At 41.8% G+C, this 144,179-nt stretch overlaps 1 protein-coding gene and 2 non-coding genes across 3 annotated transcripts; 1 reads left to right on the top strand and 2 right to left on the bottom strand.

The window, feature by feature from the left end:
- The first annotated feature begins 30,608 nt into the window (after positions 1-30,608).
- LOC126267260 (clavesin-2-like) lies at positions 30,609-103,483 on the top strand. The gene is made up of 7 exons (XM_049972325.1): positions 30,609-30,739; positions 49,614-49,783; positions 68,604-68,763; positions 76,243-76,489; positions 80,820-80,930; positions 81,068-81,173; positions 100,117-103,483. Exons 2-7 carry the CDS (start codon positions 49,636-49,638, stop codon positions 100,245-100,247), a joined length of 903 nt encoding a protein of 300 aa, XP_049828282.1. The 5' UTR covers positions 30,609-30,739; positions 49,614-49,635; the 3' UTR covers positions 100,248-103,483.
- Trnas-cga (transfer RNA serine (anticodon CGA)) lies at positions 32,517-32,591 on the bottom strand. The gene has a single exon. It is a non-coding gene; the product is annotated as a tRNA-Ser (tRNA).
- Positions 32,817-32,891, bottom strand: Trnas-cga (transfer RNA serine (anticodon CGA)). Its single transcript has one exon. It is a non-coding gene; the product is annotated as a tRNA-Ser (tRNA).
- Positions 103,484-144,179: the final 40,696 nt, after the last annotated feature.

Raw genomic sequence — 144,179 nt, forward strand, 5'->3', positions numbered from 1 at the left:
TCATTTTCTATTGATCACATGAGCCAGACTGTTGACCAACCCACGACATCACATCGCAATCCAAGATGGTGTACGCCACAACCTCAACCCTCTTAAATGACTTCATCAACATCGCATGACGCACTACATCCCCTGTAATCATCAAATCCAAGGAGTAGGAACTAGTCCATCTGTGCTATTTGATTTTTTTTTTAAATCGAGGGTGGTGGATCAAGGAACACAAAGATAAGGTACGAGAAATTAGGGCTCGTATGAAGGCATATAGACTGTTGTTTTCTGTCGCTCTGCACAAGGAACAGAAAAGGAAATAACTGGTGTTGGTACAGGATACCCTCCGCCAAGCTTCTTATAATTGTTTGAGGAGTATCTACGTAGGTGTAGGTGTAGAACATGACCTGAGCTGTTAGCACACATGTGACATCTCCTTCAGAGTAAAATTATTTATTATTTATCGAGTACTAAAAACATAAATAGGTTACACCCAGTAAGCAGAGCATGTGGCTTTACACTGACGTGGAAAAAGTCGTGGTATTCCTCGTAATACCGTATCGGTTTTCCTTCTGCCAGGTGTACTGCTCCAGGTAGACGTGGCATGGACTTAATAAATCGTGGGAAGTCCTCTACAGAAATAGTGAGCCATGCAGCCTCTACAACCGCCCACAACTGCGAAGGTGTTGGGAGTGGAGGATTTTGTGCACGATTGGACCTCTCGTTTATGTCCTATAAATGTTCGATAGCATTCTCGTCTTGTGGCCTTGGTGGCCAAATCATTCACTCGAACTGGCAAAACCAATTGCGAACAACTGTAGTCAGGTAACGTGACGCATTGTCATCAACAAAAATTCCATCATTGTTTGGAAACATGAAGTCCTTCAATGGCTGCAAATGGTCGCCAAGTAGCCGAACATAAGAATTTCCAGTTAGTGATCGGTACATTTGGACAAGAGGACCCAGTCCGTTCTATGCAAACACTGCTCACACCATTATGGAGGCACCACCAGCTGGTACAGTGTCTTGTTGATAATTCGGCTCCTTGGCTTCGTCGGCTCTGCGCCACACTCAAACCGTACCACTAGCTCTTACAAAATGAAACCGGGACTCATCTGATCACATGACGGTTTTCCATTCGTCTAGTGTCCAACTGATAAGTCACGAGCCCAGGAGTGACTCTGCTGTCGGTCGTCTGGTGCCATAGACCATTAACGCCAAATTTCGCTGACCTGTTGAGGTGCAGCGCCGTGTACCGATCATGCTTTGGAGGCGGTTAAGTGGGAGATGTGTCTCAGAGCTGGATAGTGACAGATGGTGACGCGAGACTGGACGCGCACGTAGTTTACGTATCAGGCGATAGAGGACAGTATTAGGTAGTGGACTGATTTAGTTTTGATTGTGGCCACTAGAGTGCACTAAAGTAATAGAATGTTTTTCATAAACTGTTGTAGTATTTTCAAAAAGTGTTATTATGTCTTTTTGTGTATGTAAAATGTTATAAATGTGTTTTAGCAGTATGAATGGTGCATGAGTGTAGTTTAAGGTTAATACGAAGATTTTTGTTTAACTAATCATGTAGTGGGATTTAGTGTGGGAACATTTCGAAGAATTATGGATGTGAACAAAGGGGATTTTTGTAAAAAAGATTTGTAAAGTAAGTTTATGGTAAAGGGAAAGTTAATTCAGGTATAAATAACAACAGTAAATAACTTTATGCATAAACAAAACTTCAGCATATTAGATAATTTCGTCGGTAAGAAGTGCAGTCGTTAGGTTTACTATTTGGCGATTCGGTAATAATGAAAAGCGCTGACTGACGCCGGAGAATGTTGTTTTCCTATCGGCTGTTGAGTAAACTGACCAGAGGTAAAGCATCATTCATCGCGCGCCTATCTCTGTTGGTAGAGAAGACTTAGAGTATGCTAGAGAGGAGTCGGAGCCTTGCCGTGAAACAGTTCGGACGTCTGTAGTAGTAGTTCCGATGGTAATGATAAGTTGCCGGATCTAGCGGTGTTTCATACATCAAAAGTTTTGTAAAGTGACGGCATAATTATTCGGATGGGTTTGTAGAACATTCGGAATTTTTAAGTGAAGTTTGTGAAGAGAAAAGGCATAAATTCCGCTTGGCGTATTGAGCAGGTCGGTGGCTAAAAACTGTGACTGCATTAGGTACCGACAGACTTAATATTTGTCGAGTATTCTCAATCAAAAACAATCCGTATTTTTGTAGCTATTACGATTTCGGAAAATGCAATACCATAAACTTGCTAACGTGAGTGAAAAGGGATTGTGAGTGACTGTGTTAAGACTAGCAAGGGCTTGGCAGTGATACTTGTTCACCTATGTGAATGTAATATATTTAAGGACAAAATTTCCAACCTTTCATTTCGTGTTAAAAGTTTCTCCCGAAACGTAGATTAGCGACTTTGATTGCAGTCTGGTTCACGTCGAAGTACAGTAGATTTCGCTCGGCTTCCCTACTGATGATCTGCTGAGACAATGTTCACAGGTAGGTTCAGGTTCGTCGTAAAGGGACGGAAGGAACCGTGCCGCCGCACTGTCTTAACTGACAAGTTCATTGTGCGTCCCACATTGTTTTCTTCGGTTATTTCAGGCAGTGTCGCTTGTCTGTTGTCACTGACAACTCTACGCAAACGTCACAACTCTCCGTCGTCAAGTGCACGCCGTCGGCCACTGCGTTGTGCTTGGTGAGAGGTAATGCCTAATGTTTGGCTTTCCAGGCGCGCTCTTGATAATGTGGACCTCGTGGTAGTGAATTCCCGAACGATTTCCGAAATTGTATGTCGCGTGCTTCTAGATTCTACAACCGTTTCACGTTCAAAGCTCGTAAATTCCAGTCACGTTGACAGAATCGTCAGAAATCTTTTCACATGAATCACCTGAGTACAAAAGACAACTCCACCGTCCAGGCGGAGGATCGAGTCCTCCTTCGAGCATGGGAGTGTTTGTTTGTCCTTAGGATAATTTAGGTTAAGTAGTGTGTTAGCTTAGGGACTGATGATCTTAGCTGTTAAGTCCCATACGATTTCACACACATTTGAACATTTGAACAACTCCGCCAATGGACTGCCCCTTTCTACTTTGTCTACGTGGTACAACAGCCGTCTGTAGATGTCTATATCGCTATCTCAAGACTTTTCTCCTCAGTGTAAGTGGCGGTAGTCATGCAGAGATGAAGAAGCTCGCACGGGATAGGCTAGAGTTGAGAGTTGCATCAAATCGGTCTTATGACTGACGACCACGACAACAACATTTAAGGAGATACCCATGAGACATAGTAAAATTTGTTTTCCCTTTCCTTTGCTGCAGCTGACCCAGGCAGAATAAGACCACTTGCAACTTTCTGAAAGACCTGTCGACTCGGAATATTTCGCAATCGCCGGTGCTCTCTGGGGGCTGCTTGGTCTAGTATGCGGTGTATTTTTCCAGCTCCAGAAACCACTCTCGCAGCTCAACCAGTTTGTCGATCTCCGCAGCTGCAGCAGAAACTTACAGACGGGAGTAAAATGAAACAAGATTTAGTGCAGTAGGATTCTTACCGCTAAACAGGCTGCTTGAGTTTGCCGCGTTACTGTTTGTCATTATCACTTGTTTACAAGAATATACTGGCCCGTGTTGCAGCACCAGCTGCGTGCGCTCCATAATTCTTACTAATAGATGGACGCTGTCACGCACAGCATGTCTACACGCCAATGCCTTACATAACATAATAATAAAAATACTAACTTACATTGTGTCTAACAATATTATTCAAATTGTATGATAATACTCACAAGTGTATTATCTAAGGGTCAAACTATTTTCTTCTTCTTTATGAAAAATCATGGGTGGTCCGTTTGGTGAATAAGTATAATATACATATGACTAATCACGTAAGTATCATTTCATAACTTTGTAACAATATTTAACTATCTCTTCCGACTAAATAACACAGCATGATAATACGAGGAAACAGACACAGAATTGTGAAGTTCTTAAAAACCTATCAGTCTTAATCGTCAGTTCTTTTTTTTAGGATCGGTTAATGGTTGTTGTTGTTGTCTTCAGTCCTGAGACTGGTTTGATGCAGCTCTCCATGCTACTCTATCCTGTGCAAGCTGCTTCATCTCCCAGTACCTACTGCAACCTACATCCTTCTGAATCTGCTTAGTGTACTCATCTCTCGGTCTCCCTCTACGATTTTTACCCTCCACGCTGCCCTCCAATGCTAAATTTGTGATCCCTTGATGCCTCAAAACATGTCCTACCAACCGATCCCTTCTTCTAGTCAAGTTGTGCCACAAACTTCTCTTCTCCCCAATCCTATTCAATACCTCCTCATTAGTTACGTGATCTATCCACCTTATCTTCAGTATTCTTCTGTAGCACCACATTTCGAAAGCTTCTATTCTCTTCTTGTCCAAACTAGTTATCGTCCATGTTTCACTTCCATACATGGCTACACTCCAAACAAATACTTTCACAAACGACTTCCTGATACATAAATCTATATTCGATGTTAACAAATTTCTCTTCTTCAGAAACGCTTTCCTTGCCATTGCCAGTCTACATTTTATATCCTCTCTACTTCGACCATCATCAGTTATTTTACTTCCTAAATAGCAAAACTCCTTTACTACTTTAAGTGTCTCATTTCCTAATCTAATTCCCTCAGCATCACCCGATTTAATTTGACTACATTTTGCTTTTGTTAATGTTCATCTTATATCCTCCTTTCAAGACACTGTCCATTCCGTTCAACTGCTCTTCCAAGTCCTTTGCCGTCTCTGACAGAATTACAATGTCATCGGCGAACCTCAAAGTTTTTACTTCGTCTCCATGAATTTTAATACCTACTCCAAATTTTTCTTTTGTTTCCTTTACTGCTTGCTCAATATACAGATTGAATAACATCGGGGAGAGGCTACAACCCTGTCTCACTCCTTTCCCAACCACTGCCTCCCTTTCATGCCCCTCGACTCTTATTACTGCCATCTGGTTTCTGTACAAATTATAAATAGCCTTTCGCTCCCTGTATTTTACCCCTGCCATCTTTAGAATTTGAAAAAGAGTATTCCAGTCAACATTGTCAAAAGCTTTCTCTAAGTCTACAAATGCTAGAAACGTAGGTTTGCCTTTTCTTAATCTTTCTTCTAAGATAAGTCGTAAGGTCAGTATTGCCTCACGTGTTCCAACATTTCGACGGAATCCAAACTGATCCTCCCAGAGGTCTGCATCTACCAGTTTTTCCATTCGTCTGTAAAGAATTCGCGTTAGTATTTTGCAGCCGTGGCTTATTAAACTGATAGTTCGGTAATTTTCACATCTGTCAGCACCTGCTTTCTTTGGGATTGGAATTATTATATTCTTCTTGAAGTCTGAGGGTACTTCGCCTGTCTCATACATCTTGCTCACCAGCTGGTAGAGTTTTGTCATGACTGGCTCTCCCAAGGCCGTCAGTAGTTGTAATGGAATGTTGTCTACTCCGGGGGCCTTGTTTCGACTCAGGTCTTTCAGTGCTCTGTCAAACTCTTCACGCAGTATCGTATCTCCCATTTCGTCTTCATCTACATCCTCTTCCATTTCCATAATATTGTCCTCAAGTACATCGCCCTTGTATAAACCTTCTATATACTCCTTCCACCTTTCTGCCTTCCCTTCTTTGCTTAGAACTGGGCTGCCATCTGAGCTCTTGATATTCATACACGTGGTTCTCTTCTCTCCAAAGGTCTCTTTAATTTTCCTGTAGGTAGTATCTATCTTACCCCTAGTGAGATAAACTTCTACATCCTTACATTTGTCCTCTAGCCATCCCTGTTTAGCCATTTTGCACTTCCTGTCAATCTCATTTTTGAGACGTTTGTATTCCTTTTTGCCTGCTTCATTTACTGCATTTTTATATTTTCTCCTTTCATCAATTAAATTCCATATTTCTTCTGTTACCCAAGGATTTCTAGCAGCCCTCGTCTTTGTACCTACTTTATCCTCTGCTGCCTTCACTACTACATCCCTCAGAGCTACCCATTCTTCTTCTACTGTATTTCTTTCCCCTATTCCTGTCAATTGTTCCCTTATGCTCTCTCTGAAACTCTGTACAACCTCTGGGTCTTTCAGTTTATCCAGGTCCCATCTCCTTAATTTCCCACATTTTTGCAGTTTCTTCAGTCTTAATCTACAGGTCATAACCAATAGATTGTGGTCAGAGTCCACATCTGCCCCTGGAAATGTCTTACAACTTAAAACCTGGTTCCTAAATCTCTGTCTTACCATTATATAATCTATCTGATACCTTTTAGTATCTCCAGGGTTCTTCCACGTATACAACCTTCTTTCATGATTCTTAAACCAAGTGTTAGCTATGATTAAGTTGTGCTCTGTGCAAAATTCTACTAGGCGGCTTCCTCTTTCATTTCTTAGCCCCAATCCATATTCACCTACTATGTTTCCTTCTCTCCCTTTTCCTACACTCGAATTCCAGTCACCCATTACTATTAAATTTTCGTCTCCCTTCACTATCTGAATAATTTCTTTTATTTCATCGTACATTTCTTCAATTTCTTCATCATCTGCAGAGCTAGTTGGCATATAAACTTGTACTACTATAGTAGGTGTGGGCTTCGTATCTATCTTGGCCACAATAATGCGTTCACTATGCTGTTTGTAGTAGCTTACCCGCATTCCTATTTTCCTATTCATTATTAAACCTACTCCTGCATTACCCCTATTTGATTTTGTGTTTATAACCCTGTAGTCACCTGACCAGAAGTCTTGTTCCTCCTGCCACCGAACTTCACTGATTCCCACTATATCTAACTTTAACCTATCCATTTCCCTTTTTAAATTTTCTAACGTACCTGCCCGATTAAGGGATCTGACATTCCACGCTCCGATCCGTAGAACGCCAGTTTTCTTTCTCCTGATAACGACATCCTCCTGAGTAGTCCCCGCCCGGAGATCCGAATGGGGGACTATTTTACCTCCGGAATATTTTACCCAAGAGGATGCCATCATCATTTAATCATACAGTAAAGCTGCATGTCCTCGGGAAAAATTACGGCTGTAGTTTCCCCTTGCTTTCAGCCGTTCGCAGTACCAGCACAGCAAGGCCGTTTTGGTTAATGTTGCAAGGCCAGATCAGTCAATCATCCAGACTGTTGCCCCTGCAACTACTGAAAAGGCTGCTGCCCCTCTTCAGGAACCACACGTTTGTCTGGCCTCTCAACAGATACCCCTCCGTTGTGGTTGCACCTACGGTACGGCCATCTGTATCTCTGAGGCACGCAAGCCTCCCCACCAACGGCAAGGTCCATGGTTCATGGGGTGAGGGGGTTAATGGTAGCACCACGTTTTCAGCTACGTACAGTTAGGTACCTCGTTGACACTGAAGAAATGAAATGGGAGATCTCATACTGCGGAATGTCCTGTCACTGGCTTCTAAGTAGAATGTACAGTTCATCCAGACCTGAGAAGTTGTCTTCATCTTCCGAAACATTTCTTTGAAAGCTATCCCGATGGTTCTCCTTGGGGTTTGGATCAGGAGGCCCAACAGGCCGCAGTAGCACTACGGCAAGAAAGGAAGAATGAATTGATTGCTGGTGTTAATAACGATCATCCCCCTTTACATTACTGCAGATGACGCGTCACAGCACATTTGTTCTGTGCATGCAGTACACGTGTGGCGGCTAGTTGTTTCCACTGCAGTGTGCGGAATACGAAGGTGCTGTTATAGTTCATTAACCTGCTGTCTTCAAGCTGATGTCCCCAGCGCAGAAAACAGCACACAGGTCGAAGATTCTGTATCTATAGGCTGAAACGGACTTTTAGCGAGCTTCTGTCCTGAAATAATGTTATCAGTTTTTGGTATGCCACTCGCGTATTTTAATATAGAAACACGAGAAGACTACATGAACTTAATACAACACCTTCTGATACAGCAAAGTACATGATCAACCACAATGTTTACGAAAATGTATCTTTACACTATTTGTGGCACGTGTCTGTGTCTCATGAATACCGGAGTGAATCTTTTAATACTGAATACTGGCAAACACATCCTGCCACAGACAACATGACTGTTCAAATGGTTAAAATGGCTCTGAGCACTATAGGACTCAACATCTGAGATCATCAGTCTCCTTTAACTTAGAACTATTTAAACCTAACTAACCTAAGGACATCACAAACATTCGTGCCCGAGGCAGGATTCAAACCAGCGACCGTAGCATGACTGCACATCTCGACTGCCTAATTCACAGTGACGAACAGGAACTTAAATAAAAATTGGAATCAAATCCTACCACAGACAACATGTCTGTTCTTCTCGACTGCCTAATCCAGAGTGACGAACAGCCCGAAACACCTCGCGCGCCATACCAGAAAAGGCGTGACTCGAAAGCTTCCGAAGTGCTTCGTCTGCAATTTCGTCAGTCTTTTGTTTTTGATTTAAATTGTTTTTAATAATTCTAAAATGACTGATTGATAGTCAGCTGTTGAGAGATATTTACATTAAAAAGTTAAGTCATTCCAATGAGTAGTTTAACTAATAATGATAACAATACTTAAAGGTTTGGCCGCCCTTGCTCCGAACACAGCAGCCAATCACAGAGAGTAGCATTATGCAGGTGGTCTTTCTCACGGGAATGGTACCGAATGTAACGTCTGTTTCAGGTACCGCACACCACATTTCGTCATCTATATACATCTCGCATCTCCACTGCTCTGGGAACAGCTTCTTGGAGCCTAATTTGATGACTGGCTAAGCCAGAGATATTACAGCACCGGAACACTAGGCCTTCCAAAGCAGACACCTCTCTGACATGTTGTCTGTCGTTATTATGTATGTAAAGGAAATCAGGCCCATAGTTCTCAACGGTCGAAGCCACCAGAGGTTGCAAAATGTTATCAATATAAAGATTTGCACACATGTTCCTCTTACAGAAACGAGTTCGGTTCCTCTATTGGTCATTATTCCTTCCTGGACCATGATAGAAGCTCCCTGATACGTATATGTTACCAATACGTTCCTAAGCCCTCGGCATCGTCTGGTCGCCTCCATATGAGCACTTTTATAGAACCTTGGCTGTGAACCCAAGCTTGATTCATCGGGAAAGAGGAGTTGTCCCTATTCATCCACTGTCCAGTTCTGATGCTGTTGGTAGCACGAGAAACGACGTACACGATGTCCATGATGAATAGCTGGAAATCTTAAAGATCACTGGGGCCTGAAGGTCTCTTTCATGCAGTCTCTTTCTGATAGCCTGGGTTGAAACAATTACGCTTCTTACAGTTTGCAAGGTACTTCTTAACATTCTGGCAGTTGAAGTTCTTTTTGTATCTAAGGCACACAAATCTGTCCTGTCCTAGAGTGATAACCATTGGTTTCCTTTCGCACCTTTCTTCTGGGCTGCCAACTGGTTGATAACGACCTCACATTCTTCAAATTTCACCGCTTTCTGTATTTGGAGCCCTTATAGCACCAGTTTGCATTCCGTCATTTCCAATTATGCCAGACGCCTTAAACCACGACATCCTTCGATAGTGGAATTTACACTTAACAGTTAAACAGTTAATTACGATTTTCTGTAGTCAGTGGTGACTTACGTCCCCTGTTAAAACCACCCTTACTCAATTCTTTTGAGTGTAACAATACGAACTAACAACATTGGTTACAATGATAACCTGGTAGAATGGCTAGTAATTCTGCGTTCACTTCCATTCAGATTTGTAACTTGTTAGATTTTTTAATATTTCCAATTTGTCAGTTGTTTCTTAGTCAATTTCGATTTGTGTATTTATTCACGTTTCACATGAACACCCCCCAACACTGGTTGCTTTAATTTTGGTGCCTCCTTTATTGGCAGGAATTTGATTCAGTGTGCGTCTTTCGAAACAACGTCTTCTCGACCGCACACATGAGACGTGTTTACTATGGTAACAAAACAAAAATTGTTCAATGGCTCTGAGCACTATGGGACTTAATATCTGAGCTCACAGTCCCCTAGAACTTAGAACTACTAAAACCTAACTAACATAAGGACATCACACACATCCATGCCCGAGGCAGGATTCGAACCTGCGAGCGTAGCGGTCGCGCGATTCCAGACTGTAGCGCCTAGAACAGCTCGGCCACCCCGGCCGGCTAGTATGGTATCATTTAAAACCAAATACTATAGATAAAATAATACTCAACAAATATTTCTCGCTAGTATTCGAGATTGTAGAATAAAAACTATGTAAAGTCTTGCATGGGCGTTACCCGCAAAGAACCAATAAGTCCCTTCATCGCTTTGAGGATGAACCCATCGATTGCATACTCGCACCACCGTGCCATAAACCACCGTCTCGATGGGCCGCGACCCTGCATCCAGAGAATTCCTACATGTGCTGGCGGACCACATACAAGAGCAACACGATGTCACAAATAACCGTCATTCAAATGCAATTTCTGAGTGAAAAACCGGCTTCATAATATTTAGTTACGTGGGGAGTGTAGTCGGTACCCCTCCTTGCTAGTTTGTGATGTTCGCTCAGAACTGCGTATCCAAGACCGTTGTATATTTTATACCACTGAGGTTTGTTCTATTGTCGTCCTATTGGTACTGCAATTTTAATAGACAGCAGCTTAGTAAACATCCTTAAAAAAAAAGGAAATCAGTGCTCGATTTTCCAATTAATTAGAGTACACAAGGAAGTTTGATATTGAGGCATTTATTACAATTATTCTCAAAACGTCTGTCCAGTACGAAAAACTAGCAGCTTCTTCCGCCATAATCCAATAACGTAGACCGTAAAATGTTAATCCGATGTTTATTGGGTGGTCATGTATAATTCCGCATATGAAACTGTAGACATAGTGTAATGCAGCATCTTGAACAAATACTGCAGCAGCTGAAAATGAAGGCTTTCATGAAACTGTGTCTAATTCGATTTGTTAATGAAAATATCGCCTTATTTTCATTCAGATCGTCCAGTTACACAAGCAAGATCGTCTTAGGCTGCCCAAACGATGCCTGCGGACCTTGTCTGACAAACAAAATACATTGCGGGGTGTCCAAGAGTAACGGTCACTATTGAATGATATACAGGAACCACCGTGGTCAGTATTCAGGGATATATCGATAGCCGGCCGCGGTGGTCTAGCGGTTCTAGGCGCTCAGCCCGGAACCGCGCGACTGCTACTGTAGCAGGTTCGAATCCTGCCTCGGGCGTGGATGTGTGTGATGTCCTTAGGTTAGTTAGGTTTAAGTAGTTCTAAGTCGAGGGGACTTACGACCTCCACAGTTGAGTCCCATAGTGCTCAGAGCCATTTGAACCATTTTTTGATATATCGGGAACAATCATTCGAAGCAAAAAGTCTAGAAAACATGGGCTCTAAGATGCACATTTAAAGAGATATAAGAACTTTTTAATCTACGATACTGTGAAACAAATCTTTTCTACTAAATGAGTGTTCATAGATCTTAAGGTATGCATTTTAGAGCCAATATTTACTAGAGTTTTTGCTTAGCATGGTCGTTCGTGTCATCTCTCTGAATTTTCAGTATTATTTCTTGGGCGCTGTGTATAGTGGCAAGCATGTAACGAGTAGTTCGTCCTCTAGTCCACCTGGGTCCATCATTTCGTAGTGTGTTATATCCCTTGCTACAGAATCGAATGGCATCCCTCACAATAAACTCAGTGCTTTTTCATTGTTTTTACGCAGTTGACGACTTCCAATAAAGACAAGTTAAGGGCACTGAGCCAAGCTACAACGAACAATAAAAACTGACCATGCCCCTCAAATAGTCTCATAAATCACTGATGCTGTTGCATTAACTGTTCACCTATCTTTTTTTCTGTTAATAGCCTATGCTTACTACATTGTGATACCCCAAAGAAAGCCAGTTATCTGAGATTTAAGTGGTACATAAAGTCATCATATTTTGCTACTTATTGATTCGCAAGCCGAAACGAGCACAACAACCACATCCGTTAATGTACATGGTGTTCGGATATTTCCGTTACAGAGTTCTATGATTTGTAGAGGTGAGTGAATAGACAATATTTTGAAGTGGACCCATGTCCGGAAACGTACCGTTTCCGTGCTACAACGAGTCGTAAACAAGTCGATAACGCGAGCTCTTTTACAAGTATTTGGTTAGGGGTGACCTAGTACATAACTTGTTTAACAATTTAAATTATTAACTCCCATCGAAATTGCTCGTGTACGTTGACGGATTCTCTTCAACGTGATGCAGTAAGCCTCTTCCAGTTCTGATGTACGGCGTCTCCTGAGAGCACCGGAGTCACGCCTGCTGACTGTGAAGGTTCCTTTTCTAGAAGCCGTTGCGTAATTGTGGCAAAAAAAGTATGCGATGGAGTCGGGCGTTGTGCAGAACGATCTTGCTAAAGGCGACGAGCAGGTCTTCCATTACAGTGAGTTTCGTCATTCAGAAGGATCTTATCGGTGTATTCTCCAAACATGTACTCAACCATGTTTCGCTAACACTCACAGACACGTGAATGAGGCTCGAACCAAGTTAGAGAGGTAGGAGTCCGCAGTGGCTAGCGTTGCTGCCTCTGGATCACAGCGTCCCGAGTTCCATTTTCGGCTGGGTTGGGGATTTTCTCTGCCTGAGGGCTGGGTTTTTGTGTTATCTTCATCATCATTCGTGAAAATGGCTTCATTGGACTGTGTAAAGTTTGAGAATTTGCAAGGCCGCTGATGACCGCGGAGTTGAGCGCCCTACAAATCAAACATCATCATCATCATCATCATCAGAGAGGTAGGATAGACGTCCAGTGATATCGGCCCATCAAACACAACCACCCCGAACATTACTACCCTCTTGCAAACCTACCTAGCAAGCACGTTTTCAAACGGTTGTAGCATAGAAACGATACGTTTTCAGACATGGGTTCCTATTCAGAATATTGCGTAATCATTCCCCTCACAAGTCTTAGAAGTTTCGAAGTTTGTAACGGGAATCTCTGAATACCCTGTATTTACGAGCTAGACTGTTTCCCAAAATGCCTACCTGATAATACGATACACAAATACCTGAAAAAAAAACGACACACACACACAAGTATCTTAACATGATACAATTTACTGTCGACTTTGGCGACAGACATTGCTTACGATCACAAATGTGAAATAAAATAGATGTGGTCAAACAGTGTAAACAGTGGAACCCATATGGAGCGACAAATGCAAGGGAACATGGAGCAGCAGTTGAACGAAACACCGAGCTCGACAGCCAGATCTCTGTACAATCTTACACATGTTAAAGTGGATTGCTCCATATCGATCCCGGTCGTAATGTCGATGTGATGTAAAACTGTGGTGACGCAATGCCCTACCAAATTTTTCTTGTAAACGGGGTGTGGATCACTAAACATCAGTCAGTACCGGGAATTTGACTAGTGTATTGGTTATGAGTCCATTTGTACGACGGTACAGTACAACTGTTAATAACCCAGTGCACACAGAGAACACATGCTGACCGTCCTTTACTCCTACAGTTAACGAAACGTCAACTGTATGGTACGTCGTATCATTCCAACTGCTGATTAGTTGTGAATTTGTGAGCTATCCTGTAATCAGTTACAGCTACCAGGTGGCAGCTACCAAGAGGTGACTGATGAAGCGCAGCACTTTTCATACTATAAACAGTGGTATTTCTTTTGACAGATTGCGCGTCGTACTGTTTTTCTTTTTTTACGTGCAAAAATATGTTATGTCATTTTCAAAACATAGGGCCTACCAATATGTAATCTGCTCTTCCAAATTACGTTATGTATTCATTATGCTAAATTGTTTCAGACCGATCGATGTTACACTTTAATTCAACACTTGCTATTCGTGACCAGCGGAAAATACAACTCAATGTCCAACCACTAAGGCTTCAAGTATTTTGATAAAGCCTATTCAGGCTCATGCCGAGTTGGTCCTTTTAAATATACTAGAGACTATTCGTTCTCCAATCCTTCTTCTTGATGAACTCGTGATCGACGACATATCACTATGGGTTGTTCTCTTCCGAAATCTCTCAAAGCAATACGACATAAATTTCACAGAGTGGGTGCTTGCCAGGGTAATTTATTCAACGAGTTATGAGCCATCTGCTTTCCCTCTGCCTAACTGAGCTACCGACTCCCTAATGATCTCAATGTGAAAGAGACGCTAATGCCGTAGAAACGGAACTTCCCATATCGGGATTCCCACGCGAGACACGCATTCTGAATAATGTATTACACGCGTATGTATTCCACAATCTATTGCTCTGTTAATGAGAATCTGAACAGCTTCCTTGAGATTAGTTACGTATGTCTACTGATGCCAAGTAAAAACTGGAAAGCCTTCAATATCGGTGAACGGACAGCAATGGGATAAGAACATGAGGTGCATGTAGCAGAAATTGAGAGTTCCGACAGTGAAAATACATAGGTAGAACAGTCATGCAATTAATTTAGATTAACAACATAATGTCAATAACTTCGCTTTGCATTCCCGAATCCTGTAGACTAGAGCTGGTCTCAGAGCAATGGTTCCGGAGGAGGAGCTTTCGTGCTCTTTCAATCGTTTCTTCATCGTATAAGGTGACCCATCTCCTTCACATTTGGTACTCTTTGATATTATAAAGGTATTGAGACTATTTAAACTTTAACCAATAGACACTAAAACATCATAAAATAGAAGGAACGCGTTACCGTAACACTATTAGAGGCCGAGATGTTAGAGGCCGAGATGTTTTTTTTTTTTGTTTTGTTTTGTTTTTCCTTTGTCTGAAATCATGTAGGTTTCTGTTCGAGTGTTATAAATTAATGCTGCTCATTATGCATTGTCCTTACATTAGTACATTGCGCCGGCCGGTGTGGCCGTGTGGTTCTAGGCGCTTCAGTCTGGAACCGCGTGACCGCTACAGTCGCAGGTTCGAATCCTGCCTCGGGCATTGATGTGTGTGATGTCCTTAGGTTAGTTAGGTTTAAGTAGTTCTAAGTTCTAGGGAACTGACGACCACAGATGTTAAGTCCCATAGTGCTTAGAGTCATTTCAATTTAGTATATTGCCTACTACTTCTTCGTTCTTAAAAAATATTGTTGCCCTACTACTTTTACAGATTAATATCGCTACAAAACTAAATGTTTTCCAGGCAGTATATAGCAAATTAACTTCAACTTGCCTAACAAAACACATGATGTGCAAGGGCACTACTACTTTTACAGATTAATATCACTACAAAACTAAATGTTTTCCAGGCAGTATATAGCAAATTAACTTCAACTTGCCTAACAATACAGATAATGTGCAAGGGCACTAATTCCACTGAACGCCATTTAGATCTTCAGAAGGGCAATGCTTAATGAATCGAGTATCTCCTATCTCAGTGCAGCATTTTATTGGTGTCAGAAGCTAAAGATTCACGGTGGCACTTACTCAACCCAATACAAGGACGTTAAGACTATCTCATGTAAACCGGATTCTTACGACATCAATTCATCCCGAAGGAATGGAATTCTTACATCCTCGATTTACGTACACACATACAAACGTGTATTAGACAGTTCTCCACTTGTCGTACAGGGCAGACCCGGAAAATTATAATAATTTCTTGTTATTGGTGCCCTGCTTTTTCTCGAAACAGTAAGACATCTAGTCTCCGTACCATTTGGTTCTGATTACAGGTATAACATTATTTTTAGTTGAAGAAAATTTGCAAGAATAATTGGTCACAATATACAGGGTGGTCCGTTGATCGTGATCTGGCCAAAGATCTCACGAAATAAGCATCAAACGAAAAAACTACGAAGAACGAAACTCGACTAGCTTGAAGGGGGAAACCAGTTGGCGCTATGGTTGGCCCCCTAGATGGCGCTGCCATAGGTCAAACGGATATCAACTCGATTTTTTTTTTTTAAATAGGGACAACCATTTTTATTACGTATTAGTGTAGTACGCAAAGAAAGAGGAATGTTTTAGTTGGACCACTTTTTTCGCTTTGTGATATATGGCGCTGTAATAGACACAAACGTAGAAGTACGTGGTATCACGTAACATTCCGCCAGTGGGGACGGTATTTTCTTCGTGATACATTACCCGTGTTAAAATGGACCGTTCAACAATAGCGAAAAAGGTCGATATCGTGTTGATGTATGGCTATTGTGATCAAAATGTCCAACGGGCGTGTGCTATGTGTACTGCTCGGTATCCTGGACGACATCATCCAAGTGTCCGGACCGTTCGCCGGATAGTTATGTTATTTAAGGAAACAGGAAGTGTTCAGCCACATGTGAAATGTCACCCATGACGTGCAACAAATAATGATGCCCAAGTAGGTGTTTTAGCTGCTGTCACGGCTAATCCGCACATCAGTAGCAGACAAACTGCGCGACAATCGGGAATCCCAAAAACGTTGGTGTTGAGTATGCTGCGTCAACATCGATTGCACCCGTATCGTATTTCTATGCCACTCGGCTCAAGAGAAATTACGGGACGATGACATATTTTTTGCACGCGTTCTATTTAGCGACGAAGCGTCTTTCACCAACACAGGTAACGTAAACTGCCATAATGTGCACTACTGGACAACGGAAAATCCACGATGGCTGCGACAAGTGGAACATCAGCGACCTTGGCGGGTTAATGTATGGTGCGGCATTACCGGAGGAAGGATAATTGGCCCCCATTGTATCGATGGCAATCCAAATGTTGCAATGTATGCTGATTTCCTACATAATGTTTTACCGATGTTACCACAAGATGTTTGACTGCGTGACAGAATGGCGATGTACTTCCAACATGATGGATGTCCGGCACATAGCTCGCGTGCGGTTGAAGCGGTATTGAATAGCATATTTCATGACAGGCATCTGACGTCCCCGGATTTCCTTCTGTGGGAAAATTTGAAGGATATTTGCTATCGTGATCCACCGAAAAAGCCTGACAACATGCGTCAGCGCATTGTCAATGCAAGTGCGAACATTACGAAAGGCGAACTACTCGCTGTTGTTACACGTATTGCCAAATGCATTGATGTTGACGGATATCATTTTGAGCATTTCATGCATTAATGTGGTGTTTACAGGTACCACATTGGAGCAACCGAAATGAAATGTTCGAACGTACCTACGTTCTGTATTTTAATTCAAAAAACCCACCTGTTACCAACTGTTCGTTTAAATTGTATAAAACTTCAGCCGCTAATTTAAATCGTAATTGCAAACTTCTTCCTTGTCGGCATATGTAATAGTAACAATTTTTGCGCCGGCCACGGTGGTCTCGCGGTTCTAGGCACGCAGTCCGGAGCTGTGCGACTGCTACGGTCGCAGGTTCGAATCCTGCCTCGGGCATGGATGTGTGTGATGTCCTTAGGTTAGTTAGGTTTAATTAGTTCTAAGTTCTAGGGGACTAATGACCACAGCAGTTGAGTCCCATAGTGCTCAGAGCCATTTGAACCATTTTGAACAATTTTTGCGACGTCAGACGGTGCTTTGGTACTTGAGGTTGTGTGCGGATTGTCTGGTCATTATCATCTTGAGCTATTTGTAGTTCATAAAGTAATCAAGTAAAATTTGAAGTCATTGGTGATTGTTTAATGAACTTTTGCTTTAGTAGTAACTGCGGTTGTCAGAATATAACGTTGAAAATCTCTTCCTGCATTTGACACTGCCCAGAGCTTGGCTGTTGGTTTTAGTATTAAAACTGGGCTTGTGTGTTCTAGAAGGCGTTACTGGTATGCGCAGGCCCTCCTGCCTGTTGTCGTCACTTGAACGCTCGAGCACGGAATGAAGGCGCGCGGCCGATGTGAACTCTAAACGTCGACAGTGTGCTGATTGCTATGTAGTTATTTCAGGGTATCATAACATCATATTGCCGAATTTTTTCCATAATATTTAATTCACGTATTTGTGAGATCTTGCTATTTGAGTATTTTTGAAACCTAATAGCTTTTACAAATTGTTATTTTTCATGTTCACAAGGCCTCATAGTTGACTTAATTTCACAACCAGTAAGCTCTGATCTGCAGTTGTGTTTAAGTTATATTTGTGAAAAGTAATGTTTTAATAAATTAAGGTTGAGGCCATAAGACTATTTTTCTTAGAATTTTTTTAATTATTCCCACTGCTTTTATACAATTGAATAATCGATGTAGATCACCGCGGTTCGAAAATGCTAATTAATAACTGTGTGGTTACCAGTGCACTGTTTGAATTAACGTGGTGAAAATAAATTTATGTATCCTAAAATGGGGTCACTATTCCATTCCAGCAACCCATATTCCCTCCTTACCAATCCTATACCTTACCAGTTCAATATTTAGTTCAAAGTTATTTATAATTTTACGTATTCGTGTACGTTGTTTTGACTTCTTACTCGAAGTGAATAACATCTGTATTGGTATCAACTTATTTTCTGCCAGAAAGTCTGTCACTGACGGAAAAAGTTTCATTCTGCAATAGTATTAGAAATGTTTTAGATCACTTGCCTCAGGTACAGACGAAAGAGGGGAACGCTTAATTGAAGTGAGTAATTATTTTATTGAGATGAAAATAAAGTCGCTCGTGATTATTGGCCGAGGGACCATCTTATGTCTGTAGGCTATATCTAACGTTTCGTTATTCAGTTGCATTGACATCTTTCGTTTCTTAAGTCTGAATGTCGTTTATAAAGTGCGACATACATGTTACGGTATATTAATTCTGATGGCTAGTGATAAAGACTTTATGTTGATAAAAGTAACGATAAGTTAGCATGGAACCCTACCTAGGCAAACAGGCTACACAGAACGCATAGTTCAAATGTTACCAAGGTCAGCCACACCATAGGAATGCTATGGTGTCTGGAGTGGTCGAGCAATAACTCTTCTCCGTGTTTCGAGAAAATTACAGTGGTCAGAATTCAAATATATGCCAAGTTTTATTTTGTATTTCTCCGACTCAGCTATTACGCTCTAGCACGAGAGTTTTACGATATAATGATTTTTAAAAAAGCGTGTTTACAATAGTTTGTATATTATTTATGCTTATGCAAAATTATTCTTCTAATAGATATTCGATTTCAAGTGCAAGGAAGTAAAACACTCTCTGTTAAAACCGGTCGTATCTGAAGGAAATTTGTAGGCCTCACTTACTTCGCAATAAACGACTCAGTCCCACTCTTAAAGATTTACATCTCACAAAGATATCTTTCGCAGTCTGACCACCTGGTTTCCTTTCTGATGGCTAGGAATGAACAGTGTCATGTAAGTAACTTTTAATTAATATGAGCAACAAATAATTCTCCGTTGTATATACTGAGTGCCTGTATTCTAAAGCTCCATTGCTATTGTTCTACGAAATGCTGTCTCACAACATTGTATCGTTGCACACGGGTTCCTTCTTCAAGGACTCAGAGAGATCTCTAACTTTTTAAGAACGGCGGGAACTTATTTTTCGGCCAAACAGGACCTCAAGGCTCGTAGTGGTCCCATGCGTGAGAGTACACTTGAGTGCCGAAATACAAGATTTTCCTGTGCCAAAAAAAACTGGTTCGCGTCACGGAAAGAACGATACACGCAACGCCTGGGATGGAGATAACGCAGTTAATGCGACAGGAATTCCATCTACTGAACTAAATGCTCAAATTAACTAGCACTAATGAGGAATTAAACTGAATTATATGTAATTAATTACTAGAAGTGCAGAGGCAGGCCTGTAGCGGTCAATGGGTGCAGAGAGTAACTGGTAAACCAGATTATTAAGCACAACAAAGCCTTACAGAATCATCGTAATAATATAAGAGATGTCCAAGAAAATTTAGTGCAAGTGTGCCGAATCTTGCAGGGAATACTAGACTAACCAACAAAATGGTTCAAATGGTTCAAATGGCTCTCAGCACTATGCGACTTAACTGCTGAGGTCATCAGTCGCCAAGAGCGTAGAACTACTTAAACCTAACTAACCTAAGGACATCACACACATCCATGCCCGAGGCAGGATTCGAACCTGCGACCGTAGCGGTCGCCCGGTTCCAGACTGTAGCGCCCAGAACCGCACGGCCACTCCGGCCGGCTAACTAACAAAAATAAAATAAAATATAATGTGACACTAGCACCGAACAAATACAGACACTATTTATTTCACGAATCAGATTGTACTATCATCTAGTGGCTTCAGACGGTTCGTGATTATATGTAATACTTTTACATTTATAGAATAAAAAGAGCAATTCAAAATTTGGCTGATCCACAAATTAATTCATTGTTCGCAGTAAATATATTCACCTGAGTAAAATTTCTTTCTCACATCCGTAGATCAAAACAAGAAAAGAAATGCGTTATTTTAAGTTGCGATCATATTTCTGTTCCTTTTGTGTCTTTAGCGGATTTACTGTAAGTACATTTCTCCGCTCTGTACTCGTCCTAAAATACTGAATTTCTGTGGAACACTGTGATAAGTGAAGTTTTTATTCATTACACTCCTCATTCGATTTCGTTCCTTCTCCTACAAAAGAACAAACCTTTTTACCGATTGCAGCGTTACAATTGAATCAACAGTTCTTTTGCAGCTTTTTTCTTTGTTTTAGTAATAATTCGACAACATAATTTGAACCGTGTATCGGCAAACAAGTAGTTACGATAGCTTTCAGTGTGTTGAAATTTCATGGCAGATGTTGGTCAATCGACAATAAGATACATTGCTACTTAATTCATCTTGAGCCCATAAGGGGGAACCGGAAAGGAAAAGCTGTTTCTCTCACTTCCCTGTTCTCACCGCATTATAACTGAATTTCCATTTTGATACAACTCAGGTATACTCACAGGAGCCGAGGTAAAATAAAAGAAACTAAATCTTACCTACTATTTGTACAGAAACCACTGTCATGTTAGTCGGAGTTATAATAGTCGCATGGCATGGCAGAGAAGCGGTACTTGAGAAGGAAATTAGACAGTGTTGACGGCTACTCATACAGTAACCTGAGTGAACCGTAAAGGGAACAAGGCACAATTTAGGAGAGGGAATTCAATTTCAGGGAGAAAAAAGGAAAATGTTGAATTTAGTCGAAACGTTGTTATTCTGTCAGACACGGTGAAGGGCTTCAATGAGTAGTTGATCAGAATAAATATTGGCTCCAAAAAGGGAATGGATATAAGGTCTATATCAACAAAAGGAAAGCAACGGATACTGAGCGTATTCAAATAAAATTAGGTCATGCTGTCAGTATTTAGATTAGGAAGTGAGACAGTTAAAATTGGTCGGACATGAAGAGAAAAGAAGCATTTAAATTGTAGTACTATTGCAGATTACGAAATGAGACAGTAAAAGTAGTAGATGAGTTTAGTTATTTGGGCAGATACCTAAATCTCTACATGTAAATCCATATACCACAAGGCACCTGACGGTGGGTGGCGGAGGGTACTTTGAGTACCTCTATCGGTTCTCATTTCTATTCCAGTCTCGTATTGTTCGCGGAACGAAAGATTGTCGGTACGCCTCCGTGTGGGCTCTAATCTCTCTGATTTTATCCTCATCGTCTCTTCGCGAGATATACGTAGGAGGGAGCAATAAACTTCTTGCCTCATCGGTGAAGGTATGTTCTCGAAAATTCAACAAAAGCCCGTACCGAGCTACTGAGCGTCTCTCTTGCAGAGTCTTCCACTGGAGTTCATCTGTCATCTCCGTAACGCTTTCGCGATTACTCAATGTTCCTGTAACGAAGCGCGCTGCTCTCCGTTGGATCTTCTCTATCTCTTCTATCAACCCTATCTGGTACGGATCCCACACCGGTGAGCAGTATTCAAGCAATGGGCGAAAAAGTGGACTGTAACCTCTTTCCTTTGTTTTCGGACTGCATTTCCTTAGGATTCTTCCAATGAATCTCAGTCTGGCATCTGCTTTACCGACGATTAATTTTATATGGACATTCCCTTTTAAATCCCTCCTAATGCCTACTCCCAGACAGTTTATGGAATTAACTGCTTGCAGATACTGACCTGCTGTATTGTAGCTAAATGTTAAAGGTTTTTTCTTTCTATGTATTCGCAGCACATTACACTTGGCTACATTGAGATTCAGTTTCCATTGCCTGCACCATGCGTCAATTCGTTGTAGATCCTCCTGTATTTCAGTACATTTTCCATTGTTACAACCTCTCGATATACTACAGCATCATCCGCAAAAAGCATCAGTGAACTTCCGATGTTATCCACAAGGTTATTTATATATATATTGTGAATAGCAACGGTCCTACGACACTCCCCTGCGGCACACCTGAAATCACTCTTACTTCGGAAGACTTCTCTCCATTCAGAACGACATACTGCGTTATGTTATCTAGGAACTCCTCAATTCTGTCACACTATTGGTCTCATAGTCCATATACTCTTACTTTCTTCATTAAACGGCTGTGGGGAACTGTATTAAACGCCTTGCGGTAATCAAGACACACGGCATCTACCTGGGCACCCCTGTCTATGGCCCTCTGAGTCTCATAGACGAATAACACGAGCTTGGTTTCACACGATCGTATTTTTCGAAACCCAAGCTGATTCCTACAGAGTAGATTTCTAGTCTCCAGAAAAGTCATTATACTCGAACATAGTACGTGTTCCAAAATTCAAATAACGGACGATGGGTGAAGGGACAAAAGTCATGGGATACTGCACAATATCGTGTCGGAGACCTTCTGCTCAATGTAGTGCAGAGCCTCGTCGTGACATAGATTCAGTAAGTCATTGGTAGTCCCCTGCAGAAATATTGAAATGTATTGTCGGTACATGATTTTGTGTTCCAATTGGCCTCTCGATTGTGTCTCATAAATGTTCAAAGGGATTCATGTCGGGCGATCTGTGTGGCCAAATGATTCACTCGAACTGTGTAGAATGCTCTTCGATCCAGTCGTGAACAACTGCGGCCAACTGACATATCATACTGTCATCCACACAAAATCCATCGCTGTTTGGGAATATGAAATCCGTAAGTGGCTGCAGATCTTCTCCAAGTAGCGGAACACAACCAGAACACAGTGTATTCCCTGTAAACACGGCCCACACCATTATGGGTCCACCACGAGCTTGCATCGGGCCTTGTTGACACGTTGTGTCCACAGCGTCGTGGAGTCTGCGCCACACTCGATCCCTACCATCTGCTCTAATGAACTGACATCGGGCCTCATCTGATGCCACGGTTTTCCAGTCGTCTAGGGTCCAATCCAGCGGAGGCGCTGCAGGCGATATCGCACTGTTACCAAAGACAGTCACGCCTGTCTTCTACTATCGTAACTAAGTAAGGCAAGATTTCGCCAGACTGTGCTAACAGATACATTTGTCGTATGTCCCGTATTGACTTCTGCTGTTATTTCGTGCAGTGTTGCTTTTGTGTTTGCTGACAACTCTACGCAAACGTCGCTGCTCTCAGTCGTTAAGGGAAGGCCATCGGCTACTATGTTGACCGCGGTTAGTAGTAATGCCTGAAATCTGGTATCCTCGGCACACTTTTGACACTGTGTATCTCGAAATATTGAATTTCCTAACCGTTTCTGAAATGGAATGTCCCATGCGTCTAGCTCTAATTACAATTCAGCGTTCAAAGTCTGTTAATTCCTGTCGTGCGGCCATGATCACGTCGAAAAAATGCAGTCCAAATACAAAAGAAGTAGGTTACAGTACACTTGTTCGCCCACTGCTTGAATACTGCTCACTGGTGTGGGGTCTGTACCAAATAGGGTTGATAGAAGAGACAGAGAAGATCCAACGGAGAGCAGCGCCCTTCGTTACAGGATCATTAGTAATCGCGAAAGCGTTACGGACATGATAGATAAACTCCGGTGAAAGACTCTGCAAGAGAGACGCTATGTAGCTCGGTATGGCCTTTTGTTGAAGTTTCGAGAACATACCTTCACCGAGGAGTCAGGCAGTATATTGCTCCCTCCTACGTATATCTCGCGAAGAGACCAAGAGGATAAAATCAGAAAGATTAGAGCCCATACAGAGGCGTACCGACAATCTTTCTTTCCATGAACAGTACGAGACTGGAATACAAGGGAGAAACGATAGAGGTTCTCAAGGTACCCTCCTCCACACACCGTCATGTGGTTTGCGGAGTATGGATTTAGATGTAGATGTGTATTTAGAACACGGATCACCTGAGTACAAATGACAGCTCCGCCAATGCACTGCTCTTTTACAAGTTGCGTACACGATCTACCGCCATCTGTATATGTCCATATCGCTATCTCATAACTTTTGCCGCCTGAGTGCAAATAGCACGCTGGAAACAGTCAGAGAAGCATTTCTGAAACAGAGTCATTTGTAACATCGAATTTTAATTTATATGTTGCATCATCTCTTCTGGAGGTATTTGTCTAGAGTCCAGCATTGTACCAAACTGGAACTTGGACGACAGAATTTTCGGACAGGAAGAATTGTGATACTATAGGAGAGTGCTGCAGATTGGATCTTCAGACTGTTTCGATTGGATAACTAAAGAGAAGGTACTTTACCGAAGTGGGGGAAGAAGAAATTTTATACAATAAGTTCACTCTAGAGCCGTGTGTGGCTCATGTTCCCGCCATCACGTATTTTACATCCTGTTTTTAATTTACTTCCACCTCACTATGTTAATTTAAATTACTGGTGTCACTGAGATGCTGCTTTGCCTGACCGTGGGCGGCGCTAGCAGCTCGGATCAGTATATCCTCTATCGTAGTATCTTTGCTCGGCTGCTATTACTTCCCCCTCGTTGTATGTCGTAAGCCAGTTCAGGTCGCGAGTTCGGCTGCCAGTCAGTTGGAACGCATCTGGAGCGCACTCTGTACCTGCCAGGCAGGGAGTTGCAATCCAGCACTAGTGCAGTCGAGTTGAAGTTGTGACGCCTGCATCGACATCGCTCGCCTGACCTTTGCCGCCACGCAGCACTTGAGCCGGGCCACGGTCTTGCTGGATCGTCGGTCGGTCGTCCTACCGGACGACGCGTTTTAGCTCGCAAATCGTTCACGAGTCGGCTGAGGGTGTGTGCATCCACTCCGAATTTGTCAGGTTGTATGTGTAGTTGGCGTTATTTCCACTGATGACCAATATAGATGTTGTCGGCATTCTGAGGATAGTCGGTCGGTTGGTGCGGACCAGGTAAGGTATCTCAGTGCGGGGCAGTCAGCTGGGTCCGCTGGAGGTCCCTGCGCAGTGTCTTAGCGTGTGTGGAGCTGTCCGATCGCTACGAACTTCGTGGCTCACCGACCCAGGACGTCAAAGTTGAATGGTGACTTAAGTACCCAAGCCAAGTCAGTTCATGTTATGTCGTTCTTTTCGGTAATTTACTGTTGGGGTGTTCTTCCTGTGAGCAATACGGAGTGGTTGTAGTGGTGAAATAGAGCCGCCGTACGGTGGAATTAACTATATTCGCTCACTACAATTCAAGTGCACCAGCGGAATTTTCTGACTTGTGGCCGTTAGTGTTCTGGTTACCTGCCCCGGCCATCAACGTAGTTTCAGGCAGTTTCCTTTCCTCACCTATTGTTGCTGTCCAATACGGTGGGTATTTTTGACAGCTTAAAGCATATTTCATTGTGGAGTTTTGTCTTTTAGTTATCATGTAACGATTGGTTACAAGCAAGTCGTTTGGTCGGTCGGTCCGTGAATGTCTCTTGGTTGAGTTACCGACGGATCAAGTGTAGTTTGGCCCCCTACCTGTCTCATCTAAGTGAATGTTAAGGTTTCAAGGGCAGGCCTGCCCCCACCCCCCAACCGGAGGCGTCTGAGTGCCGTTGTCTATAGAGCCCTTTTCATGGGTGTTTAATGGTCTGTTGGTAATCTAATATATCCAATGCTTTAAAAAAAATTATCGTGTTTTATGTAAATCAAGGGCCTTCAGCCTGTATGAGTAAGTTTGAATTCTCTGAAGTGGATATTTTACTGAAAGCTACTGTACTTGTGCAATCTTTTCATTTAGTGCGCTGTCAGCAACTTTAAACTTAAGGATTTAAGATATTTTTATTTTTGGAAAATAAACTGTGGGCCTTCAGCCGCTTAAGTCCTTATTCTTAAAATTTCCCATTAAGCGAAAACATTGCGGCGTTCTGCCTTAAAACATTATGGTAATACAATTTTAAATTTTTAAATTATTTAATTGTGGCCTTTAACCGTTTGTATTGCACCTTGTTTATGTTTGTTTTATCCACTTCTGCCTTGAGGCTTTCGTCCTAGCTGAGATTATTGAAATTTATATTGTTGATTTTTAAGATTTCTTGTTTGGAGACCTTCAGCCGTCAAAAGAATTGGATTTTGAAACTCGTAGTTGTAAAGGTTCGTCTATGTGCTGTTTCGGTCTAAATGTGTTATTAAATTACAATAAGTTACAATTTTGAAGTAAAACTGACCACCACCTTATTTTGCCGTTTCCACAAACCTAACCACCTGTTCTGCCCAGTGGGTTTAGCGGGCGTTTCAACTACGAAAAGGGACGTGCATGTAGGTCACGTCCGCAGAAATCGTGAATTTGGCAACGGACGAAAGTTGAGGCGTAATAAATATGGAGGGCAGAAGGCTTGAATAAGACGTTGCCGACAAGAAGAGGCTTCAACAAAATAGGCTGCCGTGGATAACTGTCATCTGACTGAAGAGCACAGCAGCAACGACAACATATGCACAGCTGCATTTGCATTACGTTAACACTTCAACTATTATATAAAATCTGGGCCACTGGTCATCAGTCTACTTCAGAATATCCTAATCACTTCATACGTGTCACACACGTACTGAAATCATAGCGTAGAGCAATGGTCCCAGCCATTCTGAAGCCGTTACCGCTGAATGTAATCAGATATTAGCTAATACACCCTCTCTCCCCTCTCCAAACATCGACAGTACCCCTTAATTAAACTTTAAACTGAAAAAGAATTTTCTTTGAAGACTACCATTTTTAAAATGACGAAATGTGATATTTAATTACTGTAACTGTTTTATTAAATTTTGAGTTAATGAGGGAATGAGACAACTGGTACTGCTCTTTCTAAGTGCATCGCGCGTGCTATATACCGCTCCTTCTCAGAAAAGAAAGCTAACTTTCCACAGCGGGGTAGACTCCTATTACGAAACATGCCTCCTCTCCAATACTACTCTCCCTAGCGATGCCTGCTTCACCAACAACGAGCACCGCCGTTCAAAAAAATGTGTGCACTATACTTAGGCCCTCTGTTCTTAAATCGTTTGGCTGGTGGAATCCATCAATCTGAACGGGTAGGAGTTGGAAGTTTTCAGGCTGCCAGGCCAGGATTCTGGGTTGGGATGTTTTTGAGGGAAGAGACCAAAATGCGAGGTCATCGGTCTCATCGGTTTAGGGAAGGACGGGGAAGGAAGTCGGCCGTGCCCTTTCGAAGGAACCATCCCGGCATTTGCCTGTAGTGATTTAGGGAAATCACGGAAAACCTAAATCAGGATGGCCGGACGCGGGATTGAACCGTCATCCTCCCGAATGCGAGTCCAGTGTGCTAACCACTGCGCACCTCGCTCGGTTTTCAGGCTGCCATTGTTTCGTCTGACTACTGCCTCTAAAATTAATAATAATAAGAATACAGTGTAAGCCCCACATCATTGTTGTAGTCATTACATAGTTAGTGTTGCGTGGTGCTAACACTTCGTTCGTTTATTGTTGAGAAGTCGGTAATGAGGTGATTTATGGCCTATTTCGAGAACTGCCAACAACATTTGATATTGTAGCGTATGTCGTATGTATGTCTAAGTTTTACTGACATAGGTGAAAGGCACAAACTACGTTTGTAGTAAGTGAGCTATGTGAAGATGATGTTCTATTGTACTGTTTATTAACCAGGTGCCTAGAAACGATAGAGAGGCTCCGTCCCCGCCACAGCCGCAGTGGTCCACAACCCCACCACGACTACCGCAGTCCACCTCACCCCTCCGCCGCCCCACACCGAAAAACTCTTTCAGGGTAATTGTGCGGTTCGGCCTCCGATGGACACCAACCCCCCCCCCCCCCCTTCCAGGGGACGTCTCTCACATCAGCTCACATCAGACGAGTGAACGCCCTATGTTTGCGTGGTGTACTCGTACGTGGAGAACTTGTTTGCGCAGCAATGTACGACATTGTATAGCTGAGGCAGAACAAAGGGAACCAGCCAGCATTCGCCGAGGCAGATGGAAAACCACCTTATAATCATCCACAGGCTTGTTGGCTCACCGGACCTCGACATAAGTCCGCCGGGCGGATTCGTGCTGGGGACCAGGCGCTCCTTCCCCATCTGGAAAGCCGTGCCTTAGACCGCACAGCTAGCCGGGAGGTGCAAAAAGATGTTATTCACACATTCATTTTACAAGCTGTGGCCTCCACCATGTAGAGTCGCTCATTAAATGTAGTATTTAAAGCAAAATTCAGGACTTATAATCAGTATTACGATCTTACAAAAATAGTGATGCGTGTAACGGTCTTACAAAAATGATTTATTTTCGTGACCGAAACACAATAAAATCTTTTAGTTTTTTAACTCATAAAAAATTATATTTTTCCTTCGGGGGGGGGGGGGGGGGGGGAGGTGTAGTAGTACTCATCCCACGTTGGAAAACACTGCTACGCTGGATGATTCAAATGCCCCTATCGCTGGATTTTATTCAGCTCGCAAAGCCTTAAAATACCAAATGCAAGACTTCCATATTCTCTCCCACGCTACGTGCAAGCTATTAGTCCTATAGAAAAAATGAACAGGAAGATTTTGTTGGAAATTTAATGTAGTTAAATTCTGTAATGAGACGCGACTTCGCTAGAGCCCGTAGTTTTCGAATTATTCAAGAAAAGGATAGGAAAGAGAGCTACAAACGTGATTTTCTTGCTTAACACGAGTGACCTCCAGCGTAAACGTATCCCACTAAAAAAGTTAACAACATTAAATTTCCTACAAGAAGGTCCTGTTCAGTTTTTCTGTAGAACTAATATCCTGCGCGTAGCGTGCAGGAGAACGCGAAAATTTTGCGCATAGTATTTGAATGCGTTCTGACCTGCAAAAAGCCCAGCACTACGGGCACCTGAATCACCCTGTATACGATACGCTGAAGCGTCAAAGAAACTGGTATAGGCACGCGTATTCAAATACAAGTATATGTAAACAGGCAGAATACGGTGGTGCGTTCGGCAACGCCTTTATAACACAGCAAGTGTCTAGCACAGTTGTTAGATCGGTTACTGCTACTTCAGTGGTGGTTTATCAAGATTTAAGGGAGTTTGAATGTTGTGTTATAGCTGGCGCACGAGCGATGCGACGCAGCATCTCCGAGGTGACGATGAAGTGGAAATTTACCCTTACGACCATTTCACGGGTCTACCGTGAATTTGAGAAATCCTGTAAAGCATCCAATCTCCGACATCGCAGCGGCCGGAAAAAGATCCTGTAAGAAGGGGAACAATGGCGACTGAAGAGAATCGTTCAGCGCGACGTAAGTGCAACTCTTCTGCAAATTGCTGCATATTTCGATGCTGGGCCATCAACAAGTGCCATCGTGCGCACCATTCAACGAAACATCATCGGTATGGGCTTTTGGAACAGAAGGCGCGCTCGTGTAAACCTTGAAGACTGTACGACAAAAAGATTTACCCCTCGCCTGTATCTGTCAACACCGACTTTGGACTGTTGATGACTGGAAACATGTTGCCTGGTCGGACGAGTCTCGTTTCAAATTGTAACGAGCGGATGGACGTGTAACGGTATGGACAATCCCATGAATTCATGGACACTGCACGTCAGCAGGGGACTGTTCATGATGGTGGAGGCTCTGTAATGATGTTGGGCGTGTGAAATTGGAATTACATGGGCCCTCTGATACGTCTACATACGGCTCTAACAAGTGACACGTACATAAGCATCATGTCTGATCACTTGCATCCATTCACATCCATTGTGCATTCCAACGGACTTGGGGGAATCCATCGGGACAATGCGGCACCTCATACCCCCAGAATTGCTATCGAGTGGCTCCAGGAACAATCTTCAGAGTTTAAACACTTCCACTGGCCCCCAAACTTCCCAGACATGAACATTATTAAGAATATCTGGCTTGCCTAGCAACGTGCTGTTCAGAAGAGATCTCCACCCCGTCGCACTCTTAGGGGTTTATTGACAGCCCTGTAGCAATCATGGTGTCAATTCCCTCCATCACTACCTCAGACCCTAATCGACTCCATGCCACGTCTTGTTGCGGCACTTCTGCGTGCTCTCAGGTGTACCAGTTTCTTTAGCTCTTCAGTGTATATACTTTTCCCCCGTCACAACAGTACATGAATGTCTGCTGACACCACCATTATCCCTTCATATGTCGAAATGAGGGACATCATTTACCAGAACACTCAGACCAACAAAGCTACTGAATTTAAATTGATAATTTACATTGTTATTGTCTATGGTAATGAATACGGACCTTCAGGTTTTACAGTTACTTTCGCCGTGAATGTGTTTATAGCTGGTCCACCGCTGCCGCAGCTTAACGGTAGACCTCCGTGCCTTTTACGTCTCGCCTCACTAGGCTTTGGGGACCAATTGCCTATCGCGGAAGATAGCACTGGCCGTTGTTTGGGCACGTCGTGTTTCGGAACGTGACAAATGGACTGATAGACGTTAACTGCCTCTAGGCAGACGCTGCTCAGTTGACAACATAGGCATCGGACAGTCGCTTGGCGCGTCCGTGGCTGTAAACAATAGCTTTCCCGTAGTCACAGAGACTCCGCTTCTTTCTGTGCTGTCGAAGTTTGGAAGAAATAGTTTGAAACCAACAGATTCTCTATCCATCTGGTAAGTTTTCTACGAAGTGATACGTCACTAATTAGACGGCAAAGGAAACCAAGGAGCGCCTTGTTCCGCGCTATTGGTCGATGAACAAAATACGAGCGAACAGAATATCAGGTCGTCTTTGTGATTGGAGTGAGGAATTCCTAGCAATCAGAATTAAACGACTCGTTCACAACGGGAAAGAGGTTTCAGACATCAAACAACTTCATCAGGGGGCTGTTATAGGGTCATTAGTATTCCAAATACAAATTAATCAACGACTAGGTAACGGCAGAAGCTTTGTGTTCCTGCTTGCTTGCGAATGATGCTGTTTTATGTAGAGAAGTTGCTTAGGAAATTGTTGTGAAACGGAGGAAGAGCGCCGTGATGGGTTAGCCGAGCGGTCTATGTCGCTGCAGTCATGGACTGTGCGGCTGGTACCGGCGAATGTTCGAGTCCTCCCTCGGGCATGGGTGTGTGTGTTTTTTCTTAGGATAATTTAGGTTAAGTAGTCTGTAAGCTTAGGGACTGATGACCTTAGAAGTTAAGTCCCATAGGATTTCACACAACTTAGAATTAGTTTTTTTTTTTTTTTTTTTTTTTTTTTTTTTTTTTTTTTTTTTTTTTTGCACGAAGATCTACAGTGAGTCAATATAAGCAAACATAATGTATAGGCCATAAATGGCGGATTACACGATTTTAGAGCAATCAGTGGAACCAGTCACATGTATTATCTGGGAGTATGCATAGGATGAGGACGGAGCGATTTTAAATGGAACGACCAAATTAAATTAATCGTGGTAAAGTCAGTTGGCAGAATGAGATACATTAGAAGACTTTTCAGGAAGCATAGTCCACCTACGAGAAAGGAAGCTTATAAAACCTCTTCCCGTTGTTTCCTTGGGACTGTTAAACAGTCTGGTACTATTACTAGATAGTTTCAAATGGCTCTGAGCACTATGGGACTTAACATTTGAGATCATCAGTCCCTTAGAACTTAGAACGACTTAAACCTAACTAACCTAAGCACATCACACGCATCCATGTCCTAGGCAGGATTCGAACCTGCGACCATAGCGATCCCGCGGTTCCAGACTGAAGCGCCTAGAACCGCTCGGCCACTCTGGCCGGGTACTAGATAGATTTAGTAAAGAAAGTGGAGATGATTCAAATAAGACGAACAGTTTTCGTCACGGGGTCGCTTACTAAGCGTGAAAACTTCATTGAGATATTCATCAAATCCAAGGGACAGACGCTGCAAGACAGGCGTTATGCATCGCTCTGTGGTTTAGCATAGTTACTAGATGTTCTAAACAAATATATTGTTCCCTCACACGTATATCTCGTGAAAAGGCCACGAAACTAAAACGAGACTCTAGATTACCAACAGTCGTTCTTCTCGCGGACGATTCGTGACTTGAACATAAAAGGAGATAAATGACAATGGTGCGTGAAGTACCCTCCGCCACATACCACAAAGAGGATTTCGAAGCAAAAATGCATATGTCGAAGTTTCTCTTCCTCTTTCAGTATTGTAGAACTACAGCTTCAAATTCTGCCTCTGAAACTTGTGTGATATTGCTCTGAATTTAAAATAAATGATAAGTTAATTATATTATTTTCCTTGTTCTCTTTATGGATATTTAAAAATTCCAAGAAAATTAACTTTAACAATAACAAACTTTTTGTACTTGCGATTTAAAAGATATAGTACACTTTATCTACCTTACGACCTAAAAACGAACATGAAAATTGCTGTGTACAAAAGGAAAATTGAAACTTCCTGGCAGATTAAAACTGTGTGCCCGACCGAGACTCGAACTCGGGACCTTTGCCTTTCGCGGGCAAGTGCTCTACCAACTGAGCTACCGAAGCACGACTCACGTCCGGTACTCACAGCTTTACTTCTGGCAGTATCCGTCTCCTACCTTCCAAACTTTACAGAAGCTCTTCTGCGAACCTTGCAGAACTAGCACTCCTGAAAGAAAGGATACTGCGGAGACATGGCTTAGCCACAGACTGGGGGATGTTTCCAGAATGAGATTTTCACTCTGCAGCGGAGTGTGCGCTGATATGAAACTTCCTGGCAGATTAAAACTGTGTGCCCGACCGAGACTCGAACTCGGGACCTTTGCCTTTCGCGGGCAAGTGCTCTACCAACTGAGCTACCGAAGCACGACTCACGTCCGGTACGCACAGCTTTACTTCTGCCAGTATCCGTCTCCTACCTTCCAAACTTTACAGAAGCTCTTCTGCGAACCTTGCAGAACTAGCACTCACTGAAAGAAAGCACACTCCGCTGCAGAGTGAAAATCTCATTCTGGAAGCATCCCCCAGGCTGTGGCTAAGCCATGTCTCCGCAGTATCCTTTCTTTCAGGAGTGCTAGTTCTGCAAGGTTCGCAGAAGAGCTCCTGTAAAGTTTGGAAGATAGGAGACGGATACTGGCAGAAGTAAAGCTGTGAGTACCGGACGTGAGTCGTGCTTGGGTAGCTCAGTTGGTAGAGCACTTGCCTGCGAAAGGCAAAGGTCCCAAGTTCGAGTGTCGGTCGGGCACACAGTTTTAATCTGCTAGGAATTTTCATATCAGCGCACACTCCGCTGCAGAGTGAAAATCTCATTCTGAAATGGAAAATTGACAAGCTTCATTATATCGCTGCGTAGTCAAAAGTTTTGCACTTAGTACTTTTACGACCTAAAAACGAACATGAAAGTTACTGTGTTCAAAGGGAAAGTTTACAAGTTTCAATATACCGGTGCGTAGACAAAACGTTTGCACTTTGTACTTTTTGGTGATGTGTAGAGCTAAATTTAATAGGTAGGAAAGTAATACTCAACGGCCTATTTGATTTTTTACGGTAATGGATTACTGTACATCGTGCAGCGTCTCTCAATCTCTATATATGGAAAGAGACATAATATTATGTATTAAAATTTTCCTTAACTGAATTTCTGTACGTGTTTTGTGAATGTTATTTTCTATTTTGTGGTCAAACCCGCTTCCGCGAAATTTTCGTGGCTCCCGGAAAAAAATGCAATAATTGAGAGAAGGATTAAAGACATATGACATAATGCAGTCACCATAAAAGTCGAGAATGTACTAGAGGCAAACTACCTTTAAGAGATCTTTTCAAATCAAAAACAAAAGGCAAATACAAACTCTAGTGCGTATTTTTCGCTAGATCACGACGGAATTAAATACTGCTACCAAACGTCCTACTTTTTGCTGTACCCATCTTGATGTAGAGTAACATGAAGCAGCTCATGAAACCACCACGTCTGTTAATCACCTTGTACTGACAGAAAACGGCGAAACAAGAAGAGAAACCACTGTACTCTATGAATCGTATGTAGTGTGACTAGTAAACCCGTGGCATCTTGTGTATGTCAGCTACAGCATTTGTTTCATGCAGGAAACGTGAAATGTGACTTGAGCAGCAACTATCTATAATGGAAGCAGGTCTACATCTGAACAAGATGGTAGGAGGGAACGAAACTTTGCGCGTTGAGAATATGTCTGAAGTTACTTCAGTGATAAAAAAATCCAGTCACATTTACGAAGAGCTCCGCAGTATGAGCCCACTTACTTGTACTACGCTGCAGCTGCTTAGACCATGTCTGCTGTATGCTTCATTTTTTATGTCATGCCATGTATTTTGACACTGAGATCAGAAATTAAGATTTAACGGAGATGACAAGGACAGAAATTTAAATTCTCTTTCAAAGATAGCAGATGCTCTTACTGGGCAACGAACCATGCCCGTATTCTCCTTAAGTTCATTAAGAATCCATGGAAAATCTAAATAGAGGCTTCCTGCCAGGTACGTCAACTCAGTTTGTGGAGTCACATCATTGGGTCACTACCATCCGAGAGAAAGGACAAGTATAAATGGTTGTGCATCGAAATATGCAACGAATGAAAGGTTACTGTGGAAGTTTTCGGCGAAGTTTTATTATTCAGTTTGACTACGAATGATGATTCTAACTTATCACGTGTCAGGGATGGTGCTCTGATTTTAGAAAGATGTGGAGAATAAGAAATCAGTATTAGTGGTACCACACACATAGCAGGATTGAATCGACATGGCGGATCAATAATCGTAGGTTGGTATGACCGCCAGCCTAAGTGTAGCTATTAGACGATTTCAGATGTTTTATGAGCCAGATGCTGGATTCTCATGTTGCACCTCAGGAAACAGTTTACACGAGCAGTTAAAACTGGAAAACACAAAGAACAGTGTCTACACAGTTTACAGACAGATGGCTCACTAGGCTTCCCCCCTAGACTTACCCCCCTTAGATTAACATGACGACTGTGGCCGTCCACAAGATCCATAAAAATTAATTTTACTTACTTCCAACGCCTGAAAAAGCAGACCCATTCTTGGCGGAATAAACGCTAGAGAAAAGACAAGCACTAATTGTACCAGATTCGAAATATTATTCAAAACTTACTGTACGTGGTTTCTACGTACACAAGAATATCCACAAGTGTAGCTAATGCTAGGTTACAAGTCAACTGATGTTCACGCTAAATTTATGACAGTGAGATATTATTTCTCAGTACAAGGGAATAAGGAATATATTTATAAGAAACAAATATGTATGGGATAGGCACCTAACTGAATTCTTATTGTGTTATGGAAAAATCAACAATTCATATACAGGGTGGTCCATTGCTCGTGACCGGGCCAAATATCACACGAAATAAGCGTCAAACGAAAAAAGTATAAAGAACGAAACTTTTCTAGCTTGAAGGGGGAAACCAGATGGCGCTATGATTGGCCGCTAGATGGCGCTGCCACAGGTCAAACGGATATCAACTGCGTTGTTTTTTTTAATTGGATCCCCCATTTTTATTACATATTCGTTTAGTACGTAAAGAATATGAATGTTTAAGCTGGACCACTTTTTTCGCTCTGTGATAGATGGTGCTATAATAGTCACAAACATATAGCTTCCAATTTTAGACGAACAGTTGGTAACACGGAAGTTGCAATATGATACATGTACGGTTATGAACTTATCATTTCTGAGAACGCATGCTGTTACAGCGTGATTACCTGTAAATACCACATTAATGCAATAAATGATCAAAATTATTTCCGTCAGCATCGATGCATTTGGCAATACGTGTAACGACATTCCTCTCAACAACGAGTAGTTCGCCTTCCGTAATGTTCGCAAATGGATTGACAATGCGTTGACACATGTTGTCAGGCGTTGTCGGTGTATCACAATAGCCAATATCCTTCAACTTTCCCCACAGAAAGAAATCCGAGGATGTCAGATCCGGTGAACGTGCGGGCCATGGTATGGTGTTTCGACGTCCAATCCACCTGTCATAAAATATGTTATTCAATACCACTTCAAACGCACGCGATCTATGTGTCGGACTTCCATGATGGTGGAAGTACGTCGCCATTCTGTTATGCAGTGAAACATCGTGTAGTAATATCGGTAGAACATTACTTGGGAAATCAGCATGCATTGCACCATTTAGATTGCCATCGATAAAATGGGGGACAATTACAACAACAAAAAAATGGTTCAAATGGCTGCGAGCACTATGGGACTTCTGAGGTCATCAGTTCCCTAGAACTTAGAACTACATAACCTAACTAACCTAAGGACATCACAAACATCCATGCCCGAGGCAGGATTCGAACCTGCGACCGTAGCGGTCGCGTGGTTCCAGACTGTAGCGCCTAGAACCGCTCCGCCACACCGCTCTGCTGCCAGTTATTCTTCCTCCCATATGGCGCACCATACATTAACCCGCCAAGGTAATTGGATCGTGGATTTTCAGTTGCCCAGCTAAGAACGCTTGCAAAAAATCTGTCATTGTCCCGTAATTTCTCTTGTGCCCAGTGACAGAACTGTACACGACGTTCAAAGTTGTCGCCATGAAATTCCTGGTGCAATGCAGCTAAAAAACCTACTTGGGCATCATCATTTGTGGCAGGACGTGGTTGACGTTTCACATGTGGCTGAACACTTCCTGTTTCCTTAAATAACGTAACTATCCGGCGATCGGTTCGGACATTTGGATGATGTCGTCCAAGATACCGAACAGCATACATAGCACAAGCCTGTTGACATTTGGATCACTATAGCCATACATCAAGACGATATCGACCTTTTCCGCAATAGGCATACGGTCCATTGTAACATGGGTAATGTATCACGAAGCAAATACCGTCCGCACTGGCGGAATGTTACGTGATACCACGTACTTATACGTTTATAACTATTACAGCGCCATCTATCACAAAGCGAAAAAAATGGTCCAACTAAAACATTCATATTTCTTTGCGTACTACACCAACATGTAATAGAAATGGGGATTATTATTTTAAAAAAACGCTGTTGATATCCCTTTGACCTATGGCAGCGCCATCTAGCGGGTCAACCATAGCGGCATCTGGTTTTCCCCTTCAAGCTCGACGAGTTTTGTTCATTGTAGTTTTCCCGTCTGATGCTTTTTTCGAGAGATATTTGGCCTAATCAATATTAATAGACCACCCTGTATATCCCGTGCTAACGGCTATCACTGGGAAGGGTTCACCTTGTAGTTGATCGCTATATTATACAACATTAACTGTCCACTTCACCAAACCAGTCTGCTGTAATCGTCATAAAACAAATTAGGATCAAGTTCTAGAAGCTACTTGACAAAAGCTTCCTGAACATTAGCACCGGTTCTGAGGCCACGACAGACTAGATGCTTCTTTAACAGCCTCAAGACGCGATAACCGTATGGAAGGAGATCTGAGCTGTGTGGAGCGTACTACAATATAGTTCATCGGAAACACAGTACCAAATTGCACGTACCCAGGCTCTATGCGGTCAGGCGCTTTGGTGGAATACGATCGCTGTCGAAAGTATCCCCAGTCGTTTCCTCCTGATCGCCTTCTGCAGCTGTTCGAGCGGGATGTATGAAAAGTGGTGAAATTTGCACCCAATCAGGAATCTGTGAGATTTACACCCTGATTACCTGAAAATTACCCGCTAACTACGAAGCAGCCCACCTGCACCCCCAGTCCACGCTCGTCCACTCCCTCCGGTCGCAGTGGGCTGTTGAGAGACACTGTCCGAGCTACGCAAACGACTAACGTAAACAAAATATCCTACTGCCGGCAGAAGTGCCACCATAACGCTCTATTTTATTCCCCCTTGCTTACGCGTGCGACACTGGTTCTGTTTGCTTTAACGTTAATACAGGTATTTTCATGTCCTTTTATGGTGCATATTTGGACACACAAGAGTGCTCTGCAATTCGCTCTTGCGCTCTAGGCGCTTCAGTCCGGAACCGCGCTGGTGCTACGGTCGCAGGTTCGAATTCTGCCGCGGGCATGGATGTGTGTGATGTCCTTAGGTTAGTTAGGTTTAACTAGTTCTATGTCTAGGGGACTGATGATCTCAGATGTTAAGTCCAATTGTGCTTAGAGCCATTTGAACCGTTTGAATTCTCTCTTAAGTGACTGGCAGAGAGCTCGTTGAACCACTTTCACACTATTTCTGTATCGTTCCACTTTCAAAGAAAGCGCAATAGACAACACCTGAGTATTTCTGTAAGAGCTCTTATTTCTCTTATTTCTGTTATTAAGATCATTTCTTCCTAGGTAGGCTTTTTCTTATCGGGAGAGAGAGTAGGAGATTGAGATTTGGTGAAAATATCTCGCCGCAACGAAGAGCGCCTTTGTCTTAATGACGGCCACTCCAACACACATATCATGTCCCTTGAAACATCCCCATGGAAAAATCTATAAATGGCAGTGCTGGAAAACCTCTACGTTATTTGATTTTCAAACAGCTGAGCAAAACTGAACGTACTCAGATATTTCTTTCTTTACTTATTCTGATCAACACTAAACTAACACACAATATTTTTAGCGCAACGCAATCTGACTTTCAATAAATCGTACAAAAGAATGGCCCTGACTAACAATAACCTATACCTTTCATGAATCACGTCCCTCACAAAAATATTCGTAACTTGAGCTATTGCAATACAGCGAGCGCCAATACTGTCAGTTAAATAAAATATTCTAACTACTGAAAGCACTAACTATTGACAGACATGGTTGGCAGATGAAAGATTTTGATGGAGAACAAACAATGTATTCCATGACATCCAGTCTTACAAATTTCCTTTTTCTGACGGACACACGTCCAGATCGTCCGCTCTCAAAACTCTGCCATCTCTCTCCCCACATCCACCACTGCTGGCGGCTCACCTCCAACTGCACACCGCTACGCGCTGTTCACATCCAACTGCCCAGCACTACAATAGCAAATATTCCAACAATTCAATCCAGCCACAGACTGCACATAGCACAGTCAGTGATTTTCATACAGAGCGCTACGTGGAATTACGAACACAATAACCTAAATAACCTCCTTACACCGTGACACGCTCTCCCTTATGCCGCTCTAATACAAAACGACTTGCCGTTCCTTGGAGTTTTTCGATGTCCACCAACAATCCTGTCTGCTAAGAGTCGCATACCGCACAGCAATACTTTCAGAGATGACGCACAAGCGTATGTGGGTAGTCTCTTTAGTAGACCCGCTGCATCTTCTGTTCTGCCAGTAAAAGGCCGTCTTCTGTTTGCTTTCCCCACGAGATTATCAATGTGATCGTTCAAACTAATGTTGTTTGTAACACTTATTCCTATCTACTTATATGAACTGACAGCAACTGGATTTGTGTGATTTATCATGTAACTGAATGCTACCGAGCTCCTTTTAGTACTAGTGTGAACATCACACTTTCCCTTATTTAGAGCCACAATTGTAACTTTAGGTATCATACAGACATTTGAGTAAATTTTATTGCAGTTGGTTTTCATATTGTGTTGACTTTCCCAGAAGAGGACAGTACCACTTACAAACATTCTAACAGGCTACCCAGATTTTCTCATAAGTAATGTGTACATATTTGGAGCAGCAGAGGACCTATAATGCTTCCTGGCAGAGCGTCAGATATCACTTCCGTTTTAAACGAAGACTCTCCATCATTTACTACGAACCGTGACCTTTCTGACAGAAAATCGCGAATCCAGTCGCATAACTAAGACGATAATCCATAGGTACGTAATCTGATTAGAAGCCCAGAATCAAATTTTCACACTGCATAGTCGCAGAAGTCGCTTGTGAGAAACAGTATCAAAAGTCTACAGGAAATCTGGAAAAATGGAGTCAGAGATCCCTTGTCGAAAGCACTTACTACTTGATAAGAATAAAGAGCTAGTTGTGTTTCACAAGAATCATTATACTGAAACCATGCTATGTGTCAATTGATCGTTTTCTTGGAGGTAACCAAAATATTCTAAAACACTATAATTACGTTCCAAAATTCTACTGAAAATCGACGTCCGTGACATGAGTCTGTAATCCGGCGGATTAATCCTGTTTCCTTTCTTAAGGATTGATGTGACCTGTGAAACTTACTCGTTTCTTGGTACAGATTTTTCGTCAAGCGAGTGGTTGTATATGATCGCTAAATATAGAGCTATTACATCAGCGTACTCTGAAAGGAACCTAACTTGTGTGCAGTCGGACCATAAGACTTGTGTCTATTAAGAGATCTGAGTTTTTTCGCTACATCGACGATATCTACTTCCAAGTTAGTTGACAGCCGTTCATGTTTCGAAATATAAATAACTGACTTCGTCTTATTTGGCGAAGGAATTTCAGAAAACCGAATTTAATAACTGTCGTAGGTAGCATTACGTGCATACTCCGTATTAGTGTGAAAAATCGTTAGGCATTGTCACTTCAAAAATTTTTGTACTTTTGTTACGTAAGTTATGATGACACGTAAGTGGAAATGAATACTTTGTTCCTTTAAAACGTATCTTACTTCTACAACAGTTTTATAATGGTCATTATCTTCCACTTAGCAATAACGACAATTATGTGCACAATTATTCACGAGTATTGTTCCTACATAATTATGGCACCACTGAAAAGAGAAGTGATGCAGATAGTCAGGACCCGATGGGATTCCTGTCAGATTTTGTATAAGATTTCCGTCCTAGTTAGCACCAGTTTAACCATAATCTATCATAGATCCCTAAAACAAAAAGTAGTACCCAGTGGTTGGAAGGAAACATTGATCACAACCTTATACGGGAAGCGTATCAGCAGTGAACCATAACGCAAATGTCCAGTATCCTTCAGATCCATTTGCTGTAGAATCTTAGAAAATATTCTGAGCTCAAACGTAAAGCGATATCTGCTTCACGCAGACAGCATGTACTCTGGAAAAGTCAAGCATATCAAACCCAGTTCTGCAGCCTTTTCACATGACATCCTGAAAGCAATGGATCAGAACAGTCAGGTAGACGCATAATTTCTTCATTTCCATAAATCGTTAGAATAAGTATCACATTTAAGCTTATTATGACAAGTGCGATCGTGTGCATTATCAGGCGAAATTTACCACTGGACTGAAGAATTTTTGATAGGGAGGACGCAGCAACTTATCTTGGGTGGAGAGTCACCGTCAGATGCAGAAGTAACATCGTGTGTGTCTCAAGTAAGTGTGCTGGGACTCCTGTTGTTAACTCAGTAATGATCTGGCGGACAGTATCCTAGTAACAAATTTTCTCGGATGATGTAGTCACATATAATGCAGTACTATCTTAAAAAATGAGCACAAATTTTCAGTCAGATCTTGATAAGAGTTTAAATTACTAAAAACGCTAATAACTTGCTTAAAATTTTCAGAAATTAGACACTGTATACTTCACAAAATAAAAACAACATGGTACACTTCGCCTTTAATATCACCGCGTCATGGTTGAAATCTTTCAACCATTACGAATACCAGCGTCTAAAATTTCGCAGGGATATGATATGAAGTGATCACATAGGCTCAGATACAGATAAATCAGGGGCAGCCTTTGTCTCATTAGTAAGGTACTGGGGAAATGCAAATGGTATACAAAGGAGAACATACAGACACTCGTTAGACCCATCCTAGAATACTGATATTGTTCAACTGTGTGAGAGCCGTACCAAATAGGACTACTAGGTGTCATTCAACGAAAAAGAGAAAACCGGCACTAAGGGTGACGTTTGTTTGACCAGTGGGAGAGTGTCACACAGATGCAGATGAAACTGAACTGGCAGACGCTTCAAGATGGAGAAAACCTATCCAAAGTTTGTTCAGTGTTTGTTCAGGTATAGTTTCTGAGTGGTTTTGTTTGAGTACCCGTGGCCTCCGATGGCCCGTTGGAGAGTAATAATGTAATTATGGCTTAATAGGCTTTGTTAAGAGGATTATCTTTGTTTTTGTGAAGATAGTTTCACCGCAGTGAAATGGCTGAAATACGTAACCACGAAAATGCAAATACCAAAAACGGATCGTGTTTCTGTTTGGCGCCTGTGTACAGAAGCAAAACTGCTGTTAGTGGTTGCCTTCGCTGTGGGAAGAACTCAGCATATCGTTGTCGTGCCGTTTCTCCACTGCTTTTGAACCCATAGACGAGATACGTAGCGACCGAGTCTTCGTCAGTAAACCTATCCATACTTTTGTGTATCGGTCTTAACGTAGAGCTAACGCTGCTGGAAAAATCAACTACCTGCAAGTTAGAACACCAGGACTAAAGGAGGTCCTACTCTTGTTTACAGGAAGTGTTGTAAGTGAAAGCAGCAAGTTTGTTTCCGAACAAGGCACACAGAGCATTACCATCGGCATTTTCCCTGTTGTCCAGATGTTTTCAGTGCAATACCGAAATATGAGGTAAGAAAGCCATCTAATTGTAATTACCCTGTAACGAACCACCGGAGACCACTAGTCCGCCGGCCGAAGTGGCCGAGCGGTTCTAGGCGCTACGGTCTGGAATCGCGCGACCGCTACGGTCGCAGGTTCGAATGCTACCTCGGGCATGGATGTGTGTGATGTCCTTAGGTTAATTAGGTTTAAGTAGTTCTAACTTCTAGCGGACTGATGACCTCAGATGTTAAGTCCCATAGTGTTCAGAGCCAGCACTGCTCCCTTACTCCAAAACACTGAGAAAATACCGCTGAACAATCTCCAAAATTTTGTCAGTGAAGTTCTGGTTCACCCTGTATACATATGAAATCGCTTTTTCTTTTACACGACAACGCATATTATGCAAGTTATATGTACCATATGCTGACTCACTGGTACTGGCCGTATTTTATTTTATAGCAATCTTTGGCTAGTAGAAGAGTCACGATATTTAAAATCTGTGTTTTCAATTCGCTTTTAATATTGTCCATTGTGTTTTCTGAAAACTTGATAGTACATAAATAAAATGATGACAATTCATGGGTACACGAGAAAATAAAACTTCGTTCACTTTTGATTCTAAAAATTTAGGCATTACATTTATTTGCTGAGCAAATCCAGCACCTTTCAGCAGCGCACCACGTGAAGGGCCGGCCTGGGAGGGCCATCTTATCTTCAACCCGCCGAGGAAGTGTCGGAGTTGGGACGAAGGTATCAGTGATTGCTTCATCGACCTTTCCTATGTGATATGTGATAATTTCACTGGGTGGAAATTTCATTGGGTGCTATGGTGCTATTTATAGGACACCGTTACCACAATATCTAGGAGCGTTCCCTGTCTGTCCATGTATAAGGAAACCGACCTCCGTCACTCAAAAGATGGTGGCCATAACTTTCTTCGTGGATGTCATAGTCTAGAACTTTTTGCGGGACAGCAACAATGGGTGTCTCTATGACCTTGATACTTTCTCCGTCTCAAATATCACAAGAATCTCTCTCGTCTTATCCTCTGTAACAAACGTTGCAGAAACGGAACACCCATTGTCTGATACTGCATTAAGCTTTGGAAAGAGTAGCCCATTCGCTTGGCTCCCCATTGCAGAGCAGCTTCACTCGCTAGCGACGCCATTTCTTCAGACCGTCCAATGTACTGTGCACGGTGTCCACTACTCTGCAAATGGAGATGTTGTGTTCGTGTACAATGTGCTTCAAAGAATGGACAACTAAAAGTATGTAACAATATGTAAGTAATTGTATGGCCATATGTAACAGAACGTAATTGATGGTATGGCCATGTGACACGTATGGCCGATAAAAGAATATCTCTGAAATTGTGGAAGGCGAAAACGAAATACAGCTACGAAGGAATGGAATTATGGAAGTTTCGAGCTCATATAGAGGGGATTGCTGGTAGCATATTCGTGTACAAATGCAGTGCTGTGGATATTGGCTTGCGGAGTTGGTCAACAAATTTGTAGATTAACCAGTGCAATATATAATATAGTTTCTATGAAGAGAAGTGTCTGTCAGATTCAGCTATGTGCAAACAACGAAGCAGCAAGAGATACATACACTGAAGGGAAAAAAATCAAGAACCCAATACATAATAAATGTTAGGTAATAAAATAATGGGAATATGTTTATGTAGGTAATGTAATTAAATGATAAACAAAGCAAGATCAGAGCTTAATGTAAGCCCGGGATAAGTCATTGTAAATGTGAAATGCTGATACATTAACCACAGCTGTAACAACCGGCGCGAGTATGCAAATGTGGACGCGTTGTGTAGTAGATGCTGGATGTCAGTTTTTGGAATGGAATTGCTCTTGATCTGTCAATACAGGGACGGCTAATTACGGTTGTGAATGTCACTGTATTTGTCACCCGATTATGTTCCGTAAGTGCTAGATTGGAGTCAGATGTGGTGACCAAGGAGGTCAAGGCAATATGTCGACATTCTGTAGAGTATTTTGGGTACAACAGCGGTGTGTGGGGGAGCGATGGCCTGTTGAGAACACCCCTGAAATAGCAGCACAACAGTCACATGATTAGTAGTCAGGGTGCTCGGGGTAACCACGAGATTGCTCCTGTTCTTGTATCAAATCGCACCAAATGGCTCTGAGCAGAATGGGACTTAACATCTAAGGTCATCAGTCCCCTAGAACTTAGAACTAATTATACCTAACTAACACAAGGACATCACACACATCCATGCCCGAGGCAGGATTCTAACCTGCGACCGTGGCGATCGCGCGGCTCCAGACTGTAGTGCCTTGAACCGCTCGGCCACAACGGCCGGCAAATCGTACCCCAGGTCACAACTCCAGGTGTCGGTACAGCGTGTCCAGCACGCAGACGGGTTGTGCAGGCCCTCAACTACTTCTTACCAACACACGGCCATCACTGGCTGAGAGGCAGAAACAGCTTTCATCAGAAAACGCAACAGACCTTCCTGCTGTCCAGAACATTTGAATCGGAGCTGTCCTTGAAGTATCCGATTTGCAAGAGATAGTTGTGTCACTGTGGTGCCAACTGCTGCTCAGATTGCTGTTGCAGAGGCGGTACGGTGACCCAGGGCCACTCGCCGAACACGATGGTCTTCCCTCTCGGTAGTGCCATTGGGCCGTCCACAGCCTTGTCTTTTTGGGGGTGTAAATTTTCGAGTTCACCACTGCCAGAAGTTATATACAGTGATTACATTCCTGCCAAGTCTTTCTGGAGTATCACAGAAGGGACGACCAGATTCTAGAAACCCTGTTACACGGCATCGCTCAAAATCAGTGAGGTGCTGATAACGGCGTCTTTGTCGTCTTAAAGGTAATCTTGGCTCACATCAACCCAACACGTCCAACCTCAAAGGTAACTAACGCTCACGACCGTTACAGCACGTATTTAAGACAAACCTCAGTTGCATCCACGTAGCAGCATCGCTGGCGTCACTCTTATGTGACTGGCGCGAAATCTGAATAGACATCAACTTTCAGATGTAGAAAAATGCCACACAGTTTTGGTTTATGTCACACAACTCTTTCTTGGTGTTGCGATTTTTGCCATCACTGTATGTAGACTATGAAAAAAGCTCATAATGCCGGAGAGTGCTACTGGAGGAGAATGAAGAGATCGCAATCATCGTAGATGAGACCGAAGCGGAGACAATGTCTTGTCTAATACTGGCACGTATGTTGTGGAAAATGTAACCTAACTCCTAACGCAATTAATGAAAACAATTTTTTTACAAGTATTTTAAATGGGAATAAGAAGTGAATACAACGACCAAATAACCATTAGCCACGACCCGGATAATGTAACGGCGAAAAGCACGCAACAAGCTTTAAGAAGACACCGACAACCATGGACGGATTTCGGTTCATTTACTTAAGCTTAATCAGCCCTTTAGGGTGCAAGAATTAGTAACCATAATGCGCGACGGAAACCTCAAGCGAAGGTTCGAAATGCAAGATCTATGGACACAAGTACTGATAGAAAATAAGAACCGAAAAATAAGTTCAGATGAAACGTTTTAGAAGGCACCAAAAATTATATGATCCAGATTCAACTGAAAGAGGTAAAAGAGTAGCGTAGCTTTAGAAAGAGTATTATTTATAGGAATAACAACGTTTTCGTGATAAATATAAAGGGGAGACATCAAGAGAGAAATCTTGCAACTTTAAAGGTTTCATAGACGTAGGGAGGGTATACGTGACTGAAACACAAAGAAAGATAAGATATTGCACTTTAATGTGGAATGTAAATCTTGGGTTGTTTCTTATGCTAACCGTGTAACGCCCCTGAAAACTGGTACGCTCCTACTGAATAATTTGAATGAAGGGACACTATAGGTTTAATGACTATTTTCAACTGTTTTTAGAATGCGTATGTTATTTGATTTTAGGAACAAGACACGGAAATATCAAACAATGTCCCTGTAAGTGGACGCCCCATATGTATATATACTTCTCATTGATAGACCGACAGCAATCACAAGAGACTTTGTGTCCACGGTAATACGACAATAAATCTTGCAGGAGATGTGGTAAATTTGGTGGAGGAAGAACATCTTGTCTATGTGGACCATTTAAATACTGAAAGAAGCTAATATTAAGCTGCAACACGGAGTGAAATAACCAAAGTTTTTTATAGTAAAGGATCGAAGTGTGAAATGTAGATTTAACATATAGAGAAGCAGAGACGAAATGTCAGGCGGCAAGTCAATAGCACCTTGTTGCCCAAAGCTTGAAAACATACGCCACTGTAGTGTCATAGCTAAAAATAAGGAAAAAGAGGGAAAAACATAGCGATGTGTGCGAGAATGAGAAGTTGCAAATCCATCAGTCTATAAGATGTATAGCAAACTGGATCGTTATGTAGAGATTGAAGATGATGGTCAGTCGTTAGAGGAAACCGGAAGAGAATGACTGATTTGGTACGGACACCAGACGAAAACAGGTGAGAGACGAACATCTTGAACAGCAATGAACTGGAATGTCGTATGAAGAAAAAATGTTAGGCTACTGTCAAACAACTGAGGAAGTGTAATGCAGGAAATAATGACGCAAATAATGGAACAGCAGAGTACTTGGCGTTTTGTTTAGATGCATGAATCGACAATGACGTCATTCACTTCCATACAAAAATGCTGTCCTCTGTTTTTCAGAAAAGAAATGACTCAAAAGCTGCAGCTTTCTCTCACATTTCATGGAGCAAAACAGAACAGATATTTTGGAAGCCTAATTAAATGAAATCTGATGCAACAATACAATACATTGTCCTCTGTCTGTGACCTGTGCCAACACTACACAGAAAAAATCCAACGAAATGTATGGCATGAGTGGAATTTTCTTACATGTGCTTTCCGCAAGACGTTTTTGTAACAGGAACTCCCACGAAGCCTTTTAACATTTTTACGTTTAATCACATGATGCACCTGTAGAAAGTTAAAGTTCTTCCGCAGTAATCCACTTAACCTTAAGACCCAATGAACCCGTATTATGACATTTGAAGAAAAATACATTTCTCACCTTCACAGTTTTATATAATGAAACTAATATTTTTCACAGATGTGTAATTATTCCTCTGCAGATAGCTTATTAATAAATTGCACAATATTTCGTAAAACATTTCTTTTTTGTGCTCTCTGCAATCAAGTTCATATTAGTCGTCTTTAAGCTGAAGCCCACTTATGTATCTGCATTTCTTACAAACAAATTTGTTTTTCAATAGATTCTGTCTTCAGCAAAGAAACCATTTTATGGGTACCCAGACATACTTCGCTGAAGTTACACCAACACCACAGAGGTTTTTCTTTATTTTACTTCTATTAATTAACAGGAAACTTCTCTTTACTATCTGTACATATAGAAATTTCTGTTTTTAAGGTAGTTTATTTACACGTTTGATAACAAACAATATTTTTATACGTACTTTGCTGCCACATGCTATTTTTCTGTGCTTTTCGATATTTTGCTCTACAGCTGTTTTTCATTCACCGATTATCATACGCGACTACATTGACCATAATTTAGGGTGCTATTTGCATCAAAAATTTACGGCAGGAAACGTAGTGGTTAGCGCTATTTTATTGCATGTGGAAGATCGTGTGTGTGTGTGTGTGTGTGTGTGTGTGTGTGTGTGTGTGTGTGTGTGTGTGTGTGTGTGTGTGTGTGTGAGAGAGAGAGAGAGAGAGAGAGAGAGACAGAGAGAGTATGCAAGTAAGAGACCTGGATACGCACGCACACAAACACACACCCACACTCACAAGCTTCCACAGAGAATAAATAAATGCTAATCACAACTTTTCCATTCGTACATTTTCGATATAAATAAATTTCGGCATTGTGTCAGACTATAAATTGTGAAAGGAAAAAAAAACTCTAACGGAAAACAGAGAAAAACACATAAACCACGGAATGTGGCAACAAGTTATATGTATGTCTCGCTGAATCTGCAGCATTGTCAGTGGCTTTCTTATATTATTTCTGTTAAACTCTAGGAAAATTGCTCTTTACGAACTGCATACACTTGTAAATAAATTTAGAAGTTTAGGTTTTCAACAAATTTTTTTTACAAATTATCAGACTGTAAAGACCAATTTTCCTATAGTTGAACAGAAAGAAAATAATAACTCCACTGATAATGCAACGAATTCAGCGAAACACGTCTGATTTAAAAGAAGAAAGGTCGTGACTGTTGAAGGCTGGAGCTATCCTAAAGCAAATTATCATTCGTTGTACAGTTTAACATCTAATACCACGTTCTCAGTATTTCGAACTTATTATAGATAATAAGTATCGTTAAAATGCTTAGAAACTGGAAGACAGATATTCTAGGTCTCAAGTTTTAAGGATACAGTGTTATATAATTGTGAAGAATACATACGTTTTATAGCTGATTGGTGGATCGCAGTGTTTCAACCTTTCTTACAGACACAGAATATAGAGGGCGAGATGGGAGAGGTTATTGGGGAAAAAAAGGAACAAAAGCTTCCAGTTTTTCTACAAATATCAATTTCCAATCTAACTACAAACTAGAGTTTTCAAGCTACGTATAACACTACACAATTTCCAGTTACCTGGTGTAAAGCTAGCTCAAGTGTATGAGTTTGCCGCCTGACCTGTAATGTTACAACCACGTAAAGATAGCCATAGGCGGGCTGATCGTACTTGGCTGCCAACAACAAAACCGTTACGGGTCGTTAGTGTTGTTGAGTGAAACACTGATAATGGATAATGGAACGTTCACAGTTCGGTTTTATAATGTATGTTGCGAGAGTTTGTTACTGCCGTAGCTCGTATCTTAGTTGTACAAGACATGTACGTCTCAAATTTTTGGCCGTTAGCTGCAATTTCTTGGTCGTTATGCTTAAGCGTTGTACTTAGTGCGGATCTAAACCGATTATTACTATTGACGTTATTGCTGTATTAAAATGTTACACACATTTTATTACTGTGTTATTAAAATCATAGACATATGGGGATCGTGAGGTTGACGCAAGTTAAAAGCGGGGGAGGGGGGGGGGGGAGTAACAAACAGCATTGGAGCTTTGTACTCAGACTTTGAGTAGTAAATCGCATGACACGTGTATGAAAGTAAGTGGCTGTCACTGCACATGACATTAATCACGAGCGGTGTTTCAGGAGGAGAACTGCGCAGCGCACCATGGAATCCGACCCATACAGGCCTACTCGCAGCCAGATACAGTTCGTTCGCCAGCAGCTGGGCACCAGCGAGGAGGCCCTCAAGAGTGACGTCACAGCACTGAGGCGGTGGCTGCGCGACCAGCCCCACCTGCCGACGGATGGCATGGGTCAGTCAGTCTCCACGAGCGCAGCTTACAGCGAGCCATGATAGCGGCAGCTTGGTCCCTTTGCACCACTGAATATGAAGACAGCATGTGTGTGTCATCCACTGAACTTACCGTAAAGTCGTCGAGTTGATTACGAACGAAATATTATCTGCGATAGTGTGCTGTTAGTGGGTTTTGTGGAAATGATGTCTTCTTAACTTTGTTTCTGACTATTCACAATAATTTATGATGGTCGTAACCTATGTAATTTGTACACTGTAAGTATAACTCTTGCGTAAACAGGAAACAGTTCTTACTATGTATTAGAGAATCTTCCTGCAGAATAATGATGTGTGTTAGAGTGTGACTGGAGCCCGAAGCCCAGCCTTTCGGTTGCATTGCTCCAGTCACAACCCACGACCCTCCCTCACAGTATTTCTCTCCTAGTTTCCGGGTTCGAGTCCCAGTACAGTAAACGGTTTTAATTCTCCATTAAGTTAAGAAAAAAGCCACTCTCTTGCAAGTGGAATGCAAGATAATTCTAGAGGTATTTCTCTTTCCTTCCATTTTAGCCACCTAGGAACGAGCTGAAACTTTCGGTAACATTGGAGTCGATATTTTCTTTCCTTCATACATCTATCATTAAACGACGTCTTTCCCTTTCTTACTTCTGTTGTGTTACTGTTTCTACATTGGAATTCTTGCTTCTAAAAGTATCATTTTTTGCTGCTCGTTCTGCTTTCTGTATTCTGTAATTCTAAATCTTTCTCAACTTACCAGATTCAGATTGTTGTTAATTTTTTTTCCTAGATATATTTGAACATGTGTCGAACTATGGCCATTGACGCTGTACAAATGTCTAAAATGTATCAGTCTTCTTTCCCAGACGGTGTGTACAATTTTTTCTTTGTTTTTATAATTGATTACTTATTTCCAGGCTTTTGTGTTTCTAATTTCTTGCTTATGTAATTCATAGCAGAGAGCGAGGCATTCACCAGCCGCAGAGCAATTCTGATTTCACTACCGCGATGTAATACATTATTTTTTGCATTTCTTAACGTGAAACGTTGTATTGTCGTTCTTTTCTTATTTCATATGTTATTTCGATTTTATAAACATTTAATTTACGGCAGATTTTTCTAACCCATTTATTGAGTTATTTCTCCAAGATACTTGAACTTTTCTACCTTTATTTGATCAATGCTTGTCTGTCAAATATTTGTGTTTGTTTTTTTATTCATAAATTTGGTTCTCTCTGCACAGATTCAAACACCTCCTTTAGGGTCCGTTCCAGCAGGGTGATTCTATTTCTGCATTTGCCAAATTTTTAGATAGTACAGCAAATCGTCTGCAAAAGCCACACCATTTACTTGAAAACACTGTTTCTCTCTTGCGTCTGTGTAAGTGATACTTGGTATTCCTTAAATTTTTATTGCATATTCTAGCTTTCTTCTATCATGCTATTTAAGAGCACTGGAGGTAAGCCATCACCTTGTCTTGCACCAGAATTTATTTTAAAGAACTTAAGAAAATCACTCATCACTTGTCAGAATTAGATTGGCCAACTCTTGGATTTTTCTACTAACGTAGTCAAGGCCCTTATCTGTACCTACAAATCTTACAACTGTGTCGTTACAGTGTATTAACCAGTGAAATATTATAGGTCTGGCATTGAATGTCAGTTTTGAGCAGGATCTGCCTTTTCAAAAGCCTGCTTGACAATCGTTTGGTTGTCTATCGAGATACCTTTTCTTTTTACTTCTGTTAGCAAAATTGTTAAGCAACTGATAGGAGACGTATTCCTTTGCAGCTTTTGACGTATTTCTGTGACCTTTCAAGTGAAAAGGAGGCGCTAGAGCGACTTTCAATTTTCATGGACTCTACATCTACATCAACATCAATAATCCGGGAGCCACCATACGGTGTGGCAGTGGGTTCTTTTGCTACCACTATATGATCTCCACATCCTTGTTCCATTCGCTACCAGCGCGTGCGACGAATGATTCAGTTCTGAGTAGGTTACGTTCTAGTTATAGAAAGCGTGTGACCTATTTACCGTCACATGTTTTGGGACTATATATATATATATATACTCCTGGAAATGGAAAAAAGAACACCGGTGTGTCAGACATAAGACCCACCATACTTGCTACGGACACTGCGAGAGGGCTGTACAAGCAATGATCACACGCACGGCACAGCGGACACACCAGGAACCGCGGTGTTGGCCGTCGAATGGCGCTAGCTGCGCAGCATTTGTGCACCGCCGCCGTCAGTGTCAGCCAGTTTGCCGTGGCATACGGAGCTCCATCGCAGTCTTTAACACATGTAGCATGCCGCGACAGCGTGGACGTGAACCGTATGTGCAGTTGACGGACTTTGAGCGAGGGCGTGTAGTGGGCATGCGGGAGTCCGGGTGGATGTACCGCCCAATTGCTCAACACGTGGGGCGTGAGGTCTCCACAGTACATCGATGTTGTCGCCAGTGGTCGGCGGAAGGTGCACGTGCCCGTCGACCTGGGGCCGGACCGCAGCGACGCACGGATGCACGCCAAGACCGTAGTATCCTACGCAGTGCCGTAGGGGACCGAACCGCCACTTCCCAGCAAATTAGGGACACTGTTGCTCCTGGGGTATCGGCGAGGACCATTCGCAACCGTCTCCATGAAGCTGGGCTACGGTCCCGCACACCGTTAGGCCGTCTTCCGCTCACGCCCCAACATCGTTCAGCCCGCCTACAGTGGTGTCGCGACAGGCGTGAATGGAGGGACGAATGGAGACGTGTCGTCTTCAGCGATGAGAATCGCTTCTGCCTTGGTGCCAATGATGGTCGTATGCGTGTTTGGCGCCTTGCAGGTGAGCGCCACAATCAGGACTGCATACGACCGAGGCACACAGGGCCAACACCTGGCATCATGGTGTGGGGAGCGATCTCCTACACTGGCCGTACACCTCTGGTGATCGTCGAGGGGACACTGAATAGTACACGGTACATCCAAACCGTCATCGAACCCATCGTTCTACCATTCCTAGACCGGCAAGGGAACTTGCTGTTCCAACAGGACAATGCACGTCCGCATGTATCCCGTGCCACCCAACGTGCTCTAGAAGGTGTAAGTCAACTACCCTGGTCAGCAAGATCTCCGGATCTGTCCCCCATTGAGCATGTTTGGGACTGGATGAAGCGTCGTCTCACGCGGTCTGCACGTCCAGCACGAACGCTGGTCCAACTGAGGCGCCAGGTGGAAATGGCATGGCAAGCCGTTCCACAGGACTACATCCAGCATCTCTACGATCGTCTCCATGGGAGAATAGCAGCCTGCATTGGTGCGAAAGGTGGATGTACACTGTACTAGTGCCGACATTGTGCATGCTCTGTTGCCTGTGTCTATGTGCCTGTGGTCCTGTCAGTGTGATCATGTGATGTATCTGACCCCAGGAATGTGTCAATAAAGTTTCCCCTTCCTGGGACAATGAATTCACGGTATTGTTATTTCAATTTCCAGGAGTATGTATATATATATATATATATATATATATATATATTGCCTTGCAGTGTAACACGCATTAAAATTAATATGTCACTATGCAGCGTCAAAGGTAAAAAGCAAGCAGCAAACAGGCACTGTTAAACATATAAAACTCTTCCTCGACATGTCACGTTGACGGACAGCACTCTCGCTTATTAATTAAGAGCCGCCCAATAATGCTGCTGCTTACAGTAAAAATATGTGTATAGGAGGCAGTAATTGTCAGCTTGATTCTTTCTGGAACGTACTATTTCGGAATTTCAATCATTCTTTCCGTCATGCATAACTGCCTCTGGATATCCTCCGTAACGATCTCGCACTGACTTAAAGAGCCCATGATGAAACGTGCTGCTCACCGTTGTATCTAGTCCATTTCTTCTGGTAAGGGTCCTAGACTGGTGCACAATAGTCAAGAATCGAATAAGAGTTTTGTAAGCCACTTATTTTTTGGAAGAATTAAATATTCTTCCAAAGATTCTCCGGTGGGCTTCTGTTTTCGCTGCAATTTCTTTTGTGTCATCATTACACTTCAGGTCGCTGCGGATGGTTACTGTTCTATATTTTACGCTACTTACTCTTTCCAACGACACTTCACCAACTGTGTAATAGTTAAGTAGTGGGTTTCTACGCCTATTTGTATGCAATCCCTTACATTTATTTACGTTCATGCTATATTTTCTTCTTGATACGACTGTCTGAGAATTTTTATTTATGGCTTGGTTCTGAGGAATTTAACAGTTCATCAAACTATTTTACAAGTATTTCGCAATTTTCAGTATTATTTATGCCAACTGTACAGCATTTATTCTTGAATCAAAAAGTTTGTTCAAGCTAATTTTGTAATTTGTGTTGAAGGTCTGATAAACATCTCCTTCATTTCAGGAAGTTGTGATTTAATCGATGATACTTCAGTCTTCCATATTTTCATGGGTGTTTCATTTCTCCAATTTAATGACATTCCTGTTAGCACTTTTAAACACTTCTCATTCCACCAAATTCAATTTTTTATTTGTGAGCGAACCAGGAGGTTTTCTTACTGCGGTGTTGGTTTCACTATACAACTCTGCTAGTTGGCATGTTTAGTTATTGTTACTTCATCTTGGGATTTTTAAGTGTTTATTGTATAACAACCAATTAATTTGTGTTATCTTGTATTAACTTCTATTGCTTTTCCTAGTGTTTTAAAACGGAAAAGAGGTATTTTGTTGTTATTCTGGCGGGAATGTCACACTGAAGCACACTAACGAAATAACTTCAAAGCGTCTTCGATAATCTCTGCGTTTCCGAAGTTCTTCTCATCTTAAATTACACTCAGCAATTGCTTTCTCGGTCGCACCACCTTTTCCGAACCGGTTTTCTCGTTTCTATGCGCTTTGAAAAATGTATGAAATTGCCTCTGGTTCGGCAGTGAAATGTAGGCACTGGAAACCGTTAAAAAGCGACGACGAACCGATTGAGCTGAATATTTTAGAGAATCTCTTTACCAACACGGCAGACTGCAGAATCAGCACCCGAGTTTCTGTCTTCTGTCGAGTGTGTTAATTACGCCGAAAAGAAAACAATTTGTTCACTAGTACTCTGGGCGCACGGTGGCTTCACTATTTGTGTATATGGTTAAGCCTGAGCGATGGGCCGCTGCTTCAGACATATGTCACGCCTATGAAATGTCCCATATACGCAACCGATTATTTCTGCTGCTGATTTTTACGCCTAACTTCCCATCTACCATTAAGCATACTGTCGTAATTTCTTACCGTGTAGTATTTAATCCTGCTAGATACGTCGTAATCTCAATACTACTTCGACATTACACCAGATGATCTATTCTCCCTTTCCACCCTTTTGTATATATTTCGTGTCAGTTTGTTAAAATACATTTTTTCCTAAAGTAATTGTGTCGTCATACTCGCACTTACCAGCACACTCTTCCTTTGGTGTGGGGATTATTATATTTTCGATTATGTCTGACGGCTTTTCACCCTATTCCGCATACGAAAGTCGAAAAGTTAGTTTATGTTTGGTTCTCCCCTGTATCTTAATGATTATAAAAGAATTTTGTCGGCGTCAGTGCCTTGTTTCAACATATATAGTCATTGCTTTGTCAGTTTTCTCTCACAGTATGGTCACATTTGTTTTACAGTGTTGCATCACCCATTTCGTCTTCATCCACATCCATACTCACGATATTGTCGTCACGTTTATTTGCTTTAAATAACCCTTCTACATATTCTTTACGTTTTACGTCTTTCGGTTCGTTCCTGGTTTGCCACAGAAGCTCTTGAATTCATGCAGCTGCTCCTCTCTTTTCCGCAACTGCCTACTATTGTCCTACAAAAATAATATACCTTTTATTCTACAGCTTTATCTGATTTGTTTGATAGTGTATGACTTTTAGGAGAAGACCAAGAACTGAGTGCTCGAATTAAAAAGGTTTAAGACAGAGTTGTAGTCTTTCACCGGGACTGTTCTATATACATATCGAATAAGCAGTGAAGGAAATAAAAGATAGGCTCAAGAGTAGGTTTAAAATTCAAGGTGAAAGGATATCAGTGATAAGATTCGCTGATCACTTGCTATCCTCAGTGAAAATGAAGAAGAATGACATAACCTATTGAACTGAATGAGTACAGAATATGGACCGACAGCAAAGAAAGCCGAAATTGTGCAGTAGCAGATGCGTCAATAGTGAGATACTTAACATCAGAAGTGGGATCAGGAAGTGGATGAAGCTAAGAAAGCCTTCTCCCTAGGATGCACGACAACCTACGTTCGGTGGAGCGAGGAGGAGATTAAAAGCAGATTCGCAGTGGCAAAAAGAGAATTCCTGGTCAACAGAAGCCTTGTAGTATCAAACATGACCCTTTAGTAGAGGGAGATTTTTCTTAGAATGCACGTTTGGAGCACAGTATTGTATTACAGAAAAACATGGACTGCGGAAAAACTGAATCAGAAGAGAATCGATGCATTTGAAATGTGGTGCTACAGAAGAATGTTGAAAATTAGGTAGACCGATAAGATAAGGAATGAGGAGGCGAGGAAAGACACATATGGGAAACACTGACAAGAGGAATGGACGGGATGACAGGATATGTGTTAAGACATCGGGGAATAACTTTCACGCTACCGGAGGGGGCTGCAGAGGTTAGAAACTATAGAGGAAAACAGAGATCAGAACACGTCCAGCAAATAACTAAGGACGTGGTTTGCACACATAGGAGAGGAATTCGTGGCGGACCGCATCAGTTACAAGACTTATCACACAGACGCACACGCACACACACACACACACACACACACACACACACACACACACACACACACACACACACACACACACACACACACACACAAAACAAACACACACACACACACACGCACACACACACACACAGAGAGAGAGAGAGAGAGAGAGAGAGAGAGAGAGAGAGAGAGAGAGAGCGGGCTCTGACTGTTTAGATACGTCCTGCCACGATTGTGTCTTCTATGTTCTTCAGAGAGTACCACTAACACCCAACGTCCTCTATTGTTTGGGTTCTACGTTCTCCAAACACTGTCTTCCCTTGCAAAAATTAACCCTCTACAGCCTATAATAGTACCGTGGGAGTTATTACCTGGTGCCTCGACATATGAAAATAGCACTATGTATGTGTAACATTCACGGTCGATAATAGTCGGTGTTGAATAAGGATGACCGCTGCGACTACTTCAAATACGTATTCAAAGACACGACCGGTTTCGCAAAATGTGTTTGCATCATCAGGCGTTTATAATGCATGCATGAAAGCTATCTCTTTAAAATCTGGTAGAAGCACATTCCCCAACATTCGCATCAAGCTATTCAAAATTTCTAACTCGCAGATGTGGGAACGTCCAAAAAAAAAAAAAAAAAAAAAAAAAAAAAAAAAAAAAAAAAAAAAAAAAAAAATTGAGCAAAGGCCATTCCGAACCCTTCAATGTAGGCAGCCTGGAGAGTATTAAACTCACTATTTCCTATTCATTTTTGTCTATCAGTGTTCGCACATTTGCGAGCTAGAAATTTTAGATACCCTGATAAAAGTGCTGGGAAACGTTGTTTTACGGTTTTAAAACAGATGTGTTTTACGGACAGAATATAAACACTTGATGAGGAAAATACAGTTTGAGAAACCAGTCGTGTCTTTAATAAAGGTTGTAAACCGTCGCAGCGATCCTTCTCATTCAGCATGCTCTCTACATATATTCTGTCACTATGTCCCTTTTCTTCTCATTGCTTTCCATTTATTTATTCACCAGATCTGTGGGGAGTGGTATTTCTTGTGTTAGCAGCCCAGATAAATTTCAGCATCATTCTGTACCATCAAATCTCAAATGATCTGGTTCCTATCTTTGCTCGTTTTCCCTTAGTCAACTATTCACTTCCGTACAAAACAGCGCCTCAGACATACATACTCAAACATACGTTTATTAATTTATCTCCCATATTTGGTACCGCTACACGCCTTTGTCCTTCCTAATCTCCTTCCATCTATAAAAATTCAATACCTAATGTTTTATCCAAGAAATTTCTTCTGCTTCTTGCCCCTTTGCATAATTTTCCATATGCTGCCTTCACTTCTCAAAGCTACTCAAACTTTTGGTACTTTATTACTTTCATAGTCTCTACAATCTCTGATTGCTTCACGTTATTCAGCTTTTGCCTCCTTTATTTTATAACGATTTACAATGTCCTCACAACTATTCTTCACGTCACATAATAAAGACGTACGTAACAGTCAACTATTTTTCATCGAAAAGTTTTGCAAATTTAAAACCTAGCTTCTAAATCTATGCCTTGCATTATGAAAGTAGTCGTTAATCTACTACCCTGTTTTTGTGAAATTTCACGATAGATCAGGACACTGGGAAGTCATGAGACGTATATAGCGTTCAAACACCGAAGCTAATCTTAATCCATGCAGAAACTCATTATCTTCAAACTATTGTCGGTGACGTATGTTGAAAAAAAAAGCGGTGCAACCAGTCACGTGAGCAGCTCCTTTCCCCTGTACGAAATCGTGAGCGGAACTTTACACACCGGCAGAAACTGTTGCCTTGAAGCATGTGGTGGACAACGTTGTCTGACGACTTACACTTTAAAAGCTGAAGCGGTAACGTTTCGCCACATACCAGACTCGTTTTGGAGACCCCAGGGTCAGATCAGCTGGTGAGGGCATTGAATAACCAGGACAGGTCGCACTGCCATAGCGTCGGGCAAGTACCAGTCTATTCCACTGTGCTACCGCACAGGTGGACACAACCGTAGAGGTAGTAGAGGTATACACGCACACACACAAACACACATACACACACACACACACATACACACACACACACATCGCCATAAACACAAATACGCTTGCTTCCCTCATTTAAGGTTGAGATGCCGAGTGCAAATACTGATTCAGATGAACTATTATCGCCTATAGTCGAAATTCGACTAAGTGTGTTTATAATGTAACGAAAGTCCATTATGTTGCATAATTAACTGGAATTTGTTCGTCTGCAGATTCTTCGTTCTTAGCCTAACACAACCTTACAAAACAACAGTAGATTAATCATCATCAGCGTCCACATTATTCATGTTCTCTCTAGCTCTTCGTCTTTCAGTCCGACCCGTTAGTCTTCTTCTTCGAGGCATAACCTAAAACATAATCAGAAAGGTTGTAACCATTCAAAATGAAGAAACTGAAAGTTAGGAGCTTACTTAAATTTTTGTAAGTAGAAAGATAGTTCCGTTTACTTTCAGAAAAAACTAAGTGAAAGAACAATGTCAAAAACAACGTTATGTAAAGTCTATGTTGCCCCCGATAGCTTCGTTACTATGTTTTTTCCCCATTGCTGCCATCAGCAACAACCCAGCAGTTGTTATATTGTAGCTGCCCGCTATGTGTGTTTATTGTAAGAAGAAAATGTAAACGCGTACGTCTCTAGAATGCGATTTCACAAAATCTTGTTTCCTTCGCCTGTCATTTTTATAGAAATGAAATATTTTGTATGTTATTGAAATAATTCTTTGATTTATGTTGAATTCTCTGGTCGCTTTAATCTGTCCTTAATAGCTCACATTGAAAAATAAATTTTATGTAAACGCAGGCAAATTACAAATTAACTTTTCCCTTAAGACAACACAATATGAATGCCGTTGTAGCACGTACAGAGTCCTCTGATTCTAAATGTTTTGCATTACAAAATCTGCATTGTAAATTCAACAAATGACAATTGCCACTGTCAAAATTATGGGAAGTTGCCTTCAGTGCACAATGAAATATATCGTTCCATAAAACAGTTGCATCCTCACTATGAATGTTGACATTCCTCGTGTGCATGACAGGTGTTTTCATTTACGTATTCTGACACGGAGAGCACCATCTACTGATAAATTTTCACACTATTTTTCTCTTCTGCCATACGTTTTCTCCCTTCTCCGATAATTTTCCGTTGCAGTTTGATGTCATTCTGACCAGTGGTGTTATTTCTACAGCGCTTTGAAAGTTTTACTTAAATTATAATCACTTTTCGTATTTGTTATAAAACGCATCCAAGCGATGAATGAATTTTGTGTGTGATACACTTCTCATTGCCGAGATGTCAATTCGCAGGCGGTGCATAGTTATGTAAGTATTTTTATCACAATAAATATTATGAAGTCATTCTCCATACATTTTGAGTTTCCTTGCTTGAAACTAGTCACTTGTCATAAATACAGGAGAAAAGTAATTATTTTTCATTAACACATTTTTTTTACGAGATAAAAAGTAAGCAATTCAAAACATCATTGGCCCGGGTTAGAACCCTACCACCGTTGAAGTTTTCAATATAAATCACCAGCACTGGCGGCCGGGGATCTCTGGAATAAGAAGTCACCCTCATTCTGCCAAGGCCCTTGTCAAAGAGGGCGGAAGAGCGGTCAGAGTGTCAGGGCAGTCTCTTGTCCTTCGGGTGGAAAACTGCCCCTAAACGTGGAAGCATCAGCAATTATCAATGGCATCAGGATGCAGAAGGCAATGGAAACCACTGCATTAAAGATAATTGATGTATATCCATAGGACATGTGGCTTGTTGTTGAAGAAGTGCCATGATGATTTCTCTATTGGCAGAAATATTCGGAATAGTCCCACATATGGACCCATGGGAGCAGAAAGCAAAGGCGAAGGTGACCGTGAGACAACGTCTGAGCAACCAACGAAAGGATAACGTTCTACGAGACAGGGTGTGAAATGTTAGAAGTTTGAACGTGTTGGGGAAGCTAGAAAAACTTAAAAGGAAAATGCTAAGTTTCAGTCTACATATAATGCTAGTGAGTGAAGTAAAATGGAAGGAAGACAAGGATATCTGGTCTCAAGAATACGAGGTAATATCACTAGCAGCATAAAATCGTACAACGGGAGTAGGATACGGTATGAGTAAGAAGGTGGGGCAGAGAGTGTATTAACAGTTCAGTGATCAAGTTGTCATCAGAATCGACAGCAAACCAAATGAAGATGAAGATGTAGAGTAAGTTTAGGAGGATACTGAACGAGTAGTTTAGTACGTAAAGGGAGATGAAAAACTAATAGTCATGTGGAAATAGAATTCTGTTGGGGGGTTTGGGGGGGGGGGGGGGGAGAGTAGAAGAAAGGGTCGCGGGAGAATATGAGCTTGGTACTATGAATGAGAATTGAAAAAGACTAACTGGGTTCTGCAATAATTTTCAGCTAGTAATATCGAATACTTTGTTCAAGAATCGCCAGAGAAGGAGCTACACTTGGAAAATACGGGGAGATACGTGGAGACTTCAGTTAGATTTCATCGCGATCAGGCAGATATTCCGAAATAAAATACTGGATTGTAAGAGGTACCCAGGAGCAAGTACACAATCAGATCACAATTTAGCAGTGGCTAACCGTATTCTGAAGTTTAAGAGTCTAATCAGGATGAATAAATGCGCAAATAAGTTGAATACGGAAATGGTAATGAATGAAGGGAGACGATTTAAATTCTCTACGGCTACAGATACTGCGATAATGAATAGATCAGTAGAATTTTCAGTTGAGCAGGAATGGACATCTCTAAAAAGGGCGATCACAGATGTTGCAAAGAAAAACATAGGTACAAAGAAGGTAACTGCGGAAAAATAACGGGTAGAAGAAGAAATATTTCAGTTCGTCGATGAAAGAAGAAAGTCCAAAAAAGTTCAGGGAAATTCAGGAAAACAGAAATACAAGTCGCTCAGGAATGAAATCAACAGAAATTGCACAAAAGCTAAGGTGAAATGGCTGCATTAAAAATGTGAACAAATTGAAAAAATTACAATCGGAAGGGCTGACTCAGGATATAAAAAAGTCAAAACAACCTTCGGTGAAATGAAAATCAATGATGGTTACATGGAGAGTTCAATGGGAATTCCACTGTTAAGTGCAGCGGAGAGAGAGAATAGGTAGAAAGAGTACATTAAACGTCTCTGTAAGAGAGAGACTTGTCTGATGTGGTAGAAATACATGAGTGTATTTAGAAGAGATAGGGGATTCAGTATTAGAATCAAGGTTTAAGAGAGCTTTGGAGATCTTAAGATTAAATAAGGCAAAGAAGATTTATATCACTCCATCAGAATATCTAAAATAATAGAGGCTAGTGACAAAAATCTAATGTTCACAGTGGTGTATCGAATGTATGAGTCTGACTATATATCATATGACTTTCGGAAGAAAATGATCCACACAATTCAAAAAACTGCAAGAGCTGACAACTACGAGAATTATCGCTTAACCGCTCATGCATCCATGCTGGTGATGATAGTAATATGCAGAAGAATGGAAAAGAAAATTGAGGATATGTTAGATGACGATCAGTTTCACCTTAGGAAAGGTAAAGGCACGAAAGAGACAGTTCTGAAGTTGCGGCTGATAATGGAAGAGAGACTAAATGTACCGGTAAATCAAAACACGTTCTTAGCATTCGTCGAAGTGGCAAAAGCGTTCGACAGTTTCAAATAGTTTCAGATATTCCAAATTCTGATGGAAGTGTGGGTAGACTATACGGAGAGACGGATAATGTACAACATGTACACGAGCAAACGGAGAACAATAAGAGTGGAAGACCACGAACGGATGCTCGAACTAAAAAGGGTGTTATACACTGACATGGTCTTTCGCCCCTGCCGTTCAATGTATACAATGAAGAAGCGATGATGGAAATAAAAGATAGTGGCCATAGTGGAGTTAGAATTCGAGGTGAGATGATATCAATAATAAGATTGGCGAATGACATTGCAATCCGCAGTGAAATTGAGGAAGAATTACAGAACGGGTTGAATGGGATGAACATTCTCATGAGTACAGGATATGGACTGAGAGTAAATCAAAAAAAGACAAAAGCAATGAGAAGCAGCAGAAATGAGAACATCGATAAACTTAACATCTGGACCGACGGTCACGGTGCAGAGGAAACTAAGGGATTCTGCTACCTAGGCAGTAAAATAACGCATCATGGGGAAGGAGGACGTCAAAAGCAGACTAGCAATGGCAGAAACGGAATTCTTGGCATAGAAATGTCTTCTAGAATCGGTCATAGGCCTTAATTTCAGGAAGAAATTTCTGAGAACGTACGTTTGGAGTACAGCATTGTATGGTAGTGAATCATGGACTTTGGAAAAATCGGAAATGAAGAAAATCGAAGCTTTTGAGACAGACAAATGTTGACAATTAGGTGGACTCATAAGACAAGGAATGAGGCTGTTCTGTTCAAATACGGAGAGGAAAGGAATATATGGATAACACTGACACGCAGAATGGACTGAAAGATGGAAATCGGCTAAGATATCAGGGAATAACTTTCATGGCTATAGAGAGACCTGTAGAGGGTACAAAATTCGCGAGAAAGAAAGAGATTAGAATACATCCAGCAAATGATTTAGGACGTAGGCTACGTAGCGCTACTTTGAGATGAGGAGGTTGGCACAGGAGAAGAATTGGTGGCGGACCACATCAAACAAGTCTAAACAGCAAGCACGCATGTGCTTCTCAGTCCTTTCTCATATTTATTAACTGTGTGACGAAGATAGAGCTTCTGTCTGACTTTCTGTATACATAAATGTGTGGAAATTTAAATTCTGTGTCTCGCGTCTAACGCTGCTTTATTTGAAATAAGTGACGATTATGTATCGTCTGTCAATCCACTTGTATTAAGAAACTTAATTCACAGCATTAGGGGAAACATCTTGTTACATACAATTCGTGGTTACGTAATGTGATGCTGAAGCAGCTCATTTCGGTGGATGAAAATTTCAGTATCGATGGCCCACCTACGTAAACTAAACGGACTGGTCCATAATCCTGATGTCCTTCGCTGTACCGGACCGGTATTGTTAGTTCTTCCTGCTTATACCGGATTTAGGAATGCTGTACGAAAATATGCGCAGGGCTGTTGTCCTCGTACTTCTTCACGTATAGGACATAGAGAATTACTGCTATTACTGTAGTTTAGACGAGTACTTTACTATATTCTTGTTTCTACATCTACTTTTCTCGTACGAATCTCTCCAATAGTACTGTGGTGTTAGTGAATTTCTGCAGTATTTATTATTCCTGATGATACTTGTAAGGCGTTCGTTCAATCAGTTTGTCTTATTTTATACAACAGTGACATATATTCCTTGTTTTATTGTTTAATCTGAGGTTTCTCCCACTAGTCAATAGGGTTTGTTATTTTCCTCATTACTTTTCATCAGCTTCCTCATTAAAGCAATTGTGTACATTTATCTGTATTTCGTTACCGGTTTCCACGTAGTTGTTGAGCGACTTCTCGCATCAAGATGACTCATGTTCTTTTTTCCTTTCGAAGTTTGTGCTCTTTGCTCAATATGGACACGTAGTACACAAATTTCTTGTGTTTCTTAATAATGTTAACTTCAGTCCATACGTTTTCTCTATAATATCGAAAGACCTTATACTCTTTCCGTCTCTTCATCTCTCCTAAACCTAATTTTCCATATTCGTTTCAAGGTTTTCACATACTGATATTATCATTTTCGGCGCTTTCAAATTACTCGTTCTTTGTCCTTTGTCTACTGAGAAAGCCCGTATTTGGTAGATCTGGCCTTGTATCTGTAATGTAATATATATTTCTCAAGGTTACTCACCCCTTTATAACCGTAACTGGTAACGATAATAAACTGATATTACCTAAAAACGAAGAAAATCTATGTAGAAGGGCATTCAGTGCTCATTTTTTCCATACAAAAATTCTTCTACTAATTCATTCGAATGCTTCGCATTAAATTCCTACATGTTCGTAGTAATCATTACTCTGGAGATGTATCACAAGAGATAATTATCCATTCCGTTTTGTCATATTTTAATTCTGTACAAAATAATCTCAGTGTGGTTGGAAACGGATCTCACTGTTCTGTACTCAGATTTCATATAGCTTTGGAACTTGTTCTTAAATTGTATCTACCCATTACCGATGTTTAAGAACTGTGACTGTTTAAGCAATATAAATTCAGGAATCAGTTAAGAATTTTACTATAAAAACAAGCTTATTATAAGAATAATCTTCCTGAAAAACAATAAAATACCAAAGGTAATTATGCACAGTACCAATACCACTATGCAACACTATAAAAAGTCAGTTGTATACCAACACATTTGCAACTAGTGTCTATGCTCTTTGGACCATCTGGCAGAAGCTTCACAACAAGACTTCAGGAGCACGTGGATGCGCTGCGCCTCAAAACCCTGAACGAACCTAGCCTTGTCACACATCCTGCCCAAAACAGTTATTCTATAAACAGCATAGAACGGAACCTCCAAACATTTCATCTAGCCAACAAAGGCATGGCACTTGACATTCTTACAGAAACTGAAATCTTTTTCAACACACAGCATCTGACTACCCACTCAAAGAACAGTAGGTTTAGGAAACAACTTTTTCCTTCAAAATTTTGAAGACTTAATAGTTTATAACAGCAAATCAGTCAACCAACTACCACCCCCCGTAGGCACACGTAACACAATGTCCCAGCCTCTCTCCCTCTCTTTACATCCTAACTATTAGATTTCCGTCTCAACGTAAATAACTTTAAATATCCTACCATAGAATACATTCTGTACTCTATGTGTAAATGTCCCAGCACTCTACTGTTAAAATAAATCGGTACCTGTATACGTATTACCTTTAGCTGCTACAAAAAGAATCTGTTTTTACTGATATTCCAAATAATGTTAATGTAAGAACAGACATAAGTCAGCAGCTTTTCTACTTTCATTCATGTTGTTATTTTAAATGTAAATACAAACAGCTGCAGTTCTCTGCAAATACTATAACTTCACTTTATTTTATTTTATTTTTGGGCTTTCGTGTTCACGCCATCTTTGATTGAAGTTTTTGCCCACACATTAACTGTATTATACACTGACGGCCAAAGAAACTGGTATAGCCATGCGTATTCAAATACAGAGGTATGTAAACAGGCAGAATTCGGCGCTGCGGTCGTTTACTGCTACTACAATGGGAGATTATCAAGATTTAAGTGAGCCTGAATGTCGTGTTACAATCAGCGCACGAGCGATGGGACACAGCACCTCCGAGCTATAAATGAAATGGGGATTTTCCCGTATGACAGTTTCACGAGTGATTATCAGGAAACCGGTAAAGCATCAAATCTCCAACATCACTGGGGCCGGAAAAAGACCTGGTAGTTTGGGACCAGCACGACTGGAGAGAATGGTTCGACGTGAAACAACTGCTACATTTCCGCAGATTGCACCTGATTTCAATGCTGGACCAATAACAAGTGTCAGCGTGCGAACCATTCAACGAAACACCATCGATATTGGCTTTAGGAGCCGAAGGCCCACTCATATACCGTTGATGATTGCACGACACAAGGATTTACGACCCGCCTCGTCCCGTCAACGCCGGCATTGGACTGTTGACTGGAAACATGTTGCGTGGTCGGACGAGTCTCGTTTCAAATTATATCGAGTGGATGGACGTGTACCGGTACGGAGAAAACCTTAATATCCTTGGACCCTGCCCTCCACCAGGGTACTGTTCAAGCTGGCAGATGCTCTGTAATTGTGTAGGGCGTGTGCAGTTGGAGTGATGTAGAACCGCTGATACGTCTAGATACGACTATGAAAGGTGACACGAACATAAGCATCCTTTCTGATCACCTGCATCCATTCATACCCATTGCGTATTCCGACGGACGTGGGAAATTCCAGCAGGACAATGTGACACCCCACACGTCCGGAATTGCTACAGAGTGGTTCCAGACACACTCTTCTGAGTTTAAACACTTCCATTGGCCATCAAACTCCTCAGACATGAACATTATGGAGGATATTTTGGATGTCCTGCAACGTGCTGTCCTCCACCATTTCGTATTCTTACGGGTTTGTGGACAGACGTGCAGGATTCATAGTGTCAATTCCCTCCGGCAGTAATTCAGACATTAGTCGGGTCCATGACACGTCGTGTTGCGGCATTTCTGCGTGCTCGTGGCCGTCATACACGATAAAATGCAGGTATATCGATTTATTTGATTCTTCAGTGTATGTTAAGGCAAGAAAAGAAATAAGACCCCAAATCGTCTGAAGCTTTTTTACTTTTAGTTTTTTATGATTTATAATGTTTTTGGGCATTGCTGTTAATGACAGTTTTGATTCCTCTTATTATTAGATGAAAACGGAAACATATAATGTTTCTGCGTAAATTACGTTATATTTTCGTATGAAGTCCTTTGTAACGAGCACAGGTTGTACTGCACGTACTGGACGGTGGCAAAGTTTCGTAACTACTGTATATATGTGAGTGATGTGATATAAGTTGTCCATGGCAGTGGAAGCTGAATGGGGGTATTAACAACAAAGCAGCCCATAGAGTCGCAGTAAATATATATCTCATTCTCGGATTACAATCGCCATATAAACGGTATACATGGCGATACATAAAAGCATTTTCCATCTTCTCGTTCCAGAGACAATCCGAAGAATTGTACTTTGAAACAGTCTTGTAACCTGCTGTACACTATCTGAAGAAAAGCCTGAAAAAGTTCTGAAACCGGTTTAAAAAATAAATATATAATTAAAAACAGTGACTGGTTGCAGTTTTCTGTATTTATATTACGTCGGATGATTCCTCATCACAAAGGTCTTGAATGGATGGGGTTAAACTTGATCTACATCTACATCCATACTCCACAAGCACCTGACGGTGTGTGGCGGAGGGTACCTTGAGTACGTCTACCGGTTCTCTCATCTATTCCAGTCTCGTATCGTTCGTGGAAAGAAAGATTGTCGGTATGCCTCCGTGTGGGCCTTATCTCTCTGATCTTATCCCCATGGTCTCTTCGCGAGATATACGTAGGAGGAAGCAATATACTGCTTGAGTTCTCGGTGAAGGTATGTTCTCGAAACTTCAACAAAAGCCCGTACCGAGCTACTGAGCGTCTCTCTTGCAGAGTTTATCTATCATCTCCGTAACGCTTTCGCGATTACTAAATGATTCTGTAACGAATCGCGCTGCTCTCCGTTGGATCTTCTCTATCTCTTCTATCAAGCCTATCTGGTACGGATACCACACCGGTGACCAGTATACAAGCAGTGGGCGAACTTGTACTGTAACCTACTTCCTTTGTTTTCGGACTGCATTTCCTTAGGACTCTTGCAATGAATCTCTGTCTGGCGTCTGCTTTACCGACGATTAATTATATATGGTCATTCCATTTTAAATCACTCCTAATGCCTACTCCCACATAATTTATGGAATTAACTGCTACGAGTTACTGACCTACTATGTTGCAGCTAAATGATAAAGTATCTTTCTTTCTATGTATTCGCAGCACATTACACTTATCTACATTGAGATTCAATTGCCATCTCCTGCACCATGCGTCAATTCGTTGCAGATCCTCGTGCATTTCAGTACACTTTTCCATTGTCACAACCTCTCGATATACTACAGCATCATCCGCAGATAGCCTCAGTGAACTTGCGATGTTGTCCACAACGTCATTTGTATATACTGTGAATAGCAACGGTCCTACAACACTCCCCTGCGGCACACCTGAAATCACACTTTACTTCGGAAGACGTCCTCCATTGAGAATGACCAGCTGCGTTCTGCTATCTAGAAACTCTTCAATCCAATCGCGCAGCTGGTTTGATAGTCCATAAGCTCTTACTTTGTTCGTGAAGTTATTGGCCTGAGAGTAATGATGAATGATAGTAAAACTCAAAATATTCTCTAGTCGTATTGCTTCTGCTCAGAGTTCTGTCTCTAATGACATGTTGCTTTCCACCTTCACGCAGATGACGACCGACTGGAGCGCCTGCACATAATCTACAAGTGCAAGATAGAACGTACAAAGAAGGCGCTGGACGCCTACTTTTCTTTAAAGAACGTCTTTCCTGAGCTGCTTCTGAACAGAGATCCCCTAGATAGCAACATCCGACAGAGCACCGAAACTGTGTGAGTATTATTCCCTGTCTATATTCTGTCATTTCAGTACTTGTCACTAAACGTAAAAGAACAATATCTCTATGACTCGGCTTTAGAACATTAACTTTATAAATGTCAGCACTCTGCTGATAGATATAAGCGAATATTTTAAGAATGTCTCAAGAGATACACCGTTCAGCATTCTACCGGGGTCTGCAACAGGTGGTTTTACTCGTGGATAACATGTTTGTGATTAGTGTCTTTGTTAAGTCGCGGGTGATGAATTCGAAACAGAAATCCGTTCTTGCCTGTTGGTCTGTTATGACACCCTCTGTTCTATCTATTGAAATCCTTGAAAGCACTGCATACTAGTTACTGTTCTGTACATAAATATGTGCGCAAGAGACAGTGGGCGTGAAAAGTGGCTGGGAGACGAGCGGGCGCGAATCCTTAACATTTAATAAATATGTTTATTAATCTGACTCAATTACTCCGACGACGTACATAGAGTTACATAAGTAAGGAGTTCAACGCTCAGATTTTCAAAATGCCAAACTTAATATCCCATGAAATAGAAGAATCAGTAAAATAAACTGCACCTTTGAAATTTTTCAACCTTAAAGTAAAAGGAGCATGAAAAAATCACCACCAGGAATAATCAACAGTAAAAGCATGAAAAGAAAAAAAAGGCAATAATTAATTCTTGGCCCAGAATGAAATACAGGGCGAGTCAAAACGCTTTGGACACCTTCATAAGTTGGGAGATTAAAGGGAAAATTGAAATGTGATATGGGAACATAGGTTTGATTTGGGGCCGCTAGTTTTGGTGTGAATGTCATTCATGGCCGCTATATTAAAATCGGCCATTTTGGATTCAAATCACTTTTTTTTAAATGGGAAGGGGATTGTATGACACATCAGATAACACTCGCTTGAGCTCTGGGATTTAGTGGTGTAACTTGTTTTTGTCTATCTGGTACAGTTTAGAGGTTATTAATGTTCAAAGGTGGGAAATTACCTTCATACCGACTGCTACAACATATGTTCTACTTGTTGTCCATCCCGTGCAACGCAGTCGCCACAACCACTGTGACTCCACACGGAGGAGAGTGTCTCTGCAATTTGGTCACAGGCGTGTTGCATGCGTTCCTCTAGGTGACTCAAATCAAGGATGCTCTCAGAATACACTATCTGCTTAAGATGTCCCCATAGATAAAAATCAAGGAGCGTTAAGTCAGGGGACCTGGGCGGCCAGTCCACGGGACCACGGCAACCAATCCACTTTTCTGTCAGTTGTTCCTCCAACCATTCACGGACACCGGTGCCATAGGGTGGAGGAGCTCCATCGTACTGAAAATAAGATATGACAATGCCGTCAGCGTTCAGTGTGGAACGGAACATAAGGTCAAGCAGCAGCATCATAATTAAAAAAAAAATCACTTAAAAACGGATCACACTAACAAAGGCTACCAGGTGATGATCTAGCCACGATAAATAAAAACAGCAGGTCTTAGCCTTAGTTCACTAGACCCTTCAGCGGCCTTTGCGTAGTGGCACTGTGATCTCTTTCGGAATCCAAATTGATACAGACAGTCATAGTTTCTTCTGTACAAAGATTTGAACTGATCACCGTCGGCAAATTTTCTTTAACGGTCATAGAAAGACGCCCACTGCAGCTAACAAAATCTGTATCCTGACCACGCTACATTCCCTGGATCTGCCCTCTTAGGAACTCGGTAGATGTGCTGACTTCTTGCAGGTTTTCTTGATACAGCGTGTCCTCTGTGGCCCCCTCTTATGACGAAAGCGGCCACCATGTCCTCCACGTACATGTGCCTGCTATCGCTTTCCCATTCCGTAGGCTGGAAATATGGTATATGAACAGACCGGTTAGCACGCCATGCATTGTCCAGCACCATGGAAAGTCTCACCCGCTTTAGTCCATGCTGCCGACACTGTCTACGTGTAGTTGTCACTTCCTTTACTCAGCCGCGACTCCATACCCACTAGACATAAAACCGCATCTCATTTTGGCGTGGCGCTGCAATCGCCAGACTAAGAAAATATGAGCGCCCCTGCTCCTGTAAGACTCATCAGCTGCACCAGCGCCAACAGTTACTTCTGGCGGAATTCCATACTGTCGCGAGCAGCTAATTCACGGCAGTAATATTTTGTAGGTTTAACTGTCGAAAACTAATCAAAATATGTACAAGGAGTTGCTGCACCTGACCTTCAGTTCAGGAATTCTTCTCTTCAAGATGAAGGTGGTTTGTCACACAAATACCGGTGAATCTTGCTTGAACATGTAGAATCATACTGTACTTCTTGCTATATCTCACCTCTGAGAGTTCTGACATTTGTTGCGAATAATAGCTTACTGCTGTAAGTAAGTAAGGATTTGTGTTTTGTAAAATGTATCAATTTTTTGTCATATCTCTGAAGAATTAAGTCTGAAATCATCAAAATGAAAACTTAATGACATTGTAGAGAAGTGATGTGACCTTTCTTTCAGGAGGGAGACTGTGACCAGGATGAGATATGGATATTCACATTTGCTGTTCGCCATGCACTACACTCCTGAAAGGCTAGTGAAAAGAAGCTTGTTCATAAATTAGCAGACTATTCATAATAAACGCAAATTATCCTGAAAAGCCAACCTAAAATATTTCAGAACCGAGTATTACGTGAAAAACTCAAAAGGAACTGCGTATCCCCTTACTTACCACTCCCGTAGAGGACCTTGAAGATAAAATCAGCGTAGTATGCACAGAGACAGCAGAGCAGTGGCTCTTCCCGCACTCCCTACGTGAATGGAAGACAAGATCCATAACATGCCAAGTACGCTATGACACGAAGTTCACAGTGCTTTGCAGAATATGCTCGTCGATATACACTATGTGACCAAAAGTATCCGAATATCCCCAAAAACATACGTTTTTCTTATTAGGTGTATTTTGCTGACATCCAATCCCATGTGCGCCATACCAGCGACCTCAGTAGTCATTAGGCATCGTGAGAGAGCAGAATGCGACGCTCCACGGAACTTGCGGACTTCGAACGTGGTCAGGTGATTGGGTGTCACTTCTGTCATACATCTGTACGCGAGGTTTCCACACTTCTAAACATCCCTGGTTCCACTGTTTCCGATGTGATAGTAAAGTGGAAACGTGAAGGAACACGTACAGCACAAAAGCGTACAGGGCGACCTCGTCTGCTGACAGAGACAGCCGACAGTTGAAGAGGGTCGTAATGTGTAATAGCAGACATCTATCCAGACCATCACACAGGAATTCCAAATTGCATCAGGATCTACTGCACATACTATGACAATTGGCCGGGAGGTAGAAAACTTGGATTTCATGGTCGCGCGGCTGCTCATAAGCCACACATCACGCCGGTAAATGCCAAATGACGCTTCGTTTGGTGTAAGTAGCGTAAACATTGGACGATTGAACAATGGAAAAATGTTGTGTAGAGTGACGATTCACGGTGCACAATGTGTCGAACCGATGGCAGCGTGTGGGTACGGCGAATGCCCGGTGAACGTCGTGTGCCAGCGTATGTAGTGCGAAGAGTAAAATTCGGAGGGGGTTGTGTTATAGTGTGGTCGTGTTTCTCATGGAGGGGACTTGCACCCCTTGTTGTATTGCGTGGCGCTATTACAACACAGGCCTACATTGATGCTTTAAGCATCTTCTTGCTTCCCACTGTTGAAGAGCTTTCGGAGATGGTGATTGCATCTTTCAACACGATCGAGCACCTGTTCATAATGCATGCCATGTGGCTGAGTGGTTACAAGACAGTAACGTCCCTGTAATGTAGTGTCTTGGCAGTGTCCTGACCTGAACCCTATAGAACATCTTTAGGATATTTTGGAAAGCCGACTTCGTGCCAGGCCTCACCGACCGACATCGATAATTCTCCTCAGTGCAGCACTCCGTGAAGAATGGGCTGCCATTCCCCAAGAAACCTTACAGCACTTGTTCGAACGTATGCCTGCGAGAAAGGAAGCTTTCATCAAGGCTAAGGGTGGGCCAACACTATATAAAATTCCAGCATTACCGATGGAGGGCACGTCGAACTTGTAAGTCATTTTCAGCCAGGTGTCCGGATACTTTTAAGCACATAGTATAAGTGTCCTCCGTTGTTCCCCTAATTGCGAGGGATCCAATGAATCACATAATGAGTTATTATTTTCGTATAACAAAACTAGATGCAATCACCGTGAAACAAGGAAAACCATGCAATATTCTAAATTTGTCGTAGCCCATCGTGAATAATTGCTGAATCAATGAGTTCTGAGAATGTGACAGTGAAGGCGAATACAGTGAGGAAAGTGAAGGATTCAGCGAAGGAGATATGCACCCGTAAGTAATATTTCAAGACCATTACAAATCAAATGACTTACGCCTCTTGTCTAAAAGGGATGTCAACTCTCGTTTTCTTGATTTAAATATGTCAAAGCATGAGGCTGAACTATTAGCTTCATGATTAAAATGATGTAAACATGTCCTTTTCGATAAAAAAGTGTTTTCTTTCTTAACTCTTCTCCAAAGTTTTTGGTAATGATACCGAGTTAGTTATGGCAACTCTTAGCAATAATTCCATTATAAATGAGTCGTGGGTGTTCATAGATTCCGGGAAAGTTAGCAGCACTGCTTGTCCCCAACGGGAACAAATTTCCTTCCGTTCCGTCTGCTTATGATAATATGGCTCTGAGGACTATGGGACTTAAAACCTGAGGCCATCAGTCCCCTAGAACTTAGAACTTCTTAAACCTAACTAACCTAAGGACATCACACATACATCCTTGCCCGAGGCAGGATTCGAACCTGCGACTGTAGCGGTCGCGCGGTTGCAGACTGAAGCGCCTAGAACCGCTCGGCCACATCTCTGCTTACTCAGTTAATCTGATGGAGACATATGAGAGCTTTACACTGCTGCTCGTGCTTGTCCAGTGTTAAGATGCTTTTACACCTGTGCGAATTCCCGTGTGCGCTAGGTGCATGCAGCCATTGCACGAAGAGGCAAGGAGTCGCATACACCGGTGCAAAGTTGCGTATGCCTCTGGATTGTGCATCCGCACAGATGTAAATTCTCCATTACAAATACTTGTGGCGTATAAGTGGAGGTTAAAGGTATTAACGGTTTTTTCTCGGCATGTAGGACTGCTACTTTCTGTGCGAGTGACACAGCAGAAGTTGAAAACAAGGAACCATTACTGGAAAAAAATGCCTGCTTTGGATAGACTAGTACCTTGGCAGACGAAGGTGGTTAATGCTTCTGACCCCGAAAATGTGTGCCTTCAGCCGCTTCACACTGAACTGGGTCCCTTTAAAAACTTTGCGAAGAAAGCCATGAACTAACTTCATGTGAATTCATGTACTTGTGAGAGCAGATTTCAAGAACTGGTGAAGTCAAAATAAAGTAATTGTGTGTGTGTCTGGTGGTGTCTTGTGGTTGTCACTTAAAATATATTTCTTAAATGATCGTTTGTTCTTCTCGGATAACAAACGCGCCGTTAGCGACGATGCGTTATCGAGGGAAGACGAAGTGACGTAATCTTCTCCGATTACTACTAGCTCTTACAAAACTATGTCCTTGAGGGAAATTATCGCAGAAAATAGGAAAGAATTTTGGGAACGGTTATTGATTCCGGCGTTATTTGTTTGTTTGATTCCTTTGTGCAGTGAAGCATGTCTTGCAGTTTGCTCTAGGAGATCACATTGCGAGAGCGTGTCACTTTGCCTGAAACAAAAATACATAGTCTGCTGTAAACCAGAAGAGGAGAGGGGCAGAGAGGGGACGAAGATATGGACAGAGAGAGGGGACAGAGGAGACGGGCACGAAGAGTGGGTGGGAGAAAGGGGGGCGGGGGTATTGGACAGTGAAGGAGGGCATGGACTAACAGAAGACTGGAATACGTATAAGGCTCGATCAAAAAGATTTGGTTTGAGGTCGTTGCTACAGCCTATATGCAAGCCAGCGTGACTCCGATGTGGGTATACAAGCACTGACGTATGGGCAAGGTGTTGAGAAAACCCTTCGAAAGGAAAATTATTTATCGCCCTTATATCTATCCGCGTAGCGCCGAGTACTTAGCTAGTAGAAGAATTAAGGAATAACTAGAAAATAAAATTACTCAATTATATAAATATACGTCGTACATGTTACGCGCTTTGTTGATATTCTTTGCAGCTACTGGTCATAGTTATATAATTAAGCATAGTGATCTAAGCTCACCAGATAAAAGATCATCCGCTCCTTAAGAAAGCTCACTGGTCGCTCCACCGCTGACGCAGGTCTAGAAAGTTAGGTGGTCTGTATGAGGCAGTGGATTGTATCGAATCAGCACTGTAAGATGGTGTCGACATGGAGGCACCACTGAATGTTGTGACGGATGCTTATCACCCAAAGCATGGGGACAGAAGTCAGTGTACGTGGTTATTCACATACACTCGCACCCATCCATTCCGCCAGTTTTGCCTTAAATAACACGTCGACGAAAGGTAGCGCTTTTTTAAGTTATGCCATGGATTATTAGAAGGTTGGACAGTGTACAAATAATCCAGCAACTGTACGAGATATTTGACGTGTCATCAGTGTACCAATACGAACACGTAGGGTTGGCCTTGGCGGATTTTAGAGCTTTTTCTTCAATGTTTTGATATGTGTAAATGCGCCCTGACATGCAGTAACAATTTCCCATCGCCATGCCATAGGTTGGTTCACAATGTTTCCAGTTGGAAAAGAATTAAGTTGACCTCAGAACGTGCCTATAAACTTCAACGAAACAATCATCGAACTTTCCCGCGATTAACTCGAAGAATTCGGAAAGTGTGACTATCGTATGCGAGATATTGCATCGTTGCTGAGTATAATGCGCGTTTACCGGAGACGCAACTGATTCTGGTGGTGTACAATGAGAGTAAAGTTGCGAATTTGGTGTTCGCATTGCCCCAGATATACGATATCCGAAGAAGGGGATTGGATGAGCATCAAAATATTGTGCGTAAAATGGAAATAACAAATCGGTTGAACATCCTGAAGCACACCATTAATGGCCTCAGCTGGAAACGCCATACCAGAAAGAATTTTTTAGCTTTCTTCGTCGCCCAAGTGGTTCAAATGGCTCTAAGCTCTATGGGACTTAACATCTGAGGTCATCAGTTCCCTAGACTTAGAACTACTTAAACCTAACTAACCTAAAGACATCACACACATCCATGCCCGAGACAGGATTGGAACCTGCGACCGTAGCAGCAGCGCGGTTCCGGACTGAAGCGCCTAGAACCGCTCGACCACAGCGGCCGGCCATCGTCGTCCAGTTGAGACCATTATCGAGGCAACAGACGATGTTCCAAGGTATTAGCGTGGTATCTCCTAGGGGTGACTAATTTTTGCACTCAGACCTCTCGGTTTAGAGACAGACACGATATCTGCATCACGTAGCTACACCTTTCTTGGTTTGTATGTAGACCAGTGATAGTCACTGTGTTTCTCTTGCAGGATGTTCTACGGAATCCCTCAGCTGACGCCAGATGGCTTCCGCGTAACAACGATCGTGTTCATGCCGTCAACAAAGGAGATCGACGTCGAAGCTATCTGCAAGCACGTGATCATCGCCACAGAAACTATGCTGGCACTTGACTATGCTCTTGGCAATATTCTGATCGTCGATCTGAAGCACTTGGCCATGTCCCACATTCTGGCATTCGGGAGCAGTCTAGCTCGAAAAACTGTTTCTATTTATACGGTCAGTACTAAATCCACTGTAAATTATACTTTCCTTCAGATCCGATACGCTAACAGAGTCTTTCAGTTTACCATAATCGTACCCCCTCCTTCTAAGTTCTGGCCGGTGTGTCTGACCCAGTCGCTGAAACTTTATAATGCGTTTCATCATGGGGCATTATTAAGATCTGGTACCAAACGTTGCAATAAAGACACCAACGCGTATGTTTCACTGTAATCACTAATCAGACTCCTTAAGGTCTTCCACCAAGATCATTATCTGTAGACAGCGAGATCTCCTGGAGAAATACCCAGAGAATTAGCGAACCATGAGACACAAATTTCGAGTTCCTCGGGGACATTTTTTAGATGGGAAAAGTTGCAATGTACGTGCGTCTTTGGAGAGGAAGAACGTATAATTCTCCCCTTCACACACACACACACACACACACACACACACACACACACACACACACACACACACACACACAGACACCCATTTACAGGGTTTCCCTAATTAAAGTTCCAGATTCAAAGAAGTGTAGGAAAAGATCCACTCCTCAAAATTGCATCACATTTGAACAGAATATTGCTGACTCAGAAGAAACGTCATGGAATCAAAATAAATAAATAAATAAATAAATTTTGAACAGTAGTTAGGTAAGCCCATGCGCTACGGCAAGATCGTAAAATATCAGATGGGAAAAATCGCTTTTTAATTGTTCTGAGACCAAACACCGCGTAAAAAGCAAAATTACATCGGTTTTTAACTGTCCTAGGACCAAACTCCCCTCGAAAAACAAAATTACAGTGGTTTCTAACTTTCGTGTGACTGGTGCTAGAAACGTTCAGTATACTGTACACCGTTTTGTGCCACAAGTTGAAATCGAGGAACAGCGTCATCCACAACACACTGGAGTGTCTCGGGGTTCGCGATCAGAATGCAATGCACAGTACGCCTCTTAGATGTGGGTACGTTTGTAATTAGAGCACTGAACACAACACCACTCAGATAACCCAACAGCCAGAATTGACACGGATTAAGTTCAGGTGATCTGGGCAACCAGGCTACAGGGAAATGACGGCTGATAATTTTAGCATTTACAAAATCCCTCTCGAGCAGCTACTTCATGGGCCGTGCAACCTGCGGAGGGACGCCATCTTCCATAAAAACGATTCTTCTCACGTATCCACGCTGTTGAAAGGTTGAAACGAAGCTGGTGCGGAAAAACTTTTACCGCTTTAACCAGTAACGGCATAGGTAACATGACTTATCTCCTCGGAAAAATACGCCCTGCGATGAACGGTGCTGTCAACCTTCACGAATCGTCAATTGTGCAGAATGAAATAGTACCTGTTAATGTGTGTACGGATTTTCTTTTGCCCATGTTCTGCAATTGTGCGTACTGAAATGTCCACTGTGGGCTTCGTCTCTCCACAAAATGTTCCATGACCATACAATGCCCACATCCATGTGAGCAAGAAATTCCAGAACGAACGTTTAACTTGCTGGGTAATTTTATAAGGATAATAGTGCAGGATTTTTCGTTTAATGTTATGCACTGAGATCATGGGCATAGTGAACGTTTGGCCATCCGCTCGACATGTTCGGCAGTGTTGTGGCCACACCATCGACAAATGTACCAACTGTTTTCCTCCCTCTGCCACATTGTACTTAAGAAGAACTTGTGTTTTCGAATTTTGTAACCATTTTCTCCAGGTCATTAGTAGACATCTCACCAATGCTTTCTTCATTCCGTTGAGTGTCTGAAACTTCTGCAGGACTGCTGGCGCAGTCACAGTTTCGATAAAAGAGCTACACCAGCAGTGCGATATCCTTCACAGAGACAGTCAGATTCGACGTCTCGCACTCATCTCTTGGGTTCATATTCCGACGCTTACATAGTTACCTATCGGTCAAATACTCGTTAACGTTTTTCCCTTCCATCAACAATATGCTGTTCAAATTTTAGGTCATTCTGTGCAGTGGTTCCCTTTCGACAGCGGTTTGAAACTGGAACTTTAATTATTGGTACAGACAAAAAAATATTGTTGCACTCTAAATTATTCTTCAAACTTATAACAACAGGTCCATATTACCACATAATTAATTACAAACTACCAAGAAAGTTAAATGCAATTCACATGTATTCTTCTAAAATAATGATAATAATAATTATAATACTCTGTACCTGCAGTGCACGTCATAATTCCGTGAATTCAAATCCCTGAATTCACTGTCCATCATTATGTTCATGTTGTGTTCCCCACTTCGAAGACCTATTTGTTGCAGCTGTCCATTCTACTCTATCCTGTCCTCGTCTATTCATCTACCAACAACTACTGCAGCCCACATCGCTATGAACCTGTTTACTTTCTTCCTCTCTTGGACTCCATACTATACTTGAACTCCCACATTTACCTTTAGTACTAAAGTCTCAGAATGTGCCCCGTCGAGCAATCCCTTCTTTTAGTCAACTTGTGCTACAAATTTCTATTCTCTCCAATACTTATCATGATCTCCTCATTAGACACATGATCTACCCATCCAATCTTTAGCATTCTAGCATTCTTCTGTAGCACCACGTTTGAAAAGTTTCTATTCTCTTTTTGTCCAAACTGTTGGTCATATATGTTTCACCTCCATACATGATTACACTCCATATAAATACTTCATGAAAAAACTTCCCAACACTTAAATCTCTCTTCTATGTCAACAAATTTCTCTTCTTCACAAACAGTTTTCTTGGTATTGGGAGTCTACATTTTATTTCCTCTCTACTTGGGCTATCATCAGTTATTTTAAGCCCCAAATAGCAAAATTCATCTACTCTATTTAATGTCTCGTTTTGTAACCTTATTTCCTCATCATTGCCTCATTTAATTCAACTACCTTCCATTACACTTTTTTTTTGCTTCTGTTAACGTTTATCTTATTTCTTCCTTTCAAGACACTGCCATTCCGTTCAATTGCCCTTCCAAGTCCTTTGCTGTCTGTGACAGAATTACATTGTCTTCGCAAATCTTTTTTTTTCCCGACCTTTAATTCCTTCTCCTAAAATTTCTTTGTTTTCCTTTACTGCTTGCTCAACGTATACCTTGAATAACAGTAACGAAAGGTTGCAACCCTGTCACATTCGCTACTGAACCACTGCCTTCCTCTTCCTCCCTTCTTACAACTGCCAACTGATTTCTGTAAACAGCCTTTCACTTCCTGCATTTTACACCTGGTTCTTTCGGAATTTCAAAGAGAGTATTCCAGTCAAAATTATCAAAAGCTTTCTCTAAGTCTGCAAATGTAATTAACGTATGTTTGCCTTTCCTTAACGTAACTCTTAAGAGAAGTCATAGGGTCACGTACTGGTCAGCGTTTTCTTGCATGTCTCCACAACCCAAACTGGTCTTTTCGGAAGTGTACTTGTGCCAGTTTGTCCATTGTTCTATAAAGAATTTGTGTTAGTATTTTACAGCCATGACTTATTAAACTGGTAGTTCGGTAAAATGTCATTAGTCAGCAGCTGTTTCCTTGGGAATCGGAGTTATTACACTGTTCTTGAAGGCTGAAGGTATTTCGTCTACATCGTAGGTCTTGCATACCAGATAGGATAGTTGGTCACGGCTAGCTCTCTCAAATATATCAATAATTCTGACGGAATGTCCTCTACTGGCGGTGCTTGTTTTCGAATTAGGCCTTTCAGTGCTCTGTCGGTTTCTTCTCGCCGTGTCATATCTCCCATCCCATCTCCATCTACATCTTCCTCCAATTCTATAATATTGCCTTTAAATTTACTTCCCGTGTATCGCCCCTTTATATCCTCCTTCCCACTTTTAGTTTTCCCTTACTTGCTGATTGCTGGTTTTCCCATCTGTGCCCTTGATATTAATGCAGCTGCTTCCCTGTTCTCCAATGGCCAGTTTATCTACTTATCGGTGGTATCTAACTTTTCCATAGTGATACATGTTTCTGTATCCTTATGTTTCTCTTGGAGCTATTCCTGCTTAGCATTTAGCACTACGTGTCAATCTAATTATTTAGAAGTTTGTATTTATTTTCTGCAGTTTTTTGCTGCATTTTTATGTTTTCTCCTTTCATCAGTCACATTAAAACTTCCTGCGGTATCCAGGGATTTCTAGTTGTCTTGTCGTTTTACTCATTTGATGCTCTGCTGACCTCAAAATTTTATCTTTCAAAGCTACCCATTCGTCATCTACTGTATTCCGTCGCCGTTGGCTAATACACCCTTTTTTTGTATTTCTCTTAAAAGTATTATTCTATAAGTACAATTCTAAGTCTAGTAATAATTTTGGTACAGTCCACAATAATTGATCTTCTTTTTTTGGTGAATGTGAAGACGATATATAACCGAAGCGTCAAGAGAATACATCTCGTAAATGCTCCGGCGCTGGTGGACAAACTTGTTGCTGTGGTGAAAGTCCTGATGCCTGCTAAGCTAGTGAAAAGGGTAAGTAGCACACAATGACAATGCTCTTGAAATCAGACTGGAAAAGAGTACAGTATCATTAAAATTTTTGGTGTAAAGTGGTAGTGAGCAGCTTGAATGTGAATGCTGAGGCAGAATATTTGCTTCGATTTCCGCAGATACTCATTCACCGCGCTGGAAAAGACACGTTGTTCGACCACGTGCCTCGGGAATTTGTACCGAACGAGCTTGGAGGCACTGCCGGGACCAGCGAGGAGCTGTTTGGTGAGCACGAACATTTCCAATTCCTGCCGTAGAACGCGAGTGTGTGAGAGAGGGACGTAAGCTATTGTCATAAATTTTACCACAACGTCGGTAGCACAGTCGACTATAGTTTCCACTACGACGTAATTAAAAGTCTAAAATTGCAATTCTAAATTTTATTCACTGGTAATCAATTTCAGTGATTTACCACCAAACCATCTGTTTACTGTCAACATGGATTGAAAGTAAGTTGGTACCTCACTTGGCGGCACTCTGATGGTTAATAGCTCAAACCAGTTACCAGCATACATTTTAACTGATGACATTGAAATATCTCGAAGACTTCACATCGGATCAAGAAAAGCTGTAATTCCAATTTATTTGTTTCGCAGACAGAATCCAGTGACACCTCACTTGACACCCTAACACACCCCTTGCATGGGTGGCGGTGGGCAGCTTTGAAATGTTCAATGGAATCCCTGTTTCTTATTGCAAGTTATGATTCTAAGGCAAAACCTACTAACAAGCATTTTCCTCGTTTCACCACAGATGGCGCTGTGATCGGAGGAATAGAAATGGGTACACAATCGTAATTTATGACATCCTGCTGAATGACCCTTGAATATCCAATGGCACTTGGGATCCCACCTCCATGCTAAGAGGGTAGGACAGGCCAGTATTTGATAACTTCTAATTAAAATCTCCACTCGCAACATTGTAGTCCTCCGACATATCGAACAGTGTGGCCGTGGCTAGAGGCGAACGCTACCTTACTTTTCCAATTACAGTAAGTGTTCAGGCGTTGTGCCGCCAACTTCAATGCACTTAGTGGTCCACTTTGCAAATGACCGTACATAGGACAGAGGCGTATCTGCGGGAATATCAGCACAGGCGTTTCTGTAGTAGAGAAAATGTTTTGTTGACGCTTACCTACACTAGGAGAAACAATAATGATACTATGGTAAGAGAAATCAGAGCTCGCACGGAAGGATTTAAGTGTTCGCTACTCCCGCATGGTTTTTGAGAGTGGAGTGGTAGAGAAATAGTCTGAAAGCACCAGCATCAGCTAGGCACTTACTGTGAATTACAGAGTTGTGCTTCAGAGGTATGTGTAGTAGCATCGTGACTTACTGTAGGAGATACAAGCCATTATTTATTGGGTCCCTTAACAAGTTAGGTTTGAAATTTGAACACTGGAAAGGACGCCCACTTTATTTTCAGAAATTAAGTCCACTGAAGTAAATGTAGACAGTGTAACACTACGGCAAGCTGTTAGAAACACAGTGCACATGACTGAACTAAAACACCACTATACAGGGTCTTTCTCAATTCCTTTTTAAAGCTGCTAGGGTTGTAGACTGCACTTACTAGATAAATGTTTAGTCAGGAATCCACGTCAGGAAATGTACCGTTTTGATGTAAAATAGGTTTGTAGATCGGATCAGTTTAAAAGCTCCCTCTTCACGGTACACATACGGCGGAAACAACTGGTTGTGACCTGTACGCTCTACAGGGGCCCGCGTGTGCAGTACTCGTCGTCGGATAGCCTTCCAGGTGACGAAGTTCGTCCTCTTTGAAGTAGAGGTTGTGGTGCGTCTATGAAGTGCCTCACAGTTGAGAATGTGCCAATACCTCACAGCTGTTGCCGTAGTCCGGTATGACGTCATAACTGCTACAGGGACGACAGGCCCACTTCTCAGTTTGAGAACCGTGAAAAGGAAATTTTGAAAGTGATCCGATCTTCACACATATTACACCCAAACAGTAAATTTCTGAAATCGTCTTCTGTTGGTTTGGCAGAAGCGCCAACACCGTGTTACTAGAGGAGGCCGAAATGAACGCGTTTAGCTCACGCAGACTGACGTGAGGACGGGAGGGCTATACTGACGGGAGGTCTGAACATCACAAGGAATTAGAATTCAGAAAGCGGGCATAGCTAGTTCATACTTAACTTTAATCCATTTATGATGAACGTCGCTCTTGACGGTACGTGATTCACAATATTATCTGTTCAGATTATAGTAACTGAATATGGCGCCTTGCTAGGTCGTAGCAAATGACGTAGCTGAAGGATATGCCAAATTGTCGTCTCTGCAAATGAGAGCGTCTGTAGTCAGTGAACCATCTCTAGCAAAGTCATCTGTACAACTGGGGCGAGTGCTAGGGAGTCTCTCTAGACTAGACCTGCCGTGTGGCGGCGCTCGGTCTGCAATCACTGATAGTGGCGACACGCGGGTCCGACTTATACTAACGGACCGCGGCCGATTTAAAGGCTACCACCTAGAAGTGTGGTGTCTGGCAGTGACACCACACCTTCCTCATCGAAATTGTACCTACTAAGGTTCCTTTACAACATCTAGATGACTGTAACTGGAATTCTATAAGGAAAAATAGTTTTTCCACATAATATTTTTATGTAACGACGTTCCATCTACAAGAGTTACATGTAGTTGCGTGCTTACTTATTTAAACTTGAACTGGAATGTTGTTGGAACAGTCAAAATCAGCCTAGTATCTTTAGGGAAGTGTAATTTGACGCTTTGAAAACCTATTAGTACTTTATAGTTTCCATGTCCTGAAACATTCCCCATTAGGTGGAATCTGACCCAAAAGTGAACTAAAAGCATCGTCCATTTTGTAGTGACATCGACTTTCTCATTGTGCAATGGAATAGTAAATTGTGATGTGTACCAGAGCTACAGATGCATGCTACCCTCTTCCATCCCTTTTCCTATCACCACTCAAATAATTCCAAGCAGGGTCCTAACACACCCATAATTTTATCCATATGGTAAGTTTGGTTGAACCTGCACCTATATTCCTGAGTTTTACATATATTTCTTAGCTCCCTCGTCATCATCAGCACAAATATTGATGCTGAGTGTGCCTTACCTGCACTGTAAATATCTTCTGGCAGTAATTCAAGAGTGGGGCACTGTATGTTCTGGTCCCGATAATAATTTTAACTCAGAATCACGATGCAAAGAGAATTAGTGCTTAGAATGACGTCAAATCTGAACAGCGTGTTACTGACGAAGGGGGAACGTCATGGGAAGAAAATTAACGGGAAGTTTATAAATAGATGGTACCGTAAACCTGTTAGTGTAAATGATGTCAGCTGTAAATGACAGATGAGTCGGTGTACGACGGCTATGGCTTGAGTTGTACATCATACCCTCCGTGCTGCTCAGCGTCCATGACGACACAAATCCGGCAGCAACAGTTGTGGCACTGTTAGTTACGTAAGCCCATCCAACATGGCAACGCCGCACCACGTTAGGTGGGAAAAATCCATTCTTAATTGTGCTCAGATCAAAAACGGCAAGCAAAATGATATTAATGTTTAATTTTCCTGACGCCGAAAACTACATAAAAAACAAAATTACAATGTTTTCTTGTCGTCGTCAGACTCAGGTTAAGATCATGTGATCTGGATGGGCGACTGACATTTCTAGCATTTCTGAAATGCCTCCGCAGCACCCACTTGATTGGCTGTGCTATGTGCTAAGGAGCGCCATCTTGTATAAAAATTATCCAAGTCACACATCCTCGCTTTTTAAGAGCTGGAACTGGCATTGGTGCCCTAATAACTCTCATAGTGCTCACCAGTGACGGTACAGGATATAGGAACCACAGACCTCGTCGAAAAAAACGGCCCAACGGTAAGCGATGCCTTCAACCGCACAACACCGACACCTTTGCACAACGGTATGGACTGATGTGCGTGAGGGCTTTCATTGCCCATGGAAATGGGCGATTGTTCCATAACCATTCATTGTCTGCTGCCATTCGAGCAAGAGATTCCGTAGCGAACGTTTATCTTGCTGACAGGTCAGCTGAAAGCATCTCCTCAGCATGGGTGGTTTCGTATGAATAGTAATGCAGGACTTTTCGTAGGATTTTATGCACTGTGCTCGCTGACATCTCCAACATTTGGGAATTCTCCATGCCCTGCGTGTTTGCACACAACCGCTCGAACCCTTCTGCAATTGTGTGACCACATTTTCGACACTCGTCACTTCAACTGCCTTCCTCCCTTTGCCTGACTGCACTTCAAAAGAACCCGTCTTTTCCAATTTTGTAACCATTTTCTACAAACTTTTAGGGGGACATCGGACCAATCCCTGTTTTTATACCATTTAGTGTCCTGATCTCCTGCGGGGTTACTAGTGCACAGTCACTGTTCTTGTGAAATAACTCTACCTGCCGGGCGGGGTCTTGCATGGAGACAGTTACGTTGGGCGTCACAGACGGAAACTGAGGAACAGCTGTGTGCCACTCTTCAGTTGGTGTCCTTATTCTGGCGTTTACAGTGGAAGATATTTTGTAAATATTTCGTCAGTCTTTGTTCCATTACATTTTCCCGCGTCACTAACATACTGATCAAATTTGACGTCGTTCTCTGCAGTGGTGCTCTTTCTGCACCGCATGTAACTGGAACATTAATTACAGACACCGTGTATATACACTGATAAGCCAGAACATTATGATCACTGCCCACCGCAACTGTGTGTGTCAAATACTGGAGATGCGGTCACGTGATGCGGCTACGAAATTATGTAAGTGGAGCACATGCGGACGGGATGAGCACCTTAGCGAGGATACGGGCTGCAAATATGGAAATCCATTGAGATTAGGCACTTTAACAAAGATCATACTATTATTATTATGCAGAGCCTGTGATCGACTACCTCGAAAGCAGCGGAGCTGGTCGACTGTTCACGTGCTACTGTCGTGAGCGTCTATGGAAGGACTCTGAATCCTGCGAACTATCTGCATTCCTTTATGGTTGAGGTCTTCACCGAGTGCAATGTCATCTATCATCAGCATAATTGTCCGCGTCTCGAAGTCAGAACGTTGTTACAGAGGTTTCAGGAGAATTGCAGTGAACTCACGTGGATGGCTAAATTCGCCTGATGTGAATTCTATGTAACGCCTATAGGTTGCTCTCAGTTCGCCTGATATATATCCTACGGAACCCCTACGAGCTGCTATCGCTTACTCCATTCCCAAATCAGCCACCAGTTATTTACGTGATTTACATGAGCTGTGCATAAACATTTAGTGCAGAATACCTCCACGACCCTACCAAAAAACTATCGGGTCCTTGGTACGCAGAATCAGTGATGTATTTCTTTCAGAAGACTGTCAAACAAGCTGTTAACTAGGTGGCCATAATGTTTTGTGCCATCAGTGTATAAATGGGTATCACTCCTAAGAGCCAACAAGTGCCTTTCTCCACTGTTTCAGCAGATTACTGAAATTTTATTGCTGCAAACTGTGTTGGAGTCAGCCAAAACACATACTGCCCATCTCGTCGATCATGCAACTTCTATTTTGGACGTAAGGCTTCTGCCTCTTTGCCATTATGAACATAATATTTTTTAAAGAGGAATTTTACTTTCCATTCGACAGTGTGGCGCCAAATTAGCCTCGAGCGACATTTGTTTTATCGATATGTTTTATTAGGGCCAGTAAAACACAGAGATAGGTACTCCAGTAGGAAAAGCATCGCTCTAGCCCACGCTAAATTCTACCACCACGCAGTAGCGCTGCTCAATCGCTCCTGGTGGTTTTTCTGGATCTACTGTCCCTGTTAACATATATCAAACAACGGTTATCACTCTAGACTAATTTCGAACCATTCTATAGCGTGGTCGTATAAAATTCCGCTTCAACACTAGTTTTGTTTCTAACGGGAAACAAACCGACGCTTTCCGTCGAAACTGGACGTCGCATGAAGGACGTCATGAGTAGTATTTGACTGTAGACAGACACTGAAAAAACGAAACTGCAAATATCTGCCGAAAAGTCACAGAAAATGCACCTGGCGACTCTTAGAAAGAACACCACATGTATATAATATGGTTCTATTTCAAATGTTTCCGTACCAAAATTTCAGGTACTAACGTGTTTGTTTCAGATGATTGTTTGGCAATAGTCTAATCAAACAATAATGATTGTCCCCGTATAACTACACACAGTTGGTCGTTTCTCCACCAAGTGACGATTATCTATAGATCTTCCTGCTTTTCGCTACTATTCTGTGGATACATTTTCATCGTCCGCAAACACCATCTGATGGTTCCAACTTTCTTCATTGGCTCATTTATATACATTGTGATTAATGGGTTATTTACATATATCATGGACACTAGCAGTCATGAACACTCTGCTCGTGTACGTTACTTACATGTCTGAAGATTTCTCTTAGAAAATTTAGAAAAGGAAATGGACACATTAAATTAGTGAAGTTCGAAGGCAAAAGAAGCAGGACTTCAGGTTGGGTGAACACAGGGTTATAAACACAAATTCAATTAGGTTTAATGCAGGAATAGGATTAATAATGAATAAGAAAATAGGAATAGAGGTAAGTTACGACGAACAGCATAGTGAACGCAGTATTGTAGCCAGGATAGACACGAAGTCCATACCCACCACTGTAGTACATGTTCATATGCCAATTAGCTCTACACATGATGAAGAGATGGAAGAAACGTATGATGAGATAAAGAGATTATTTGGATCGTTAAGAGAGACGAAAATTTAATAGTGTTGGGGGACTAGAATTCTATATTACGAAAAGGAAGAGAAAGTAAAACAGTAGGTGAACGTGTACTGGGGAAAAGAATGAAAGAAGAAACTGCCTGGTAGTGTTTTGCACAGAGCACAGTTCAATCATGACTAACAGTTGGTTTAAGAGTCATGAAAAAAGGTTATGCACTAGGAAGAGACCTGGAGATACACGAAGATTTTGAGATTGATTATGTAATACTAAGACAAAGATTTCGGAACCAGATTTTCAGTTGTAAGACTTTTCCAGCTGTAGATGTGGACTGTGAACTCAATTTATTGGTTCTGAACTGTAGATTAAAACCAAAGAAACTGTAAAAATGTAGCATATTAAGGAGATGGGACCTGCATAAGTTGAAAGAACAAGAGGTTGTTGAGAGTTTCAGAGGGAACATTAGCAGACGATTGACAAGAACAGGGGAAAAGAGTACAATAGAAGACGGTAACTTAAAGAAAAGAAATAGTAAAGGCAGCAGAGGACAGACAAGTAAAAATATTAGACATAATATAAATCCTTGGTTACTGCAGGATATATTGACTTAAACTAATGAAAGGAGAAAATATAAAAATACATTAAACGAAGCAGGCGAAACGGAATGCAAATGTCTAAAAATGGTGATGACAGGAAGTGCACAATTGCTAAGCGCGAATGGCTGGAGGACACATGTAAGGATTTTGAAGTATATTTCAATAGGGGAAAGGTAGATACCGCCTATGGGAAAATTAAAGAAGCCTTTGTGGAAAGGAGAAGCAGCTATATGAATATTAATTTCTCACGTCGGAAACCAGTCTTAAGCAAAGAAGGGAAAGCTGAAAGGCTGAAGGAATATTCAGAGGATTTATACAATTGAGATTTACTTGAATACATTGTTATATAAATGGAAGAGGACGTAGATGAAGATGAGATGCGAGATCCAACAGAGCACTAAAAGACTAAAGTCGAAACAAGGCCCCAGGAGTAGACAACATTCCGTTTGAACCAGCCATGACATTTCCATCTGGTGTTCGAGATGTATGAGACGGGGAAAATACCTCAGACTTCAAGAATAATACAATAATTCGAGCTCCAAGGAAAGCAGGTGCTGACTGGTGTCAATATTACCGACCTATCAGTTTAATAAGTCATAGTTGGAAAATAGTAACACAAGTACTTTATACTTTACAGAAGAATGGCAAAAGTAATAGAAGTCGAGTTCTGCGAAGATCATTTTAGATTCCGGAGAAATGTAGAAACACGTGAAGCGATACTGACCCTACAACTTACTTCAGACAATAGGTTAAGGAAAGGCAAACCTACGTTTATAGCATTTGTAGACTTAGAGAAAGGTTTTTACAACGTTGACTGGAACACTGTCTTTGGAACTATGAAGGTGGCAGGGATAAAATACAGGAAACGAAAGGCTATTTACATCTTGCACAGAAACATGAAGGCAGTTAAAAGATTCGAGGGGTATGAAAGGGAAACAGTGGTGGAGAAGGGAGTGAGACAAGAATGTAGCCTGTCACCCATGTCATTCAACCTGTACACTGAGCAAGCAGTGAAGGAAACAATAGAAAGGTTTGGAATAGGAATTAAGGTTCAGGGAGAAGAAATAAAAACCTCGACTTTGCCGAAAACATTGTAATTCTGACAGAGACAGCAAAGGTCTTGGAAGAGCAGTTTGACGAATGGACATTGTCTTGAAACGAGGATATAAAATGAACACCAACAAAAGCACAACAAGGATCATGCGAATGTAGTAGAATTAGATCATGTGATGCTGAGGGAATTAGATTATAAACGAGACACTTAATGTGGTAGATAAGTTTTGCTATTTGCGCGGAACGATAACAGATGATGGCCGAACTAGAGAGGATGTAAAATGAAGACTGGCAATATTAAGGAAAGCATTTCTGAAGAAAAAAAATTTGTTGGCACCGAGTACAGATTTAAGTGACAGGAAGTGTTTTCTGAAAGTATTTATATGGTTTGTGGCCATGGATGGAAGTGAAAGATAGACTATTAATAATTTAGATAAGAAGGAAATAGAAGCTTATGAAATGTGGTGCTACTGAAGAACGCTGGAGATTAAATGGATCGATCACGTAGCTAATGAAGAGGTACTGAGTAGAATTGTAGGGAAAAGAATTTTGTGGCACAACCTGACCAGACGAAAGGATCGATAGGACACATTCTGAGACGTCGAGAGATCACCAATTTGTATAGGAGAGAAGTGTTGGAGGTTAAATTTGTGGAGGTATACTAAGAGATGGATACAGTAACCAGATTCAAAAGGATGTAGTTTGCAGTAGTTATTCGAAGAAAAAGAGGCTTGCACAGGATACGATAGCTTGGCAAGCTACATCGAACCAGTCTTCGGACTGAAAACCGCAACGAGAACAAAGAACTAACTGCTGCGGTCCACGTGTTGGGAACTCTTCAGCCTGGTCACAAAGTCGATCTACCGTTCTGTACTCTCATTTTCTCCACATTAGGTGACACTGTGGTAGTGTACCGAAGGCTTTCCACAATGGTGGCAGTTGGCATCAACATGATCATCGGTATCTAAGTCTTGAGTCTAGTGGACGAACGTAGCGATTTGCCTTCCACGCGTTGGTACTTGATCTCGAGAGAAGACATTTTCGGTACCTAGTAAGAACATAATAAGCAAGCACAAAACGTGTTCAAAATTTTACGCCAGATTAATGTTAGTGATCTAGGCCCGTTGTAGGCATGTGCATGTGTTCGAATCAAGCTTAATTCATCCGGTGGCCAACTACAGATTGTTGTTACAGCTGTACCTGCGTATACATGACTACTCATTAAGTGCTCGGCAAAGGGTTCATGGAACTACTTTCAGGCTGTTCCACCGCCGTTGCAGCAGCGCGTGGGTTAAGAGAACACTGAAATCGGAGGAGGACGTTGGCGACTAAAATTTCGTGCAGCTTCTCGCAAAGAAATACGCCACCACAACTCATGTAGAGTATACGTTATACTTTCTCCCTTATTTTGTGATAATACAAAACGAGCTGCCCTTCTTCGTACTTTTTCCATATCCTTCATCAATCCTAAATGGTAAGGATCCCATACTGCGCAGCAGTACTGTACGAGAGGCCGGACAAGCGCAGTGTAGGCAATCCCTTTTGTAGCCCTGTTGCATTTTCTCAATGTTCTGCCAATGAAGCGCAGCCTTTGGTTTGCCTTCCTCGCAACATTATCTGTGTTATCTTTCCTATTTAAGCTGTTCGTAATATATTTAATAGGTATTTGGTTGAAGCGACAGTCTTTGGGTTTGTGTGATTTATCGTGGAAGCGTAGTTTAACTAATTTCTTTCAGTACTCATGTGAAAGACCTCATACTTTTAATCACTTAGGGTCAATTGCTACTAGTCGCAACGTGCAGATATCGTGTCTAAATAATTTCACAATTGGTTTTGATGTTCTGATGACTTTACTAGACGGTAAATGATAGCATCATCTGCAAACAACGTATGTAGGGTTGCTCAGATTGTTTCCTAAACCGTTTTTATACGTAAGGAACAGCAGTGGACCTATAACAAAATGGTTCAAATGGCTCTGAGCACTGTGGGACTTAAATTCTGAGGTCATCAGTCCACTAGAACATAGAACTACTTAAACCTAACTAACCAAGGACATCACACACATCCACGCCCGAGGCAGGATTCGAACGTGCGACCGTACCGGTTACGCGGTTCCAAACTGAAGAGCTTAGAACCGCATGCCCACACCGGCCGGCGGACCTATAACACTTCGTTGCGAATCGCCAGATATCAGTTCATTTGACTCGATGCTTTTCCGTCAATTACTACGAACTTTGATCTTTCCAACAAGAAACCCCGAATGCAGTGGCATAACTGAGACGATATTCCACAGGTTCGCAGTTTGATTAGAAGTCGCTTTCAAGGGATATTATCAAAAACCTTTTGAAATTTAGAATTATAGAATGAATTTGAGATCCCCTGTCAACAGCACTCATTATTTCGTCAGAATGTTGTGTTGTGTTCCACAAAAACGATTTATTCCTAACCTTGATGGCCGTGCGTGTCATTAAATCGTTTCCCTCGAGGTAATTCACAATGTTAGAAAACAATATGTGTAACAAAATCCTGCTGAAAATAGATGTCAGTGATATGGATCTGTAATTGGTCGTACCATTCCTACATCTGTAATTGAGTACTGGTATGCACTTGCAACTTTCCAGTCTTTTGGTACGGATCTTTCGCACAGCCAGCGTTTGTATGTGGATCGTAGAGCAATTTCTTCCGCTTAATATACACTACTGGAAATGGAAAACAGAACACATTGACACCGGTCTGTCAGACCCACCATACTTGCTCCGGACACAGCGAGAGGGCTGTACAAGCAATGATCACACGCACGGCACAGCGGACACACCAGGAACCGCGGTGTTGGCCGTCGACTGGCGCTAGCTGCGCAGCATTTGTGCACCGCCGCCGTCAGTGTCAGCCAGTTTGCCGTGGTATACGGAGCTCCATCGCAGTCTTTAACACTGGTAGCAGGCCGCGACAGCGTGGACGTGAACCGTATGTGCAGTTGACGGACTTCGAGCGAGGGCGTATAGTGGGCATGCGGGAGGCCGGGTGGACGTACCGCCGAATTGCTCAACACGTGGGACGTGAGGTCTCCACAGTACATCGCTGTTGTCGCCAGTGGTCGGCGGAAGGTGCACGTGCCCGTCGACCTGGGACCGGACCGCAGCGACGCACGGATGCACGCCAAGACCGTAGGATTCTACGCAGTGCCTTAGGGGACCGAACCGCCATTTCCCAGCAAATTAGGGACACACCGTTAGGCCGTCTTCTGCTCACGCCCCAACATAGTGCAGCCCGCATCCAGTGGTGTCGCGACAGGCGTGAATGGAGGGACGAATGGAGACGTGTCGTCTTCAGCGATGAGAGTCGCTTCTGCCTTGGTGCCAATGATGTCGTATGCGTGTTTGGCGCCGTGCAGGTGAGCGCCACAATCAGGACTGCATACGACCGAGGCACACAGGGCCAACACCCGGCATCAGGGGGTGGGGAGCGATCTCCTACACTGGCCGTACACCTCTGGTGATCGTCGAGGGGACACTGAATAGTGCACGGTTCATCCAAACCGTCATCGAACCCATCGTTCTACCATTCCTACACCGGCAAGGGAACTTGCTGTTCCAACAGGACAATGCACGACCGCATGTATCCCGTGCCACCCAACGTGCTCTAGAAGGTTAAGTCAACTACCCTGGCCAGCAAGAACTCCGGAACTGTCCCCCATTGAGCATGTTTGGGACTGGATGAAGGGTCGTCTCACGCGGTCCGCACGTCCAGCACGAACGCTGGTCCAACTGAGGCGCCAGGTGGAAATGGCATTGCAAGCCGTTCCACAGGACAACATCCAGCATCTCTACGATCGTCTCCATAGGAGAATAGCAGCCTGCATTGCTGCGAAAGGTGGATATACACTGTACTAGTGCCGACATTGTGCATGCTCTGTTGCCTGTGTCTATGTGCCTGTGGTTCCATGAATCCTGCAGGGCTGTCCATAATTCAGCAAGAGTACGAGAGGTGGAGATCTGTTTTGAGCAGCAGGTTACAAGGCATCCCAGATACGCTCAATAATGTTCATGTCTGGGGAGTTTAGTGGCCAACGTAAGTGCTTAATTTCAGAAGATTGTTCCTGGACCCACTCTGCAGCAATCCTTTCTCGTGTGGTATGTCTCATAGTCGTGCTGGAATTGCCCAAGTCAGTCGAATTGCACAATCGACATGAATGGATGAATGCAGATGATCAGACAGGATGCTTACGTGTGTGTCACATGTCAGAGTCGTATCTAGATATACTAGGGGGCCCATATGACTTCAAAGATATATGGGTCGCACTGCACATCCCCCACAACATTACAGAGCATCCACCAGCTTGGACAGTCCCCTGCTGACATGCAGGTCCATGGATTCATGACGATGCCTCCATTCCCGTACACGTCCGTCCATTAGAGACGATTTGAAACGAGACTCGTCCGACCAGGCAACATATTTCCAGTCATAAGCTGTCCAATGTCGGTGTAGACGGGCCCAGGCGAGGCGTAAATCTTTATGTCGTGCAGTCGTCATGATTACACGAGTTCCGAGAACCCACATCGATGCTGTTTTGTTCATTAGTTCGCACGCTGACACTTGTTGATGGCTCAGCACTGAAATCTGCAGCAATTTGCGGAAAGGTTGCACTTTTGCCATGTTGAACGACTGTCTTCACTCGTCATTGGTCCAGTTCTTGCGAGATCTCTGTCCGGTCACAGTGATGTCGAAGATTTGATATTTTACCGGATTCCTCATATTCAGGGTTGTTGTTGTTGTTGTGGTCTTCAGTCCCGAGACTGGTCTGAAACAGCTCTCCATGCTACTCTATCCTGTGCAAGCTTCTTCATCTCCCAGTACCTAATGCTACCAACATCCTTTTGAATCTGTTTAGAGTATTCAGCTCTTAGTCTCCCTCCACACTGCCTTTCAATACCAAATTGATGATCCCTTGAGGCCTCAGAATATTCCCTACCTGCCGATCCTTTCCTCTAGTCAACATGTGCCACAAATTTCTCTTCTCTCCAATTCTATTCAACACATCCTCATTAGTTATGTGATCTACCCAAATAATCTTCAGCATTCTTCTGTAGCACCACATTTCGAAAGCTTCTCTTCTCTTCTTGTCTAAACTATTTATCGTCCACGGTTCACTTCCATACATGGGTACACTCCATACAAATACTTTCAGAAACGACTTCCTGACAGTTAAATCTATGCTCGATGTTTCTCTTCTTCAGTAACGCTTTCCTGGCTAATGCTAGTCCACATTTTATATCCTCTTTATTTCAGCCTTCGTCAGTAATTTTGCTCCTCAAATAGTAAAACTCATTTACTACTTTAAGCATCTCTTTCCCTAACCTAATTTCCGCAGCATCACCCGATTTAATTCGACTACATTCCATTATCCACGTTTTGCTTTTGTTGATGTTTATCTTATATCCTAAATTCCGTTCAGTTGCTCTTCCAGGTCCTTTGCTGTCTCTGACAGAATTACAATGTCATCGGCGAACGTCAAAGTTTTTATTTCTACTCCATGGATTTTCATTCCTACTCCGAAGTTTTCTTTTGTTTCCTTTACTGCTTGCTCAATATACAGACTGAATAACTCCCTTCCCAACCACTGCTTCCCTTTCATGCCCCTCGACTCTTATAACTGCCATCTGCTTTCTGTACAGATCGTAAATAACCTTTCGCTCCCTGTATTTTACCCCTGCTACCTTCAGAATTTGAAAGAGAGTATTCCAGTCAACATTGTCAAAAGCTTTCTCTAGAAACCTAGCTTTGCCTTTCCCTACTCTATTTTGTAAGATAAGTCGTTGGGTCAGTATTGCCTCACGTGATTCAACATTTCTACGGAATCCAAATTGATCTTCCCCGAGATCGGCTTCTACCAGTTTTTCCAATCGTCTGTAAAGAATTCGTGTTAGTATTTTGCAGACTTGGCTTATTAAACTGATGGTTCGGTAATTTTCACGTCTGTCAACACCCGCTTTCTTTGAGATTGGAATTAATATATTCATCTTGAAGTCTGAGGGTATTTCGCCTGTCTCACATGTCTCAATATCGTGCTCACTAGATGTTAGAGTTTTGTTAGGTCTGGCTGTCCCAAGGCTGTCAGTAGTTGTAATGGGATGATGTCTACTCCCGGGGCCTTGTTTCGACTCAGGTCTTTCAGTGACCTGTCAGACTCCTCACGCAGTATCATATCTCCTATTTTATCTTTGTCTACATTCTCTTCCATTTCCATAATATTCTCCTCAAGAACATCGCCCTTGTATGGACCCTATATATACTCCTTCCACCTTTCTGCTTTCTCTTCTTTGCTTAGACTGGGTTTCCAGCTGAGCTCTTGATATTGATGCAATTGTTTCTCTTTTCTCCTTTCCACTAGTGTTCAGGGTAAACTCGTGAAATGGTCGTACGGGAAAGACCCCACTTCATCGCTTCTTCGAAAAATTCGCTCGTTTGCGACTATAACAACACGTAACAAACTCACTTAAACCGTGATAACCTGCCATTGTAGCAGCATTAAACGATCTAACAACTTCGCTAGACACCTGTTGTCTTTCATAGCCGTTGTCAACCATAGCGCCGTATTTTGCCTGTCTACATATCTCTGTATTTGAAATACTCATACCTATATCAGTTTCTTTGGCGCTTCAGTGTATTTGTGAGCTCTGTATTAATACAGAGCTACCATAAACGAGTCATTCGTTTTCAAAGTTCTTTATTTCCCGAATTATTAGATATGTAAATGTGATTGATACATAAACAGAGTCGTGACATGCCCTCCCTCCCCTCAGTGGACGTTACGAGTGTAGTGCTTTTACAAAATGGTTTTTAAACAAGGAAAGAGCTTGTGTGTTTTTACAACATGACTGCGGGAATTCAGAAGGAATTAAGGAAAATAACCACCATGTAAACAGAGGACTCTGAGTTGATATCGACAATTGAGCGGCTTGCCAGGGCAAGCTGTGAACCTGAAACATTGCAGAAACTGTCAGAAAGAACTTGCGACAGCGATTACATTTCAGACCGTAGTGTTTGTAGCTCTTCCAACAGTTAAAACCGGAATATTACGACCAGCGCCTTCAGTTTTTCGTTACACTGCAGGATGAACATTCCACCTCCGACCTGATTTTCAGCGACTAAGTAGCTTTCCCTGTATCTGGAAAGGTTAATCACCACAGTGCGAGAATTTGTGTGGCACTTAGAATCCTCGTGAAACTGCGGCAAATGGGCGAAATTCGCCGAAGCTGTGTGGATGCTTTTTTCCTTTGTGAAAAGACTGTTACAGGTACGGCTTACCTTGGTATGTTACAGTTCTTGTTGTTGTTCCCACAAAAGACTACTGACTCCGGAAGTCTTACCTTCCAAGACGTAACATCCACTTGCATCCAAGTCCGAAGCAAACTACGCATCGTCATTCAGAATATGCAGGCAACGCAATATCTTATTTATCTGCCGGTACCGGGCAAGCGACTTTCAAGTAAAATGTTTCACCTATACAGGAATATACATGATGAGTACAGGTTGTAGACACGTCCTTGACGACAAATAAAAGTTTAGATTTGTCCTCGAGCCGTGCTCTGGTAGCCATACAGTAAGGCGACCGATAGCGACAAATGGGAAATCTGAGTTCGAGTCCCAAGCCGGCACGAATTTTCCTGTCGACATTCCATTCAGCAACTGCGAAAACATTTAATGGTGAAGATGAAGTGCCTCTGTTCTCTTCCCCCCCCCCCCCCCCCCTTACCCAAATCGTGTGACCTTCCTCCTTAGGCCTTTTTCCATTGGGGTGTATTAAGGATCGTGTTTACGAACATCACGCCTCCCGTTACTGCCTAGAAACTAGTGCAGCTCAGAGAAAGCATCAATGCCGCTGTGTTGACCATTGACAATGTATTGCTACATAATCTATGGAATGAATTTGGCTACCGTTTGGAGGTGTGGCGTGTGACCAGAGGGGTACTCATCAAATATTTTGTAAGTATAAAATGGAAACTTGGTGAGTTTACTGCTCAATTCACGCTTCGATCCTATATGTAAACGTAATACTTTGAACGATATACAGAGTCTTGAAACAAATGAATTATTATAGTAGCTCTTTACAAGAGCATGACATTCGCGTTCTTCTTTCTTCAGAAATTTTCTGAAATGTTCCACATTTTCAGCTTATGAGGAAGAAGCCCTATAAAAACGTCTAATAATCATACTGGATTAATCATTAACACGTCTACACATTCGGTATAATTTACGGCTATAAGCACATCTCTAACGTCGTTGATACTTGCATCAAATGTTCTAAGCGGAATTTAAAATTGTGTAGTATTCATATCTAGTTTTAGCTAGTTTTCTGTTCGTAACACATTGTGTTCAGTAATACAGTTTACAGGCGAGATTAATTCTGGGATCTATCCATGGACACTTCTGCAGTTAAGTAATATTATATCTTTATTTTCATTCTCCGGTCTGCTATGGCAAATGCTACTCTGCGCAATTAATGAGATAATATTAACCCTCAACAAATAAATTATAATAAGTGTAAAGGGGTTTGTCTATTCTAAAAAAACCTACGTATGGACAGCCACATCTGGTGGGCTAACATTCTATTTGGACAGTAGAACTCAATACATTCTTTAAATTCTGTGTATTGAGATCTGTTGTTCATTTCGTGTTTTTAATGGTACGCCGAGTAATATGAGACATAATGTGCCGTATGCATACACACAGGCACACGCAAACACTGTAAAGTACTATCTGCAATTGCCTGATGCTTAGTAACAATCGATTTTGGCGGCAATAATAAATACTCGTAATGTCTGATATTAGTGCGATATCATATGCGACAAAAACTGTACTACTTACCGTATTTGTGGAACTGTATAAAGGCAAAGACAAAGGAAATTCGTTTGCTATGTAAAGGTGAATTAACATTGGTAACTTTCTAAAAATTGCACAAACATGCTACTTTAAGGTAGTTTCTAATAATTAAACAATCCACATGTGTCTCTCTATTAAGTATACTATGATCTTATCATATCTCATGTTCAATTAGGACTTAATACCACATGTTATGACTGAAATTTACTAAATTCATCCATTTCAATTAATTAGTGTAGAAACAAACTGTAATGCTAACGGCATATACCCTTAATCATAGAATATAATATTTAAGATATTTTGCTAGATATGGACTGAAACTTAAAGAAGAAGAGTTCTTCCAGTTTGAGAATCGCAAGCAGTTTTAGATCAAAGAAAAGTTCACACTTTGAAAAAAAATTATCAAATATCGAATTTAATGATTGTAATCTGGCTACTCTGTTTCCTTTCGATCTTTTGCTATATGCACATAAAAGCTTTTGACAATGTTAACTGGAATACTCTCTTTCAAATTCTGAAGGTGGCAGGGGTCAAATACAGGGAGCGTAAGGCTATTTACAATTTGTACTGAAACCAGATGTCAGTTACAAGAGTCGAGGGACATGAAAGGGAAGCAGTGGTTGGGAAGGGACTGAGATAGGTTTGTAGCCTCTCCCCGATGTTATTCAATCTGTATATTGATCAAGCAGTAAAGGAAACAAACGAAGAATTCGGAGTAGGTATTAAAATTCATGGAGAAGAAATAAAAACATTGAGGTTCGCCGATGACATTGTAATTCTGTCAGAGAGAGCAAAGGACTTGGAAGAGCAGTTGAACGGAATGGACAGTGTCTTGAAAGGAGGATATAAGATGAACATCAACAAAAGCAAAACGAGGATAACGGAATGTAGTCGAATTGAATCGGGTGATGCTGAGGGAATTAGATTAGGAAATGAGACACTGAAAGTAGTAGTTGTGCTATTTTGGGAGAAAAATAACTGATGATAGTCGAAGTAGAGAGGATATAAAATGTACACTGGCAATGGCAAGAGAAGCGTTTCTGAAGAAGAGAAATTTGTTAACATCGAGTATAGATGTAAGTGTCAGGAAGTCGTTTCTGAAAGTATTTGTATGGAGTGTATCCATGCATCGAAGTGAAACATGGATGATAAATAGTTTGGACAAGAAGAGAATAGAAACTTTAGAAATGTGGTGCTTCAGAAGAATGCTGAAGATTAGATGGGTAGATCACGTAACTAATGAGGATGTACTGAGTAGTATTGGGGAGACAAGGAGTTTGTGGCCAGTTGGTAGGACATGTTCTGAGGCATCAAGGGATCACAAATTTAGTATTGGAGTGCAGCGTGTAGGGTAAAAATCGTAGAGGGAGACCTAGAGATGAATACACTAAGCAGATTCAGAAGGATGTAGGATGCAGTAAGTACTGGGAGAGGAAGAAGCTTGCACAGGATAGGGTAGCATGGAAAGCTGCATCAAACTAGTCTCAGGACTGAATACCACAACAACAACATTATATATTCTGCAGTCAGACCCCAAGATATGGTAGGACCAACGTCCTGCTATTTCATAGTCAGCCTGTAGCGGCGTTGAACGCCAGTGTGGAGGGACAAACAGCTCTCGCAGTTGTTAATGATCTCAGCGGCCTCTTCATCAAACAGTTCCAGAGTTCTCCTACTACTAAAACCTTAACCTCAACTTCCCTGCCTGGCAGTCGTACAAAAACCGACTAACATTTTCTTTAATAAATTTAAACTTAATTTTCCACTGCAGTTATGTCTCTGAGCCTGTTTGCGATGAAATGTTGATTCGCAGGTAACCTACGTATGTCGGAATACCTCATAGTTGTCCAGGAATTTTGTTACGCTGAAACGCTGCTCAGGACTCAGCCGGTGTTCGGATGCTAAGCCACCGCCTGCCGCATTGTTACAGAGCTGAGTCTGGCGACAATGGCCGGCATCAGGGACTGGCTGGTCCGCCAGGACGAGATGGTGTCGGACGAGAGCAGGCGGCCTCGCAGACAGCCAGGGTTCTCTCTGCTCAGGAAGCTCGACGTCGACTGATGGCGCGCCTGCACTGCCAGCAGCACATCGCATCCCGTCCGTCACCAGCTGAGAGCGACGGCCGCTGGAACACACTGACACGTACGCTAGCTGGAGACTGCTCAGATTTTGGGAGTTTGACTGCTAAGGATCTTACGGTTTCTAGGAAAATAATATTCTCTGCAGTGACACTAATGAACATGGCGTTATCCACATCTGTTCTGAATTAGTCTCACAAATTCAGGTCACCGTTGATCTGTAGGCAGTACTAGCTGGAATCAGCTGCTTCATCCATCCCTCAGGATTTAAGATTCTCGTAGTGACCTCACTATAATTGCTTAACCAAAATGCTGTCGATATCCGTCGCAAATGTGATCTAATCCAACATTGTGCCCTTTCGATTGTGAGCCTGATGCCGACAGAACGTTACACTTTATGAACAGCTATAGAATTCACACTCCAGCTACTGTCATAATTAATGTCGAAACAGTCGTTGCCTCTGTTTGACCTGTCAAGTAGAAATTCCCTTCCTACATTTAGTAGTGCAAAACTTAACGGACGCAAGTAACTTTCGCGTTGTCACTGCCAGTTAACATAGCTCAATGAAAGCTGGACCGTACATAGAAAGAACTGCTACAGTATTATACAGAATATATTCCTGATATTGCCAGTCTTGGGGTGAATTGCAGAGTATGAAAACTGAAGAAAATTTCACAAACCAAGAGCGTAAAAAAAGCGTTCTTTAGGATGACACGTTTCGATAGTAATCATCGCGTCTTCTGGTTTGAAATTTTTACAACATATTGTCCATTTTCGATAGCAGCACATAAGGACAAATATTGTAAAAATTTTAAAGGATAAGATCCTTTGATGACAGCATAGAACTGTCTAAACTGGTAATCCAACAAAGTACTTTTTTACGATCTTGGCTTGTGAAGTTTTCTTCAGTTATCGTACTCACTAGAAGATAACTGGGAGAAATACGGCGTGAGACGAACAGAAATGGCACTTTTATTCATAGACAATAATTTCACTGTAGTCTCTCACCAATCACATTACACAGGAAGCGTTGCAGTCGGTGATGATCACACCTCTGGGGGAAGCTGGGTGGTACCCACGCCGACATAAATCCTGCCAATGATTACAACGAAGCTTGCACGCGACATGGCTGATTTCACAGGTGGCCTGGAATAGCATGTGCTGGGTTGATGCATCATGCAAGTCTTGCTCCTTGGGCTTCCAATGGGATATGGAAGTGGCACTCCAAATCACAGTCCCCTGCCACAGTATGAATGTTCACCGCCGAACTGTGGAAAACAACGAAGTGGACCACTCTGTGGCACCATATGCTGCTGAACGTAACAGGCTTCTTTACAATGGCTGCTTCAGAACGCGGGCCACATTGGTGTACCCCTCCACCACCAGGGTTTTTTTAAACGCGATGATGGGTATTATCCCTAAAACTCATTCTCACGAAACTAACCCGGCCCCAATCTATAATAACCTTCTGTAGTTTCCACCCTCTCTGTCCTACCACCTCCTCCCTGTCACGACTGTGTGCCACTTTCTTCCAATGCAACTACCAGTCTTTTCCTCTGTCTGCTCCTCTCCTTTTCCGCTCCCTATGTCACCCTCCCCTCCCGCAGACCCTCCTGACCCCGTGCCTGCTCCACCAACTGCACTCTTCTCTCCCTCCACCTGTACTCTGCTACCCCTCCCCCTTCCGTGCTTTCGTTCAGTGTAGTAGTTGTAGTCTGATCAGAGCGGCTGGAGATAGTGGTCATGTGTGCATGAGGTGTGATTGCTTGTGTGAATGTGTATATTCCTTTCTTTTCTGAAGAAGGCTTTGGCCGAAAGCTTAGTGTAACAGTCTTCCCATTGCGCCTGTCTGCAACTCTGTGTGTCATCGTTACTGTGAGTTTCAATCTAGCCCTTTTGTATGCTATAATTTCCAATTTAAGTCCACTGTAATCTCACAACCTGAATGGAAGCAAGAGACAGGGGAAAAATGAGGAAATATCATCCAGTGGCGTTTTATTGATTGTGTGGTGTGTGAATCGTACCGCTGCATCTCATTGATTGTGGGTTTGCACAATAACGCTTGTGTTGTATGTAAGAAGATATTTTGGCATCATTTACAGTGTTGTGCTGATTTTCAAGCATTCATTATCCAGTGATGAAATAGGTCGTATGTGAAGTTTAGCATTTTTGTATGGTGTATTTTCATAGTACTGTGCAACTCCAGAATCAATGCGATGCAGCATCCTCAGCCCCAGAACACTACAACTCATAATGTCACTAGACATGGAGAAAGAAGCGCCAGTATAAAACTAACAGACTGATAATCCATCGTAAATTAATATAAATAAGTGGAGGAGATGCAAATTCTGTTGTGGAAACTATTTTCTACATTCATAATGAGACAGTTTTAGTTATAATAGCTGATCAAGTGTATTTAATCATATTACACAAACCTGGCTGTGTAAACATATGCTCGAAGGGATTCAGGAATTATACTTTTACCATTCCAGAATGTGACTTGTAAGTACTGCATCTCTTTCCAGTCAGTACACGCTTTAGTTTATTAATGTATTATATACCTATTACGTTTTAGAACAGTTAGTTTAATTCTGAAGACGACGCTCATAGTAGCATCGAAACCTGGTCAATGTTGACTCAATATTTGTGACCGAAGGCTTATTTGTTCTAATATAATTCTGATACTGTAACTGAACCTTAGCAGCTATGTTCAAAGTTTTATGATAACAATTAATCTTGTTAAGTTTATATACTTTTAGTGTTATAATCCCTTACACTGCCTCTCCATCCCTGAATAGTGAATGCAGCATATTGGCTTACACTGTATGTCACGAATATGAGCCATGCATTTGTGAACATACAATATATATACATGATAGTAGAGGTTCATATTAGATACGAACATTGCAAACATTCAGTCTATTGTATCAATAATTCACATCAAATAATTCTTTTCTCCAAAGAACGAAGTATTGCATAACCAAAATTTAATTCCAGCGAACTGAAGAAAATTCTTCTTACACTTCTAAACTGAACGACAGACAACCCACATCTATATCATGTCATTATTTCCACAGCTTAGTGAAGCAATTCTATAATTGTCTGATTAGCTATGTCTTGTAAGTGTAAATGTTTTGGATACTTAAACACAAAAGTAGAGTTATGTTGCGATTAAAAATATTAACTGCTGTGATTTATATTTTACTTGTTGTTGGACTGCTACAGCAAAATGTATTACGTAATGATTTGTCTTTGATGAATTATATTGTTCTTGTTTAAAAAACTTCTGGAATTTCATTTTATATTCGATTCATGTGATTTAGTTTTGGAACTTGTTTAATGAAAGGTACTGTTTTGATGTTATTCCGACAACAATATAAAGAAGAATATTATGAAAGATGTGGATGAATTTCGCCACTTCAAAGCTGAGTGGAGTGAATTAGTCACATGTAGCCTCTAGGCCAGTGGCGTTTAAATAGATCTTACTCCTAGACACAAACTGACCCAAAAAATTAGAGGGATATTTCAGGATGAAACATATCATACTTCTAAGGAATTATACTATACCAGACCTGGATAAGACAGCCCACAAACAACACCAAAAACGTTAATAGGTACTCTATAATAAGCTAAAGGGGACAGCAAAAGAATGACTCTAACATGTGAATATGTACATACAATGTGAAGACCAAAAGAAAACAGAAACTGTATGTGGCACATTTTCTTAGTTTCAATAACAAAACATGGATTCATACAAAACAGTAATTAACATCCTAAACTGTGATGGGCAGCTCAATGCAAATGCCCTCAAATAATAGGAACAATAGGGAGGAACCATGAAACTAAGACTGACATTTATTTGGAACGTCCATGAGTCATATAAGATCAAGAGTGATGCCTCACATTTTATCGTAAAGTAAATGAGACAGTCGCAGGGCCAAAACAATGCGCGGGATATAATTCAACACTATATCTGAAACTGTAAAAGATAGTCACTTCATAAAAGTTCTGTATCTGCTAAAGATGGATATCACACACGAGGTTATATCAATAGATTAGCATGTGTTGGTTGCTTTCTTTTATTCCACCATAATATACTTTGTGTACAAATATTACTAAAAGTAATTGCTAAAAGCATGTAACTGTTAATAAACATTCGATAAACTACTGCATTACAGTTAGTTACCTATTGGCAATTATAAGAGTCACTATCTGGCCGCGGTGGTCTCGCGGTTCTAGGCGCGCAGTCCGGAACCGTGCGACTGGTACGGTCGCAGGCTCGAATCCTACCTCGGGCATGGATGTGTGTGATGTCCTTAGGTTAGTTAGGTTTAAGTAGTTCTAAGTTCTAGGGGACTGATGACCACAGCAGTTGAGTCCCATAGTGCTCAGAGCCATTTGAACTATCTGAAATAGAAAACGAATACGGGCTTCTCTCTGAGTAAAACTGATTTGCCTGCTTTTCAGAGAATACGTTTTTCATCAGACATCTGATCAGTAAATTATACATATTGATAAATTTTGAAAACTGAAAAAGTTATTTTGATTATTAACAATTTGCTCCTGTTCACTGGCATTGTGTAGAATTCAATTAATGTGTGGGTGTTGGAGAAAACAATTCCTTTATTCCCACATTTATTTAGCAAGAACTTAACACTACACACATGAATGAATTGTGTAGACATGAACAGCACGGAATAACTAACAAAAGCTAAGTCAAAGAATAACTATATCACTGCAGGTAAATTAGCTCTTCACGGAATGTTTATGAAGTACTGTACACTTGTAAGGATTGATTGTCAGAAATAGGTTACTACATGCCTCCCCCTTTAATGTTGACGATACCGCAGATTAAATTTCACACTCCTTCCAGCTCTTGTAACTACTTCTTTCTTGAAACCGGACGGTGCGTCACGTGTGTCAGTCGTTGTGTGAGGGAGTGGTGTAGTAGTCCTCGACGTCGTTCTTGGTGTTCCAGTGACTGGTGTTCGCTGAGCGTTGTGGTGTTCATGGGGTACAGGAACACATCTTGTAGCTTCTCCTGTCTTCTCTGGTTTGTGTTCAGCGGTAGCTGTGGTGTCTGTTGCGTCCAGGAATGCATGCTTGATACGGTCCACTGCAACTGTGGTGGGTGTACCGTTAATCAATTATGCGGAAAGTATTGGTACCCCTACTGACTACCAGATACGAACCGTCATATGGTGGCTGCAGTGATTTACGCACAGTATCATTGAATACGAATACATTCGTGCACTTGTCTAGCTCCTCAAAAACGAACGAGTGTCTTCCAAACTGGTTTCTAGGCATTGTTGATCTCAATTGGCGTATATGCTCTCTTAATCTTGTGTCGAATTCTGAGGCTGTGATTGTATCATCTTCAATGCTGTGCAGAAATTCTCCAGGTAGGCGTAACGTTTGTCCACACACCAGTTCTGCTACTGTTGCTTTCAGATCACTTTTGAATGACGTTCGTAGACCCAAAAGTTCGATAGGTAGTGTCTCTGTCCAATTCGGTGCTGCGTGACATCTCAGTGCTGCCTTTAACTGTTGATGAAGACGCTCAACCATGCCATTTGATGCGGGATGGTATGCCATGGTGCGTATGCGTTTCGTACCTAATAACGTAGCCAATGCTTTGAAAACGAAGGCTTCAAATTGTCGTCCTTGATAAGCTGTAATTCTCAGTGGAACTCCATACCGGGAAATCCAACCAGGAAACAATGTTGTAGCTGTAGTTTCTACAGTGATGTCCTTCATTGGCAATGCCTCAGGCCACCTAGCAAATCTGTCAATCACCATGAGGTAATAACTGTAGCCTTCCGATGTCGAGAGTGGGTCGATGATGTCAACATGCACATGGTCAAAACGCTGATTTGATGGAAGAAATGTGCCTAATGGTGCCCTGATGTTCTGTGTAATTTTATTCCTCTGGCACGCCAAGCATTGCTTCACAAATGTTTCACAGCCTGTGTGAATATATGGCCATACAAATTTTGGTTTGACCAATCTGAGTGTGGCTCTTACTTCTGGGTGTGACAGAGTGTGCATTGATGCAATTGCCTGTGTTCTGAATTGCTGTGGGACAAATGGACGTATCTTTCCTCTTGCTGCGTCACAGTACAACTCAGTGCTTGCTTCAGGAAATGTCACAAGCTGTAGCTTCAATCTTTCTCTTGTTGCAATAGATCACGCAATTCATTATCACATTGTTGATCATGCGCGATGGCGTCGTAATCAACGGCCAAGTCACTAGTTCCACCTGTGCGATATCATCTGCTACTGTGGACACTGCTTCTACGCGAGAAAGTTCATCAGCTGGAACATCCCTTCCACATACACAATGCTGGTCATGAACTGGCTGATATAACCTAATTGTCGCTGCCGTGTGGGCAATGCTTTCTCTGGCTTTACCTTCAAAGCACAGGTAAGCGGTTTATGATCCGTGTGAATCGTGAACTGTCGCCCTTCTAATGCGTACAGTTCACGGTCATATGTTGCCAAACGTTGCTGAGATGGTGACAACTTATGACTATACAATGTAATGGGTTACCATAACTGATCAATTCGTTGCTGAAGTATGGCACCAATGGCAGTGGACGAAGCATTAACCATAAGAACGGGTGGAGCATGCGTGACCGGGTGTGATAATTGTGCGGCCTCTGCTATAGCTTTTATCACCAAATGTGGGTGTTGGAGAAAACAATTCCTTTATTCCCACACATATTTAGCAATAACTTAACACTACACACATGAATGAATTGTGTAGACATGAACAGCACGGAATAACTAACAAAAGCTAAGTCAAGGAATAACTATATCACTGCACGTAAATTAACACTTCACGGAATGTTTGTGAAGCACTGTACACTTGTAGGGATCGATTGTCAGAAATAGGTCACTACAAAAGTTTGCATTGTCTGAAACTCGTCAAGACATAAATATCTTAATTAAAAATTTTGTTTCAAGATACAGATTTGGCATACAAGTCGTTATGGTATCAAAGTTTTGGTACTCTACATGTTAATGTCAACTCTTTATACGTTTATGTATTAAGAAACCAATTCTACTCCTTTTGTAATCATACAGCTAATATCGAATTGCAGTTGAAGGACGTAATAAAAGTAGTCTCCAAATACGTAAGTCTTTGCACCGAAATGGGGAAAATTGTCTCTGGTTTCACTAAATTATCAGGCCGCATACAAATACATGCAGATTACAGAGTTAACGATTTTTATTAGTAGGAAATGTCTTCTAAATACATATTATGACTGGTATTTGAGCTCTTCGGTGGTTTTGGTCTGTACGACTGCTTGGTATACTCTAGCACGAAGTTATTAGTGTACATTGAGAATACTACTTCACACTGTATTATCTCTTAAATTAATAGTTGCCAACTACAAATCAAACTCAACAAAACTTTATCACGGACAATCATTTGCTACGGAACATTGATTCAATCAACAAAAGCAGTTACCTACAATTTTTGATTATTGTACCCACAAAAAATTTTAAGTACTGGTACATCAAGCAGTTTAATTAATCTTCTGTAAACTAACCTCAGTAATGTTAGATGTAGCTCTGTTATGCCTTACTGGTTTCGATATTCAGCAGCAAACGTGTGGCGAAATGCACTATTGGTTTCACTGTGAAATCAGAAGATTAACGACAGAGAAGTAAGGAGTATTCGTTTATCCGATTAGCATCTTTGCAAGCACAACGAAGTGGAAGTTATTCCCTTCTTCATGTCCATGTTTCCCACATGCTCCTTCCTTCGCCAAAACTGCGGCCAATCTACTTTCCAATCTTCAGTCAATTTAATTTCCAGCGTCCTTCTACACTCCTGGAAATGGAAAAAAGAACACATTGACACCGGTGTGGCAAACCCACCATACTTGCTCCGGACACTGCGAGAGGGCTGTACAAGCAATGATCACACGCACGGCACAGCGGACACACCAGGAACCGCGGTGTTGGCCGTCGAATGGCGCTAGCTGCGCACCATTTGTGAACCGCCACCGTCAGTGTCAGCCAGTTTTCCGTGGCATACGGAGCTCCATCGCAGTCTTTAACACTGGTAGCATACCGCAACAGCGTGGACGTGAACCGTATGTGCAGTTGTCGGACTTTGAGCGAGGGCATATAGTGGGCATGCGGGAGGCCGGGTGGACGTACCGCCGAATTGCTTAACACGTGGGGCGTGAGGTCTCCACAGTACATCGATGTTGTCGCCAGTGGTCCGACGCAATGCCATAGGGGACCGCACCGCCACTTTCCAGCAAATTAGGGACGCTGTTGCTCCTGGGGTATCGGCGAGGACCATTCGCAACCGTGTCCATGAAGCTGGGCTACGGTCCCGCACACCGTTAGGCCGTCTTACGCTCACGCCCCAACATCGTGCAGCCCGCCTCCAGTGGTGTCGCGACAGGCGTGAATGGAGGGACGAATGGAGACGTGTCGTCTTCAGCGATGAGAGTCGCTTCTGCCCTGGTGCCAATGATGGTCGTATGCGTGTTTTGCGCCGTGCAGGTGAGCGCCACAATCAGGACTGCATACGACCGAGGCACACAGGGCCAACACCCGGCAACATGGTGTGGGGAGCGAAATCCTACACTGGCCGTACACCTCTGGTGATCGTCGACGGGTCACTGAATAGTGCACGGTACATCCAAACCGTCATCGAACCCATCGTTCTACCATTCCTAGACCGGCAAGGGAACTTGCTGTTCCAACAGGACAATGCACGTCCGCATGTATCCCGTGACACCCAACGTGCTCTAGAAGGTGTAAGTCAACTACCCTGGCCAGCAAGATCTCCGGATCTGTCCCCCATTGAGCATGTTTGGGACTGGATGAAGCGTCGTCTCACGCGCTCTGCACGTCCAGCACGAATGCTGCTCCAACTGAGGCGCCAGGTGGAAATGGCATGACAAGCCGTTCCACAGGACTACATCCAGCATCTCTACGATCGTCTCCATGGGAGAATAGCAGCCTGCATTGCTGCGAAAGGTGGATATACACTGTACTAGTGCCGACATTGTGCATGCTCTGTTGCCTGTGTCTACTTGCCTGTGGTTCTGTCAGTGTGATCATGTGATGTATCTGACCCCAGGAATGTGTCAATAAAGTTTCTCCTTCCTGTGACAATGAATTCACGGTGTTCTTATTTCAATTTCCAGGAGTGTATGTGCTGTAATTTTGTTGCATTCATATTTCTTCTGTAACTACTTCATAAAATTTTGATTTCTCATCATTAGCACCGAATTTCTTTTGGTCAGTGCTAGATTGTCGGCATACTTAGCCTATGCATACGACATCTGTTTACTCTCTAGGTCGAAAGAGGAGTTGGAGCACTAAAGGAGGCTGCCACCAAGTTTGGGCTAAACATAAACGAAGCCAAGACAGAGAACTTCGTTATGACGCGTTGTCATTGTCAGACTGCTGATCATCTACAATCACTGCAGATTGGGAACCAGTCCTACAACAGAGTGCGAGAATTCAAATACCTAGGCGTACTTTTCACTGAGAACGCGTCATGTGAAGCACAGATCAATGCCAGAATACAAACAGGAAGCCGATCTTACCACAGCCTAGCACAATTTCTTCGATCCAGATATCTCTCCAGACAGTTCAAGATTCGACTGTACAAAACCCTGATCCAGCCTGTTGTTTATATGGCCGTGAGACATGGAGTACCCGGAAACAGAACTTCCATACGCTCCTTGTTTTTGAGAGAAAAGTGCTTCAGAAGATCTTCGGTCCGGTTCTGGATGCAGATACAGGGGAATAGAGGATCAGATACAACATCACCGCACCTCATCACTTAGATGGAGCGCAATTAAGGTATTTGTTTTATTACTACTCTCATTTCTGCAAATTTTCATTACTTTCGTATTTCTCCTGTTGACTCGCAATCCATATTCCTTATTTTTCAGACTGTCCATTCTATCCAGAACGGCCTGTAACTACTATTCCGTTGTACAAAGAATAGAAATGTCATCTGTAAATCCTGTCAGCACAATTTTTCCACTCTCAATTTTTAACCCACTCTTGAAATTTACTTTTATGTCCGCCATTGCTTCATCTATGTGTAGATCGAACAATAGGCATGAAAGAATACATCCATACCTTACACCGCTTTTAATCAGAGCACTTAGTCGTTGTTCTTCCTTTCTTATTGTTCCCTCGTCAGTGTTGTCGATATTGAAAATCATCCAACTTGTACTCCTATTCACTCCTTTTTTTTTTAGAATTTCGAACCTCTTGCCCCATTTTATATTGTCGAACACATTTTCCTGCCCGGCAAGTCCTATGAACGATGAATCGATTTTTCTTAACTCTTACTTCCATCATCAATCTCAAGGTCATAACTACCCTTCCACCTATACGAAAACCAAACTGATAGTTGTCTAACTCATTTTGTTCCATTCTCCTGCACATAATTCTTGTCAGAAACTTCGAAGCATGAGCCGTTAAACTCATAGTGCGATAGTTCTTACATTTATCAGCTCTTGTTGTACACGGAATCCGTGGATAATATTTCATAGAAATCTGGCGGTATATCTCCATACTCATATATTCTACAGTCCAACTCGAGTAGTCGCTTTGTTTCCACTGGGTCATCTGTGTCTTCCACATCGATTGCCATTTTTTACATTCACCACCCCCACCTGTAGAGGCGTTACACTGTATGTACTCTTCTACACCTATCCGTCCTCTCCTATGTACTTAATAAAGGAATTCCAACCACACTCTTAATGTTTGCACCCTTGCTTTTAATTTCACTGACGATTGTTTTGACTTTTCGATAAGTTGTATCAGACCTTCTGACGACCATTTCTTTCTCGATTTCTTCACACTTTCGCTTTGGATTTCCTACACTTCTGTTTATTTCTTTCCTGAATGACTTATATTTCCTTCTTCCGTAGACCAGTTGGAGTATTTGTTATGGAGGGTTTCTTCATACCATTGTTTTCTGTCAAATATCCGTGACTGCCCTTATTAGAGACGACCACTTTCCCTTCAAATGAACCACCTACTGTGTTATTCTTCATCGCAGTTCACGCAACTTTTGCGAACCTTAAATGCGTATCATCATTCCTCAATGCTTCAGTATTGGTTCTTCCGGACGATTTTCTAAACTTCAACTACCCTTCGTAATATCTTGATTGTGATGTAAGTCTATTTGTTCTCCTCAGTACGTCTTAAAATCCAATATCAGAATATTCGCTTTTACCATCTGAAATTTTTTGCAGAACTGTCTTTCTCCTCCTCATTTCTACGACCAAGCCCACAGTCTCCTGTAACCATTTCTTGCATTCCCTTCCCTACAAGCGCGTGCAAACCCCCACGATTATTAAGATATGGCAGTGCCTGTGTCATTCTAATTACGATGCAAAGTTAGTTTCGATGTGCATCTATCGTATTTCTCTGCCGATACCGCGGGATGCGACTTTCAAGTAGAACGTCTGACCTGTACCGGTATATACACAATGGATGTAGGAGTACAGGTTACATAGTTGACGACGTATGGAAGTTCGGGTCTGGCCGCAAGTCGTGCATGGATAGACAAATGATAAGGCGACCGCTCACGGAAAGCAGGAAATTCGGGTTCGAATCCCGGTCTGCCACAAATTTCCATTGACACCATTCCATTCTGCAGTTCATGGTTGTCAATATTCCAAATTTGGAATACATTTAATGTATCACACAATTATTAGATTTTCATCTCCCTTTGCACACTAATTTCAGTATCCTCATATAATCCATCTCTTCATTTTATGCCTGCTACTTTGGCGTGTATACATGAACTACTGTTGTTAGCGTTGGTTGGCTGTGACGTCTGATGAGAACAACCCTCTCACTCACCCGTTTCACAGTATCTCATTCTCCTGGCCTACCTTCCCACTCGTCACTATTTCTTTCTACCCCCCCCCCCCCCCCCGGCTACACTAGTCTTCACAGCACCTCAAAAGTCACTTAGCAATAAGTATACAAATATAGGGAACAGTTCAGCCATTGTCCGATTTCATTTTAACACAAGGTGCATATTCACTGTGCTAGCTTCGTTGCTGGTAGCACTATGGAACTCTTTCGCTTATTTCATGCGACCTTTAGAAACAACCTCCGCAATTCTCGACGTTCACGGTCTGTCAGTTAATGAGTCCCACCTAGTCTTTGATTTAAGAGTAGCTGTCCCTTCGCGTTTTCACTTGTCAACCACATCACCAGCGTCGACTTTGGCAGCTTCGGAAGTGTTGAAGTGTCTCTGATGTATCTGTTACTCAAATGACATCCAAGATTTGTCCACCCTCAAACGATCGATCTTTTCTGCTGTTACTCATCACTGTTCACAACGCGATACTCCCCACCGCCTTTTATACCGACAGCTCCATGTCTCGTCACAGCGATCTGTCAGTTCCGCAGGTACACGGATACTTCTGCTTAGAGAGCGCATCTTTGTGGGTCCTATTTCCATGGTGTCCGTCCCTCTTCGACTGAACAGCCTACTGTGGTTTTCACTATCGTAGTCTGCAGCCTATAACTTCAGAGCACTTCGAACGCCTTTCAACATTCCTCAGAACATCAATATCCCACTTCTTTGCAGACTGATTCTTCCGGACGGTCTCTTAAACTTTTCATCCGCTTGCAGATTTTCCAATGGATGTACATTTGCATTCCCTAAGCATCCTCACGCTGTTGGTCATTAATGATCATTCGTCTTACGGGACCGAGCGAGGTGGCGCAGTGGTTAGCACACTGGACTAGCATTCGGGAGGACGACGGTTCAATCCCGTCTCCGGCCATCCTGATTTAGGTTTTCCATGATTTCCCTAAATCGTTTCAGGCAAATGCCGAGATGGTTCCTTTGAAAGGGTACGGCCGATTTCCTTCCCAATCCTTCCCTAACCCGAGCTTGCGCTCCGTCTCTAATGACCTCGTTGTCGACGGGACGTTAAACACTAACCACCACCACCATCTTACGGATGCATTTTTCCATCCCAACGTCGTGCTACTGTTGCTATGAATGAATAGAATTATGGAAGCAAATCTAGAATCGTTTCAACAACAGAACAGTACATATAATTTAAAAAAGACACTACAACCGGCGTACTGAAAAAATATTTCTGATATTGTCCTCTATTTCAGTTCGAAAAGACATTAGAAAAGCCTTAATGGAAACTTAAACTACCTGCCACAGACTCTTTAGTTCATCCAAAATTTATAAACTTTATCTTCGTCTCAGACCTATTCTTAGTGATGTCAGTTACTCCCTGTATCGTACAGCAACATACACTATCTGATCAAAAGTGGCTGGCTGAAAATGACTTACAAGTTCGTGGCGCCCTCCATCGATAATGCTAGAATTCAGTGTGATACTTACTCACCCTTAGCCTTGATGACAGCTTCCAATCTCGCAGGCATACTTTCACTCAAGTGCTGAAAAGTTTCTGTAAGAATGGCAGCCCATTCTTCACAGCGTGCTGCACTGAGGAAAGGTATCGGTGTCGGCTGGTAAGGCCTGGCACGAAGTCGCCATTCCAAAACCTCCCCAAGGTGTTCTATAGGATTCAAGTTGGGACTCTGCGCAGGCCAGGACATTACAGGGATGTTATTGTCTTGTAACCACTCAGCCACAGGCCGTGCATTATGAACAGGCGTTCGATCGTATTGAAAGATGCAATCGCCATCCCCGAATTGCTCTTAAATAGTGGGAAGCAAGAATGTGCTTAAAATACCAATGTAGTCCTGTGCTGTGATAGTGCCACGCAAAACAACAAGGGGTGCAAGCCCCCTCCATGAAAAACAAGACCACACCATAACACCACCGCCTCCGAATTTTACCGTTGGTACTGCGTACGCTGGCAGATGACGTTCACCGGGTATTCGGCATACCCACACCCTGCCATCGGATCGACACATTGTTTACCGTGATTCTCCACTTCACACAACATTTTTCTACTGTTCAATCGTCCAATGCTTACGCTCCTTACACCATGCGAGGTGTCGTTTGGCATTGACCGATGTGATGTGTGGCTTACGAGCACCCGCTCGACCATGAAATCAAAGTTTTGTCACCTCCAGCATAACTGTTATAGTACTTGCAGTGGATCCTCATGCAGTTTGGATTTCCTATGTGATGGGCTGGATAGATATCTGCCTATTACACATCACGACGCTCTTCAACTGTCAGTCAACAGGCGAGGTTGGCCTGTACGCTTTGGTACTGTACGTGTCCCGTCACGTTTCCGCTTCACCATCACATCGGAAACAGTGGACCTAGGGATGTTTAGGAGTGTGGCCATTTCGCGTACAGAAGTATGACACAAGTGGCACCCAATCACCTGACGACGTTCGAAGTCCGTGAGTTCCGCGGAGCCCCCATTCTGCTCTCTCACGATGTCTAATTACTACTGCGGTCACTGATGTGGAGTACCTGGCAGCACAATGCAACTTTTTTTTTGGGTGTGTGCCGGTACCTTTCATCACGTACTTGCCGTAGCAACGCTCTTACAATCATATACCGGAAAAGCTTACTGATATATTAAAGCCTGGCGTCATTTCGTCGAAAAACTTGAAGGGCTAACTTTGGCTTCTACATATATATTCTAGTAAGCACAAATATAGTGTCTTTATTCTGTATGATTTCGAGTAATAATTCATACATTAGAAACTTTCCAACGGCATTTTATTGCTCATTTTATACGTTGTCTTACATCTAGCCGGTTCCATTGGAACGACAGATTTCATGAGCAAGTTGATGGTTGCCCATTGGGTCCTTCGTTTCTTACCTGCCCAGGTATCTAAGGCTGCTTCTAAATATAAAGAATTAAAAAAGAAAATTTTAAATACAAGTATGGCTGTCTATTTTAACAAGCAGTGTGAAAAAAGGGATTTGTCCTGAATTGTACAAAAGCCTACATCAATTTTTCTGTATGTAAGAAAAATCCAAAGTCCGTCTTAACGAAGAAGCATACCATTAGTACTTAAATATCACAAGCATTTATCGTGTTAACTATAATTTTTTGACGACATGTGGACGCAAATTAACGAACATCTAGAGATTTGTAAAATAAGTATAATGCAGAAACAGGAGAAGAAACTTAGCAATATTTTTTGTCTGCTTTCGAATGAAAAATGCCCTCTGAATACATTTCAAAAAAGCAGTCACGTCTTACATGAAAGAATTTTAAATGAAACCAACATCGTCTTTACTGAGAATGAAATAGTCCTGTTAGGAAAAGGACTACAAAACAATGTCAGGCCTAACCTGTCAGACAGAAATGTAAGAGAAAATATGCTTGTTGATTAAAAAATCGGTCTCGATTATAATAAGATAGATAATGCTTCTCAAGCCAGAATTGCGTATGATGTAACCCGCATGAAAGAGAAAAATGCAGCTACTTTGTCTAATGCTACGCATAACGACATAGTTTTAGTGACTTCCATTAATAATAAACTTGAAATAGCAAATTCTGTAATAACTAAATCCGATAAAGCTTGTTGTCTAGTCATTGCTTATATTGCTGAGTACATTTCTAAAACTGAAAACTTCTTCAGTGAAAAAAACATATCGGAGCTGCATCATGATCCGACTCCTAAATTACAGAAAGAAGTAAGGTCAGCCATTAACAATGCAAAATTTGTTATAAAACCATTCCAAAAGAAACTACTCATCAATATGAACCATCATCCCCCTAAACTTCGCTCCCAGTTCCAAATTCATAAACCTAATCATCCAACACGTCCAATCTCCAATAACATGAATAGCGCATATCACGATTTGGCCAGATTTCAATACGAAACTTTGAAAAATCCTTAGTTTTCGAAAGTAATTATTCTGTTCCTAACAACCACATTTTGGTACAAAATATTAAAAACTTAGCATGCAGTTCAGACACCAAGCTTTTTTACTTAGATATTAAAAATCTTTATACCAATGTGCCGGCACATGAGACGCTCATCATTGTGGAAGTAAACTTACGTCAATTTAAAAAAGATCTGTCAGATGAACAGATTACCGACTTTATGAATCTCATTAATGTCGTAGTCAAGTAGAATTACTTTGAATTCAACGGACAACTGTACCAGCAGTCTGATGGGCTCGCTTTGGGCAACCATTTAGTCGGCATCCATCTTTATCAATTCCTTGGAAAAAAAAGCTGTTTAACCGTGTCTCAGCCGCTTCACTTGGTATCCTTTCTTACACAAGATCCGTTGATGATAGTCTAGTCAACTATAACGGACCCTCCGATAGAACTGATCATATATTTAAACTTTTTAACGATCTCCATGAAAAAATTTCTTTCACTATTGAACTCGAAAACGAAAACCGACAATTACATTATTTAGACTTGACGCTTACAATAGAAGACAATAACATCACTTTCAATATTTTTCGAAAACAAATGTGTACTGACCTAGTCGTGCCTGCTTCCTCTTTTCATCCACAGTCTCAAAAAATGGCCTTTTTTCACTTTGCCTTCAACCGAGCCACCTCCATACCACTTTCAACCGAAAAGTTTAATGAGGAGATTAATTTACTTAAAACCATAGCAGTCAATAACGAATATACGCTTAACATAGTGGACGATACACTAAAAAATAAAACTGCAAGAAATACCACGCTCAACACCTCTTGCACTGAAATTAACCCAAAGGAATGTTTTTCTATTCCTTCATAGTTTTGCAAGATCTCTGTTTGCGTGATCCATGTTCATTTTTAAAAAAAGGGGAAACTTGTTCTCCAAAAACGACATAATTCTTGAACATGAAATATGTTTCATAATTTCTCAAAAGATTGACGTCAACGATATACACTCCTGGAAATGGAAAAAAGAACACATTGACACCGGTGTGGCAGACCCACCATACTTGCTCCGGGCACTGCGAGAGGGCTGTACAAGCAATGATCACACGCATGGCACAGCGGACACACCAGGAACCGCGGTGTTGGCCGTCGAATGGCGCTAGCTGCGCAGCATTTGAGCACGGCCTCCGTCAGTGTCAGCCAGTTTTCCGTGGCATATGGAGCTCCATCGCAGTCTTTAACACCGGTAGCATGCCGCGACAGCGTGGACGTGAACCGTATGTGCAGTTGACGGACTTTGAGCGAGGGCGTATAGTGGGCATGCGGGAGGCCGGGTGGACGTACCACCGAATTGCTCAACACGTGGGGCGTGAGGTCTCCACAGTACATCGATGTTGTCGCCAGTGATCGGCGGAAGGTGCACGTGCCCGTCGACCTGAGACCGGACCGCAGAGACGCACGGATGCACGCCAAGACCGTAGGATCCTACGCAGTGCCGTAGGGGACCGCACCGCCACTTCCCAGCAAATTAGGGACACTGTTGCTCCTGGGGTATCGGCGAGGACCATTCGCAACCGTCTCCATGAAGCTGGGCTACGGTCCCGCACACCGTTAGGCCGTCTTCCGCTCACGCCCCAACATCGTGCAGCCCGCCTCCAGTGGTGTCGCGACAGGCGTGAATGGAGGGACGAATGGAGACGTGTCGTCTTCAGCGATGAGAGTCGCTTCTGCCTTGGTGCCAATGATGGTCGTATGCGTGTTTGGCGCCATGCAGGTGAGCGCCACAATCAGGACTGCATACGACCGAGGCACACAGGGCCAACACCCGGCATCATGGTGTGGGGAGCGATCTCCTACACTGGCCGTACACCTCTGGCGATCGTCGAGGGGACACTGAATAGTGCACCGTACATGCAAACCGTCATCGAACCCATCGTTCTACCATTCCTAGACCGGCAAGGGAACTTGCTGTTCCAACAGGACAATGCACGTCCGCATGTATCCCGTGCCACCCAACGTGCTCTAGAAGGTGTAAGTCAACTACCCTGGCCAGCAAGATCTCCGGATCTGTCCCCCATTGAGCATGTTTGGGACTGGATGAAGCGTCGTCTCACGCGGTCTGCACGATCAACTGAGGCGCCAGGTGGAAATGGCATGGCAAGCCGTTCCACAGGACTACATCCAGCATCTCTACGATCGTCTCCATGGGAGAATAGCAGCCTGCATTGCTGCGAAAGGTGGATATACACTGTACTAGTGCCGACATTGTGCATGCTCTGTTGCCTGTGTCTATGTGCCTGTAGTTCTGTCGGTGTGATCATGTGATGTATCTGACCCCAGGAATGTGTCAATAAAGTTTCCGCTTCCTGGGACAATGAATTCACTGTGTTCTTATTTCAATTTCCAGGAGTGTATATCTGTAATTCCGTTCATCTGTCCTGCAACCCTTCTTGAAACCTATAATGATGTACGTTTTTGTTCTTTTTTTAGTCGCTGTGTATCCTTCGTTGCTCCAGCGATCCAAGATACATCTACATGTACATGGATACGTTGCAAATAACATTTAACTGCCTGGCACTCACAAGTCTCTATTATTCCAATCCCGCATAGCGCGCGGAAAGAGTGAACACCTATATCTTTCTGTGCGAGCTCTGATTTCCCTTACCATCATGGTGATCTTTTCTCCCTATGTAGGTAGGCGTGAACAAAATATTTTCGCATACAGAGGAGAAAATTGGTGATTGTAATTTCGTGACAAGATTTCTCCGCAACCAAACTTCCTTTGTTTTAGTGATGTCAGTGACACTCCCTCCCCCATTCCGCGATAATACAAAACGTGCTGCCCTTCTTTGAAATTTGTCGATGTACGCCGTCAATCCTTTCTGGTAAGGATCCCACAACGCGCAGCAGTATCGTAAAAGAGGACGAACAAGCTTAGTGTAGCTGTGGAGAAACGAACCAGCCAGTAAGTTAATTGTTCTAGCAAGAACTGTGAGGGAATTATAATAAGAAGGCTGCTCCAGCCATGCGCATGTATATCGCAATAGTCTGAGACTAGGGATGATTTCATGTTTTCTCACATATCAAGAAACATAGGGAGAGTTCCTGATGGAAAATTCAGCAAAGGCTTAATCAAATTTTTGGAATTTCAGTGGGCGAGAGCAGCCATATAGATGATAGCTGATCACAGCTAAGATAAATAACCTCTAGCAGAGGAGTAAACTTGTTGGTTCATCAGCTTGCGTTCATTGTAAACTCGAGTAATTTTTGGTAATCTTTTGCTGAACTTGCCACAAAACTAACCATCCTCCGTGTACTTCATTGTCATCTTAAAAATTGTACCAAACTTTGAATAAGAATTGGATGATTTACCGTAGTACTATCCTATAGCATAAAGTACTCATAATAAGAATTATGTAAAGAAAATTCTAGTTAGAAAATAATATTGTTGTGTTTAGGATTATTTAACTTTCTGAGAGTTACAATTTAATAATGTTGTGTTTAGGATTAGTTCACTTTCAGAGGCCGAGATGCATCAATTTGTCAGCTGTCTTAACATTGTCATATCGTATTTCCGAGACAAAAATTTCAACATTAAACAATGTCATTACAGCTTACACAGCTGTGCTCAGTCACAGAATAAGAAACCACCTAACCATAACCTCAAAAATTGTGTAATAAATGTAATAATTTTTCTAAACGTAATTTGTGTTCACTGGTGTAAAAACGTGTTCCATTCCCCTACTTCACAGTTTTAAGTGTTGACTTTTCTTTTTTACTTCCTGAAGTAGCCTATCGTCTTCCTGTGTTCAAGCTCTCCCCATTCCAAATTTCATCGAAATTTGTTCAGCGGATTATTCGTGAAATGTGCAGATATTGTATTATACTAGGGAAGTGCGGATAAAACACTCTGAGGATTGTACAAGCATTATATTCATTACGTTGCATTGTATTAGATACAACATATCAATTAATAAAAGCAGTTTCACAAAATATGATAAAGTTCAAGAGTCAAGCATTGAATAGGATTTTCGAAGAGTAAATATATTTCCCTAAATCACGTAATATTCTACATATCAATAAATATCTTGCACCAAAAACTTTCCAAAGTAGCTTATGTTGTTTTTCAGTGTTCCATCTACGTCCATACTATTTTTTAAAAAACTGGGTCAGGTGTTTAGTTGTGAAAAGATAACATAAAAACACACTTTCACATTTATAAAACTCTGAATTACGATATCGTTTTTCCGTGCTCTGAGTTTGATGAAACAATACCCACAATACGTTGCCCCAAGCTACTGAGCTACATGTGGAAAACCTCTTCAAGATTCGGCTAGTAGTTTTGGAGATAAGCATGTGCAAACAGACATACAGGCGGTTTTATTTCTAGATATATTTCGATTTTGTAGAAGCATCAGCACATTTATTTGTGATGATCTAACAACGCCTTGTCAGAAATGTATGCACCCTACACTGACGTTACCAGTATGAAATGCGTGCCATTGGGCTGGTCATATTGGTCCTTAGTTAATATTCTTTATTTGTGTTATCACCTCCTGTGCCTATGTTTTCTGTGTAACTACCTCGGACTGGTACCTATGTGTCGCATAGAACTTAGCAGTAACCAGTAGACCTATTACGACGAAATGATCTGTACCATGTATGACACAGTGAGCCACATCTGCTACAGCAGACACATTTTCCTGCTAACAACGTCTGTGTCGCTGTTGTAGAGCTGTCCTGGGCAGCCGATGTCAAACTATACCAAGAATCATGTGTTGTGGATTTTCGGAGAGATTTCCCCACAACCACCGGGCTACTGCCAGGTTGAAGGAAACCTTGTCCCTCTACAGTATGTTAATGAACACTCAACTTCCTGTCATCGTCAAGAAACGAACAACAAATATTGTAAACATATTGTAAATAAGGAAACCAAGAATGATAATCCTGTGCGGCTGATCCCGGCGGAGGTTCGAGGCCTCCCTCGTGCACGGGTGTGTGTGTTTGATAATTTAGGTTAAGTAGTGTGTAAGGACTATCAGTTCAGTCCCATAAGATTTCACACACATTTGAATGATAATATTGTTAGGCAGTCTTTCAGTCACAATAATAAAACAAATATAAATAAAAAATATAAAATGCTAAAATTCAACTACAGAACTGAAATTATAACTGCATGTATTTCCAAACCAGAATACACTCTAGACCATATGGACATGTATATGTATTTATCTTTACGTATACTAATGTAAAATTTATTTTCCTTTCTGTGTCGTCAGGAAACGACCTCTATGGTACTAGAGGGGCTACGTGGGTAAAACCTGTGCAAGAAGACAGAGATTGGAATACATCTATCAAATAATTGGGGACAAAGGCTGCAAGTGACACTCTGAAGTGAAGAGACAGTGTAGGAGAGGAATTCGTGGCAGGTCGCATAAAACAAATAAAAATAAAACTGTTACCAGTGCATTCGACGACACGTATTTCACAACATTTAACTTAGGTGTAACAACGATTATTGAAGAAGAAAAAAATGCAGATTATTCAACGTACTGCGACGAAAAAGCTACGAGAAAGTCACGTGCTGTTTTCAGTCTAAATATTAGCAATAGGAAACGTTAATATGATATTAGCAAACTCCAGGAGCATTCAAGGAAAAATTCCGCAATTAGTATTATTGGAAATTACAATGTGCAGAATAGTATTAGGAGCAAAAAGACGGTTGGGACCGGAAGCGTATAGCAAGGTAATCCTTTCATATTAGAATATTTGTCGTATAAGAATAGTTAGTCGCTATTGGAGGCGGCATAGTTATTGCGGCAACGATAATATCCTGCAAAGCTTCCAAACGTGAATTGATCTGGAAGAAAATAAGCTTCAAAGTTGGATGAAATTGATTACAAATGCCTTTATAGACCACTTCGGTCATGAACTGTGATTGTAGAGCGCTACAGATACAGCAAGTAGAATATCGACGGTAAGTTTCCTGATCATGGCGTTGTAATTGGTGAACGGGGGGGTGGGGGGGGGGGGGTGGAAGGGTGACTTCTTCAACTTGACTGGTATAGATTCGGAGAAACACCCTATCGAAACTGGTGCCAGGGACAGGGACACGTGTGACATTATTTTGAATATCATGTTCGGGAATTACTTCGAGCAGATAACTGGAGTTCAGAATCGTGAAGGTATCGTCTTAGGCTTCATAGAGACAAACAGACCTGAACCCAGGGAATCAATGAACATGGAGGAAGATATCAGTGATCATAAGGCTGAAACAGCACCTCTGACTACAGGTGTTACAAGGAATGTTAAGAAATGTAGGAAAAGATATTTGCTTAGAAAGAGTGACAGGCAACAAATGGTAGAAAATCTGAGGAGTCGGCCGCAAATATTCATCGCTGAGGACAGAAATGTGGAGCACGGTGGGAAAAAAATCAAAACCATCATTCATATTAGACACGTATGTTCTCAGCGTGGTCTTAAGTGATGGAGGAGACCAGCCGTGGATTAACAGCAATGTTAGGAAACAACAACGTAAGCAAAGGGAGCTTTATCACACAGAGAAGTCAGAACCTAGCGGACAAACAAAATCGAAAATGAGCGTAAGGAAAGCAATGTTATAAGCGTACAACGACTTTGAAACTAAAATTGTGTCCAACCTTAACGGGTTTTGGTCTTACGTTAAATTAGTAAGAGTGTCGAAATTCTTCGTTCATTCAATCAGTCACCATACTGGCACTGGAAACTGAAGAGGAGGAATCCCAAATATTGAATTCGGTCGTCTGAAACTGTTTCAAAGTGGAAGATCGTAGCTCGGTCCCTCCTTTCAATCGTTGTACGAACGTAGAAATGTCAGGTATTGTGATAACCGATCACGGAACAAAAAAACAACTACAATCGCTTAGTAGGGAAAAGGCATCACAGTCAGATGAGATACCGATGAGATTCTATACAGATTATTCGAAGGAGTTTTCTACCCTTCTAGCAGCAATCAGTCAGTAGCAGTCAGCCGAGACAGGCGCAGCAACGGGGAAGCAACCGATTTTGTTACTTTTACGAGTTCCTAACGAGGAGCGAATTGTATAATTTCATGTGTGTGCTTTGATAGTTTAGTGGCTTGAGTTTCTGCGTGGTCATTGAATATCTAATAGCCACAGTTCTCTTATTCTTGTTTGCATCAGAAAGTAAACCGATTTTGTGACATATTACATGTTCCTAATCAGGGGGAACAATTTAGTTTCACGTGAGTGCTCCGGTAGTTAGGCTTTTCAATCTCTACATATTAATCTAATTTACTGGGCACAGTTCCTCTGTTTCCGTCAGTGTCTATAGTAGAGTCCAAAGCAAGTGTCGATAGTTCGTTTATCTGGGTAGTTTAGTATTCCACATTTTTTGGTACGAATGCTAGCAGAGTTGTGTGCGGATGCGAGCAGATTTGGTGACACCTCGTTCTCAGCTTCGGTTACACAGCTTGTAGCTGCAGTCGATGGGCATCATGTCGTGGGACGGCCATGGGGATCGAACGGACGTCCAGCACGCCCGAGTCCTCCGATCGGTCCTCACTTGTGGCCAGACCAGTTACTGATCGCACTGAGGTTGACCCCTCATCCGTAGTAGAGTGGGAGGTCGCACTGGGGCGTAGCAGGTAGCGCAAGACTTCCCATGGGGCCGTACATAAGGCCTCCCCGGTTTCTCTGCCAAACAGTTTCCAGGTACTGTCTTTGGTCGACACTTGCTCAGACAGATGCAGTCGCCTGTCCTGTTTCAATAGAAACGTCTCAGCGTGCAAGATCTGGGCAATCACAGAGGGTGGGATTGTTGATAGTTGGGAACTTCAACGTTAGGCGCGTTATGGGCCCCCTTAGGGACATGGCTACCAAGAATAGGCAGAAAGTCAATGTGCACTCCGTGTACATACTAGGTGGAGTCATTCCAGACGAGTAACAGGTCCTTTCGGATGCCCTGATGAGTACAGGGAGCAGCCAGCTGCAGGTGGTGGCACACCTCGGTACCAATGATGTGTGCCGCTTCAAATCTGGTTTCGGGCGGGTAACAGGAGTGATGAAGGCGGAGTGATGAAGGCTGCCAGTCTTGCTTGCGATATCAAAGCAGAGCTGACCATTTGCAGCATAGGCAACAGGACCGATTGAGGACATCTCGCACAGAGGCGAATGGAGGGTCTGAATCAGAGGCTGAGACGGTTCTGCGACAGTGCAGACAGCAGATTCCTCGACTTGCGCCTTAGGATGGTTAGGTTTCGGTTACTGCGGAACAGGTCAGGAGTCCACTACATGCAGGAGGCGGCTACACGGGTAGAAGAGGCTGTGTCGAGTGAACTGGGAGGCTTTTGACACAGGAAGAACGTAGATACAGGAACCATTGGTATAACAGTTGTAAATTGTCGTAGTTTTGTTGGGAAAGTACTAGTGCTCTAAGCACTAATAGAAAGCACTGATGCTCAAATCGTTATAGGCTCTGAAAACTGAATAAAGCCGGATATGAGCTCAGCCGAAGTTTTTACTAAGAACCTAACGGTGTTCCGAAAGGAAAGGCTAAACACGGTTGGCGGTGACGTGTTTGTTGCTAACAGAAGTAGTTTATCTTGTCACAAAATTGAAGTAAACTTCCTGTGAGTTAGTAGGGGCAGAGGTCATTGTCAGCAACCGGAATAAAATAATAATAGGATCCTTATATCGACCTCCAAATTCAGATGATACAGTTGCTGGAAGGTTCAAAGAAAACTTGAGTTTAATATCAAACACGTATCCGACTCATACGATAATAGTTGGTGGAGACTTTAATTTACCCTCGATATGTTCGCGAAAATACATGTTTAATTCCGGAAGTATGCTTAAAACATCATCCGAATTTATCCTAAAGGCATGCTCTGAAAATATTTCGAGCAGTTAGTTCATCAACCCATGGAAATAGTAAAGGTTGTGAAAACACACTTGACCTCTTAGCAACAAATAATCCCGAGTTAATAATAACAATCTCCATTCCTGAATGAGATTTCTCATTCTGGAAACATCCCCCAGGCTGTGGCTAAGCCATGTCTCCGCAGTATCCTTTCTTTCAGGAGTGCTAGTTCTGCAAGGTTTGCAGGAGAGCTTCTGTAAAGTTTGGAAGGTAGGAGACGAGATACTGGCCGAAGTAAAACTGTGAGTACCGGGCGTGAGTCGTGCTTCGGTAGCTCAGATGGTAGAGCACTTTCCCGCGAAAGGCAAAGGTCCCGAATTCGGGTCTCGGTCGGGCACACAGTTTTAATCTGCCAGGAAGTTTCAATCTCCCTTCCTTCCAAATTAACAATGTAAGTGTAGACCAGATGTGGCTTGATTCAAAGAAACAATATCGTCAGCAACTGAGAGATTTGTACCAAATAAATACACGAACCCGGCGCTGACCTTTCTTGGTTCACAAAATGGACCACAACACTGTTGCAGAAACAACGAAAAAAACATGCGAAATTTGAACAGATGCAAAATCTCCAACACTGGCGATCTTTTACACAAGCTCGGAATTTAACGCAGACTTCAGTGCGAGATGCTTACAATTATTTCCACAACAAAACTTTGTTTCGAAACCTGTCAGAAAATCCAAACAAGTTCTGGTCGAATGTGAAGTATGCTAGCGATAAGAAACAATCAATGCCTTGTCTGCACGGTAGCAATAGAGATACTATCGAAGACAGTACTGCCAAAAAAGAGTTACTGAACACAACCTTACGAAATGGCTTCACAAAAGAAGACGAAGTAAATATTCCAGAATTCGAATCGAGAATAGCTGCCAACATTAGTAACGTAGAAATAAATATCCTCGGAGTAGTCGAGCAACTTAAATCACTTAATAAAATCAAGTGTTCTGGTCCAGACTGTATACCAATTGGGTTCCTTTCAGAGTATGCTGATGCATTAGCTCCATACTTGATAATCATATACTATCGTTCACTTGACGAAAGATCCGTACCCAAAGAATGGAAGGTTGCACAGGTCACACTAGTATTCAAGAAAGGAGTAGGACTAATCCACTAAGTTACAGGACCATATCATAAACGTAGATGCGCAGCAAGATCTTATATTGTGTTCGAACATAATGAATTGCCTCTAAGAAAACGGTCTATTGACACACTGTCAACATGAATTTAGAAAACATCGTTCTTGAGAAACATAACTAACTTTTTATTCGTTTGAATTGCTGAGCGCTATTCACAAGGGATTCCAAATTGATTCCGTATTTCCGGAAGGCTTTTGAAACTGTACCACACAAGTGGCTTTTAGTGAAATTGCGTGCTTAAGCAATATCGTCTCAGCTATGTGACTGGATTCGTGATTTCCTGTCAGAGAGGTCACAGTTCGTAGTAACTGGCGGAAAGTTATCGATTAAAATGGAAGTGATTTCTGGCATTTCGCAAAGTTGTGTTATAGACCCTTTGCTGTTGCTTATCTATTTAAACGATTTGGGATACAGTTTGAGCAGCCGTCGTAGTTTGTTTTCAGATGTCACTGTCGTTTATCGACTAGTAGAGTCATCAGAAGATCAAAATAAATTCCGAAACAATTTAGAAAAAATATCTGTATGGTGCGATAATTGGCAGTTGACTCAAAATAACGAAAAGTGTGATGTCATCCACATGAGCGCTAAAAGGAATCCATTAAACTTTGGTTACACAATAAAGCAGTCAAATCAAAAGGCCGTAAATTTAATTATACTCCTCGGAATTACAATTACGAACAACTTAAATTAGAAGGAACACATACAAAATTTTGTGGGGAAGGCTAACCAATGATAGCCTGTTATTGGCAGGACACTTAGAAAATGTAACATGTCTACTAAAAGGTATAGGAAGTTTCTTCTTGACCTACAATCATGAAATTCCACAAGATCGAATAGTACAAGTAAAGTTAACAAACTAAACCTTGTTAAATTACAGTCATATCACATAAAAATATATCATATCAGCTGAAGATACATTGCATTCATCCTTGAAAAGCGTAATAGGCGAACATTACTTCATGCAAATGTAAAATATATGTTGTAGTAATGCTTTACTGACTAAACAAAAATGTTTCATTATATCTTGTCTCTCGACATATGTAAACTGAAGGGCCCTGGTCACTTATTTTTGTATGTCCGAGCTAGTCTGAGGTACTACTGTGGAGATTTTTATACAGTCTTCGAATTCTTGACACCAATATCTTACCAGTATCGATAGCGATAACATATAAAAATCGTTGAGATTTTGATACGGGCTTGGAATTTTTAGCACAAATATCTTGCCAATAACGATATTGATAACAGACAGATTCTAGATTCCTAGGTTGGATGAACTGTCTGTATACATAATTAAGTTTGTGCTGTAACCGTGTACTCGCACGTGGTCAGTTTTTTATTGATCCGCCACATCCCGTTGTTTCTTCTCCTACAGTTCCGTTCATTACTACTGTCACTGCACCCATCACTGAAGTTTCCTTATTGCAGTGGTGTTTGGCGATCTCGCTAATTATCACGCGAGCGTCTTCAATTGTGCCTGTTCGTGCGATCGCGTATGTTGTCTTGAGACGCCTCACTCATGCGTAGGTCACAGAATTTCCCAGAGGTCTCGATAGTGTTAAATTTGCATTTTAAGAGTCACCGACATTCATTGGTAGAAATTCTGTTATGAATAAGAACTCTATACCTACATTGGAGGAACGTGCGTGTACCGCCCATGTACCAACCCTCCCCCCTCCTCCTCCTCCTTCCACCCCCCCCCCCCCCCCCCACACACACACATGTACATACCAAGGACATCAGTGGCGGTAGTTGATACAAAAGTTTTGGTCTGAAATGCAACACTGCGGGTCGAACGCCATCTCTGGACTGAACTGTCAACTTCACGAACAGCTTTCACTCTAGAGCCAGTACCTACCGCCAGATGGCGAGCGAATGCAGTACGTGCAGTACATAGGTAAGCGTGTTTCTTACCCATCCGGTAACATGACTATCCCATCACGTGTTCCATTCTTCTCCGTTGTTTGTACGATAATATTGTGTGTCGTATACCATCTTTCTTCATTACACGTCATTTATTATGTAGTTTTAGAACCACCTCCATCTCCAAATCTGCTTACGCAGAATATCCCAAGAGGAATCGACAGTATTTTAAAGATGAGATTATTCGAAGCAAAAATAACCGTAAATAAGGAATCTAAAATGCATACCTTACGAGCTATGATCATTTCTTCATCTTCAATACCGTGAAACGAGTCTCTTCTACTGCAATCTACTTGCTTTCCATATTTTGGGATGAGTTAGTACGAGCCAAAACAATATATTAAATATGTTCTCTAAAATTCATGAGCACTTGTTGAGTAGAGGTGTTCCACAGTATGAAGATGGACAAGTACTCATGGCTTTTAAGTTGTGCACTTCAGAGCCCATATTTATGGACATTTTCTTTTTGTTTTGTGATCTGACGTAACGCCAAGCGCCGGTACGTCGGTCAAGAGACGACGTCAGCCAGTAGTGCACTGACCGACCCCTGTCTAGGATGGCGGCGCCCTCGACACAAAGACGACATAAACACCATGACGCATGGCCGATGTCCAGTTGAAGACGAGCTGTTCTGCGAACGCTACAGCAGTAATTTCTGGACTATATTGTTTCGCTGGAATTACGAAAATAAGCCACTGTAGCAAAATACTTACACGAGTTCCTTACAGACGAATGGAAAAACCGGTAGAAACCGATCTCAGCGAAGATCAGTTTGAATTCCGTAGAAATGTAGGGACACGTGAGGCAATACTGACCCTACGACTTATCTTAGAAAATAGATTAAGGAAAGCCAAACCTACGTTTCGAGCATTTGTAGACTTAGAGAAAGTTGGTTCAAATGGCTCTGAGCACTATGGGACTTAACATCTGTGGTCATCAGTCCCCTAGAACCTAGAACTACTTAAACCTAACTAACCTAAGGACATCACACACATCCATGCCCGAGGCAGGATTCGAACCTGCGACTGTAGCAGTCCCGCGGTTCCGGACTGAGCGCCTAGAACCGCTAGACCACCGCGGCCGGCACTTACAGAAAGCTTTTGACAATGTTGACTGGAATACTCTCTTTCAAATTCTAAAGGTGCCCGGACTAAAACACAGGGAGCGAAAGGCTGTTTACAATTTGTACAGAAACCAGATGGCAGTTATAAGAGTCGAAGGACATGAAAGGGAAGCAGTGGTTGGGAATGGAGTGAGACAGGGTTGTAGCCTCTCCCCGATGTTATTCAGTCTGTATATTGAGCAAGCAGTAAAGAAAACAAAAGAAAAATTTGGAGTAGGAATTAAAATCCATGGAGAAGAAATAAAAACTTTGAGGTTCGCCGATGACATTGTAATTCAGTCAGAGACAGCAAAGGTCCTGAAAGAGCAGCTGAACGGAACGGACAGGGTCTTGAAAGGAGGATATAATATGAACATCAACAAAAACAAAACTAGAATAATGGAATGTAGTCGAATTAAATCGGGTGATGCTGCGGGAATTAGATTAGGAAATGAGACGCTAAAGTAGTAAATGAGTTTTGCTATTTGGGGAGCAAAATAACTGATGATGGTCGAAGTAGAGAAATTGTAGACTGGCAATGTCAAGGAGAGCATTTCTGAAGAAGATAAATTTGTTAACATCTAGTATAGATTTAAGTGTCAGGAAGTCGTTTCTGAAAGTATTTGTGTGGAATTTAGCCATGTATGGAAGTGAAACGTGGACGATAAATTATTTAGACAAGAAGAGAATAGAAGCTTTCGAAATGAGGCGCTACACAAGAATGCTGAAGATTAGATGGGTACTGAATAAAATTGGGAGAATAGGAGCTTGTGGCACAACTTGACTAGAAGAAGCGATCGGTTGGCAGAGCATATTTTGAGGCATCAAGGGAACACCAGTTTAGTATTGGAGGGCAACGTGGAGGGTAAAAATCGTAGAGGGAGACCAAGAGGTGAATACACTAAACAGATTCAGAACTGTGTAGGTTGCAGTAGGTACTGGGAGATGATTGGTGGTGGTGGTGGTGGTGGTGGTGGTGGTGGTTAGTGTTTAACGTCCCGTCGACAACGAGGTCATTAGAGGCGGAGCTCTGGTTATGGAAGGATTGGGAAGGAAATCGGCCGTGCCCTTTCAAAGGAACCATCCCGGCATTTGCCTGAAACGATTTTTAGGGGAATCACGGAAAACCTAAATCAGGATGGTCGGAGACGGGATTGAACCGTCGTCCTCCCGAATGCGAGTCCAGTGTGCTAACCACTGCGCCACTGGGAGATGAAGAACCTTGCACAGAATAGAGTAGCATGGAGCGCTGCATCAAACCAGTCTCTGGACTGAAGACCACAACAACAACATACTGAAGAGATAGCTTATTTAGTCTGTCGCCCTTTGCCTGTGACACTTCTGTATGTCACAATGTTAAGTATTATCAATTATCTCACTGTAATAAAATGTCATTAATACGATTTGCTTGAATTTTTGTCTAGTTATCCGAGAAAGCAGGTTTCCTAGGCATCGTATATTAGACACGTCATTTTGGTCCGTGCTACTACCTCTCATAATGTGTAAATCAAGTAGAAGAGATTTGTTTCGTAGCATAGAAGACGAAGAAATGCTCATAGCTCCTAATATATGCATTTTAAAGTTAATGGTTACTGGCCTCGTTTTGCTTCGAATGATCGTTCCTGTCATATCCCCCAATATAGACCAGTCTTCCTGGGACAACCTGTACAACCGCTCTGATGGACAATCTTTGTGGCAAAGGGTCTTTGCACTCCGAAGTTCTGCTACGGTGACTACTGCCACCTCTTTTAAAAGTTGCCACTTTCATTCGTAAAGCAAACGTTACGTCGCCAATATTTGCTACAGTGCTACGGTGATCTTGATGTGTCAGCGGGGAGGACTGTTTCCACCGGGTACTTCATGTAAACACATTCCTGCAGTAAAATACTGGCTACTGCTTAAACAGCTTCAGTCTGGTAATGAGGTCTGTGACCTGGATTAAGAACTTCTCAGTATGGTTTAGGTGATTGCATTGCTCGTGACTTCCTGGTTGGGCTGACACAGTCCATCGATTTATATGCTTACCATACTATAAATACAAACCTACTTTGAGAACATGTTAGAAATGAATTCTGATTCAGTCGTAACAATCAGTGACCTAGCTGTTGACAATAGTCTCATTTTTCGAGCACCTATAATTCTTCAGATGCCTGTTTCCAATACACCGCATAAGAATATTCCACAAAATTTAACCAATTAGCTTGTACAAATAGACATATGTATGTAAATATTTATTGATATAAATGTACTAAAAATAAATACTACTGCTACTGTATTTTACAAACGTTTGCCAGCTATAAAGAGCGTGGTGTATGTTACTAATCAAAGGCAATGATTTCATAAGTTTTTATAAGGTTTCCACTGTAAACCTTTTTGCTTGCTCAGGTCAGTTTAAAATTAAGCACTATGTTTGCGTGATCATAGAGTGTTCTCCTACGCTTCCTATTACAGTATGAAATATTTCATTGCGAATATAAGCAACACTGTTCTTTAGATAATTTCATAGCTGGGAGTTTGCCGGGAGATAATCGTCCTAAACAACATATCTCAAAGGATAGTGATTGCACTGCTCTTTACAATATGATAAGAAATATTAATTTCCAAACCAGAGCGATAGAACTGACTTCATGGAGGTTATCACCAGTTGCAATATTTGCTTTAACTTCAAAGAAAGAGTTCTCTTGTCTGCAGTCAAATAGGATTCTACGTTCTACCAAGTAGTGTTTCTTGAAGAATACTTATACTGTCTCCTCTAACCACTGCCTGACTAGCCCCCAGAACTGATGGTAGTTTTTGGTATCGTTGTACGTTTCCACAATAATTGGCCTACGTACTTATCAAAAAGTTGTGTAGCTTAACTGCATATTATCGATAATTACAGTTCAAAATATTTAAAGTGGGGATACGTTTATTGAGATGTGCAACACAAAAGGTGCATTCAGTGCTAGAATGAAATGTTTCAACTTCATAACAGAATATATGCTTAGAAGTTATGTCTTGTTAAGATACTACCACAGTTTTTCACCGTAGAAAATACTAGACCCAACTTATACGATGCTCCAGAAGTACCACTCTATCAGGTTATAACAGAAAGTCCGACGTCTTATCACTTCCATCGTTTTTACTTTCGTAAGCAGACGATATGTCACTTTCTGTTTCGTAGTCCACTTATGCTTAAATAGCATTTTTGTTCACTTCTTTGTTGGAGTATTTTCACTTTTAGTTTGTCTGATAATACATAACGAGTACTAACGCATTAAACAGACGGATGGAATGTGCACGACAATGCAAAACGTTGTAGTCATTTGTTCATAATAATAATAAAAACGTCTCTTTCCACGAAATATAATGTGACACGTTCATTAATTTTTTACGTTCTGCTAACCAGCGCCTAAAAAATAAAACTCATTACCGTTCAAAAATTTTAGTTTCATAGGGATTAAATAAAACACTTTTGAAGTAATCAGCTTAGCGCACTGGAAATATTCTCTTTGTATGGAGCTTAAATATGGGCCTCTAATTGATAAAAGTTTCGAGAAGAGTTACACATTTGTCTGCAGGTACTTAGTATTGCCAGATTATTTTATTGTTCACTGTCACTATTTACGGCATATTTCATCCAAAATAGTCAAATTAACATTCGAAGCAATGCAAATCGAAGGAAAACACTGCCACAACTTCAACAGTAGGTTCTACCAATACTGACAATGTAAGCGATTTGATGCCTGCAGAACTCTGAATGCTGAATGATGCATTGGACATATAGTTGCATTTCAAGTTATGCTACCACTGATAAACAACGATTAAACTTAAAGTAGTGCCAAAAATTTCAAGCATGTTATTCAAGAGTGGAGATCAAAATAATAATTTCAAGCAGCAAGCCTACTAGTATATCTTCACTATCTGACAAACTATTTCTGAGCCTGGCACCGAAGTCGTCGGTTAAGTCACTAGCCTCAACCAGCTGCCTATGACACTCATAATACAGCTGCTGTAATGATTATCTGCCTCTAATAATTGGGCATAATACGAACGCATATACTATAAAGATATTGCAACTACAGTATAAAATATTAACGACGCTATTGTAAATGAGTATAACATATTTAAGAGTATGGCTACGTTATTAGAACATTATTTTGTACACAAAAATCTCCAGTGTGCATGAATTTTTATGTTTTCGGTAGTTTATCCTTTTAATTTTGTATGTGCATCAACCACCAGAGAGTAAATCTGTCCGAAATTAATTTCTTTGTGCAGGAGACATGGATATATCTGTGATAGTCTCTTGTGGCAGTTTGTTTCGTGTTTCAGTTCCACGGGGAATGCTTCTGAATGTATGCTTGTTAGTTGGGAAATGAATTGCTTTACATGGAAGAACTGCTTTATGGTTGAAGATTACAACGAGATGAAATCATAGAGACCAAATATGTCACGGTTTGACATGTCTGATACTGTGAGCAGCAAAAATTAATTATGAGCCTGGGCAATTTTGTTAAAGTTTTCTGTCTGGCTGTTTGTGATGCATAAACATCGATATCAGAATACAATGACATTATGAAAATGGAACTCCTACTTAATCATTATATAACCGTATTTCTTTCGCACTTTTGAAAATCATTCTGGTATGTGAATTTTCAGAAGATGCTCTAGTGGAAAATAAAACTATATCGAAGGTATAATAAACAAATTACAGATTAAATTAAAAGTTCCAAGATTTGATTCAATTGTCGGTCAATCTATACGTTCGTCTGTAAACCAGTATTGTAAGAAGACTGCAGACGACAGTCTCTGATAGAAAACAGGAATCAAAATCTGAAATGCATACGAGACGCATCATTTTCACAATAGTAATCGACGACTATCCAGACACCAAATTGACACTGAATAGACAATAAAGAGAGTGAAATCCTAGAAAATTAATTTCAATATCTTAAGTTACCAAATGTTTGTATGACGTTATGTACATTAATTATTTTCATAAGGTTACGGTGATATAAACTAACCGTCACGCACGTCAGTGCACATAGGCTACTTTCTCGTAGTCTATGAGATGGTTTCATTTAAATCTATTCACTCAACAAATAAGTTATTGGTCGTTACTCGAACAGCTTGCTCCATCATTAGGAGTGTGTATTAAAATTAAATTTATAGTATCGTTCGCGGCGCCTGTGATGAAAGCGATACACCGCACACGTCTATCAAATCACACACACGGAATAGCACACTCATCAACAAATATACATTTTTTATCCGAGACACATTGTCCGAAAATTAATCCAATGCGCTCTGCGTTAAATGAATGGTACAAGGGACACTTGGACTACAATGAAACTCCTCAATCTCTTATGGTTATTTAACGATTCAACATCTGTTCTTTCATTCCTGTATCATTAGTAATGAGAAGCAATCCACAACTAGGAACAATTGGCAAACTGAATTGCAGTATTTTTACTATGGGCTGAATCCTGTCACACAATGGTTTTAGAGTAAGTGAAAATATTTTGTCATTCATGTACAAAAACTGTATTTACTCAATGCACCATAAATAACACGCCATTTATTTAAATGTATGCAACATTTTTTACCTAATTGTAATATGACTTTTGTGATTCAGTATTATTTTGGGAGTGCTGGGACAGAGAGAGAAAATTGTATCCGCCAAAACTGCCTACTTCGAAGGAAGGAGACAGACAAACGTGAAAGAGATACCATTGAGTCTATTAGACTAAAGGAAACTGTCTCTCTCTACGTAAATTGCATGAAATCTTCATTTTTTTCTGCAGAATGAAATTCAGCTGGTGTGCACCCAGTAAATGATGTTAAAGGACATCATCAGCGCTCAACGAAACACACTGTAGTTTCCGGGCGCTCCATCCTGACAGAATACAACGAGAAAATGGGTGAAACTGATCAAGTGTCTCAGCAGATGAAAAAAATAGCGTAAATATCTGTAGCAGGAAATGGTACTGGTCTCTTTTCATTTGATTAGTGCATGCCACTGCAAACAATGTTTCAAAACTCTTCCGCGGAAATGAAAATACAATCTCTCACGTGAATCTCCGAAGAGAAAATTCTGCAAGTATACTCGAGGACGCATGTGACGCTACCATCTCCTCATTCCACTACGGTAGCGGATCAGCTTCAGTTTGAGGAATGAAGCACTTGATTGTGAAAATACAGGAACTCAGAAAAAGGCGATATGTTGCGATACAAGACATCAACATAGACCCAGTGCAAGAAATGTAATGTCGACCTACGTCTTGAAGATTTGCTCCTTATCAAATTGAGAGACATGATGTTTATTTTTTTGACTGTGATTGTGATTTTTTAATTTGTATTTGTTTGCTTCGTGCGTTTCAGCACAAATATGTATGATCTTATAATACAAATATATCTTTTGCTCTCAATACTGCTTAGTCTTATATAAATAGTACAGTATAATATATTACAACTAGAAAGTAAAAATGGCTTTTTCCCTTCAAATGCTTCTTTTTCGGTATAACGAAAAAGGTAAAAGTAGTGAACGTAAAATAAAAGACTCCAGCCCTAATGGATTACATCTAATTCGGTTCCCGACTCCATGTTCTAACAAAGGATTCCGATAGGTGTCTTTTGGTTGTAAAGCATGTGTTGTAACTAGAAATCCCTTCTCAAATATTCTCATATGGGGCGCTATCAACCCCACTATCAGTTCATCTGGTATTTGGTTGAAAGTCAGTGACTACAGGCGTTCAATACTCGAGCAGGGGCTGAAAAGATTCTTTTGTTAAAAAAAAAACATTGGAAGACTGCAATAGTCAATGCAGTGGATAGGTGTGTCATATTGAAACGTGTCCGTAGGCTGGCCCTTTTCTTGTCAATCAGTTTCGACCATCGTTTAAGACTTATACCGCCAGTAATTCGTGGCAGAACAGGTTCATAACAGACACATCAGAAACAGTTATGATATAACAAGTAGACAGAGACTTCACGCAAACCTTTTCTGTACGTGGCAATGCCGCAGCTATGTTAATTTCTTTTACGTTATGAACGTTTGCACTATGTAGCGACCTGAGATTTCGCATGTTAATTTCGAAGGCCCTTCTACTGTGGGAAGTCATTGAGTAGCCGTCTCCACCTGCACTGTGACGTCACACCGACGCGTCTTCGCGCCTCTGCATGCGCAAAAATGTAAGGACAAAAGAAACTTTCGAAACGGGGAATCTCTGCCCACATCGATTAGGCAGCGATCTACATCTACATCTACATCTACATCTACATCTACATGACTACTCTGCAATTCACATTTAAGTGCTTGGCAGAGGGTTCATCGAACCACAATCATACTATCTCTCTACTATTCCACTCCCGAACAGCGAGCGGGAAAAACGAACAACTAAACCTTTCTGTTCGAGCTCTGATTTCTCTTATTTTATTTTGATGATCATTCCTACCTAAGTAGGTTGGGCTCAACAAAATATTTTTGCGATGAAAGGCACCGCACCAGGACACAAAACCTGGACGCAACTCTAAGGAGATCCGATTGTGTCAGTCACGTCTGAGAATTTCTCAACAAACCAACTCCAGCAAGAACAGTCCGTCTCCCGTGCAACTGGCGACATGAAGACGCCAGGCGTGCTAGTTACTATAAGCGAATTTTCGCCCCCAGCGTCGCGTCCTGTTGGCTGTTTTGAAATCATCTTGAGAAGTGAGAAGCGAGAGCGCTGTTTCCTCTTCTCTCGTTGGTGGGTAACGAATAAGGCTCCGTCATTGGTGTCTGACGTTTTTGGCTGGAAGTCCTCTGGAGAACAGTCGAGAATGAGGGATATCGGGAGGAGAATTTCCTTTAATATGATAGGCCGACAACGACACATAGATTGTGAATGGCCAATGTGTGTTAGATGCGCGTTTCATTCACCGGGACTCCAGTATGTGGATTAAGTACAGTTTTTCGGAGCTACAGAAGACCAGCTAAAGATGTGGACTTTCTACTCTAACGCCGAACTCTACGGCCAAACGGAGAGAAGCACATAAACTACGGCCGAACGGCGGAGAAAATACAGGAACAGACTGTCTACCCGAAAGCTGCTCAGGTGGTCGGTAAGCAGTGCTTCGCTTCAGTATTAGGTTTTAATGTAAAATGGGAACGATGTAGCTCGATGAGGCATCGACTGATACATCCTCAAAGCGACGTTATATTAATGCCGGCTCAAAGACTATCTTATTCGGTTTGGATGCATGGTTCTCGAGTTGTTTCTACTTTAGTTAGTCTTTCTTGGAGATAGTTCATTGCAGTGCAAAGTGGATAACATTAGCTCCCTTCCATGCCTCACTATTATCCCCCCTCACAGCATGTAGCGTGCAAGCATTTCTGCAGTGGATAAATTAGATTTGGAACCGATTTCTAGAGATAAAACCATTTGTTTCGCTTCCCTTGCGGTCTATATCTAAGTTACCAGTGACGGCTGTTTTGATAATGTGTGGTGCTCTTGTTTAAACTAGCAGTACTATCATAACGTTTGGAACTTGAAGACGTGACCCTCGTCACATATCAATATCCTAGTTACGAAATCTGGAACTTCTTGACAGTATCTCGGTCAGCTTAGTGTTCAGTTAGGCACTACCATATGCTCTGTGTAGTGTCCGACATTTTACATGGTACCAACGTTGTTTCCTTTGTTAAGTACCAAGGATCATTATGTTTCCTTAGTTTTTGTAAAATAGTCCTTGTCAAGGTTTCTTGGGTATAGATATGATGGGTAATGGCGAAAAGCCAAAAACTGCGGATTAGCAAATATATACTACGTACCTATAAAATTCAGTCTTTCTCAGTTCTACTGAATCACTCGCTAAGTATGATAAACCTACCATCGTGATATTCTTTCGCGGGTACCAGCAGAACACTGCTCTGGAAACCGAAAGTATCTAAGTCAACGACCGGGATGCTGTCGTACCGATTCACGCTCTCGGGAGACTCGTTGCTGAAGGCAGCCCCGTCACTTGCCTCCGCTCATCGTTAAGCACCTGTGAACATCCCTTCTCTATAGCTATTGCATCTACACTGCGGAACAAATTAAATGGTCACTTTTTCGAAACCTTGTAATTGTCTCCCGTTGCCAAGGATAAGTTTTTAATTTGGCTCAAAGCGGCGTGTGTAGCACCGATAGCGTTGCCAAACTGGTGAGTCTCAAAGTGACGCGTTGGCGATTTGCCGTTTTATTCACTCACATATTATTGTTGCACGCATCATCACACCACAGGACGATGGAAAATGGAGGAGGGTTTGAAGAATAAAAGCCCTTTTCTACTGCGGGTCACGTTCGGAATTCCTCGAATGGTTTTGAACATTACCTGAACATGAGACCAGAAATTACGGTCGCACTGCACTCTTAAAGTGAGCGATCACCTTCAAAGTCTATGCAGCCCCACAGTCACATTAGAGGCGGGCTGAAATGTCCGAGCGTTTCAGCGGTGTCAAAGGCTGTGAAGAACATATTCCTATAGCTCACCGTTCTTCGAACTGTCGTTTTCGACAGCGAAACGTGTGGGAAACAATGCCCTAGGGAAACGGGTAGTTTCAGTGACACCATTTATAGCACCCGCTGAGACCTTTTCCCATCTATTCCGAGCGGCGGTGTGTTCAAAAATTGTTCAAATGGCTCTGAGCACTACGGGACTTAACATCTGAGGCCATCAGTCCCCTAAAATTTGGAACTACTTAAACCTGACTAACCTAAGCACATCACACACATCCACGCCCGAGGCAGGATTCGAACCAGCGACAGTAGCAGTCGCGCGGTTCGGGACTGAAGCACCTAAAACCGCTCGGCCACCACGGCCGGTGGCGGTGTGTCTTCCTCGGCTACTCATAACAATTCCGCGTGGTTTCAATGATGGTGTAGCGGTTCTAACCTCCAATGCAGGGACTTCAGAAGATGGGGTGAAACGTGCGTAATATGGGCCATGACGACCACCTCATCTTGTTATACTCCCACCATGGCGTTGGACAGATTTGTGTTGATGCCATTGCGACATCAATACTCCACCTTATGGTACCCGCGAACCTTTTTTTTCTTCTCGTGTGTCGATACGTTGATGTTTGAAGTATCGCCCAGCCCGAGGGTGAGTCGCAGAGTGCCACGTTTTTGCTCCGTTACAGAGGAAGCTTGTAGGCATCATTCAGCCAGATTTAAAACTAATGCATCGCGATGTGAGACAGTTATGAGATTTCCAAAATTGAGTCTATAATTCTGTTGCGCAGTGTTTTTTAGTTCACGAATTGTAAACAGATCAAGCTACTCAGAATCTGCAAGCATTAAGGAAGAGTGGTCTCACGCTGCTGTCAAGTGGTACCTCACATTACAATTACTGTATCATAATATCACTGCAAACCGTTATTATATTATCTTGAAACTAAGAAATTACTTAAGTTCTAATCACGATCAAAATTTACGCATTTACGCATTTCATTTCGCCTGACATGGTTTATTTCAATTCAATTACTGTTGTAAAAACCAACGGCACATTAAAGATATGATCTAAAAACATTTAAATACTTGTTGAAACTTAACAGTTCAAAGGTAACATCATTGCCCACGAGCGTTGCGGTTTCGAGTCCCGCTGCTACAAAGAGAATCTCATTAAACTCTACCCTCAAGTTCCATGTTGTTGTGGTTTCTGCTTTTTTTGTCAACCCAAAATTGATTTTTCTGCTGCACGTGATAGGATCTTCTGTGAAGATCTCTTTATCTCTGCATAATTACTGTAATCTACATGTAATCAGCCTGTTTACCGCAGTCAGGGCTTAATCTCTCCACGAATTTTTAACCCCACTGCTCTTCTTACCAAATGAATAATAACCGTTCCTCCGGCCAAGTAGTCCCATAAATTTCTTTTCTCCCTATCCAATGTAGCTCCTCTTTATGAGATACTCGTTATGGCTATCTAATCGTCGCCATTCTTCTGTACTACCACATTTTAAAAGCCTACACTCTCTTTTTGTTGCCCTGTGTCTCGTCCTCTCTCCATGACGTATCACAGTCGCACCTGCCACCTGCTACTGTTTCTTTTTAGCAATGTTAACTATTGCCTTATTTAAAGCACTTATTACGTTTGTATTCCTAACTGGTAAAAATAGCTATGTTGCTTGCATAGTTGCTTTTGGTAATGGTCCATACCGACTGAGATCTGCACTATTATCTTCGTTCCAGCTTATTGCATTTGCGAGTAAATATTTTGCAGCTCCGTCGATAATTGCCATTCAAGTGGAGTATTGATCTCATTAAAGCTTATTGCTTCTACGAGCAATGAGTTGTTTCTTTAGCTGCAACATCTTCCAAAATAGGTAAGGTAAATTCCTTGATACAATACCACAAAAACTGTAAAGAAACCGCCTTCAGTTACAAATTGCGATTTTCATTTCAGTGTACGATAGATGGCGGGAATATGGGGCACATCTTTAGGTGCTTAGCCTGTCTACAATTTTTTTTTAATTGTACGTTTCTAATGGTCCTGTTAAGAGTACATAGGTACATTACAAGGGTGTACCTGTAGTAACCTAAATAAAAAAAAGATTGCTGTAGACAGGAACATAAAGATGTGGAGCAAAACTGATAATCCATATTTTATTACTTTGAAGGTCTATTCAAGGAGCCATTGAAACTCGTCTTCTGTGCTAGAATGCTGTTCGTTTTTGGAACACAACCTACGACCATCTTAGAGACAGAAGTGATGACACTTTCTGCAGACCTGACTATCATTTGCAGGGCAATGCTCGAGCACGTACAGTGCAAGCTGTTACTGATTTGTTTCACTGATGGGGCTGCTAAGTGCTACACAACCTACTGCACTCCTCTGACTTAAGCCCTCGTAAGTTCAACTCGATTTGTAAACTGAAGGAAACAGTTCACGCCATTCGCTTCCGAACTGCTACACATTCGTCGGGCAACAGACGGTGCCGCTCGGACTGTCAATACAACTGGCACTGCGAAGGCTACCCTACCACTTCTACATGGCTGGCAAAGGGTTATACACAATTCTGGTGATGACTTCGAAGGCCAGCAAAACTTTGAAACACACATCTATTTTGCACGGGCTGTAAATAAATAGTTACCACTATTATAGTTCCAGTCCTCGTATAAGATATATTTAAGCCATTAATGTGCCTTAAAACGTAGTCCGTTCCTCATACCTTAGTTAACCATCTGCAGTGGGGCACCGCATCAATATCTGGAAATATGGAATCTGCCAGTTGCTTGTCATCCGTACGTAGTTCGCGGGGCATCAAGTAAAGAAAGGGCAAGCGAACTTTCGCACGAGCGATGCTACCTAAAACCGTGCTGATTTGTGCACTTAATCCTTTCCATCTCAAAGAAATGCATTATATTCTAACTAAGAATATATTCAAGACCACTGCAGCAAACCTATGTTAAGGATATTCGTCTATAAATTTGAGAGGTCAGTTCTCATACCCTTCTTACATACAGTAGTCACTTGCTCTCTTTTGCAGTCGCTTGGGACTTTGCAGTGACAGGAGATACTAGATATCATAATTGGTAATCTTGTGAAAGGCTGTATCACACACCTTGGGATATTAAGTTCCGTAAGTTTTGTTCTTCTAAACCAATATCAAAGCGAGGACAGAGTGAAACGTTCTCGAATTTACCGAAAAAACTGGTGTCAGGTGATGAGGGTCGGATATACTATTTCAATCACATTCAGCTGGAAGAATCCTTTCAGTCATAACGAGGTATCTTGAACTGATTTCCTCCATGCCAACCAGTAAAATTTCTAAATATCGCGTACGAGAAACCCAACCCACGTTGTTTTTACGTACGTGATTGAAACAAACGGAAGAATAAATAACCACTACAATTAGGTCTCTCCACTAGCCACTACCCACTGGTTCGTGGAATATTTTTATAGATGTGGATGAAGGTGTATCCAGTAGAAACAGTATTCCTTGATTTTCTAAATGTAACTCACTTAGTACCTCATTTACACGTATTAGCGGCAGTAAGATCGGATGGTGAATCAAGCGAAATTAGTTATTGAATACAGGATTTCTTGGTAGAGAGAATACAGCTTATTTTCTAGGATAGAGAGTCGTCGACAGATCTTACTTTAGGGTCATTTCACGTGAAGTGTCCTAGAGCTCCCAGCTCCACCATCTTTAATTTTGATGAAATTGCTACAGGATATACTTGAGGGCCCTACATAAACTTATGCAAAGTTTCAGGCTAACCTGTAACTTGGTTGAGGTGCTAGAGCCATTTTCGTGAAGACCACTTCTACAGAGACCGACAAAGTCATGAAGAAATCGTCACGTTTGTCATTCCACTGTTCCTAATGTAAGAGATCTACAGTGATGCATCTGGGTATAGTAGTTCAACTTTGTGTGCTCGACACACAAATGTTGCAAGTAGAGTTCAGAACGCAATGCATTTGGCATAATCTCTGTTCAAAGTGGGCAACAAATAATGTCCCGAGAAATTTGCCCCATGGATTAACGAGGCATAAGTAGTGCAGAAAGTGCGCTATGGACCTGGTCTTTCGCCAACCCACTGTCTGTCTGGGTGTTTAGTATATCACAAATTTTGGCCTGGTGTGTCTGTTTAATTACTGTGCTACCATCCTATAAATTTGCTAAAAAACATGAATTTATCAAAATACACCCGTGTTCAAAGTCACGTATCTATAAAAATGGACGCCTGCAAGATTATATTCATTAACATGTTCGCTAAAATTTGGAATTTTCTTGATTATGTCTTCATTGTTTAAATATTCGTTTTGCTGTTTGTTCGGTGACTTTAAACCTGTTTGTGACAAGTTCATTGCTAAATTTAAGCCTGCATTCAAATTGTGACCAACATTGGTCTCATCATCTTCATCTGGCTGATATGTAACGTCCATTTATGAATTTTTCAGTGTACTACATTTTTTTGTACAGGAAGCGCACATTTTTTGACCTGCTTTAATATCAGACATGGTTATCCTATTTAGTAGGTCAGCTGTTTCTACGTTGACTGAGCGCAAGCAAGCGGTTGCAGCATGGTCTTTGTAAAAATTCAAATCTTTTTAGGAGTAAAGCTTCATGATGGAAGCATAGTTAAGTATTTTCAGTAGAGTGTAAACCACTCCGTCTAGTAAGTAATTCCTGTTCTTTAAAGGAAAGTTGCTTTACAGCTTTCAGTCCTTTTAAGGCACTGTATGTCGTTAAATGGCATGGAGAATCAGTATTTGCAAACTGCATACATTAAATTGATCTTGTTCTTCCATTTTAGCAACAACTTGATATGCTTCAGACACTAAAATCAAATTGTCGAATCCTAAAAAACAAAGAAATAAAATTAATAAGCATTCAGCTTACCAGAAATTATGTAACAGTCTCTAGTACAGTTAAATGGTGAAAATTAGCAATGAACCTGACACAAACAGGTGTAAAATCTTCGAATAAACAGCAAAATGAATATTTAAGCAATGAAGAGATAGTCAACAGAAATTCCAAATTTTAGGCGACACTTTTGCACCTTACCCAAAGAGACACCAAAATGAAAATAAGTTTTTCTAATAGAATTAAATGTGCTCTGTTGAATGGGGTTAATGAATGTAGTGTGGTAGGTGCCCATTTTGAAACATATGACTTTCAACAAGAGTACATTTTGATACATTCACGCTTTTTAGAAAATTTGCAGGATGGTAGTACAGTAATTCACAACACAAGCTAGGCCAAAATTTGTGATATACTTAACACCCAGACAGACAGTAGTTTGGCAAAAGACGAAGTCCAAAGCGCACGTTTTCCACTACTTATGCCTCATTAAACTATGGGACATGATTTGTTGGCCACTTTGAATTGAGATTATGCCAATGCATTGCTTTCTGAGCTCTACTTGCAACATTTATGTGTAGAACACACAAAGTTATACTACTGTACCCAGAAGCAAGAGTCTAGATCTTTTACATAAGGAACAGTGGAATGCCAAACTAGACGATTTCTTCACAACTTTTCGGTCTCTGTAAAAGTTGTCTTCACGAAAAACTCTCTAGC

Source organism: Schistocerca gregaria, chromosome 4, assembly GCF_023897955.1.
Source record: "Schistocerca gregaria isolate iqSchGreg1 chromosome 4, iqSchGreg1.2, whole genome shotgun sequence".
Lineage (NCBI taxonomy): Eukaryota > Metazoa > Arthropoda > Insecta > Orthoptera > Acrididae > Schistocerca > Schistocerca gregaria.

Bases quoted from the DNA above. Each gene is read 5' to 3' on its own strand.
- LOC126267260 (XM_049972325.1), top strand. From the start codon at position 49,636: ATGGAATCCGACCCATACAGGCCTACTCGCAGCCAGATACAGTTCGTT. The intron at 49,784-68,603 runs GTCAGTCAGTCT...ACCTTCACGCAG, and splicing joins CCTGCCGACGGATGGCATGG to ATGACGACCGACTGGAGCGC. The intron at 76,490-80,819 runs GTCAGTACTAAA...GTGAATGTGAAG, and splicing joins AAACTGTTTCTATTTATACG to ACGATATATAACCGAAGCGT.